The 140,677-nt window shown below is 39.6% G+C and overlaps 12 protein-coding genes and 1 long non-coding RNA gene across 25 annotated transcripts in view; 5 read left to right on the forward strand and 8 right to left on the reverse strand.

Annotated features, from left to right (window-relative positions):
- Positions 1-9,874: 9,874 nt before the first annotated feature.
- Positions 9,875-13,201, forward strand: LOC111573885 (transcription factor Spi-B). Its single transcript, XM_023278242.3, has 6 exons — positions 9,875-10,020; positions 10,199-10,233; positions 11,412-11,619; positions 11,702-11,820; positions 11,991-12,147; positions 12,311-13,201. The coding sequence occupies exons 2-6, from the start codon at positions 10,213-10,215 to the stop codon at positions 12,616-12,618; spliced, it is 813 nt and encodes a 270-aa protein (XP_023134010.1). The 5' UTR covers positions 9,875-10,020; positions 10,199-10,212; the 3' UTR covers positions 12,619-13,201.
- Positions 13,202-14,178: 977 nt separating this feature from the next.
- Positions 14,179-16,014, forward strand: LOC111573852 (adenosine receptor A1-like). Its single transcript, XM_035951870.2, has 3 exons — positions 14,179-14,739; positions 14,826-15,293; positions 15,439-16,014. Exons 1-3 carry the CDS (start codon positions 14,402-14,404, stop codon positions 15,542-15,544), a joined length of 912 nt encoding a protein of 303 aa, XP_035807763.1. The 5' UTR covers positions 14,179-14,401; the 3' UTR covers positions 15,545-16,014.
- LOC111573883 (uncharacterized) lies at positions 15,909-24,023 on the reverse strand. Of its 2 annotated transcripts, none has more exons than XR_004848017.2 (3): positions 23,545-24,023; positions 22,555-22,751; positions 15,909-16,523 (listed from the first exon to the last, which is right to left on the reverse strand). It is a non-coding gene; the product is annotated as an uncharacterized LOC111573883 (long non-coding RNA). The 2 variants fall into 2 exon arrangements; XR_002746578.3 differs by lacking the exon at positions 23,545-24,023 and adding an exon at positions 22,924-23,492.
- A 20,924-nt stretch (positions 24,024-44,947) lies between these two features.
- Positions 44,948-53,030, forward strand: tead3a (TEA domain family member 3 a). The gene is made up of 12 exons (XM_035951892.2): positions 44,948-45,019; positions 45,226-45,288; positions 45,413-45,475; positions 48,225-48,236; positions 48,638-48,748; positions 48,869-48,912; positions 49,023-49,084; positions 49,170-49,303; positions 49,403-49,573; positions 50,072-50,212; positions 50,319-50,471; positions 51,248-53,030. Exons 1-12 carry the CDS (start codon positions 44,948-44,950, stop codon positions 51,359-51,361), a joined length of 1,140 nt encoding a protein of 379 aa, XP_035807785.2. The 3' UTR covers positions 51,362-53,030.
- A 5,767-nt stretch (positions 53,031-58,797) lies between these two features.
- Positions 58,798-74,799, forward strand: LOC111573868 (plakophilin-1). The gene is made up of 15 exons (XM_023278219.3): positions 58,798-59,154; positions 62,225-62,346; positions 65,387-65,584; positions 65,693-65,886; positions 66,038-66,185; positions 66,504-66,711; positions 67,265-67,433; positions 68,097-68,214; positions 70,326-70,493; positions 70,598-70,774; positions 71,107-71,260; positions 71,368-71,554; positions 71,661-71,745; positions 72,384-72,498; positions 73,541-74,799. Exons 1-14 carry the CDS (start codon positions 58,971-58,973, stop codon positions 72,456-72,458), a joined length of 2,187 nt encoding a protein of 728 aa, XP_023133987.2. The 5' UTR covers positions 58,798-58,970; the 3' UTR covers positions 72,459-72,498; positions 73,541-74,799.
- A 5,686-nt stretch (positions 74,800-80,485) lies between these two features.
- On the reverse strand, positions 80,486-87,336 carry tnnt2a (troponin T type 2a (cardiac)). The gene is made up of 12 exons (XM_055012662.1): positions 87,300-87,336; positions 87,028-87,072; positions 85,339-85,395; positions 83,838-83,867; positions 83,558-83,582; positions 81,854-81,917; positions 81,493-81,609; positions 81,223-81,300; positions 81,019-81,129; positions 80,826-80,935; positions 80,623-80,713; positions 80,486-80,530 (listed from the first exon to the last, which is right to left on the reverse strand). Exons 6-12 carry the CDS (start codon positions 81,905-81,907, stop codon positions 80,486-80,488), a joined length of 606 nt encoding a protein of 201 aa, XP_054868637.1. The 5' UTR covers positions 81,908-81,917; positions 83,558-83,582; positions 83,838-83,867; positions 85,339-85,395; positions 87,028-87,072; positions 87,300-87,336.
- A 1,319-nt stretch (positions 87,337-88,655) lies between these two features.
- On the reverse strand, positions 88,656-95,775 carry lad1 (ladinin). The gene is made up of 14 exons (XM_023278224.3): positions 95,616-95,775; positions 94,777-94,959; positions 94,076-94,364; positions 93,106-93,179; positions 92,236-92,407; positions 91,828-91,920; positions 91,378-91,421; positions 91,251-91,293; positions 91,024-91,067; positions 90,829-90,895; positions 90,598-90,732; positions 90,417-90,506; positions 89,370-89,495; positions 88,656-89,236 (listed from the first exon to the last, which is right to left on the reverse strand). Exons 1-13 carry the CDS (start codon positions 95,651-95,653, stop codon positions 89,397-89,399), a joined length of 1,371 nt encoding a protein of 456 aa, XP_023133992.2. The 5' UTR covers positions 95,654-95,775; the 3' UTR covers positions 88,656-89,236; positions 89,370-89,396.
- Positions 95,776-97,075: 1,300 nt separating this feature from the next.
- Positions 97,076-103,438, reverse strand: tnni1a (troponin I type 1a (skeletal, slow)). The gene is made up of 5 exons (XM_055012661.1): positions 103,280-103,438; positions 102,933-103,064; positions 102,560-102,649; positions 102,013-102,189; positions 97,076-101,394 (listed from the first exon to the last, which is right to left on the reverse strand). Exons 1-5 carry the CDS (start codon positions 103,286-103,288, stop codon positions 101,290-101,292), a joined length of 513 nt encoding a protein of 170 aa, XP_054868636.1. The 5' UTR covers positions 103,289-103,438; the 3' UTR covers positions 97,076-101,289.
- A 3,566-nt stretch (positions 103,439-107,004) lies between these two features.
- On the reverse strand, positions 107,005-112,741 carry LOC111573874 (serine protease FAM111A-like). 2 transcript variants are annotated; one of them, XM_035951865.2, is made up of 3 exons: positions 112,301-112,741; positions 109,884-109,946; positions 107,005-109,793 (listed from the first exon to the last, which is right to left on the reverse strand). In XM_035951865.2, the coding sequence occupies exons 2-3, from the start codon at positions 109,944-109,946 to the stop codon at positions 108,087-108,089; spliced, it is 1,770 nt and encodes a 589-aa protein (XP_035807758.1). In that variant the 5' UTR covers positions 112,301-112,741; the 3' UTR covers positions 107,005-108,086. The 2 variants fall into 2 exon arrangements, with proteins under 2 accessions (XP_035807758.1, XP_023133993.1); XM_023278225.3 differs by having other exon boundaries at positions 107,005-109,796; positions 112,301-112,712.
- Positions 112,742-115,931: 3,190 nt separating this feature from the next.
- On the reverse strand, positions 115,932-118,214 carry phlda3 (pleckstrin homology-like domain, family A, member 3). Of its 2 annotated transcripts, none has more exons than XM_023278229.3 (2): positions 117,532-118,210; positions 115,932-116,564 (listed from the first exon to the last, which is right to left on the reverse strand). In XM_023278229.3, exon 1 carries the CDS (start codon positions 117,955-117,957, stop codon positions 117,538-117,540), a length of 420 nt encoding a protein of 139 aa, XP_023133997.1. In that variant the 5' UTR covers positions 117,958-118,210; the 3' UTR covers positions 115,932-116,564; positions 117,532-117,537. The 2 variants fall into 2 exon arrangements, with proteins under 2 accessions (XP_023133997.1, XP_035807777.1); XM_035951884.2 differs by lacking the exon at positions 115,932-116,564 and adding an exon at positions 116,571-117,415 and having other exon boundaries at positions 117,532-118,214.
- Positions 118,215-119,283: 1,069 nt separating this feature from the next.
- Positions 119,284-127,070, reverse strand: csrp1a (cysteine and glycine-rich protein 1a). The gene is made up of 6 exons (XM_023278228.3): positions 126,738-127,070; positions 124,012-124,121; positions 123,195-123,363; positions 122,984-123,113; positions 122,807-122,903; positions 119,284-119,795 (listed from the first exon to the last, which is right to left on the reverse strand). Exons 2-6 carry the CDS (start codon positions 124,118-124,120, stop codon positions 119,719-119,721), a joined length of 582 nt encoding a protein of 193 aa, XP_023133996.1. The 5' UTR covers position 124,121; positions 126,738-127,070; the 3' UTR covers positions 119,284-119,718.
- The window catches only part of LOC111573845 (neuron navigator 1-like), a 94,382-nt gene continuing 79,631 nt past the window's right edge, over positions 125,927-140,677 (forward strand). For 5 of the 10 annotated variants that reach the window (XM_023278186.3, XM_035951878.2, XM_023278189.3 and 2 more), the window contains exons 1-2: positions 136,762-136,906; positions 137,976-138,161. The gene's annotated coding sequence lies outside the window, so the exon portion shown is untranslated. Of the gene's footprint in view, positions 126,049-135,025; positions 135,153-136,760; positions 136,907-137,975; positions 138,175-140,677 lie in introns of those variants that run through there. The other 5 variants (XM_035951875.2, XM_035951876.2, XM_035951877.2 and 2 more) reach the window with 5 other exon arrangements.
- Positions 128,617-133,070, reverse strand: LOC118470857 (uncharacterized). Its single transcript, XM_055012655.1, has 7 exons — positions 131,782-133,070; positions 131,608-131,694; positions 130,512-130,765; positions 130,223-130,345; positions 129,382-129,522; positions 129,143-129,278; positions 128,617-129,053 (listed from the first exon to the last, which is right to left on the reverse strand). Exons 1-7 carry the CDS (start codon positions 131,882-131,884, stop codon positions 128,836-128,838), a joined length of 1,062 nt encoding a protein of 353 aa, XP_054868630.1. The 5' UTR covers positions 131,885-133,070; the 3' UTR covers positions 128,617-128,835.

Below are 140,677 nucleotides of genomic sequence, written 5' to 3' on the forward strand. Positions count from 1 at the left end.
GTTAACATGTAAATAGATATTTACTGAGATTCTACAAGTTAATATGTCTGATTTGAGCAAATCTATAAAATAACAGTAAATTGTTTTAAAATGGAGTGGAAACCAGTTTTTAACAGTTTAGCAGTCTTCAACACTCCATTAGAAGAACACAACACGGATTTGAATCATATCATATCAAACTAAACCAACAACAATTCAAACTGAAACCTTCAGTTATGTTTGAATCAGAACCACCAGTTTGCACAACAGCAGTATGGTTGTATTTTATTTATTACACGTGGCTGGTTAGATTTTGGCAGGAAAGGATTCAGTGATTCCATGCAGCAATGAGGATTCTGTTGGTAAAACAAATTCTGCAAGATGGTTCGAAAATGTGAGCTAAACAGAGCAAGAAAAAGAGTTGTGAAAATGCTGGTCTATGTAACCTACTGAATATGATTGGATGAGATGATCACCCAGGATCAAACTGCACCATTAAAACACTAATTTAAGGCAGGTAATTCCAATCAGCTGATGCAAGTATAATTCCATCTGAACTAACAGCTTTTTTATACGTTTTCTGCCATCTCAAATGTTTAATATGTAATCACCTGGTGGGATTTTAGCATTTAGCATGTGTTTTCAGCCATGTGTGAAGCATAAAAACTAGGGATAGACCGACTGTCGGCCCCTCTGATTATCGTGGCCAATATCTGACTCATTATTGATGAATTAAATGCGGTACAAACTGGAAAAATTAGCTCCTTTCACAGTGGCTAAGGTTATGCTCACAGCTAGCAACTCAGAAGGCATCCACAGATCACCCTGAACAGAGTCTGGAAAACAGTAAGTATAAAAATGCTTTAAGATCTGGACCTTAGTGTGAAATAAAAGTGACAGAACAGTGAAAGATTAAGAAAATAGAGAAGAACAGCAGCCGTAACTGCAGGAAACAAACAGATTGATTTCAGTCGAGAGCGTCCGACTTTAATCACTCCTATTCAGTTCCAGTCACCTTATTAATGAAGAAGTCTAGTTAATGACAGGCTTCCTGCTATCACATGCTATTAAAACATCACATGCAATGCATATAAGTTCGACATATCAGTCAATCCCTCATAGAAACACATCTGTACTTGTAAATCCAAAGTAATGTTGATCTCCTTCTCCAAAATGTAAAACATGACATGTAGAAAATAGAGAAGGAAACAGAGAATAAAGACCTTTCAGTCCGGATACTTTGTCTCTTCTGTTCCCTTGGCTAGTTTTTGCTCATTCTGTGCTTTTCCTGTGGTCAAAATCCTCCTTCCCAGAGGCTTGAGAGTTTTATTTTCCTGCTGAGGTTGCAGTTTATTGTGCAATGTGATCAGTCTTTTCTTTGGAAAACAACCAACTGCATTCATTAGCATCTTAGACAGAAGTTAAGGTTGATCATTCTGTGCTTGGGGAGCCCCTTTGAAGTTCCACATTGCAGCAGGTGTTGTGAAATTCTGGCAGACTTCATGCATGGATATTTACATGCCTTTAAAGAAGCAATTTCATTCAAGTTTTCCTTTTTTACATTTTCTAAGTTTTATCATCCTAATTAATTTGCATAAGTGAAATAATTCTAAATCATGATTCTGAATCATCCCAAGTGGGTTAATACTTTCTTAAAGCGCTTTTAGTTAGTTGTCCAGCTCTGACGTTATAATTCTGTTGCTGCACTTTCAGCACAAATGCTCAAACCACAGAAACCAGCACTTTCATGAACTGAACTGTCATTCATTCTACTGACCGTACTCTGGCCTTTGAGGATTTCAGCAAACAAGAAGTGATGAATATCCAGCGGCATCTCTGCCGATGACGTGGTCTTCTGCAGAAAGAGGAAGCCTTCAGCCTGCAATATTATGAAAAGTTCTCAGCGTGGTACGCACACAAGCTGACTCAATTATCCTGACTCCACTGGGCACTCCTAAAGGTGCAGAAATCACAGCAGAAACCCCCCGCTGGATGTAGTTCCCATGGATTCAACCTTAAAATCATAAAACTGTTTGGTGCATTGTTATAATATGTCCTTATTGGAATTTCTCCTTTCCTAATATGATTTTTCTCTTGAGACCATCATACAGTGGAGGTGTATACTCATGTCAGAGTTGAGCTGTAAAGTCACACAGCCTCAGTTCTTTGTGACATGGATTCCCCTACATGTTAGGAACTTTCAGTTTCTGCTCAATGTTGACATGACTGCATATTTTAATTTGTGCACACTGGTCAGCTGCACATTCTTACCGAGTGTCAGATCCGGCCCCTAGGAAGGCAGTAGACTCAACTCACTGTCATGTTATGAAGTCAGTTTGTGATGATGATGATGCATTAGAAGATGGTAAATTGGGTCAAAAAAGTCACGAATGATTGATATTAAAGGCCTCAAAATCTGGCAGGAAATCACTCTACCAACCCTGAATTGAATTTGAGATTTATCAGATCAGACAGCACTGTTTAGTATTTGACTGTGAAGTTTTGCGCATTGAGTTTTGCCTCTCCTCCTGAGCCAACCTGCCTGTGCACACATACATGTCCACACAATGGGAGTAAGGCGAGTACGCACAGGCACATCAGAGTGAATGGAACAGGCTCCATCAGCAGCGGAAACAATATGAGTGGTTTATTGGTCACCTAAAGCAAAAGAAACGGAACAAAAACTTTCAACTTTAACTTTTTCTTGTCTCCACCCCTCAGATCAGGTCTCAGTTTGCCTAAAACTTTGATTTATGACCAAGTGGAACCTGCAGTAAAAACAAACTACGTAGATTCATCTACATTTTTGTATACAGTGCTAATTAACAAATGTAAGCATGCTAAAATGCTAAAATGCTAAATTAATAAATTAATTAATACATATAATTATATTGCACATTTCCCGTTGTCACTATTACACATGATAACATTGCGCATTTCTCTTCATCACTATTGCAAATTTTCTGCAATGTGTAACCGTACTCAAGCTTTTGCTTTTTTATTCTATAACAGGTTGTCTATCAAGTCTGTTCATGCATTACTGTGGAAAATAATACTAGCTACAGTATTGTACATCATCCCACAATACAGAACCAGTGTCATTTACAACATCACAGCGCACAGGACAGAAAAATGTTTGATGCTGCATAATGTTAATATCGTGACAGTACCAGGTACCTTCTGAAAGATTCATACACCAGCTACAACAGACATATGTTCCATGTCAGTTTGTTGCTAATGAGGCGACAAGTTCAAATGTGGGATAGAAAAGACATCTATTGTTTTCATCTACCCTGCCCTTATGACAGCTGTGGAGTGGAGGTGTGTGCTTCCATCAGGAGAATACACTGTGATCTGGTCAAGCTGTGCTTATAGACAAATATGCTTGGCTTTGCTGCATGTGTGTGTGCGTGTGTGTGTGTGTGTGCGTGTGTGGGCTTTCCTCTGTGCAACAGGGACTGGTTTGAGAATAGCTCACCAAAGACCCCCAGGCCCTTTTATTGTGTTCTTTGGAAAATCTCACGGAGATGTTTTATTTTATCCTCGGAGCTCAGATAAAACTTCGCCCTCTCGCTCGGACTTTTCTTTGCCTGTGCTTATCTCGCTGTGAAAACAGATGATTTATGTACAGTCTTCACACTCCAGTTTATGTGTTCTTCCGATAAGGCCGGTGGGGTTGTGTGTGCGTGTCCGTGTGGTTTATGAGTGTTTATCGAGACCACAGATTGTAGGACTGCCTACTGGAGGACACAAACAATCTTCCGTGGGAATGCAAAGTCCCACCAGTTCCCAATCCCATTCCTTATCTCCAGCATTCCCATATGACTAATGTATATTATCTTCCAGAACCAGAACCATTTGACCACTGCGCTGCTGCTGCTAGAGATCCTGCATTGCTATTAAGATTACTGAAATTTGGATAAAGTGCTTCAAAATGAATAACCATGCAAGCTCTCGAAAGTAATTAAAACCATGCGGAAAATGAGCATAAAGCAAAAAGAAAACAACAAAAAACTGATGAATTCATTTGCAGTCCTTCAAAATAAAAGACACAGAAAGAAAACATGCAAAATGAAAGAGAGACAAACGTGTGTGCTGTGGGGGTCAACCTCAGGTTTTGCATACTTTTCAGTGTCTCTGGCACATATGCCAACACCATGGCATGTCCAACTGCCTCCTCACCTGCCAGACCGACTCACCTGGCCTCCATCAGAGCCCTACCCATGGGTGTGAACGTCACTCAGGAGTCTGAAAACTGTTGCCTGCTGTGAATCATTCAAATCATCATCAGGTGTAACATTAACTCCAACGCAAATACATGCATTATCAGCTGTATGCATGCATGTATTGATGCAATTGTTGTGATTTCCCCTGTAACAAAGCTACATTTAATGCGAATAAATCAATTATATGTGCACTGGTGACCGCTGAATATTCAACACGTTTGTCAGTACGATTATTTCACGGGCAACTCATGTTGGTGTTCGTTCATAGAATGATTACGAACATTTTCTGTCACTTATCACTTGACACACACACACACACACACACACACACACACACACACACACACACACACACACTTTTTTGTGGAGGCGTTTGGGGAATTCCCAGTAACCTGTATGCGTACAGGTTATTTGCATATGTTCACTAATCTAGGGGGTTTGGCTTTAACTGTAAACCCACTACACCTGGACATACGGACACACACATGCAACAAACACACACTTATACACACACACTAACACACGGCCCCTTACTCATCAGCAACCAGTGGCTGTGTCGATAAGTAACCACTACAAGTCCTATCTTAATTGTTTGGAGAGCTGACACACTTAATGGTCAACAATATTTGTAAGTGTTTGTGTGAGTGTGCATTCGCAAGTTTTACAATTCACCCGCCGTTCTGTGACCGTTAAACATCTCAAGTGACTCAGACGTAGCACAGGAAGTTTAAAGCTGATGAAATCCCTCCTAATCTCACATACACACACATATAGACGCACGCTCAGCAACAAGTGCAATATGCAAATGTAATTAAAGTTGACGTTAACTGCAGAAAATGACAGTGATCACTTTTCCGTTACCTGACAGCCAGATATTGCACACAGATTTCTGTCAGGATTTTAATACAGTGAAGTCATGTTATATGTAGTAGCCGTTATGTCAATCTAGTAATAGCAAAAGTACTTTTGAATCTCATGTCCTTGGCCTTTGTTTGGCCCCTTTCAGCCGAGCATTTCTTGTAATCAGCCTCTTATCCAAAATCTCTTCTTCCTCTCAGCAGGCAAGAGTTTATTTTTAGATGCAATATCTTATTTATAGCTCAGATTTTCCCACTCTTTCCTACTGAAGACGACTGACAGCATTTTTACAGCTGCTCCAAAAACACAGATCAGATAAGTGCAACACCTTTGCGTTCTGGAAGAGCAACAATTCTTGGGTTTCACCTGCTTCTCTGTGTGTATTTCTGACTACACAGGTCCAATGTCTCACTTGTCTTATCACCTCCTCTAAATCCTCCAGGTGCAGGCTGACTTATATGAATCCTAACCGTCGCCTATTTCACTGAATGCTCAGGGTTTTTCCAAACACATTTATGACGTCATTTAAAAAGAAAGTATCTTTATTATGACAGTGTGTATGCTGCACCTTTAACTAATACTGGGACTAGACTGCAACATCTGCTTCCACGGCTTGCACTATTACCCATACTATTACTAGTACTGCTGATGTAAATATGTTACTATTTCTACTACTGTTGATTTATTGCTGTTGTTGCTATGCATTGCTATGGCGAGATACTGGATTCTGTCAGTGATTTTTAATTTTGACCTTGATGAAAAAGTGAAACACTTTTCTCAATATTCTTATTTTTTTAACTCTAAGAGCTGTGTTGGAACATTGATAAAACTCTGAAGTCTGCACAGTAGATGTGAAGTTACCAGCACCATCCAGTTAGTATCGCTTAGGACAAAGAGTGGAGTGTTGTGTACAAAGTTGCCACGGAACCAGCTCAGACTCCAGATAGTTACTACATCCAGGCACGAAACAGTCTGATACATACAACAACCTTGCGAAAATAAATCATAACATGCTGTTCTTGCACTTCCCTTTTCGTAAGGATTAAAGCAGACGAGATATATTGATTATATTTAGACGTGGCGGCAGGTGATTTTTGCTACCTATGGACATAAACATGCTCACAGTTGTCTTATAGGTTGCTAGTGATGTTTTCATGTTTATGAGAGCGACCTGACAGTGGTACGTAAATCTTAGCAAGAAAACAAATAACACTGTCTAGACTCTATGAAAGACCACTTATTTATACTGAATTATATCTTCCTAAACCTTAATGAGATCCACAGTTCTAATACAAAAACTACTATTCTTTTTCTGCAACTACTGTGATTATTATTGCATTGGTACTGATGTATGTGGCTACTGGAAGTCATGCTTTTAAAAATATGGGCATAATTCTGGATTACAATTACTACTTGCACTGATATTATTTAGCTATAATATAAATGTGTAAATGAATAAATAAATGTAGCAGCGGTGGTCTAGTCCTGACAGTAACGTCTCATAAAAAAAGAATTATGCTGCTGATTACAGGGACGAGGAGGAGCTGTCATTGTAATATCTGCCCTAATGGGAAGTAGGTATTTATAACTTTTGCAGCATGAGCAAATATTAGACCCAGCAACTAATGTCCTGGTGCATCATAAAGATTACAGGCTAATCTGCTGTTTTATTTGTTACTTGTGAATAAGCTCTCATCTTTTTCAGCATACACGGTTAGCATCCCGAGGGCCCAAAAAAATAAAAGGTGTGTGTCAAATACGGGAAACTCCTGACACTTCTCAGAAGCTGTTTCTCCACCTTGCTGAACAGGTTTTTCTGAAATCATTTGAAAAACCAAAGCGCAGTGCAACAACAACTAGTGTAAAACCAACAAACAGATCGTGACTAGATTCATCAGTTTGACCGGAACTGAAATATACAAAAAACAGTGCTTTAAATGGCAACATATCACAGCGTATGGCAGTTTATGCATGTGTTGGTAATACTGTATGTACATTCAATATGAGCACAAGTGTCTGTCGGTAATATTCTGGATGATCAGTCGCATTTGGTTACTTTTACTCTGCAATCCAATCACGTAACTGCTGATACACTTTGACATATTGACCTCAATGACCTATTATCTTTAAGTACCCTAAAGGTTTTCACTTCAGATATCTGCTGTAATATTTCAGTATAATGAATTTCTATCCTAAACCTTGACAAGGCACGAAGTTATTGGTCATATTCCTGAATGTACAGTTTTTATCAGGTTGAGATGACAGACCAGGAGTCAAACACAGGGTGTAAATACCCCACTGCCTCTCCTCTTTCATGCACATCATATATCATCCATTGAAAAAGGGTCATAGGCTCCTGGCACTGTATTTGGATTTATTATGACAGTGCTTATCAGGCCATAAACGCCCGAGTCTATGGCGTTTTAATAATATTCTTTGCTGCTTTCCTTTATTTTTTTCACTACAACATACATCTGTCAACATTTCCATGCTTCGTTCGAGCTTGCATTGTAAAGAAATGCCATAAACAGGTCATCAGTCAATGATTAGGTTAATACATGTACACAAAGAATCTCTGGCAGCCTTGTAAGCCCACACAGAAAGCACCAGTGTAGAAGAACCTGACAGCTCTACTTTCAGTTTTGGTTTTTTTGGGTTTTTTTTTTTACAGTTTTTGACAATAATATACACTCAGATCTTTTTAAAAAAAAAAAAAAAGCTTAATATAAGTTGTGGTCAAACAAAGCTTCAAAACTTTGATTCCAACTCAGTTTTAATTTCACGATTGATTGGTTACCTTTACTTTACACACCAAAGTGCTAGATTGCAAAAGTTTCAGAACTGGTTTAGTGTCTTATCTAAATCCAGACACATGGCGTTTGTTGCTCATCACGTTGTCTGGCAGGCTCTTGGAGTAGATCACGTTGACAACAAACCAAAAATGGTTTGGGGAAATCCCTCCACTATACGTACACTGATGGTTGTGTACTGGAATCTACGTCTGAAATAATATCGCATGCAACAATAAAAAAGGGACAGCCTCACTTGTGAGGCACAGAGTAGCATACATTGAAAGTGAGCTACGGATGACGTTATGCGTTCCTAACCTCAGGTGTGATGCAATTCCTGCTACTGTTTACTTCCTCACAGTGGTTTATGAAGAACAATGTCAGTTTTATATGGCAGCATTGAGTTGAATAAAGATTAAAGCAGATTGTATATCAGACTTCCAGTAAGGCTCACAGAACTGAGCCTGAGAGGAGAGGAAGAGTTTATATGAATTTTATTCACTGTGTAGTAAGTTTAACTATTTTCCAAACTCATATTGTAGTTATGTAGTGGATTATCTGTAAGACTGATGAGTATATGGCCATTCCATGCAAGCAGAGCGCATGATGAATAAGTAAGCTGTAATGCTGTCAGTATAATCAGAAATAAAGTGCTATCCTTAAGGGGTAACATTTTATGTTTACCACCCTATTAAGCATTTATAAGCTGCATATACACATTTAGTATAGATTTCTGGCATAAAGTTGCAAGTAGATGTAAGGTTTTAAGTGTTTATTGATTAAGAGCTTCACTTTAAACCACTTTAAATCAATGTGCCTTCAAATGTGTAAATATTGTGTATTGAATTTTAATTACATTTATTATTTCAATAGATTTTAAAATTAGAAGTGTTTTTATAGTATTGTCCAGCAAGTTCTGCCTGTTCTGTCTTTTTGTTATTTGTGTTGTTATATGTAAGCTGCTGAACACTTGAATTTCCTTCGGGATTAATAAAGTATCTATCTATCTATCTATCTATCTATCTATCTATCTAGCTAGCTAGCTAGCTAGCTGCTGGTATATAACAAAGGAAAAAACTTAGTATGACACACATACAGTAATATTAACATTTTCATGAAAGAGGTTGTATTTGCTAAATTGATGTGTATTACATACATGTACATCTGCTTACAACTACATTATAATGTATTATAAACAAGTTATTATGTATATGTACATCCTTATTTGGTCTTGTATATAATTATCATATTTCTCATTAAGTCATATTTGGAGATATCACACCAATATATCATTGTAAATTAAAAAAAAAACAAAAAAAAAAAAACGCTTGATTGTATTTTCACCTAGCTGCCTTCACAAACATTTCCAATGTTAGCGAAAAGATCTGTCATACATTTGTTAAGCAAAGAAGCCGGGACGGTATGTGGGAAAAGGTAAAGTGATCCATTCTTCTGTATTGTGGGATACAAGCAAATATGTGAAGCAAATGTATTGTGCTTTTCCTTTCCAGTGTATATTACCATAGGTAGATTTTTAAACCATACATTCCAGATATTACATCCATTTTTCCACATATATCCATCTATCTGTATTTATGAGCCATGTCATGTTGGATTCCACGAGCAATTTAAAGCCAAAGTTAAAGATATAAAGCCCCATCATCATCCTCCATGGTGTCTCCTATGTGGTACATGGAATGATAAAAAACCACAGATACACCACAGGCTTTGATTTCAGGCAGTAAAAATTCACACTGACTGAAGCTATTGTATGAAATAGACAGTCTGCCACAGAAAATTGAAGATGAGAACAAATTCCATCCTGTTGTACCCGAAACTCTGCCATTTAAATGCGTGTTATGATAAGTGTGACGGAGACAATGCCGGCTTACGCTAAAGCTACTTTAAATAACATTGGTTTTCAAAAACTGATTGCAGTTTAATAAGAAACAATAGATGGGCAGATAACCAGAATTACCCTTTATTTTACACACCCCTCCCATTTTAACAGCACTCACTGGCCAATGAGAAGGGGGAGGAGGGTGTGTGTGCAACCGCTATAAGAGAGAGGACATCTAGGTGGAGCATCATACAGGTGAGCGTTCATATTCTCACCCGCTTCAGGATACTACTTCCAGGAACCAGGAGTCCACCTCGGACTGAAAAAGGTACACATATTTTCTATTTGTCCTCATTTGCTCTGGTTCGGCCTTTTTTGGTCTGTTGCTATTGTGTGACAGTCTCTGATAAGTTAGAGAAGTTTGCTTCTTTCACTTCTCTCTTTATGTTTTGTCAATTCTTTGTGCTCTGATTCTGCTGTCTGATGGCGGTGTTTTCTTTTCCCAGATTGTCCTTCAAGTATGTTGGCAGAAATGGAGACGGTGAGTCTGAATTTACTTTTTAATTTACATTATTTGACTTTTTATTTTAGTCACCCTTTGCCATAAATGACAAAGAACATGTATGTTCATATTTGTACATCTCACTCTTAAAAATATGATCTCATTGCCTGCAATGGAAACATATAGAATGAGAGTGAAAGGCTATTTGTAAGAACAGAAGCTAAAACACACATGACTGTTACCTGAATGTTATCTCTGCTCATGAAGACACAAACACTTGCATAAATTTGCCAGTCAAACTAATACACACACACGGCCACCATGTTGTTACCTGGCTGTTGTCCAAGACACAAGTCCTCTAACACACAGGCAGGATCAAGTTAAATTTAGCTGGAAGGTATTATTGTGTGTCATTTTGGAGTTTCACAAATATATATACCATCACTTGAGGAGGATAGAAGCAGAGTGGTCTAACCCAGAAAAAATTCAAACGGAGTTTTAAGTCATTTCTGTAATTATATACTAACTGCCATGAGGTTTTACAATGCACAAAAATAACTTTGCATTTTTTTTTTTTAGTAATTATTCATTGTTTTTATTTACCTTATTCAGTATGGAAGCTATTTGAGGTAATGTGTGGTGTTATGTCTGTTCTGAAACTGCTGTGGTACTGTAATTTACTGTAAAGGATTACCTATCTATCTATCTATCTATCTATCTATCTATCTATCTATCTATCTATCTATCTATCTAACTATCTATCTATCTATCTATCTATCTATCTATCTATCTATCTATCTATCTATTCCGTTACCATGGTGCTTCGAATGTTAGACCATTCTTGAAAAACACAAAACTTTGAAGCCATTTTTTCACAAAAACTACAGAAAGTGGCTTAGACCACTCTGCTTCCAAACCTTTCATGTAAAATATTTAATGATCTAATGAAGGAAAACCAAAAACTAATTCAAAATTGATGAATGAGACCATTACTGATCTTCAGATAGCAAAATGATTCACTGCATAATGCATCATAGCACAACAACAACAGGTTTCATGAAATAAAAAGTGGGTGTTGTGTCTAATATTACCCCAGGCTATGACCGACAGGAGGTAAATGTCACACATCATGCAAAAATACTCCTCACAATCACGCAACAAACTCGCCATAGTAATAACCTGTATGATGAATGAGAAAGCTGCTCTGTGTCTGTCAGATGGCTTATGTGACTGACATCAAGATGGGTGGAGGCCGCGGGGCTTGGAGCGGAGTGACGCCTTCCTCCTGCCCCGAGGTGGACCTGGAGGTCATCGAGGAGTACCTGCAGGAGCATTCGCTGGAGGTTCAGCCAGCACACACACCTGCATCACCTCTGGCCACCATGGGGCAACACACACACTCCCACCTGGGCACAAGGATCATAGGTCAGTGTGACGACGGATGACGAGGTCTGTGTGTGGTTTACTGGTGTGGATTTGACCCAATCTTACATGTGTCTTTTAACAGAGAATAGCTGGTCGGGTCAGCATCCGTACGAGTGGCACTGTGACTCACACACTCCAAACGAGGAATACAAAGAGCAAACCCTGCCTCCAGCCTGGAGTAGTACCCATGGCAACCAGTGGGTGAGTTCAAGGACCTCTAAGTACATTTTAGCTTGATTATCTTCTTACACAGCTGAATTCTACGAGACATCACTCCCTGTTGGCTACACCTAAGACTGACACTATTTCAGATTAATGAGGATGGTTACACTTGTGATTCATTTGTGTGTTTTTCTTTGTGTTTAATTCAGGAACACGTTGCCTATTCCTATGAGGCATCTGCATACATTGACTCAGATTCACAATCTAGTAGCTCCCAGTACCAGGAATACCAAGACTCGCCATCACCATCGTCTGACAGGGGGGACAGGAAGGACAGAGACCCCTTACCTCTTGTCCCACTGTCAGGTACAATAATATACAAAGATGTCACTAAACGTGTCCAAAAACACTGGACTTTTTTCTGCATTTACCCCACTTTTTTCGACATTTATGTTCACATGCACTCACGCACGTATCAGACACTGTCACCTCATTTTTGTGTTTACATCCCCTTCCTCCTCCTCACCAGGAAAGAGGAAGGAGCGGCTGTTCCAGTTCCTGTTCGAGATGCTTCAGACACCGTCCATGCGGAGCTGCATCTGGTGGGTCCAGTCGGCCTCCGGCACCTTTCAGTTCTCCTCCCAGAACAAGGAGAGCCTGGCGCAGCTGTGGGGTCGGCGAAAGGGGAATCGCAAACCCATGACCTACCAGAAGATGGCACGGGCCCTGAGGAACTACTCCCGCACTGGCGAGATTCACAAAGTGAAAAGGAAGCTCACCTACCGGTTCGATGAGAAAACGCTGAGAGGTCTGCGAGGAGACTCCAATACGGTGTAGAAGGCATAGTGGAGAGGGCATTTAAGCATAGAAATAGAATAAGCTCAAAGGATATCGAGGGAAGTCATTTTTGATGTCCCATGAATGTCCTTTGTGCTGATTCTACTTCTGTGGTATTTTGAATAACAAATGAATACTGAGTATTTGAAAAGCCACTGTGAGTCAAAGCTTACTGTACATAGAGAACCATATTAGCTAGTATGAGAGGGGAACCAGAAATGATACAAAAATGCAAACTTCAGGAACAACCAACATGTGAGAGGTCAGCTGGCATTTAACATGTAAACCTAAAAGGTTGTAACATAATATCTACTTCATAAGTAGACGTTAAATCATTGTCAAAATAAAAGTTGTGACTTTGTGTTTTGTTTTTTTTTAGTTCTATATTGCAGCAGATACAGTAAAAAATCTTTTTTGGACAAAATTAGTCTGCATAAACATGATCTGTTTGTGTCAAAATTAAAAACTATTTTCAAAAAACTTAACTGTACACATGTCTGTAGCTGCCTGTCTGTCTGCCTACCTGTCTGTCTCTATGAACAAAGAGACACTGTGTTGTCCATATTATACCAATAAACACAGACGTGCTTCGAAACTAAAGCAAACAGACACACACCCGCAGCCAAAACTGTATGCAAAGTTCGGATGCACTGAAAAACCACCACCACAAACAGGCCTGTTAATCAGTAACATCTAAAAGCCGTCCTCGCACCATGAACAGAGCACACACACACAGAACACACAGACTGCTGAAAATTACTTTCTTTTGTATGAATTTGCCACCTAAGCTTATATTATTTCCATAGTTAAATGATAGGGTCATACAAATATGTGTTTTATGTGTGTATATGCTGAAAACCAAAAGTGCAAATGACTAAATATTCACATGTGGACTATCTAGGACACACTAATAGAGATAAACTTATAAGTTGCAAACCTTCCTTGTGTGATATATTTGCAATAACAAGTAGTAAACTGCATTAATGTATTAGGAATTTCTATTTCATGCAACTTCATCCTTTCTATCACGTGGGCAGGAAAATATATCTTTTACTCAAATGCAATTTTTAATTTACAGCTTAAGATTTGCATTTAAAACATAGGAGCATGTTATAGAATATGATGCACAGTAAAAAATTAAACTACCAGTAAATAATACAGAGAAGTAGCTGAAAGAGTTACATCAGCATGCAGTGTACACATGAATGCACGAGTAATAATAATCCAGTTATATAATTTTATAACCCTTATATACTATTATAACCCTTTGGATATATAGCACTTGGGTGGGGCTGAATTGCATGAGTGTTTTTACATTTTATTCATTTGATCTGATATGCTTTGCTCTACTTTTACTTGTAACTAAGTAGCCCAGTTTTTCATTGAATTGTAATTAAAAAAAAAAAAAACTCCAACAGCTACACTGAACCCACCTGCTGTTATGAAAAAGCTGACAGGGCTCATTCAGAAGCCCTTTCCTCTACTGAGGCACGTCGATCAGAGAGAGAAAAAGATTTTCACTTACTGATGAAATACAGATGGTGTCTCCATGGAGTTTCATGCCTGTTGTTGTGTGTGCACACAGAAGCGCATGCATGTCTGCATATAAAAAGCTTCTGCGTGTTGCTTTTTGTGTTTATTTGAACCCAAGAGCTGAGAAACAAGAAGTCCCTATCTGGACAACAAACTGGATTATGTTGGATTTTTCTCTGCTTTACGCCGCCTTCAAGGAAACCTAGAACTTAATAGCTTCTTTGTCACCCTCTGGTCTCCATCTGCAGCGATGGCTGAATGGAGCTGGGTGGCCTACACCGTGCTAGAGGTGCTGATTGCTGCGGCGTGCTGCCTTGGGAATGTGTTGGTGGTGTGTGCTGTGTGTCTGGGTATCCGGGATTCCCTTCGAGAGCCAACCTTCTGCTTCCTGGTGTCCTTGGCGGTGGCTGACTTCCTAGTGGGTGTGGCTGCTGTGCCCCTGGCTGTGCTGCTGGATGGGTGGGTGAACGTGACCCCTGAGATGTGCCTGCTGCTCAGCTGTGTGGTGCTCGTGTTGACGCAGGCCTCTGTGCTGTCTCTGCTAGCCATCGCTGTGGACCGATACCTGCGGTTACACACCCCACACAGGTGAGGGCTGAAACACTGATTTATTGGTAGAAATTGTCAATTTGTGGGAATAATCTCCCATCGTTTCTGTCAACCCGCATTTTCAGATACAAAGCCCTGGCCACTCAGAGGCACACTTTGCTGGCCGTGTCTATGTGCTGGATACTTTCGGCTCTACTAGGCTTCACCCCTCTGTTTGGCTGGAATAATTACTCCTCCCTAACATCTGATTCCACCAATACTTCCTCCACTTCCTCCATCCCTCCACCATGCACCTTCCTCTCAGTTATCTCCCTCCCCTTCATGGTCTACTTTAACTTCCTGGGATGTGTCATGGCACCCCTGCTGGTCATGAGCATCCTCTACACTCGAATCTTCTGGAGCCTGCAGGGACGTCTAAGGGAAAGCTGCCCTCAAACCCAGGTGCCTCTGCTGAAGGAGAAGAAGCTGGCCTGCTCCCTGGCTCTGGTTCTCATTTTGTTTGCGGGCTGCTGGATTCCTCTGCACCTGATGAACTGCCTTCTGCTGTTTCATGGGCCCCACGCTGTCACTCAGGGATGCCTCTATACAGGCAGGTGATGGCGCTTTTTGTAATCCTTACACAGTTTGTTGTTTTTTTTATATTCATATTAAGAGATTTCTCCATTTAAATTATGCTTTGATCACATACGATGTGTACCAGCAGTGAAACATGACATTAACAAATCCAAACTTTTCCAGGTATTCTTCTGTCTCACGCCAACTCAGCAGTCAACCCCGTGGTCTACGCCTACCGCATCCCAAAGATCCAGCAGGCCTACAGTCAAATATGGAAGCGCTTCCTTGAGAGGTTAAACTGTTGCCATGGGAACAAGCGAGTTCGCAGATCAATAACGAGCACTTAAGCCAATCACACAGAGATGGGTAGATTGGGAGGTAGAACCAGAGGGTCATTTATAAGAGCAGAAACACATGCAGAGAGTTGAGATTGAATCTTTAAAAGTCTGTAGTGTTTGGTTTGCATGCGTAGCCCCTCGTGGTGTTTGGTTTCCCAATAATTTGAGTGCAAACTTGGTCCGAACGATTTCCCGTGTCTCCACCAGAGTGTGCCATACTCTCACAAACTCAACAGATGCTGCTCAGTAAGAATCAGAAAAGCAGTGTCAACAAAACAATGTCAAGATCCCATTCACTGATTTTTGGACAAATGATTTGAGGCAAGTGTGACTTTATTTAAGATGTACATATTTTAAAGCAGGTCAGTAAGACAGCTTCAGTCAGTTCAACAGCCACGGTTAATTAAACTAATCCTTTGAAGCACAAATGTCCCTGCTCCTTTTTTTTACTCTTTTTTAATGATGTCTGAGAATAAGTGTGATGCTTGAGCCATGAGAGTGAGCTGAATATTCATCAATGTCGAGTGAGCTCCTCAGGGAAGGCAATAGACTGTATAGTTATCACCTGAGCGGGGTGCAATCCCACCCACCAAACTATACAACCTACTACCTCACCCTGGCAGAGCCCCAAATTTACCTGTTCTGGGGAGAAAAAATGTAAAAAAAATAAAAAGAAAAAAAGCTTGAATTATGTTGAGTGCTGCAAGCGTTTTTTGTTTTTTTTTTTCTTTTGATTGGACAGCACGATTGCCCATCTGGAGATGACAGTCGGCGAGTAGCTGACTCAGCTGTCTCCTTGGGAAAGACAGTAGATTGTATAGTTATCTCAAAAAGAGGTCACAAAACCCCACAACTATTCAATCTACTACCTCAGCCCCAAGGACAGCATCCACGTTGCTTCATCATCAAAGATCCACAAAGGTAACTTTCCTGCAATGGTACAAAGAAAAAGAGACAGAGAGGGTTATCTTAATTAACTCATCTTTGAAACACATTCAGGGGACACACTGTTTAGAATTGTTATTTTTAAAACGTATATTTCTGCAGTATTTTCAATAGTTGAAATTCAACCCCAACAGAAATGAGTGTTCAAGTATTGTCCGGTTTATCTCTGTGTCTGATTCTTTGTTTTTCTTTAAACCGCTTCCTGGAAATTGTTCAAAATCACAACTTATGGCCGAAACTGCTTCATGACAACAAGTCTCCAGCTGCAAAGATTTGGACAAACATTTATCACTTCTTAACAACGAGCACCATCAGAAATTTTGCATATTTGCACATCCTCGCCGATCAGCCAAGTTTTTATTGGGGGGGGGGGGAGTGTTGCATAGTTGAATGTCTTTAAGAAACGTCTTCCATTAAAATAAATCAAAGACAAATAATTTAACGTCAACCCGACATCGCAAAGTGAGAGCACTAATGTGCGAAAGCCCAACAAACAACTCACTGGCTTCCTGAGACTCTGGCATGTGATCGAAAGAGAGAAAAAAAAAGAGAGAGCTGCTCGACTCTGTGCCAGGAATCCTTTTCCGTTTTTGCCAAAAACTGAGCTCATTCCAGTGGGCTATCCCTGTGTAGGCTGGCTGCTGCTTCTCAGACGGAGGTATACACACACAGATGCCTGCAAATATGGCTTCCACCAGCTGCCTCTGATTGAATACAAAGCTGGGATTCTGCCCCCCAAAACACAACAAGGAAACACAAAATGGCGTCTTGCAAATCGGCCATTTTAGGTCTGCTTAAAAACACTATAAGGTCTACCTTTCAGTTTTTGTTTTTCTTCTATTTTACCGAGCCTGCTGTCTCATGATGAAGAAAGAGCAGCTGTTCTATCGGGAGTGACGGAGAATCAATCTTGTGCCAAGCAGTGAGACGAAGCCAACAGTCCGAGACGACACACTCTATCATGGGTACTGAGTGAGGGGGAAACTTGAACGTTACTCATCAGACAGCTGGACAGTTCACAGAGAAAAAGTATGATCACACACAGCATGTACTTGTCCCTATGATTTATCAATAGCTCTCTCACTTCACGTATCATTTATTTCACTCTGAAAGTTGCCACTTATCCTGAAACTATCGCTAAAGTCTGGATAAAGGTTGTGAGGGGCCATCGCATTTACAGGACAGCAACCGAAGGGTTAATGAGTGCCAGACTAAATGCCAGACCTGGACCTCACAGAGACAGAGAAGGGGTTAGAAGGTGCACTGCTTGCATAAATTAGCATACAGCCACAACCCCTGAGACTTGGTCCAGACCGGCCCATAGTTAGCATGCGGTAGACCCTGCTAGTCTGATTACAGAAGACCAGACAGACAGAATGGGGTGTAAGGGGGGGTGCGTTGGCAGGATGCCCAACTCTGCCACCATGCCAGTGACAGATCTATGAGCTCTGTTCGGTCGCCAAGAAACGTCCCCTGCCCGGAGCTGTGTTGGAAGAAGGACGAGGCGAACAGACTAATGGTGATATGACGCAGTGTACTCAGGGAAATGGGTCAAATTAATGAAGACTTAACAGGACATCTGAGCGCGGAAAATAAATGATTTAAACATTAAATGCTGGTGGGGAATTCTGCGCTTCTGGGTTAATTGCGAAAAATTGGCGTACCGCTCCCTCGACTGCTTTGGAAGCGAAACTCGGTCGGTCATGTGAGCTCCACTGGGTGCTGTTGTCTGTGAATGCGCACATTTTCTATGGCATATGAAAGGGCCGCGGACGGCTTGGCTGGGGCAAATCATTTTCTCTGTCAACAGCTCCAAAATAAATGCGCCTCAAGTCTTTGGGGCAGTTGAGAGGATCTTGAAGAACAGACGAAAAAAAGAGAAAAAATGTGGCCTTTTGGGCAAATCTCATCTGCCTATCAGACCGTCTGTGCATCTGTCACAGCAGATTTATGGCTACATGTTAGTAAATTCGTATTAGCAGTATTCTGTGTAAGCTGCTAAACAGGGACCTTGTCCTCTCTTGCCCTCAGATAACACGACTCTGCTGTGACCATCCAGGATATGTTTTTCTGCAGGCAATTTCCTGCTTTAGCATAGACATCTTTCTCTGTCACTCATGTTTCTTTTTGAGTAGAAAACCTTATGTCTGTTACATGCATTTTCAATGTTGAACAGATGTTTTCTACTTTGCTTACTTTATCTATAAAAACCATAGCTGATAATGTTTCACGCATGCAACATCAATCACGTTTGTTAAATAAATTCAAGTTTGTAATGCTGGCAAAACTGTACAAAATTAAGACTTTTTATCAGAAAATAAAAAGGAAACACATACTAAGCAATGAAGGCAAGTTGTTATAATGAAGCTATTTATTTCAGCTTTTTTTGTGGGTTATGTTGAAAATCAGCCACATAACTGCAACATCAATGATTTGATTTCTAGCCAGGAGAACCTTGTCACATGTTACACCATCCCTGTCTCTCTCTCTGAACTGTCCACAGTCAAATAAATACCGTTAAAAATGTAAGCTAAACTGAAACACCAGTGATAACTGTACGGGTTTCTACAAACTTCCAACATCAATCTAAATTGTTTGTGCTGCCAAAACACACAAAAAAGAAGGAAACGGTAACTACTGCGCCGTCTCATCAAAACCCATGCCAAAAATGAAAGATAAAAAGTATCATGGAAACAACAGGCCTCAGGTTCCTCCCCTCTGCTGTGAAAGAACGCAGGATTCATTCGGATTTATTCCTCACCCAACGCAAACAACGTAAACACGCAAATTAATTAGCAAATCCCCAAAACACACACACACAGCGCACTCGGTTGCCAACACAACTCCTAAAAACTGGTGCAGATTAACGCAGGAAGCAGAGGCAGGGAAATACCTATTGGATTGCCTGGTCCCTTGGTCCACGAGACAGGATGAATGCTTGGCACACACACAACGGAGGGGGTACCAGACGATTGGTACAGGTTCTTGTGTGTTTCTCCCTTTCCCACTCCCCCTCTCCCTCTCTCTGAGCTTTGTGCCAAGAATGGGCAGTGTCTGTGTGCCAGGCAGAATTTCAATAAGCGAGTAAGGAGGTGGTGATGGTGGGCAAAGACGAGGAGGAGGAGGCACGGTGGGGGAGTTGGCAGAGGAAGTATGCCACACAATAGATGGCAGGATGAAGAAGTCCCACTGTTAAAAAGATGCAAACGGATGTCTTGTCTTACTCGTGTCCAGTCTTACTGATCCTCTCCGAAGTGCTGTGGTGAGTTTATCACAACAGCTTTTTCATCTTCCCACTCCCTAAGGAATGCCCGATTCCTGCATTAAAGGGACGACGGACGGGAGCGCTTAGCGTCTTCCATCCCATTTGGCCTGGTGCCCGCTCCAATGTATGCATGTACTTACACATAACCACAGCACAGTTGTTTGACCTGTGTGGAGAAAAGAAGCCCACGCTATCTGATCCCCATTCACTAAATGTTAATGAAATGCATTCAGTCCTTTGCAATCAATCTCTCTGTTTTGCGAGATAGAGGGCACATAAATGTTGAACTGATCCGCATAAAAGCTAAGTAAACATGTCGGGCAATGTGGTTCATGAAAAGATAGTATGGCCCAGATATGGCACGAGCAATAGAGAGCCACTGTGTTGACTATAACAGTGTCAATAACAATTAACACATACAAATGGATCTATATTTAGAAATGTGCAAGACATGAAGCTATTACACATTTACAAATCTCCAGTTTTTAGATTTACACTTAAGTCTTTCATTTTACTTCATCGTGTCATTAGAAGCACATTTTTAAAATATGAATATCAGTTGGTGTCTTGAAGAGAAAAGGAGTTACTGAATAATAAAATATAATAATCCTGAGTCACTGGTGTATCTGCTGTGTCCTCAAACTTTCCAGATAGTGTGTGTTTCTCAAACCTCTCCATGAAGAAAATAAGAAAGAAGGTTTCTTTCTTCCTCTCCATCTACTCTCTCTGTCCCCTCTCCTCTTTTCCACTTGTCTATGCTTTTACTAATGTGCTAATGAGATGTGTGGTTACCATGGTTTCAAATGTTTCTGATAGCTCAGAATCCTGGCCTGACATGTTCCTACACACCCACATCTTATATTCATTTACTAATGCCACACAGAGCAGACAAGCATGCACACAACCACACACAGCATGTAGACACACTTAGATAGGTAACCTCCTTTCTAAACAGGGGCATTTGTGTGCTCATTTGTGTGCACGTATACAGGGTTTATGTGTGCAAGAGTGCAACGTGATGTATGTCAGGACGAAACAGCTGCAGCTTCCTGCATGAGAAGACAAACTTCCTGTTGCCTCGCTGCAAACCGCGGCCGGTCAGCCAAGATATCAGCCAATCAGCTATGTTGAGGCTGAATGCAGGAAGTTAGCCTGACTGCCTGTAGGAGCAAAACTCAGTGACATTATGAGGCAACACGATAAGTTCATCTGAGGATACGAGAGGGGCGGGGAAAGAGCTCCAACACTCCTACCTCTCTTTCTGTCTCAGGCACTTTTGATCTCTCTATTTTTCTCTAGCTTCAACGTTTTCCTCTTATTGCTGTTGATGTTGTTCGCTCGCATTTGTTTTTGGTTTTTTTTGTGAATTAATTTGCCACTTTGTGCCAAAGCTGAACAATATGACATGACAGAGGCTGGTGCAGAGGGAACTGGGAGTAGCATACCCAAGAATTGTGAGGGTATGTTGGAAGGGTCTGCTCATGTTCACTGTTTACACGTGGCACAAAGGCGCCATCTTAACACCAACCCCTATTTAGACCAAGATACTGTACTGGAAATATGCTGTCTCGTTAGGTTCGCTATTGTACATAAAGTGCGCAGGTATTTCAGTGTTAGTTCCCCTCTAAAAGTAGACCGAAGGACAGAATCAGCTCTTGGTTAATACTTCATCTAATTTGAGTCCAACATTGATATTTTGGTTTTGTTTTATGGTATTGTGGTCTCCGACATATGACCGTAATCCCAAATATTCAATGTTTGTTGTCTTGGAGCGGACTAAGATACGCATCCATAAGATAAGCGTTGCAATTCGCATGTACATTTTTTCGTCTTCTATGGAACATCACACCAGCGGTACAAAATCGACAGCCCGACTGAAAAAATGCAAAAGAACTACTGAAGACCTGCAACATGAAACTGCAACATTTGCTCAACAACCTTCTCTTTTCTTTACGACATTGTGTTTGTTTGGCTCGACTCGGTTTCATTTCTACCTGAGTGTAAAGTGTCATATGCACAGTAGCCTATGGCACAGTGTTCCAGGACAAACATGCAGTTACCACCTTCTAGCAGAGGGCCACACCTCTAGATTGCAGTGATAAAAACTTGTGTTTACACAAATGTACACGTTCCCTCGAAACAACTGCCACACATCTGTGTTTTCACAGTGGCAGAAAGCGCAAACTGTGCGAGAATAAGAAACAAAGTCAACACTGCCCTCATATTACCTATCATGACAGCGTCGGACGATAAGCGACCCGACACTTGTCTCGCACTGGTCAGCGGCTAAACTTATACTGACCTGAACACAACAACAGCTCTCTAGCTCGGTCGACCCCTTGAGGTCAGACAGTAGCCTCTTGCCAGTCTCCAAAGAGACACCTGTTCAGTACAGAAAGCCACAGCAAAACTGTTTACCACCCTGTCAGCACCTGCTGTCCACGAGCGAAGAGGAGAGAGGCAGAGGGCGACAGGGAGAGACAGAAAGAGATGAAGAAAGTGGGAGAAAGAAGATGGTCGGCAGGGAGTCGCAGAGTCCCTCTGAGCTCCAGAAAAGTTTCTCCTGTTGTGTCCATTGAGCCAAAATGGCGCTGAGCAGAGTGCGGCGTGGCAACCGACGACGATAGACACGTTTACAGGAGGAAGACCATGATGAAGGACAGAGAAGAGGGCGAGAGGAACTGGAGGAGAGAGATTACAGGGCAGTAAAAAAGACGGGAAGAGGTGTTGCAGGATAAAAAAGAAAAATACCTGGAGCCTGTATGTGAGCGGCGGGCTGGGCCGGAGGACTGAAGGAGAAGAGGGCCGTGATGGCGGGAAGAAGGGAAAAGAGAAGAGTAGAGCACACCCTCTGAGAGCTACACCCCCTTCCCACAATCCCCTCCTACTGGTGTGAGTGCGTCTGTCCGTACACGGGGTGACAGAGGGACGTCTGCTCACACACAGCCCTGTAACACACACACACAAACCACAATATCAAACACACTGTGTACAACAACACAAAAAAAGAGCTCCAAAACAGGCACGCAGCACACTCACGTTACTTGCAGTATGACCGAAAACAGAGAGTCAACAACACGCGAACACACTGACGCAGGACAGTTCAAAACACAAACATACACATAATCAATTCGCCAGCCTTTGGATCGCCCTCTGCTCTGCCCTGCGCTGTGTTTGCCTCGGTCCGCCTGCCCACTTTGGCACCGCTGCCAAGAGGGAAGGAGAGAAAAAGGACGGAGGGAGGAGGAGGAGGGTGGTGGTGGTGGTGTAGAGACACAGAAAGAGGAAGGGAGGGATACGCTGTAGCGAGAGAAGGCACAGAAAGAGGAGGAGTCCGAGAAAAAGAGTTAAGAAAGAGAGTGTGCCATGGAAATACAAGAAAAAGAATGAGGGGGAAGAGTAAAGTGTCGTGAGCGGCCACGGTGACACAAAACAGTGGGACAGCAGCTCGGAGCAACACGAAAAATTTGCATGTTAATCATCCGGTGTTGAAAAAAAAAAACCCCACATCTCTCGCCTTACTTCTACTATCCTGTAGCAACAGACAGATGGCGAAAGAGACGAGCACATCCCAACACTTCTGCCGTATTGTTCCATCTCACCATATTTTTACAATCAATAGATAACAAAAAACAAACAAGCCCCAAACTGGCCTCGAGATTCAAACTCTTACGCTGTTGAACGCTTTTTGTCAAGTTCTCTGGCGCGCAAAAAAAAAAAAAGGAGTCCCGGCAGACTTACTGTCTTTTCTGACATCTCTGTTCTGCCTGTTTTTCTCTGCGTCTCCCTCCATCCTCCCCTCAATTCGTCCTCTCCCTCCATCGGGGATAATATCAGCCCTCTTGAGTGGGAGGGGTTTGAGAGAGTTCAGCTAAATGAATCAATGAGCAATGTCACTTTTTTTTTTCCCAAAGCCTTTGGCATCTTTCCCAGGTTCCCCCTTTAGCTTTTCTCACACCAGCATGAGAGCTGAACACCAATGCAGATGTTGGATCAGCGAGCTGTCGCCTCTAGATGACCTCAATCATTAGGAGAGAAAACATAAATCCATCTGTTCATAAATGGCCGACCTTCTCTATAGCCTGCACGCCGGCCAATCACCGGCGCTCGACCGGGTATCCCAAGCCGAGCCAACCAATCAGAGCGCACGTCTGAGCTGATGTCATTTTCAGAGTGTAATTCTGAAAAAGCAAGAACACTTTTCGCCATTACATTGCAAGCAAATACTTTTTCTCTTTTTTAAAAATAGAAAACTTACCATAAGCCACATAAAGAGCAAAACCGAGGTGTGTGTTGTCTTTGGCGAGTGAAACGGTTAATTCCTCATTACAGCTGCTGTCATAATAGCCATCGAGTCCTCAAACTGACCAAAGAGACATCAACACACATTTTTTTGAGGGTTCTCCCAGCCCTCAAACACTCACCGCCGAGACAAAATAGACCACAATAGTCCAGCTCCTCTGCTTAAACTCCACAAGTCTTTTTTCGAAGATAGGACAATGGACACACACACACATTCATACTGTACACACACATACACACATGTGGTGCGAACAATCCGGTTCTTCCATGGAGGCTCAGATTCAGCCAGCAGGTTGGACAGCCCCTCAACCTGACGTCACGTCTCCTTTGTTGTTTATGAATTTATTTCTCTCCTCAGCTGAACTCTCTGAACCCAAAGCCCCCACCACCACCAGCAGCAGCACCACCTCCCGTCCTGTCCTCAAGCCCTACATTTACCCCCTGCCAACGGAGGCGGGCAAATACAGTATGGCTTTAACAAGAACTAAGAAAAGAGAGAAAGAGAGGGGAGAAAAAGAAGCTCAGATGTCTCTCTCACTTTTTCTTTTCCTCCTTTTCTTCTTCGATCGCTCCCTGTGTCTCTTCTTGCTTGGCTTGTAAAAGTTTCAGCTGCATGGCGGGCCGCCTCTTTTGGCAGCCGTCCAACTCTTGACTCTCCTGTCCCCTTGCAAGAGAGAGAAGGAAGGGAGGACAAATATAGTCACAGCAAGACTCTACTGTACACTTGTGGAGGCAGATTTACTCTGAATGAACAGCAGCCACTTTTATTTCACCCACACAGGAACGGAGCAGTTTGTAGCCTTCCGTCAGCATTTCTCACAAGTTCTCAGTTAAGCATCATGCAGTGGCTAATATGTAAAATGCAAGTTAAACATTGCGTGAGGCACCCTGAGGAGTTTCAAAACGCCATGCAACAGTCATGACGTTCATCTGCCTTTAATTGGCTCAGACAGCTGAATCTGATAACTGTGTGTTTTGGTGCGTACGCCCAGTTCACGCAGGGACACACTCACTGTTTTCTCCTGGTATCAATAAAGCGAGCAGCTCAGCCGCTTGTATGCGCAGTTGTATTTACACGAGCACACAAAAACCTTTACAGCGCCAAATATTTGCATTAATTTAAAACACATATGCCGTCTAAATGGGCCTTGTTTCAAAGTCACACACACACGTATGCACACAGAGGCTAACAGATACACAGTTACTGATTTACTCAGCTCCCCCGGGTCCATGATTAGTGACACGAACACTGAAATGTTGGCGTAGTTACTCATAAACAGTATCCTAATCAGTTTACAACAACTTCTACTTATTATTTGTTCTGTAATATTTCTGACACATCCACAGCTGAGGGCCCTCTGCATACAAATATGTACATAATTAAAGTAAAAATTGTTCAACAATTCTCTAATTATTTTTTAATGGGTCCACCGGGCTTGCTTGCGTTTTTGTTTATTTTTGTGTTCATATATATTTCTATGGCGGATCAAGTGTCATTTTAAGTTATGATTAGACAGAACAGATTACAATAACATTAAAGTAAATGCAGTGCCTGATAGAATAGCAATTAATATAATCAAAAATAAAATAATAAATAGGGAATAAGCTAAAATTAAACCAGAATTTTTTTTAAAAAGCAAGAATACTGTTGGGTCAGTGTATACCTGAGGGACTTTTGAAATCCATGGGATATATCTGGCATATCTTTTAATTAAAAATAAAAAAAAAATGTTGTTTTTTTATGTTCATTATGATCGTGTCTTTACAAATTCCATAATTATTTATTATGGAAACAATCGTTATTGATAAATAATGACTGGATAGCATGAAAATATCAACTAAATAACCATCCAAATTTAGTAGCAACCACCTGCTAATTAGCTAAACAATAATAAAATGAGCTCATTCAAAAGTTGTTTTGATTTTGTTCTTTTTGTTAAGTTGAGATAATCATGACAGATATTTCTTTTTTGGCAATATATGAAATTTTATATGGAAAGTAACAAATTGTATTTGTGTCTGATAAACCACTTTCAACTAAGTTCCCCATTCCAAAAACACCTCTCAAGGAAGTGTGTTAATTCCAAATCACATGACCTGCTCCACATGATGTCATTTCCTCCTGAAGAAAAGACTGGCAAGATTCCAAGGCTTTCTGAGTTATTTAATATAAAGTAGTGTGAGTCAAGCGTGGATTTATGGCATGTCAACAGGTTTACTACAATATCTTTAGAAATAACAATTTCAGTTTTACTTGATTGTACATATAATATTTTAGAAGAATCTTTCTGTAAAAATGCCATGTGGTGTTTGGTTATAGGCGGCCATGTTGATTTTAGGCCTGAAAACAGCAAAAATGTCAACTATGATACAAAAAGTCCCACAATTATATATTGCCCCTGTTAATGATACTGACACTGTAAGTAAAAGTGAAAACCTGTGAGAGGCCATATACTAATTTAATTATTTTTTTTCAGGCTGAGGACAAGAATAACTTATTTTGTAAAATGTTGCAATTTTAATATTTATTTAATGATTTTGCAGTGCTAAAACATGGTAATCACACCCACAAAACGTCTGTGGTTGGCCTAAATCATTTACCTAGCTTGCTTAGTTTGTACTTTTACAATGCAGAACAGAGCTGGTCAAATTTTTCCTAATTCCTAAGCTGGTGAAGTGCCTGCCTTACCTGTCTGAGACCCTTTCCTTAAGGTCCGAGGGACACATCTGCTTACTGGTGTGAGGAAATGTCCCAGTACATTGCATGTGTCTAACAGCCAATTAAATCCATATTGATCTTTAAGTACAAGTTCACACATGAGCTGTTCGCCTGGTGGTCTGATGCTGCTTTTGCTTTGCTTTAATTGGCTCATGATCAGCCAATAGAATGCAACCTATGACATGAATAGGGTGATCTGAGTGGATCTGATTTGGGAGATATACAGGGACAGCAGTGGCATTTAAACTCGGTGGTAGTCAAATTAAAGTCTTGAATAATGTAGCTTGATGAAGTAATATTTTACCAAAAGTACATACAGTTAATTGGCTGAGCTTAAACTACCATTCTGTGCCGTTTTTTATTGTAAAAAGATGAGGCGCCATCTAGTGGCAAACGTGCGTAAATGCAGCTTGTGGTCTGCAACACATTCTGCAAATATCATTATTTTATACCCTCTAATTTTCTCCAGAGTTTGAATTCCACTTGCATTAGAAAACTGTATGTTCCAGCTCTGATGCACACAGCTATTTCACAGCAGTAAGGACTTTTTATAAATAGTTGTACGGTAATGTTATACATATATGAAGAAAGGCAAGACGGGGAAATAAAGAAAAGAAAAAACATTCTAGTAAATGATCAGGAGCTTAAGGGTTAGATTAGATCTGTTTGATGTTCTGTATGTGTGAGTACATCTGTAGGGCTTTGTGCAATCATGATTCCATTGTTTTACACCAGTGTCAGATTTAAAATGCCAAATATAAAGCAGGCCATGTTTCCAACAACAACAAATCAGGCAAAGGTGATGACAACAGTACAAAAGCAGGAATGCAAAAGAACACATAAAGAGGAAAGGGGCACTGCAATGACCATTAAGTCTTTCTTTTTTTTCCAGAATAAAGAGCAGCCCAACGACTCTGCAGACTGAAATTAAGAATCCTGAATAGTCTCCTGCCCTGCAGCCCTCTCAGAGTTAGCTCGACAGACGTGGAAAGTATTCAAGGATAAGAGAGACAGACTGAGGCTTATTACCAATGTTCTATCTATACTTGAAAAGGACAATGATAAGAAGGAGGGAGGGACGGGGACCTCTTTAAAATTCATGCTACTGCTAAGATTTGTTGTAGCTATTATTTCTGACAGATTTGAGGTTTAAAAATCCACTTTGATTTCCTCTTTCAATTTTAAGCATTCCTAAAAGCCGGGAAGAAAATGAGCAACCTGTGCCTCACTGATCTCCACTGCTGCTGCTGCTGTAGACCTCACTGGAAAGAGAAAGAACTTTGTGTAGGCAGGTTGAGGTGCAGACTTGTTGGTACATGTCCAATAGAAACCAAGCAAACCCAGCTGATGTGAGGAAATCTGTCCTCTGCTCCATATTTCACTCTCCTGTCCATTACCAGTTAGTAAATGTGAGCAAGTCAAGATTGATGGCACAATAGGAAGTGAGTTGATCAGTTTTGTTTGTTCGAATTGAAGAGATTTTTAAGTTAAAGTTTGAGTCATTCATCTTAATTCAACTAAAAGACTGAATGGCCATTTGTACTTTCATAAACTCACAGGCCTGATAAAATCAAAACAGAACACTTACAAAAGTAGTCAATAAATGTCATATCACCCAGGCCTCTATAAAGGTCATGACTAAGGTAATACTGCCCTCCAGTGGTCATGAGGACTATGAACATCCCCCCTGTCCTGTCCACTGCTGGGACTTTCGTCGTTGCAAATCTTGTCCTAATTCATTTCAATCAATCATTTCAGCATTAGTAAACTAACGTAAGTGCATTTAGGGCACTCATGCCTTAGAATTTTGGGGTTGACGATGTTAAGAGTTCTGCATTAATGTCTCTATCTTTTCAGATAGCAAGTGTTAAAAATGCAACCTTGAGTTTAATGTCAGCAGCCAAAGAACATGCTGAGAATAAGAGGGTTTAACATTTTATTCAGGTACTCAGAAGCCATTGCATCTTATTTTCCACTAGAGTCATTGTTACATGTTTGCTGCAGAGCCTTTTTCTTTAATTACTCTCGCATTGTCAGTTTGGAAGAGTAATACTGGAGGCAGAGTAAATCAATAACCAGCTGATCCCAGCTTATTTGGATCCGTTGGCAGGATCTGACAGCCCAGTACGTCACTGGGAATTGTAAAGTTGCATGATTCTCGTTCATACAGTGACATATCACATGGATTACAGACTGTAAGAAAATAAACTGACCAAACCAAATTGAACAGTGTCTGTGTTAATTGAAGAAAATAAAAATATAAGTAGTACAGACAATTCTTGAATATGTTCTTGAGTAGTGGAAAAAAAGAACAGATAGTTCTATAGTCATTTCTCCATTATTGTAATAACCACTAGTAACTAAGAGCAAATCAAAACATGTGTATTGATTGATGATATCAAATAAAATACGAAAATATCCAGAACATGACTGCTGTGTATGATTAATGGACTGATATGGATAAATAGATCCTAATTAGTGCGGAATTCAGAATACACTACTGGTCACAATACAAAATCACTTTATTTCTAGTTGGTCTTAATGTGATATTTCTTAGGTGTTAAATACAGCTATGACAGGAACATTGCTTGTGTGTGTGTGTGTGTGTGTGTGTGTGTGTGTGTGTGTGTGTGTGTGTGTGTGTGTGTGTGTGTGTGTGTGTGTGTGTGTGTGTGTGTGTGTGTGTGTGTGTGTGTGTGTGTGTGTGTGTGTGTGTGTGTGTGTGTGTGTGTGTGTGTGTGTGTGTGTGTGTGTGTGTGTGTGAATATACGCTCACTTTGAAGCTATCAAAATACTGTAGACATGCAAAAAGATTTACCTATGTCATGGCCAGACCACTACAGAGCTTTAGGGGGGAAAAATATGCCACTGGGCCTCTATGCCTCACCCAAGTCTTCCATTCTATCTGTAATAGTTTTTCTTCGCAACAACTTGGACCCAGATTTGCTGCATCATAGAGTTTGAGTAATGCGCATTTCAAAACATTTCCAGCACAAACCAGTTGTCATACCATGAGTCTGTCAGGGTCCCCAGGGAAGATGACTACATGGTCTGATTGGTAAAAACGCTTTGGATTGGGCATCAGAACATCTTCGCTGTTCCCATTAACTCTACAGTTAAGCCCCTAAATTCAAAATTTATATCTGTGCCAATTTTTAATTTATAGGGATTTTTTTTCTTTGACCAATGCGTTTCTTCAGGCAGGAAGTTAAATGAACAGGTGACAACTTATAAGAGATTGTGTTAGAGATTTTAATGATCAAAAAGTCTCAAAATTTAATGTCCACAAACATTCATACACTTTTTTAGCCATCAGTGATAAAGCCTTTATTTGCCATCACAGCAACAAAACAGTTTATATATAATTTCTAACAGGCTTTTGGCATGTCTCCCCTTGGATTTTAGTTCATTTCTTTTTTGCGATGAGCTCCAGGTCTTTGAGGTTGGAAGGTTTTATTTCCATCGCTGAGGTCATGGGATTCAGGTCTGGATTCTGACTGCTCGGCTCCACTTCAGCTGTATGTTTAGATCATTGTCTGGCTGGAAGGTCCAATGATACCAAGGTCTCTCCAGAATCCTAGAATGCTCCTCTTTGCTATGACGTCATGCACTTTTACAAGGCTGCCTGGCTTCTTGCCTTAAAAAGACCCCCAAAACATTATATTCCCACCACTATGTTTAACTATGGGGATAGTGTTTCGGGGTTGAATGCTTCTTCTATTTTTTACCAAACCAAAGCTACGTTTCTGTATCCAACCTCATTTTCACTTCATCAAAATGCAGAATTGATGATCAAAAGCTCTCTTCTTTGTCTATTTGAGCCTTTGTAAACGCAAGTCGAGCTTTTGTCTGCCTTTCTTGGAGAAGTGGACTCTTCACTGAAGACCAGCCTTGTGCTGTGTTCACTGGAGTGCCTGAACAGAATTGCTTAGATTCATCAGCATGGCCTTGATGATGATCCTTGGTTTCTCCTTTGCTTCTTACATTATATTATTGTTGAAGCAGGAGTCACTTTTAGCTTCCTACCAAGTCCTTTGACATTTTTCACAGTGTAGAAGTTCTTGTACTTTTGAATTATGTTTCGCACTGTGGTCACTTGCCTTTGAAAACACTTTATTATGGCTTTGTAGGCTTTCCTTTTCTAGTGAGCAACTGTCTCAGCAATATCCTGTAATAGCATCTTTGATTTCATTCTTGCAACTGACTAATAACTAACTGCATCAGCTGTTCACAATTTATAGTGCAATACAACATAGTAGGCATAAAAATCTGCAACACTTTCAATGGGTATGAACAGCATTAGAGATGCAGTTTTAATCAATATGTAACTAAAATACAAAAGATGTTCAAATTTGCTATTAACATCTTCAACACAAGTTCTCACTGTCTTTTGTCACTTGTTTAGGTCATTTCCAGCCAGAAGAAACCTACTGGTCAAATAAAAATTCACTATAAATCAAAATTTTGCAAGGTGATGAATAATTTTTGGCTTAACTGTAGCTTACAGCTGTTTGCAGGTTTACCTGTCAGAGTGGTTCCTAACCTTTTAGACTTATATCACTGTACAACAAAGCAAAGTAAGAGCACAAAGAAAGTACACAACAGCATATAAAGTACCTAAACTTGGTTGTCTCCAGTATTGCGATGAGCTTCATGTTAATGTTGGAAGGCTTTCTTGACATCACTCTGGTCTTAAGTTTGTTCCACAGATTCTCGATAGGATACAGGTTTGGACTCTGGCTGATCCACTCCAAAATGTAAATATTGGCTTCTGCTAACCATTTTCATGACCACTTTGGCTGTATTCTTCAGATCCTTGTCTTACTGGAAGATTCCAATGCTGTCCAGCATTTTTGCAGATTCCACAAGTCATAATGTAGTCCTCTTTGTATCAAAATATAAGGTATCCCATTTCGCCAGTGCCTTCTATGATAAAAGTGCTCTCATGACATATCATGTTTGAGATGCAGTCAGTAATTCTGTGCTATTAATTGCCATTTTTATAGATCTTTTACTAAAATTCCACGTCCAAAAATATTCATGTTTATATTCATATTCATCTCAGTGATCAGTGGCCAAGTCTTTCTTTCCCAAACAGTTCTTATCATTGCTAACAAGCTTTCTGCATATCTCCATTGGGATTTTGGTCGACTCCTTTATTACAATGAGCTTCAGGCCTTCAAGGTTGAAGGGGGTCTTTGCCATCACTCTGGTTTTCCATTTCCTCTACAGATTGGGAATAGATTAGATATTGTTTTCGGTTCACAATTTTCTTGACTGTTTTCGCTGTATTTGTCAGATCCTTGTCTTGTTGAAAGGCCCAATGCTGCCAAGGCTCCAGAATCTTAATGTGGTTCTATTTTGCATCAAAATAAAAGGTATCCCATTTCGCCAGTAGCTTCTATAATAAAAATGTTCTCAGGACATATTGTGTTTGAGATAGATTCTTCAATTTTGTGCTATTAATCACTATTTTTATTAAATTTTTACTTTAAAAAATGCAACATCCATAATTATTCATTTATTCTCATTGATCAGTGGCAAAGACTTTGTTTCCAACCACAGCAGTCAAACAACTGGGATTTTGGATGACTCGATGACCGTCAAACTTTTAAGACCATTTCTTGACCACTTTGGCTTTATATTTTCAGATTTCTATCAAAATGCACGAGCAGTTGAAAGTTTGGACAAAAATTCTCATTTGATGTTTTTTCTCTATTTTCATGACTGTTTGTACATTCTCACTGAAGGCATCAAAACTATAATTGAACACATATGGAATTATGTAGTAAACAAAAAATGATGAAATAAGTCAAAAAAAGTTTTATATTTTAGATTAATCAAAATAGCCACCCTTTGCTTCGATTACTGCTTTGCACAGTCTTGGCATTCTCTCAGTGAGCTTCATGAGGTAGTCACCTAAAATGGTTTTCACTTCACAGGCATGCCTTGTCAACATTTTGTGGATTTTCTTGCCTTCTTTATACCATCATATCCCCAATATGATGGCCCATTTTGACAGAGAAGTTGTCCCATTTTGCCACTGCCTTCTGCAAAAAAAATATTCTCAAGATATATTATGTTTGAGATGGAGTATAACTGCCAACATTATGTTTTACTGTTCTTTTCTAGGCTTATTTTTGTGCACTTAATTTTTTTCCCATTAATGCATTGTACTTATATCTTATTGCTTTCTACTTTTAGGCACTGCATTTCTTTGTTATAACATTGTTTTTTTTCTGAACAATATCTGGCACATGGAATTCCTTATCTTACCAATTCTGTGCTATTACTTTCTGTTTTTATATATATATATATATATATATATATATATATATATATATATATATATATATATATATATATATATATATATATATGAAGATGCTATGTCCAAAAGTATTCATATCTTTTCATAGCAATCACTGGCAGCACCTTCATTTGTCACTCCAACAGTTTTTAGGTGTCAGATTTTTCGTTATTTTTTTCTGTATCTTGAAGTGAATGAGGTATTTTTTTTATAGAGTTGCTTTAAATTGGGAACGGAGGCAATGAAATGACTCTATAAACTGTTCCAGAATAAAAATTTTAAGAAAGGGGCCCATTTTACTAATACATTCTATTGTTTTTTGTTCTTTTACTTACATTTTTAAATACAGGAGTTTCATCTGTTCACTGTAGTATTTAAGTTTTTTGGCCACAGGAATGCTTCTTCCATCGCTCTAAGACACTGTCAGTGCAGATCTTATAGTAAAAGCTGTGTATCATTATAATACAGGAGCAGAATAAACTCACAGACATTAAAAACACAGTATGCAGGGATTATTTTCGACCTGTTACCTTCCCTGTGTCCCTCTGCTCCCCCAACAGGAGTCTGATGTCAGGGGAGGAGTTTGCGTTGGGACTCACAAAACTTTTGCGTGTGCGCGTGTTCCGACGCCACGCCTCTGTGCGTTTTCCTCCGCGCGTTGATTTCATACCAAACTCATACTTTGCATTCCGCCTTTTTCTGTCAAACGCGGCCGTTTTTTCCCTGGAAATACTCCCGAAACACGAAGCCGCGGTCCCGGAGAAACCAAAGCGGGCGGAGAAAAGCGTGTGTCCGTGGCAGCCGAGCAGGAAAGCCGTTGTGAGGTGAGTGCGCTCCCCGATACTTCTTTGTTGTGTGCTGCAACTTTCACGCTGCAGCAGCTGCTTCGCTTCGTGTGCGCTGGAAGTTTTGGGATATTTGACATATTTCGCATTTTCCCGCCGCGGCTTTTGCTGATTCAGAGATTCGTGTGTTCGTCGGGGAGTTCCTCTTTTATTTACACGGCCGCCTGTGTTGTAATTGACTACTTTTTTCACGTCTCCCGTACTTAGTTTGCAGTTTCTTACGGTATTATTAGCCCGCAAGCTAACCACCTAGCATGTCAGCTCGAGAATGTTAGCAGCGGCTTTCCCTGTTACATATCGACTGAAAAACACACCGTGACACGTTTTGTTTCACTTGAAACGATTAATATTGCGTTTTTAAAACTTTTTAGGGCCTGCTAGATATGTATTTGTTTCTCTAAAGGACCATAAACAAATTTTGCCCACTCACAGTTGGCTAAACCGCTTCCAACCGTTGAATTTTCACTCTACATGCTAGCGGCTGGGATTCATTCCTTGTTATCGTGGAAGTTTAATCAACATGTGAGACTGGTCACACTTTTGTTCCTGGCCTGATTGATTTATCCAAGTTGTGTAAGATGTGACCTTTAGGTTCATGTGAAATCTTTAAAGGCTCAATCTATGTGATGCCTACAATCTACAGAGGTCTGTAGTATTAGTAGAAGTAAGTTGTTGTAGCGGCCAGCTTAAGTGACCATAGAAATCTGGGAAGTGCAGTGATGAAATCAAGCTTGGTTAATCACAATGTCAGTGGTCGTCCCTTTGGAGCAGAAGGCAGCCCCGTAATGTGCGTGTCTTGTCAGTGTTTGCTGAGCTCATAGCTTTATTTAGCCCAAAGCTCTGCTGGCTCCTCACTGCACTAAACACATGACCTTTTGGCCACTGGGAGCTTTATTGGAACTGGAAGAGCCTCATGTCCCTTCTGTGTATATTATCCTTACTTTGCATCACCACTGCTCTTGTAAAGGGCAGAGCTTTGACTAACGCGTCAGTCTCACGATTTCCCAAATTTTAACCAAATTTCTTGGCAGTGCTTTCAAACGTGGCGTACAATTCTATGGATTACTCTCTGTAATGTACGGGTTATTCAATGCTTAAACATTTGCTCAGAGGTTCCCCTAAGAGTTTGTTGACATTGGGTTTAGGTCTTCATTGTTTGGGGTCTCACAGGCCTCTACAGTCTTTTATGTAAAAATAATAGCAATTGCAAAATCACAAAGTTTTTATCTCCTTTGAGTATTGTGGTTTTCCGCTGACTTTATTCTAAGCTAAAAGTATTGAATGAGGAACATTTCTGTTAGCCACAAACAGAGTTTGCACTATTTGAATAAGTGACATGCAGAAAAAATGATAAAACATTATTACACAAAATAATATGTTTGATGCTGTCTCAGTGTGTTTTCATTTCTTTTGTTGAATATTTTGATCTTGGATTGTTTCATGTGTAAGCTGTTTATAAGATGTGGATAGATGAAAGTCACCACTATTTTATTTATTTTAAAGAATAAATATGATTAGGTCAAGCTTAGACCCTTTCAGATTTACCCCCAGGTTAGGTACCACTGCTGTATCCTGAAGTTTGAGGTCTGTTATACCCCAGAGAGGTCTCTGATGAGCCATTCTCTTCTCCTTTTTTGGTCTGTAACCACAACAAAGGAACGCAATATTAGGCAAAGCTAAATCCAGTCAGGACAACCAAACATCTTCTTAATTGCCCACCTCTTGCACAGTACAACTTTGAAGACCATCACATCTCCTCCCCTGGAATATCAAAATATTCCTTTCGGCTTTGCACTTTCCTAACCATCCCACCAGCCTGTCTGATCGCTATGGAAACAGCACAGTCCAGTCAGCAGTGATTGAAACTGGGAAGGCCCTGTGCACAGTGTGTAAAATAAGCCCACCGCAGCAGGGGAAGCTCAGCAACCACACTGATCCTCTGTGGTTCTCCCGTGGCAGGGACCATGTTAGCCACACTCTGGAAAACATTACATACCAAGCAGCATTCATGTTGCATATGTGTTCCCGTGTTTGAAGAGACTTGGAGCATCCTCAACAATAACAAAAGAATGTGTAATTTCCTCATGTGGCCTGCACAGGCAAGGTTGCAGGCTTTTGAGAAGTTCATATGGCTTGAAAATTGCCTTTTGAACTAGTTTCTGTGGGATGATTAGCTCAGGAAAATGACTAACCGGGCTGGTCACCACCAACTATGGTCAATTTATTATTCATCATCTTCCATCTAGTGGTCTAACCTTAAAAGCTACACGAACTGGTAGTGTCTTCATTGACCTTGGCTAGTGTCTGTAAATCTACAAGCTTTTAATATTTAGGCCTTTTGCCTGTCAGGTCTTTAACCCAGGATGATGTTGCTATTAATACACACTGTGCCCATGGAAGCTGTAAACAACTTTGGATGAATTTGATCTTGCTCTTGGTGAAGTGTGGAGACATTTGTAGTTACAGAAATCTGTCACCATTCTCGACAGCCACAAAGTTAATCCTGGCCTTGTCCATCCATCCCAATGTCTGTGATATGGATTAGCAAAACAGTGTTGGGTCTTTCTTTTAATGTTGGTAAACTGTCACTGTGCCTCAGACTTCTGGTATTATATCGCAGGAATTGGACACTCTAAAGGTTTTTGTGGAAAAAATGATCAAAACAACTTACTTATTATTAAAATACTTTCTGTTCATCTAACTTTAGTGCTTGGTAGTTTGACAAGTTCGACAACTGAGAGGTAAGACGGGGGATGAACAAGTAATCCTCTATCATACGTGTTGATGTATTGTAGCATAATATGTTTTGGAAAATGAGGTTCAACTGATGATGGATAAAATAGCTATACTGGAATGTTTGTATTTGGCTCATAAAGTAAATTAGATAAAAAGATACTTTAGAAATCTAACCACATATCCACTTAGATAAAACTATATAAAAATCAAATACTGCCCAAAAGCTGTCCTGCTCATCGGGACACATTGTTACCCACAATATCCTAATCCTCTTACAGATAATAAAATGATACTTGTTCGGTTCAGTAGTGCAGAAGCTGATGTAAAATCCAACTCTAGTTTGGCATCTTTCCATGCTTTGTGTAGCTCAGAGCCAGTTTCTCAACTTCTGGCAATCCCAAATAATGTTTATAAAAACATGTCCAGTCATTTAAAAGTCTCAGTTTGAGGACAGACCAACTAGCTTTTTCTATGTCCCTTGCAAAATCATTAACATGGCCAATCAAATTCAAGATCAAGGTGATTTTCACCAGCATCTTTTTAAGGAAAAAGACAAAGCATGTGTTCTAATGTCAGGAACCACGTTTAGAGTTTTTCATTGTTTGTTCTTGCAATCAAATTTAACGAACAAAATAGATTTATAGTGGTAATATTGTAGTTAGTGGTGCTTGCTGGTAATTTCTAGCTGTTACTGAGTTGAAAGCACCTAAAATTTCCTTTGCCACAAAAATGTATTACCTATACACAGACGATACAATTGGGGTTTGTATATATTGCTGTATTAGATGTGTTAAAGAATGGCTGTGTTTTCAAAACAGTAAGGAGACGGCTGCATCAATTTCTCTAAACCTCGCTGATTGCAATGACTTTTTAATCTAAATTCATCAGCTATAAAAACAAATACTACTCTGTTCTCTAATATTGTGCTAGATTTTAGTAAATGCATTTTATGTGGAATAAAACCCATTTTTAAACCTGGGTTCAGGACAAGTATTGCCACTTGTATTATGTTTGTTTTTGTTTATCCTTTATAGTGCAATTTGCCAGTAATCTATAAGTAACAGTAACAAATCAAAGGAATTCCAAAAAGTCACATGTGGCCATCACATCCTGTAGATACACATCTCATCTTTTTCTCCACACTCTCTCTCTGCCGTGCTCGAAAATGTTCTACACCACCACAAAGTTACTAGAAATATCTTGTCTTGTGTGTTGTAGGTGTGTTGTGGCCGGAGCCGTCATCATTGCGTCGGAGTGGAGTTGCCGTGGCAGCCCTGATGGGGCGCAGGAGGAGGGTGACAATGGAGAGGGACTGGGTGACGGGGCAGACCGTGGATTGGACGGAGATCCCGAAGGGGTCTGGAGTCCTGACATTGAGCAGAGCTTTCAGGAAGCTTTGGCCATCTACCCTCCTTGTGGCAGGAGGAAGATCATACTTTCAGACGAAGGGAAGATGTATGGTATGAAACGGCTAATTTCTGTTTTCAAATTGTTGTCATCCAGTTGTCCATCCTCTCCATGTCTTCCCTCTTCTACTCTTTCTCCATCCAAGTCAATGGCCAAATGTAACCTATATGAAGGGGTTACAAAGAGAAGAATATCTCTCTATCTTGCTTGTTAAGTATTTTGACTAAACAGTTTCTGTCATGGAACTGCAAACATTGCACAAGGTTTACTGTGCAGCTTTACAACTGCCTATAAATTACATGAGAATCAGTCTCATTTAGATCAATTCAGAATATTTATTTGGGTGTGGACATTAAAATGTACCACTGCATTGAGTTCATTTCTCAGGAATATTCTCCATTACTACATGTAGTTTTATTTATAGTGATGTGTGGATCACTTTGAAATGACAACATATAGTATATAAAGCATTGCAGCAGTGCCACTACAGAAGGAGTTTGGCAATCTATAGCATGTAAAACCCCTAACAATTGTAAACAAAATTCTCACTTAAAAATAAACATAGTGACTTTTGTTCTAGCTGCCTCAAAACAATGGATGACTGATTGCTGGTTTATAGTTTGTCTGTTTCCTTTTCAATTTTAAATGATTTGTTTAGATGACTGTTTAAATTGGACTTATTTTAAACTGTATAATGCTTATGTGTTTAGAGTAGCCCAGTCTGCCGGCTGTGTAATGAGACATGATTTGTAAACATAACCTGTGAGAATAGGGGCCAGAATTACAAAATAACGTCTGACAGCCCATCTGTGCGCACACATGCACAAGCACACACACAAATACCATATTACTGATACTGTTTGCTTCTTCAAGAAATCACCACAAAAGCTCTTATTGATCAACTGCCTACACTTTGAAAACTCATTAGTTATTGATCCTTCTTGCAAAGATCTCTTAGTTTGTGCACAGGTGATCTGCTTGCTGGTATTTTTGGAGAGGGCTGTTTAACTTTGGGGTCAGATGGCATGCACTACTAGCATGGTCAAAGGATACAGCAGGTACGCATTTCAGGTCAAGTTGAGGTTAACGTATGAAAAAGCTGCTTCATTGCACTGTAGGGCCATTGATTGCTTGGTGGAGGTTCATTGCATTTGTGTTTGGCTATTAGAAGGATTGCACAAAAACTACTAAGCTGAATTTCATGGAACTTGGTGGAGTAGTAGAGCACGAGTAAAGGCAGACCCTGGTAATTTAGGTGCTGATCCAGATGAAGGGATTGATCCTCTTTTTTTCACTTTATTTAACTTTGTGATGTAGGGCATTTTTTTGTCTTGTCAGAAAGATTGTGCTAAAACTACCAAGGCAAATTTCATGAAACTAGGTAGAGATGGGGAGCATGGGGAAAGGAACCATTAAGTTTTGTTGCAAATCTGGATCACTGTCTTCAAGGCATTGGCTTTGGCAGAGGATGCACTCTCCAGGAGACCTGCTAGTATCAGCCTGTGTGACAGTAGAACCAGAGTTGTAATACATGCACACATGCAATGTGTCTTTTGTTTGTTTTTATTATGATTGGTTCAGGATGCTGCTTGTAGGGGGAGTTTTGTTTTGTGACTATTTGTTCTTACCTTGGCTCACATCCAACATTCCTTGCATTTTTAAAATTTTTTCGTCTGAGTTTCAGCATTCCCATCTGCAGCAGCCTATGTCATGTATTTGTGTACATACGAGGGTGTGCGTTGAGGGACACGGGTTATGTGATCCCATGTGACAGAAAGGGAAAGTTTGTTTCAGCATTGCTTTTTGTCCTTTTGTGGAAGTGTGGGCTCACTGTGTTGACCTCCCCCCACCTTCTTCTCAATAAACAGGGATCGTCCCTTTGGTTTACACTTTCATGCTTTGAAAAGCTACACTGAATATAATACCCATGCTCATTACTGACCCACCACTTTCTCATTTTCTAACTAACTTATAGAAAACCAGCCACAAACTTTTGCAGCACTGTTTAGAGATACTCTTAAGATCCATTCAGGGTTTAAATTTTTGTACAATTAGTTGAAGGTTGTGAAATTTAACTTGGATTTTTTTTTTATTTCTGGACATACTTTTTAAAAATTATTCTTAACTAATACAAAGGGTATTTGTTTAGTACAGTTGTTTAATTTAACACAAATTTACAAACATGATGAAAAGGAAAACGCTTCAGTTGTTTAACCAAAATGTATCAAAATTTTGATCTCTGTTATTTTATCATATTTACTTCAGGTTCATCCAGAGGTAATTCTCATATTCTACATTATGATGATATTTTACTATCATCCTATCCAACCTCCATATTACAATCTACCTATAAATGTACATTTTAAAAATGCTGTATTTGAAGAGTTAGGCATCTGGAACTGCTCTCCACCAGCAACCAACAGGTTTAATTTCAATTCTGCCTATCATTTCCTAAACAAACTTCACTCATTCTACTTCTTAAACACTGTACTTCCAACACCTACTCTATATCTTCTGTTATTTGTCTTTACCATTAGTTTTCTAGCTGAGTATCTGCCTGTCTTCCCATCTCTTAATGTACTTGTCTTAAATCATAAGTCTTTTATTTATTTTACCTTAGGTTACCCAGCTATTCCTGAGTCACTTGATTAGTTAAATCGTGCAAACTGTGTAATTGTCTACTAACAGTCCTCTTAATTAAGCAAACATTTTACAGAAAACTAGCTGAAACAAACCCCTAAAGATTCAAGAAAGCAGAAGGGAGATAACCATCGCTATGGTAACAATTCCTTTATGTAGCCGTTTGTTTCTGTCACAGACATTTATCTGTTGTAAGCATCGTTTCACACAGCTGTGTTGTGGAGTAACTATTTCATACAGACTTTCAGTAGCTGTTTTGCTTATCTTGGCATGTTACGGCTGACTAAAGTAACTGCACTACCCCTTAGAACATGGACTTTTTTTCTGTGACTTCAGCAACACGCTGGTACTGACATAGTGGGAGATACTCAGTTCCCACAAAAAACCCACTAGTCTGTGAGACCACCTTCCTTAAAGGGGATGTGCACTTAGGCTGTGAGTGTGGTAACCTCAGTTGTCAACATACATAGTAACTGTATTCATTTATAGGCTTTTTATTAAGTATTTGTTTACCTTGAGAGACTGGGATTGGCCATGGTGGAGGATATACTCAGATCCTTTGCCTAAGTAAAAGTACTAATGCCAGTCTGTAATAGTCCTACATTGAAAATGTTGCTTAATGCAAAAATTTTTAAATGTAGTCAGGAAGCTGTTCTATGATATTACAAGTAAAATGACTCAGTGAAGACACATACCTCCTGTAACTGTTATGCTGTAATACAGTACATTGTATGATTTCCTCTTCTATGAAAACCTTTCAGAAGCAGAATCAGACTCGTTATATACAAACGATACACAATCTAATGTATTTGATCTCTTTTAGTGCCACTGCTTTTATTCTCATTGTGTAGAAGATGTTTCAGATTTTTTTTCTAAATCCTACACTGGCAGATTGCCAGAATGTTTTTGTAGCTCAGTGAATTTAACTCCATTTGACATGAGTCCGGCTCATTAAATTGTGAAAGCATCTGTGGATTACAGTTCATGTCTGAAGGTGGGTTGTGTGGAAAAATATTGTTACCATTGTCAAGGACTTGTACGGATGCTGATTTCACTTACACGCATGTTTAGAAATGTGAATTGGTTAATGGAGTCGTTAAGCCTTAAAAAGACAATATTTAATATACACTATTATCATCAAATACAATAACAGTAAACTCCACTATACTTCATATTTGGAGTTGAACCTCAGTGCATGCAGGTTTTACTGAACTTCTTCTTGTTAAACTAGGCCTGTCGTAATTGATCTTCAGTATCTGTGCTGCCTTTGCTCTCAGTCATATGTTGCTACCATGATGTCACCCTGGTTTATAATGTCAAGCATGTATTTCCAAATTGGGATGATCAGCAGACAGATCACTTGCTCTGACACTCAGGGTGACACAGATAATACAGGAGATGGATGACATTTTAGTACCATGTTGGTAATGGGTCCTAGTTTGTTGAGACTGTCACATAGTCATTTTGTAACAATATTGTTATTGTAACTTTTTTTTTTTTTTTTAAGCTCTGTACCTGTGTTTTTGTAGTTGTTTGTAAAGCGTTGTCTGGTATTTGTGAGATATGGTTGGAGTTGGGTGTGAGGGCTGCAAATGCCATAATGATTTTTACAATATAATTCAAATAATAACTCTTGATCTCAAAAATAATCCCAGAATTGATCAACAACATTTCAACAAAAACTATTTTAGCTGATTGCTGTAGATAGGAGGCAGAGGATTTGCGTCTACCTCTTTTAAATCAAACCATGTCCAGAAACATGTTTGTCAAATTTTTCAAAATAGCACTGAATAAGGTTCTGGAGGAGGTTTCTTCCTGTTAGAGGAGATTTTTTTTTTAAATTTCAATTGTTGCCAAAGAGCTTATTCAAAGGGAAACATTTGGACTTGTTGGGCATCTCTGTACAGTTTAGTGATGTTAGATTTGCCCTTATGCAAATAAAACTGAATTGAATTATAAAAAAAACAACATATGCGTCATCAACCTGATTTAATTATGGGCTAAATTTCTATTATAAAAGCAAACAAACAACAATCTTATATGTTAACCAGTGATATATCAACCACCAATATATATTCTGTATCCCTAAGATCTGTAAGGGCATCCTTTCAACCTGCTGTGTAAAAGTCAAACTCCTCTGGTCTTACCAGTATGCTAAATATTTGTAAGGCACCTTGCCAGCCATGTCACTCTGGCCAATATTTTTTATACGTTATTTCAGTAAAAGATGTCAAAGAATCTTTATCTGGTTTTGAAGGCAGGCTAATCTATAATTTGAAGTAGAAAGTAAATGGGTAATCACTGAGAAAGATGAGGGGAAAAAATAGGGGAGATAAATTCCTATAAAACATGAGATTAAATGTTTTTTCAACAAGTGTTGTTGAGTTCAAAGGAACTTTATCTTCCAATACAATCGTGTCATCTCATAATTGTATTGTAAAATGCATCTTCCAGTGTCCGTACTGTTATGCTGTACGTAAATTGTGTAAATTAAACACATTACAGCAAAAGGAAAATGATCTGACTTCTAGAGAAGGCTTTTTGACTCTTGTGGAATAGTGGTAGGCTGCATGAACGTGATTGTGTCCTGTTTTGGGAATTGCAGCAGACTGCTGTGTCTGACTCAGCCCCTTCTGTTGATTTTGGGGAATTCTGTGTTCTGGTAACTTAACAGAGCTGATATGACTCATCTGAAGTCCCTATGGTGTCGCACCACTTCCCAGAAAGAAGGATGGTGATGTGGATGATGTTAGTTCATGTGTATATGCGAAAAACGATCACAGCCTTGGAACTAGTCTGGCCAGCTTTTAGATTTAACCTCTTTGCAGTAGAGAGTGAATAGTGAGTTGCTCACCAGTTGCCGTTACAGACAAGCAGATCATCAGGTGTGGGTTGGAGCTGGGGAGGCAGAGAAAGAAAATGCTGACCAGTCAGTCTGTGGTGACCACAATTTGGAAGTCTGTTTACAATATGATGACCTCTCCACTCTTTTCCCTCCATTCTTACCATTTGTCCATCTGTTTTGGAGCTCTGCCAGCAAGCAAGGCCAAATCTGACTGAAACAACACAGACTGTTCTTAATGGGAATATCTTACAGCCACAGAAATGGAAAGCTTGCCAATTCTTTTCATAATGTGATGGGAAATACAATAGACTTATACGAGGCTCAGCACCTTGGCATCAAAAGTGCAGTCACATTAAACTTGATTTCAAATATACTCGGGATGAAAAAAGCCACTGGCAATGTCACTGTGACCCCTTGACTAAAAAAGCACGAAGGACTCCTTGTGTAGCCATTTGTGGTGTAATTGCTCTGAAGCAGATTCACTAAAGACATAATGCCAGAGACTGCCTGGTTTCAGTGTTTTACAGTGGATCAGTTTAAGTTAAGTCAAATTAAGCGTGGCCTCACGAATTAGAGAATTTAATTCTCTTATCCTTGTTGTTTAGGTTCATATTTGTTTCATTGAGCAAATGAGGCTGATTGCAAAAAGTGATGCATTTAAAAACAGGTTTTGTAAACATACCACAGACTAAACTAAGACATGACCTATTGACATTTATTTGTTCTGCTCTTGAGGAATGTTTTTGGACAGTGTCAACATCAGGCACCGTTAGATGTGGTGCAAAAATGTGGCAATGCTGATTTGTGAGGGTAATTTTCTTTTGGTTGCAATGAAATCCCTTTTGTGTAAATTTACCTGAAAATTGCACACATCAGCTTTTAAACATTGATTGTGTCCGTTTTTAGATCATAAAAAAATTGAATTCAATAAAATTGAATTGAAAAATTGAATTGAATAAAAAATTGCAAGACCTTACATGCTTCATAACGTTTGCCAGCAAAAAGGTTTCAGGAAAAGGGGATCATTTGATACTAACAGGGGCTACTGTAGTAATATGGACACTGAAGATAGGCTGTCACAGAGAAGTAATTGAGTGACTGGTTACTTTTGAGCCTTATTCTTGCAGTGTTTTCCAGAAAATGTTGATATAATAAAGCAAACAAAAATAAAATGAATCTCCATTGCTTGTACTAGCTCCATCAGCGTTATGCTTCCTGATACAGAAACAAATATTTTATTGTGTGTCACTAATCTGTTATTGCCTCACTTTGTTATTAATGTAGCAGAAAATGTTTTTGTCGGAAAGTGCTCCTTCTGATTTGTATCTATTGCTTTCTCCATGCTAGGTCGAAATGAGCTGATAGCTCGCTATATCAAGCTGCGAACAGGAAAGACACGCACACGCAAACAGGTATGCACAGATATTACTGAAGATGACAGTATAGACATGTGTTTGATGTAATAGGATTTACTGGATGGAGCTCATGTGTTTTCTGATATGTTTCTTACTTTGCTGTAATTCACCACTACACCTTATTAAAGTGATTATCATCAAACCATGTCTGTTTGAAATTGTAAAATCATCATTTGTGTGTTTTCATGGGGGTAACCCTATAGGTGTCTAGTCACATTCAGGTTTTGGCACGTAAGAAGGTACGAGAATACCAAGCAAGCATCAAGGTGGGTTCCCCCAGAATCAGCTCACCCTTTCCTCTGTAGTCACATCCCTTCTTTTCTCTTCCTTTCTTGTCTTTCCTTTTCCTTGTTCCTCCCATCCTTTTTCCTCCATCCTGTTTTTCTTCAGGTCTCTAGTCACCTGCAAGTTTTGGCCAAGCGAAAGTCTCGTGAGATTCAGTCTAAGCTCAAGGTACATGCGCTCACTGACTTTGCAATGCTTGCTGCTTCGCTCTGCATGTGGCGCAGAACTAACTTCACATATCACCGAGGATGTCTTGGTCAGGAGTTGAGACTGATTGTACCTCTCTGTCAGAGTTCCGACAGTTTGATTTCTGCTGTCATTCGCAACCATCTTAAAGATGCAACTACATGTCAGAGAACATATAAACTGTAACCGTGTAGCTTCAGCTAGTTTAAGTTTTGTCCTATGGTTTTTGCTTTCAGTACTATGTGGACCAACTTAAAGAAGGGCTGTGTAATTTTTTCCATCAGTAAAAGACAAAATTACATGATAATGCATGACAAATCCATTTAGTGTTGTGGTTATTCCATGCCATCTGAGCTATTGGCATCTATGTCAAGACCACAGGAAAACTGATGGAACAGTTTAAATCCAATTTAGAAGCAGTTAGTTGCATGTTTGTTCTACAGTCATTAGAGCACAGAAATGGTGATATTTTTTTTCTTTTCTTGGCTGTAGGAATGTGGTGTGACAGGCTCGGGCTTTGCAAACTAACGTTTTCAGATGTCCTATTTGTTTGCTTGTATGCTTTATAGGTCTCATACATTTGGTGCTTGTGTCTCAGTTTGTGGGGAAGAGGTTTTTGCTATGATGCATGGCAGTTTCATCTGTCTGTTCACTTTGTTCAGCAGGTTTGTGGCCTTGGACAGATAACTGCATGAGATTCAATAGCTTGCTCTGTTAATATATATGGCTGTTATGATGAACATGAGTGCTTTCATACACACAAACATGCATCAATATGTACTCTTTAGAAATTTCAAATTTCTCCTTTAATACATTTCTGATCTCCACATTCCTGCCCTTGAACATTTCTCTCAGTTCTTTATCTTTTCTGTTTAATCACTTCTCTTCTGGTTTGACTGTGCCCTGTAATAAAGTCTCTTTGTAAAATCATTCTGCAACAAAGATGTTCAACTTAGTGCTTTGTGATACATAATCTCTGATTATACTTGGAGGGTGTAACTTTTTAAGATTTCCAGCTCAGCATATTTACTTGTACAAACATAAACATTATGCTCTAGGATGACACAGATTAGTAAGGCATTGCCTGTCCTGTCAAAATAAGGTTCACGCTTCTGAACTTAGCATCATGCGTCTGTTTGAAGAGGTAGATTTGGGATGTAGTCACTTCAGAGAGTTACAATTGCTTCACAAAGTATTTGGGCCTGTTCACGTTTTGCACATTTAATAGTCTAGCAGATCTCTCTTTTTTTAAGGCATTTGTTCCCAGTACACAGATGAAGTGAAATCATGCTTTGAGAAATCTTTGCATATTTATTAAATATCAACAACCCAAATCTTTCATTTACAAAAGTATTTAGACCCTAATTCAGTGTTTAGTAGAAACCCCTTAGGCAGCAGTTAGTTTTCAGTTTTCAGGAGTAAGTCTCAACAGGCTTTGCACACTAGGATTTGGGCAGTTCATCCCTTTCTTCCTGACAGATCCTCTGAAGCTCCCTCATTGGATAGGAAGCATCTGTGCTCTGCAATCCACAGGTTTCTGTACAGTTGTTCTGTGGAGTTCAAGTCTGGACTTTGGCTGGGCGGGTCAAGGACAGTCAAACTTTTCCTGAAGGAGCTTTAGTGTTGTCCTGACCCTATGATTCTGAGTTTCTGATCATTCTGAAAGGTCAGCTGTTGTCCCAGTCTTAGATCAAAGTGATTTACAAGGACCTTTCTGTGTTTGGTTGCATTCAGCCTTCAGTTCTGATCGGTCTCTCTGCCCTTGCTGCTACGAGGCAAACCCACAGAATGCCAGAACTATGCCTCACTGTAAGGATGGTATTAGCCAGGTGATGAGCAGTGCCCTGGTGTTCAGCAGAGTTGGTGTTTGGCGTTCTCTTCAAAGAGTGTAGTTTTTCTGTCATTGAACCAGACAATCTTTCATCTCATGCTCTCCTTTCTAGTCCTTGAAAGGACATTTGACAAACACCAAGAAGGCTGTCGTATGTCTTTTACTCTGTGACTTTCATCTAGCCTCTGTACCATAAAGATCTGATCAGTGAAGTGTTGTTGAGATGCACGTCCTCCTGGCGGTTTCTATTCTCTGCTCAGGACCTCTTAGGTTCTAGGTCACCTCCCCAAAACAAAGACCTTCTTACTCGGCTACCCAGTTTGGCTTGACAGCCAAATACTGAAAGAGTCCTGGTGGTTTCAAACTTTTTCATTTCACAATAATTAAAGCCACTGTGCTCTTTGGAATGCTCAAAGCTGCAGAAATGAAATAGCCTTGTCCTGCTTTATGCCTCACCAATTTTATCCTGTAAGTCTACAGAAAGTCTGGGTAGTCTATGTCCAGTCCATTCAGTTTTGCAAAAGTGAACTTCACTTAGGTTAAAGACGTCTCTAAAAGATTATTAAAGCAAAAATGATGGACCTACCCATGACTTAGAGTGCCACAGCAAAGAGTCTAAACACTTTTGTGAATAAGATATTTCAAGTTTTTGTTTTTTTTTTGTACAATTTTTAATAAATAAAACATGTAAAACTATGTTTTCAATTTGTAATTGTGGGTTACTGAGTGTAGATTGATGATTATTTAGATGCAATAACATGCAAAAAGTGAAGGGGTTTGAATACTGTATGAAGCATCTATATATACAGTGAGCAAGGCGTTTTCCTAACAGTGATTCTGTGATCTGCTTTTACTTTGAATGTGCTCAAGTTAATTAATACCGTGTCTCTTTTGCCATAGGCCATGAACTTGGTAAGTTTTGGTTATACAACTACAGTTTTCTGCTTAAGGCTTTGTGCTGTGTGGTTGGCATCACATTACTGCTAATCCACAATACAGTTTTACTGCCAGACTCAAAAATCCTGCTCATTGCTCTTTTGTTTTTAGTGGCTTTAGTGAAATACTGGTGATGGTTAGCTTTTCTAGTTCTGTGCGCCTCCTGCTTTGGCTTCCCTTCACGTCTGCTTTGCTCCCTGTCCTGTCTTCCCCTATAGTTACTGCATCATGCTGAAGTACAGTATATGTTGGCTGGCTTGCTGTCTAAACTGGCCTTTGAAGTTGGCTGACTTTGGAATGACAACCTAATTTTTACTGAACAGTTTAGATAGGGTGTTGTCATTGTGTATTACTTGGTGTTTGTCTTTTTCATTCAGGACCAGGTATCCAAAGACAAGGCACTGCAGACAGTAGCCAACCTCTCATCAGCTCAGATAGTGTCTGCGAGTGTAATGAAACCCCAGACTCCCTTCCCTCCACCAGTCAGAGTGAGATGAAAACACTGACACACACACATGCACACACATGCATATCTGTTCTTTTCTACCTTCTGGCTAAACGTCTGAGTAATACCGTCTGCCCCGTTTCCCCCCTTTCCTCATGTTTAGTTTTGGCCCGGCCCTATGCCAGGACAGCCTGGACATTCTCAGGAGTAAGTGTCACTGGCAGATCAGTTGGTTTTGTTTCTGTAAAATTAAAAAAAAAAGTTTCTTGTTCAAGCTGGTACAAATGCTGATCTCTTCTCTTTTTTTGTATTTCCAGTATCAAACCCTTTGCACAGCCACCATACACTACACTACCAGCCCCTGTCCCTGCGCCCATCAGTAAGCGGAAACACAGAATAACTGATTTGCCGAGTTAAATAATGTCATGGTAATTTTGTGTTATCCTGTTTTAAATGTTTGACAGGTTATGAGGCCTTACCACCACCTCGTCCTGCAGCTATAGCAGCTCCTGTATGGCAAGACAGAACCATCGCCTCGGCAAAATTACGGCTACTGGAGTACTCTGCTTTTATGGAGACCCAGAGAGACAGAGAGACGGTACAAACATCTAGACCCTTCCAGCCATGTAAAAGATTGCCAAAATAAAATCTGTCTCTCTACCCTCTCTTTCTTACCGTTTCTCCTTCCTTTCTACAGTATAAACACCTTTTCGTACACATTGGGCCATCCAACCCAGGCTACAATGACCCTGTATTGGAGTCCATAGATGTGAGGCAGATTTACGACAAGTTCTCTGAGAAGAAAGGCGGCCTGAAGGAGCTGTACGAAAAAGGGCCACACAATGCGTTCTTTCTTGTCAAGTTCTGGGTCAGTACATAAAAAACAATGTTCCCATTGAAGTCAAATGGAGAAAAACATGCTTTTTAGTTTTTTCGTCTAATTATATTCATTCTATTAGATTCATAATTTGTTGTTCCTTAGAATAGCTTTTTTTAAGCAGTCTGAGGTAATAACCTGTTACACCACATGGGGGAAGCAAAGTGTAACACTGGAGCACACACGGGACTTCATTGGTAGTCTTTTTTTAAAGCTGTATTTAATTCAACTCCCTGGTGCTTTTATCACTCAGAACAGAAAGACATGCAAGTTCTTTAGTCAGAGTATTCAATCAGTCTTTCTGATGCAGAGTGACAGCAAAATTCTCCTATTTCTCATGAAGAGCCACAGTGGTCACTTTGACCCAGATATGTGTAGTAAAACACATATAGAAGGGTAATTAGTGTTTGGTGGTGACTTCTTGATTTATTTTTCTCTCAGTGCTCTTATCACACTCACTCTTTGTCCACCTGATTTTTCTCGTTTCAGGCGGACCTGAGCAGTGACATTGAGGAGGGTTCTGGTGTGTTCTATGGCGTGAGCAGCCAGTACAGCGGGGCAGAAAACATCACTATTAGTGTCTCAACAAAAGTTTGCTCCTTTGGCAAACAAGTGGTGGAGAAGGTTGAGGTGAGGGAACGGACCTTTTGTTTTAATACACACAAATGATTTCCTATCAGGCCACATCAACACAGGTTTTAGTCGTGACGCATGCGTGTGGATTCCTCCCATCCAGACCGAGTATGCACATTTGGAAGGAGGGAAGTACGTGTTCCGCATCCATCGTTCACCCATGTGTGAATATATGATCAACTTCATCCACAAACTCAAACACCTGCCAGAGAAATACATGATGAACAGTGTACTGGAGAACTTCACCATTCTACAGGTGTGTGTGTGTGTGTATGTGTGTGTGTGTAAACATTGTTAGGAACTCCTAGTGACGGACATGATTTGAATAAGCCAAAAAAGAAAACCATTATGAGCAAAACTTTTTTTTAAAAAGTCGAATGTTTCTAGTTCAAGAGTTAATGTTCTCAGGGATTGCACTTCTTTTGAGCCACTCTCACTGAAAACAAAGCAGTTCAGACATTGTCTCACAGCATTTCCTGGAAGAGGATCTGGTGAAAATCATCTCTGCCTTTATAAAGCATTTAGTTGAAGCTAAGCAATAAATTGAGGAGAGTAGTGGAAGTGAGTGACAAGTAATTTTAGATGTAGAGCTGACTGTTTTCTGTTTTGTATGCGGTTCAGCAGCACTTGAGCTATGAAACTAAAGTTTAAAAGAAACTTAATGCACTTTCCACAACTAAATTTTATGATCTTCAACGAAACATAAAAATTAAATGAGCAAAATTTGAGATTTTCTAAATATTACTTTCCCTTTTACAATTTACACAAACATGGTTTCTAACTTTTTTTCTACCAGTTTCTAGAGGTAATTTGTCACCATCCCCTGTCCTGAAGTCTAGGATCACATCTTTAGTTTTTCCAATGCTTAGAAAATTACTGCAGCATAAACTATCAAGATTAGATCAAAGACTTCTTTCCTGCAAATTCTGTTACATGTTGTTCCCATTATCATGTGTTTGTTCATATATCCTTTATGGTTAAAGTCCTGATTCTCCACAATAGTGTCTTCTTTTTGTGTTGTCTTTTTGCTAGGTGGTGTCCAACAGAGAAACTCAGGAGACTCTGCTGTGCATCGCCTTTGTGTTCGAAGTGTCCACAAGTGAACACGGAGCGCAGTACCACGTTTATCGACTAGTCAACGACTAGCGGCATGTTGCCTGCATGCAGAGACTCTTCACAGACTTTTTGATACATACAGCATAAATACTATTTCCAGCTCAACACACAGATTTCCCCACTCCTCCACTTTAAACACAAACTTTTTTTTTAAACAGACCAACCGTCACACTGTAGTCATACCTGCGGCTTGTTTCATGTGTATGCACAGATCTTTCAGCAACATCACATGACATCAACAATCATGGAATTATCTCACTGTTTCTCATAGATATTGTGGTTTTCTTTTTAATTGAAAGGTTAATTCACTGACAAGTCTAAAATATGATAAAACCTGAAAAAAAAACTGAAAAAGGGATATAGTACATTGAGTCAAGTTGAATACTTCATATCTCTCCGTCATCTACATCATATTCAGTGAGAACGTAAGTTTGATGCATTAAAAATGAACTTAATTTCCAGGGAATGTTCCAAGCATATGCATTTATGTCATAGGTGTGACTGATGTGAGACGAGTTTGAATATAGTTGGACAAACAAACCATTTAATCAGTGTTAATGTAACCTGCCACAATGACTTTTTCTGCTACAGTTTGTGGTATCTCTGCAAGGTACAATTTGAACGACCCTACAATTGTATATCTTCTGTTACTGCTTAGTGTGAAATCATGGACTTCTATTCGATCCAAGGATCCTATTGCAGAAAGTATGAGTGTGCCTCTTTTCAGAAAATAATGCACTACATGTAAAGACGTACATGTCGTATTTATATTTGAAACGGTGTCAAAGCGTGAAGAGAGCCATCGCTTTAGGAGTATTTGCTGTTGAAAGGTTTCCAGTGGTACATGCTGCGGAGGGGAGATCTTGATCGGCTCACTTGTCTATGGAAACAACGGAATCACTTAGAGTTTCGGATTCAGTTCAAACTTTGGTGTCAGCAGCATTTTTAACAAGAGAATTATCTTTACTGTTCATAGACACTATACTGTTTTTACTTTGACTGTGTGGGCTTGCTGCAGTATTTCTACCTCCACGCGAGTTGGGATAAGAATGTGCTTTGATTCATAAAGCCTTAAGCTGAGGAGCACTGATGTATAGGATGTGTACACTACTCTTGTAATGGTACTGTTTATAAGCCCAAATAAGGCAAATAGACTTGTTTTTGTAAAGATGACATATCCTTTTTTTTTTGTACTTCACCAGCACAGCAAGAAGTGTTACTCTAAACATCGACAATGATGGCTGTTGTGGTTGTATCTTTTCTGACATATGGTACACACCACATTAAGGTCACTCAGTGCGCTGGGGTAGATTTTTCCCTGATAACACTAACAACACTATCCAGCTGACACTTTTATTGTTTTGCTCTATGTAATGTTTTGGATTACTGGTACGCATGGCTACCAGCATTTTTATATTAAATCTTATTTGACTCTATCACGCCCTCTCCTGGCAGGATTATCTTTAACCACGTGGAAGGCGTTTCTGTCATGACAGTAAGAGCCATCTGTCTGGCTCCATTTTTAGACATTGTAATTTGATATTCACTGTGTGGTCAGCCAAAAGTGTTTTATCTTTTTTTTCTGTCTATGTACTCTGTTTGGCTGTGCCTAATCACTCCTTTGGTCAAGCCTGCTCAGTGAATTAAATCTGTGCCTTTTATGCTGTACCAATAAAATCACATGGTGTCTTGATAGCAACATTTTGGCAACTGCTTGAAAGAAAAAAAAAACATTCTGAAATTCTAAATTAATAAATTGTAATTATCTTACACAAGTGTTTACACCCGAGTTAAGAAAAATGTTGTATTTGGTCTTAGGGTTGCATATCCAACTGGAATACTAAACATTACATGGTCAAATTCATATTCCTAAATTACTTTTTTTTAAAGTCTTTTGTAACTTGTTCAGTGTTAGCATAAGAATTGACACTTTCCATACTTGATTTAAGAAAGGGAGTTTTGTAGAAAACCTGTATATATTCTTTGAATTACGTATTGAGGGTAAGGGGAATGTTTTGAATTTCTGTACTGTGACTTGGGTGTCATTTAGGCTCTAATATAAACATTTCAAACAACATCCAATCCCTGTTCTAATCAGCTTTGTTCAACTGAAGACATTTATCCATGTTACAAACGCAGGCTTATTTAGCTGCAGCCCCTTCAGAGCATGTGGTCTCTGGGAATTGCTTTTCCATAATGTTATAACCACCTGGACATTTTTAATCACTTTTCTTATCTCAGATAGTAACTCACTCTGCTATTACAGTCCATAGATTTCTCATTTGTCCTGCTAGGTGGAGCTGTCACCTCAAATTTAAATGTTGACATGACGCATCCAAAGTACAGTAAATCTGATGCAATTCAATACAACTCTCCCAAAAATGATATTTTCACAAAGCTTTTACCTTACCAGTTATTGTTAGAGGAGTTATTTTGCATTTATTATTGAGTTCATATTTGGAGACGGTCATGGTGTATCTGACTGCGTTACATTTAAAAATACTCCTAATATTGTGACTACTTCATGTCAGTGTCAATAGGATGGACAAAATATTGGGAGCATTTTTACATGCAGTGCAATCCAGTACATCACCAGCACCAACCATGACCTCAATATCTAACAAAAAGTAGAATCATCACCTATTTTTAAATAACAAAATCTAAAAATATAGGAGCTTACTAAAGTACAAGTCACAACAAAGCTGTCACACCAGGTTGTGTTTTGTTTCAAACATCTACATAATAAAACGTCTGCATACTGAGTCTTCTCTACATACATTATGGTCTCACCCGACCAGATTTCCTCTGAACTTGTGAATCCTTCAGACATTATGTGCCTTCACAGTTACATATTGGGTGTTACATAACATCCATGTGTTTACACAGACAGTGTTGTTTCCTTATCTCAAAACATAATGTTAAGATTCCTAAATGCTGAAAAGACAAGATGCCTCTGAGGGTCATAAGTGCAGAGAAGTTTCTATTTTACTGTCAGCTCTGGGTTTTGCCGATTGAGTGATGTTTCTTTACATTCTGTGCAGCTTCAACTGACTTTAATCACCTTGTATTGAATAAGTTTCATAGACTAAAGCAGACATATTTCTGCACCCCACGTTTGACATCAACTTACTTTTCAGTCCCCGAGGATGTGTCAGGCTGTTAATTCAACTGAAAAGCATATGTGATAAATGGCATACTGTCTATGGGATTGCAAGCTTCCAAAGTATAGACAGTGACAGCTAGGTGATAAGAGTACTGTTATTGTGGTTTGACTTTACACACATTCTGTGCAGCAGCCCATCGAGTTTACATCCAAGCTACAAAGAGTTGGTGGCAGGGCTTTCTGGATTTTACATTTTTCCTGATTGTTGACCTGTTTTTAGCATAACAGGAAACAGTTGCTGACATTAATCACACAAACATGAATAAGACAACTGGTTAGTGTAGTATGTTGGTGTTCACAGCTCCTAGAACTGCAGCAAAGCTTTATGGACGTAAAGCATTTACAGGCTTATTTATTTACGTGCTGTAACCATTTTTTAAGGTTACGAACAACCTGGACGATTGTTGAATTCCAGTATTCCTGACACACACTCTTTTGGCTGCATTCTTGGCAGACATTAGTCAGGCTATTATCTGTGAAGGCTAGACTTAACAGCCCAATGCTGCCAAAACTGCCAAGAGCTAAAAAGTGACACACACAAATCCCTCAGGCTGGGTGCGGTAGTAAAAGCTATCATTGTTAGCTAAAATAACATAGTTCATGGGTTGCTCATGGCTACATCTCAGCTCAGATCAGTAAGAGTTATAGACAAGATCTGATAAAGGACAGTTTCATTTGGCAGGCACTAAATAATTTGATAACTCTGTTTTTTTGGCACAGTATTTGATATGTGTATTTTCCCCATTCAGGTTTACTGCTTATCAGTCTGATCAAACAGCACTTCCTTGCTGTAAGCTTATAATCTCACCTGTCTGATTGTATTTGCACTATCAGTAGATCAAATAAATGTTAAACTGAGGGTTCGCCGTCTGTCTCAGAGAAAAAAAGGGGTAGCTATACCAAGAGGGGATGGGATTCGTGTGCAGGCACAGTGTGCATGTGCATATGTAGTATCACAGGTAGGCTACGTTACAAACATGGTATTTATTGCTCGAGCAGTGTGGAGGCAAGGAAGGGTGTGGTGGGAAAATGTCACCTGCAGAAACGCAGCCAAAACAATCCGGTTATGCAGAGATCAGGTGTGCTCACATTATCGCCTTTACCCTCTCTGCCATGCCAGTCTTCGCTTCATCTCATCCAGCCCCTTCGTTCTCCTGCTGTTTCCTCCCTTTTTCTTTGCTCTCCCTCTAACGTTGATTCACGCTTGCTCATCCTGCCTCATGTCTGTCCTTGATGATTTGCCTATGAATTGCAAATCAGACGGTAAAAAGGTACTTAATGCTAATCCAGTCCAAACGTGGACATACGAACATGCAGATAATAATAATAATAATAACTATATTTATAGTGCACCCTTTAAAACGGTGTTCACAAAGAGCTTTGACAGATAAAACGGGCAAACACAGACAAACAAGCTATAGGAGACAAGTCAGAGCAATCAATTAAAAATAAATTGTAAAAATGACAATAAATTAATAACTTGTTAGATTAGCACGCAACTCAAACAAGGGAAATCAGCAGTTTGAAAATTAAAGAACAAGATTAAGGGTTAAAATTAAAAGAAAGAATTAGAGCGACAACATCACACCAGGCAGCTAAAAGTAAAATAAAACAAGAGAGAACATCAAAAATAAACAGGACATAATGCAGAATAAAACACAAAAATTAAGTAAAACTAAAAGTAAACCTCACATAAAAGCAAGTCTAGAAAAGTGGGTTTTAAGAAGTGATTTAAAAGAAGAAGCAGATGTACTGCTCTTTTTTGGATTTTTTTCCCCATCTGCATCTTTGTTTATACCACCTAGCAAAAAAATCAATAAAATTTAAACCATTGGGAAAAATCTAAATATGCCCCCTTACTTCTATTTAGCTCATAGTTATCACTGACCAACATTTGAATCAAATTTTTTTTGTTTCTTACCAGTCCGATAGCGAGTTTTTGCAATGAAATTTCATTCAAATGTGCACTAGCTAGTGTATGTTCTGTGTGACAATAAAAGTGTCTATTCTATTCATTCTCATCATGTCAGATTGCAGCTTTTGGGACAACATATTGTAATCCATTTAAAATTTCTCCAACTTTTTCCTTTATGCTCATCAGATAGACAGAATGAAGATCAGAGATACACAATCGATTCAGTATCACAAACTATGAGCATTTCAATAAGTTTGGTGTTTCAGTGTTAGCAATAAAAGTCAGCAATTACAGGTTCAAATGGAAAAAAAATGAAAGATTCTTGTTGCACATAGAATTATTATGCTTGTTGCCTCAGCTCAGCAGAACTACTGCATGGATAAGCCTCATTTAAATTTATAGTTCCTCATGAAACAGTTTTAGTTGGTGGTGCTGCAAGAACTTGATACAGGAAAAAAAAAAGCTATAAAATGTTGCTTCCTGATACTAATTAACATACAGCCTACTAGTCATGCTGAAACAAGTCATGGAAAAAAATTATTGGTTGATTCTGAATTCCTCATCTACAGTTTTGTGCAAGTGCAATTTTAGTAAGACTTTGTACAATAAGAATTTAAACAAAATGCCAAGGGAGGGACACGTATGCAAACTGTTGTAGAATTGGCTGGATGTAACCGCTAAGAGGCTTTTACTAGAAACATTTTGATTTTAATGCTGAGTTTGTTCCATTTTACAGTTTTGCTTTTAGTCCATTGATTTTTTTTGGCTCACCTGCCACTCTGACCAGACTTAATGAGACCACAGGACGCAATCTGATGAAAATAGTGACATCTGCATCACCACAAGGTGCTGTCCCCTATTTCAAATTCAGCATTTTTAATTGATTTTGATGGGTAACTTTGGTATTAATGCAAGATTTGCAACTGGACAAGTACAACAATTTTGACAGGGCACAATAAAAGTTCATAATTTGCAAGCTCATCGTCGTATTTTGTATGTAAAGCATCTGGAAAATCGACCATTTCAGCCAGAAACGGATAACTTTTATAGAGGGTTGATACACTGAGGTTTAGGGAACATTAAAAAAAACTTATGTAGGCAAAAAATAATAATAATAAATAAAGTGAAACAGTGGAACAAACACAAAGCCCTTCCCCAGATGAGACAACACTAATCAGTGCTCTTGCTGAGAGTTACAAAAAGGAAAAAAATAAACTAATTTGAGCCCATTTTCTATTGCACCACAGCTGCAAAGACTATGTATTGTCCATTGCACTCAGCTACTCCTTTAAATTTACAGTTTCTCATGAAACAGTAAGGCATGATGATCATTTTAGCTTGGGGTGTTGCTAAAAAAAATAGAGGAAAAAAGTAACTTAATGTTGCTGCTTCCTGATACAAACCAAGCATACAGACCACTAGTCATGCTGAAACAAGTCATGGCAAAAAGTTAGTGGCTGATTTTGAATGCCACATATGCTGTTTATGCAAATTTCATTCAGAATTTCAACAAAATGTCAACAATATCTGTTGTGTAATTGGCCAGATGTTTGAGTAATGACCTAACAGGCTTTTACTGGAAACATTTTGACTTGTATAAACAATTAAATGTTGACTTTGTTTCATTCTGCAGCTTCATTTTCAGGGTCCATCAACCAGTTTCTAATTCTGGCTCATTTGTCTCTTTCAAGACTTAGTGGGACAGCAGGAAGCAATCTGTAATGGTATTAATGACATCTGTATTGTCAATTGGACAGACATTTGTCAAGAAAGAAATGTTTAAAGGCACTGTCTCTATTTCAACTTCATATTTTTTGTTTGATTTTGACTGGAAATTTGGTATTAATGCAAGATTTGCAACTAGAGAGGGACAGCAATTTTAGCAGGACACAATAAAAGTTCAAATTTTGCAATCTCACCGTCATATTTTGTATGTATAATATCTGGAAAATCGACTATTTCAGCCAGAGAGGGATGACACTGATAGAGGGTTGATACATTGAGATTTAGGCAACATTATAAAAACTTATGTAGGCAATACTAATGCAGGATCTTAACACGGCGGGGTTTATTGGTTTATTTTACTTTCTGTTTTTTTGTGAGTTTGCACAACTCACTAGGTGTTGGCCTTCTGTGGAACAAAAACAACCACTCGCCTTCCCGGATGAGGGATGAGACACTAATCAGGATTGCAAGGAGGCCAAGTAAGGTTTACTTAGAAAAAAAAAACAAACAAACAAAAAAAAAAAAACAACCAATTTGAGCCCATCCTCTTTTGCACCACAGCTTCACAGATCTCCTATTGTCCACTGACTCAGCCTTCCTCGGCTCCTCCTTTTTTTTTTTTTTTTTTGTCTTCACACCTGCTTGTGAACTCTCCTGTGTAGTTGACGGGGCGCGGTCCCGAGGGTGGAGTCCGCCGCTGCGGCTGATCTGGGAACATTCAGCCATCTGCATACTTGATAGAACCGCCGCGTTCGTTGCTGCGCTTTCTGGAGGCTCCGACTTTAAAAAAAGAAACCCACGACATTTCGCGGGACGAGGGCACCGACTGGCTGAAGATGATGGCTCCGGAGCCGCTGCGATCGGCCATGACCAGCGGGGTCGCGGAGGACACGTCGCTCGCGCTGCCCTCCGACAACAAGCTGCGCACGGGACAGCAGCGCGTGCTGGATCAGGTCACCACGATAAAGAGGAGCAAGTCGAGGCAGGGGAAGAACGGCACCCTGTCTCCGTCTCCGACAAGTATGGAAACTCTCTCTATTACCGCCTAAAACTACCATTTTATGTGTCGTTTCCTGCTCTGTTGTCCGCCACACAACTTCAAGTATCAATTTCCACGCTCATTACGTGATATTGCAGATAATTTCTCGAGTTTCCTGAGAGAAAAAATGCGTCATACAACTTTCCCAGAAGTGACGGTTGCATCCTCCGAGCGGCCTGTTTTCCTGCTCGTGCTTTTTTTTTTTTTTTTTTTTTGGCAAAGCACCCGAGGGAAACCACACCGCTCCGCTCCCATACCTCGTTTAAACGACAAATGTGGAGATAGACATTTATGTCGTTTCAAGTCTAACATAGTTTTATGTCGGTTGAGCGGAAAACGCTGAGTGACAGGTGGGGAAATGGATAGTTTTTGTTTTTTCCGCCTTTAAGGTGCACAGTAGTATAGTAGGTATTGGGGCTTAACAGGGAATTCAAATATAATTGAATTTGCAATGTATCCAAATTGCAGAAGCGGTTTGTATTATTATTATTTTTATTAAGGTAGAATGTGTCACAAAATACAATTATGAATGAAGCATTGTGGTGCAACAATTGTTAAATACTCTCCAGCTATAAGGGAATGTATTTGTTTGCCCAAAACTCCATCAATACTCCTATTTTTTTCAGTGGAGAAGAAATGAAAAAATTCTCACTAAAATCATAACTTAAATGTCAAAATAATTGCAATAGCTATTAAACATGTGGAAACTTTTTTTCCTCAGGTTTGTAAGCCATGCCTCTAGTGTGCTATAGCGTCCTTGGATTTTGTCTGTGTCACTTATGAGAAACTGCACTGTCAATCTCCTGGCCTACTTTTTATGAGCTGTTTCTCCCAGAGTTAGGAATGTACCACAGAGGCTTACTAAAAACCACACACAGGTATTCACAGTTGCATTTTAGTCTTTCAAAACATCTCTAGTGTTTGGCATTGCTGCAAGAGGCGTTATAAGAATCCACCAAGATTGAGAAACAAAAACTTTTTAACTTGTGAAATGTCTACAGGACCTCCTGTTGAGTCCAGATGGGATGATTAAGGGAATTACAGCATCAGGAGTGTTTGTTAGTCATCTGTACACTATCTGTTTCATGAAATGGTAACAAAAGTGCTGAAATATGTGGCGCAGATGATAAAGGCTCCTCTGACCTTCATTAAATGATTGAGAGGATAGTACAGATAGAGAAATGTAGGCAAAATGAAACGCATGAAACAAAATAGAAGAGCTGCTTTTGTAGTATTTTCCCACATTCAGTTGTTCCTTCTTACATTTATATCCAACTTTGTATCCAGTCTTCTACTGCAACATTTTCTTCAAACTTGAACAACTGTCTGTGCAGATAAAAAGAAATCAGCCAAATTCATCATCATCTCGATCCTTAAATCTGTTCCAAAATTTTCTCCTTACTTTAGGTTTTATTTTTCATTCTGTCTTTTGTTCTATTGTGATTAGTTGAAAAGAAAACAAAATTTCTAAAACTGAGCTGAAGACTTGGCCAGGTTATACTTTGCTGTCAGTCAACAAATGCTACATGATAAGAAAAACAACCTCCGGGTTCGTGAGGCTCACATCCCTGAGGTTATTGGCTGCTCTTTGCTTTCATATTACTGCAAAAACACAATAAGCCAAACATAATACTAATTAGTTTGTCCAAAGGAAACTGCTGTCGCGACACAGATGATAATGCTGGACATTTGCCAATGTGGATTTTCCAGTAAATGAGCAGGACCAGTTCTGTCCTGTTGGGTTAAATGGGGTCAGTCAGCAGCTTATCTTGAGCGCTTCAGTTCCATGAAAATAGTTCTAGTTTATGTGCTGAGGTTTTGAGAGATTGGCTTTTACGATTGCTGGAAGTGATTGGATTTTTGTTTTTGGTGCTCAGAGAGTTCAAGTGAGGGGAAGAGCATGTTTGTGCCAAAAGAAAAATGGATTGCATGTGTCCTTCAAATAGCTCTGTAACAACGGCTGTCTTCTCCAAAGTGGTGTTCGTTCTTATCAGTCAAAATGCTTTTAAAACTTTTCAATATTCAGCACATAGAAAGAAAGTGGCTTGATTTGGCTACTGTGAAACTACTTTCTCTTTCTCATTTCTGTCGAAACTGCCTGCAGCTAGGTTTGTGAATTGTCCTGAGTTACTGGTGCTTTATCTGTGGAAAAACATGTTGCTGTTGACTTTTAACCTCCATTGCTGAAATTTCAGAGGGAGATTTCGAAAAACCTCAGCACACAAAATTGAAACAAGCTGCTTGGCTAGATAGTACTAAGAGTATCATGTGAGAAGGAAGATGTGTTTATTGTGATTTCAGAGAGTCTTCAAGGCCTTTTTATTTGGTTAAATGATCCTTTAGTCACATTTAGAGACCTCTTTCTTTCATGCACTAAATTCACATATATCAGTATTTTATGATTATACCGTTGTTTTGAGTACATTTGGTGCAGCATGGCAGTGACAAACTGCTAAAACATACTACATGTGGAGGCTGGTTTTCTGTAAGTTTACGCACAAAGTGCAATGCAGAGCCGACTGTGACTGATGTGACATCATGTCGGAGTTTCTGTCTACTGAAATGTTTGGCCGACATGAATGTTCACTTTAATACCTGTCATGTACATGTAAAGTTATGAACTTCTAAACAAAGTAGGTATAGAGTGAAATAAATTAATGTTTAAAATAGTTGAAAGGGTGCATTCTACAGTTATGCAAGTCTTGGGAAAATATAATTAATTGTACTCTCGTGAACATTAATTTTATGTGAATGATAAACTCCCACTGATAACAATGAATATCAAGTGAAACAAATCTTCAGTGGGATGGAAGCCTGTAGACAACACAATGACTCTAAACAAGCCAACAGTACTCCTGTGCTGTCATGCCATTGTGTAACGGTCAGTGGAGCTGTGTCAGGTGTATTTCTGTTGTTATTTGTCACACAGCTCTTGGCAACATCCTGCGGGTGAACATGTAATCTTTGCATTTGTTCGATATAACTTTCTGTAACTCTCTCTGTTGTTTGTTGAATTTTTTTTTTCTCAATTGTCTTCTCTTCTTTCAACAGGCCCGAGTCCACAAAGTTTGACAACATACACCGAGTTTGGAACATTCAAGTTTTTGCCATCCAAAATGAATGGCACCACCAGCCGCACCACCTCCACTATGTCAACAAGCTACAATAAATCGGTAATGATTCTCCAATAAATAGGATTTCTAATAAATCTGTAGTTTTACTGCAGTCAAAATATTTACTTTAGATGCACCACTTGTGTCACTGCAGTTTCCTCACAATAATCCACCACAGTCAATACATCATGAATATCAATGAATATATAATAAAAATATATAATATATATAATTATTTCATGTACCAGTGAGTGGCTAGATATGTTACTTTCTGACTGAAACAGGCTTGTTAATTCCTCCAGTTTCCAGTTAACATAAACACCTGCAGGTTCCTGCTTCACATTGAATGCACAGTTATAAGAGAAGTATGTTTTACTGCTTAGCAAATACTTTGAAACATGTCAAACAAACCTCTAAAGGAAATCTAAAACACTGGAGCCTGAAATGTAAAGTTGCAGACATGTGCAGTTGAGTGTGTGTAAATGACATGGTCTTGCACTCCCTAATTTTGAAGTTGCATAATCGCTCCCACATGCGAAAATTCCAAAGCTGATAGTTAATTTTCGTTGAGAAAATTTGGCCTTGGGTCTAAGTTTATAAGTCAGATAGGAGGTTCTGCACAGTCACCGCTGATTTATGACATTGTTTTAGGAAATGTTTTTTTGCTGGTTGAACACACAGCAGGGCACATGGCTCTAGTGGTTAGAAAATTCACTATTCATGTCTGTGGTCAAATTGGTTGATCTGGTGTCCTCCCACAGCACTGCATCTTCTGTTGGTTTTAATAACATTTAAAGCAGAGGTAGGCGGTATTATATTGGCATTACTTGCCAAAGATTGTATTCCAACCTTTTAGCCTATTGCACTTCAAGTGGTCTGAGAGGAAACTAGACCTCTGCAGCTCCTCCTTGCTCAGTTTTGAGGCTTTTTAGTGTTTCTAAGATTTGGTGGTGTAAGGAGATAGGTGGAAGACTTTCACTTACAAGACTAGGTTTCAAATTCCAGGTGAAGCCACGCATGATTGTTGGTCTTTAGCTTGAAACCTGTGCTTATGTGATGGGAGGTGCTTAGAAGAGAAGGGGGACACCTGAGGGAAGAGGACTGCATATTTTCAAATTCTGGTGGGTTTTTTTTGACTGTGGCTTTAGGTGTGTGTTATGCATGTTATGGACCTGTATGTGGGCCTGCGCAGCACCGTATAATAGTGTTTCTGAAGGTCAGTAAGGGTCAGGGTGTAACTGACTATTCCAAACTCCCTAGAAGGAGCAATGTTGACTTCATCACTGTGGTTTTATGAGTGTTTACATGTTAGTGGGTGTGAATGTATATTTGCACTAACATGACCTGACCTGACCTACTGACAGTGAGTTGAGGCATGTCTAGGGATTGTGACGATGTGCTCTCACTGATGAAAGCTCATTATCATCACATCCTAAAATACATCTCTGTCAGACTGTGGTTTTCAAACTTATCTATGGAAATTGTTTACTATGTAAAGTACTCAAAGACAGATATGATAAGAAACCAGAATCATCCCTAATTGCATTTTAGGTGTGTCTGAAATTCTTGATTTTTCAGTTTGTTGTGTTTAAAAATCTATGATTTTGCAATGGGAAATTATTTCTCGGAATAACACAAAATGTCCTATAATTTTCTGGTATGTCAGAAGCCACTTAAGCTTCTGTTTGGTGTGACTTTATTCAGTTTAATTCAGTTTTATTTATAATGTGATGGATTTATGGATTGTGAATGCAATTTTAATTGCCATATAGCATGACAAGTTTGGCATCTCTCTCTGCTTGCTTATGCAAAATAAATTTTCTTTTTAAAGTCCTTCTTTTCTACTTAATATGACATATTTTCTGACCAACGGAACAGCAGAGCCACAACACTCGAAATGTAAACCAAATGTGAGAAACATAAACCAAATGCATTGTTCATGTGGCTCATTTTTACTGCCTCATCAATAATTGTTAATCATGTATACTTCATTGATGACAGTGCTGCTTTATGCATTACACTATTATGCTGTGTTCTCATGAATGTCTCCTGTTTAAATTTCAGATGTGATCATGACTGAAACTTTCTTTCTAACTATTGTGTTCCCCAAATATAAACATTTTGCTGTTTGTCTGTGTGGCCGGTATTTGCTTGGCTGAATTTGGATTGCTCTGTCTTGTCCAGCTTGTGATATAAAGAAAAGTCTGGTGGCTCAGTCAGACTACACTCAATTGAAGGGAGCACACAGGCCTGTGATACTAAACGCAATGTCACTTCTTATCAAATGTGCTGTTGACGGATCGCTCCTCCGTTATTTTTTTTACTGATAAGTAGCGTGACTGACATACGGATTGTAACTATATCGGGTTTGAAACAGGAAAGTGTTCGTACACAGACTGAGGACTGTGTGTGTTTGCTTATGTGTTTGCTTGTGTCTATGCCACCTGCCTCCCCATTAGCTAATAAATCTTCATGATAAATTCTCCTAATCAAAATGTCAACATGTCTGTTGCCAACCTTAGTGTAAACTGTGAAACAGAATGTGAAGACAGGTTAAACAGGAGCTCTGTCTGACACACAAAGCTGCCCTGTGAGAAACTGCTCAACTGCACCAACAGTCTTATAATGCCAACAGCTTAGGGTTAGTCTCCAATGATGAATACTGTGTTACCATGGTTTGTGTGATTGTGTGGTGTAACCCGCTGCCTCAATATAACATGGAAAAGGAAGGAAGGAAGAGAAAAGGTATGCAGCCTTTGTGTCAGGTCAAGTTCCTCTGTGTTGGGTTACAGGGGGTGCCTTTGAAAACTATTCTTGTGGAAAGTGGGTTACCTACTTTCTTCTTTTTCATGGCTTGGATTGTTCCTACAGAGAGGCCTTAAAGTTATGCAGTGATTTAGCAGGTAATATGTTTCCTGAGAAGTCAACTAAGCCACAACTTGTTGATGTTGATTTTTTACAATGTGTCACTTGTGTGTTTTACAGTCTAATCCAATTAAAATGCTGTCTGTAATTTCTAAAGGTATAACTCTCTGGAGAATCATAAATGAAAATGTTTCCTGTAAGCAAACCTGTTGAGCCAAACATTCTTTCTTCATAGATGAATGTTCAAAAGAGTCGTACTCTGTCCACTAAAACCATGGGAGGAAGATATTTCAGCACCTCGGGCACATGGGAACAGCAAATCAGCTCTTCCAACTGGCCCCAGAGTCCCAATGGACTGAAGCCGAGTCGCAGTGACCCTGCCTTGGCTCCACCTTTTACTCCTGCACCTGCACCGGCCCCTGCCACTGTCATGGTGATCAGTTTGTGTTTTACACTTCTGTACATGATGTAATGCACACATGTATGCCTAAAACTGTATTCCACAGCATCCAAACAGCATTGTAAACTGCTATTTTTTTAGCGAGCCAAAGGACAGACAGCCCAGAGCCAGACCACCCTCGTGACCCGTATAAATAGACAAAGCATTTCTTCAATGAGCAATGGCAATAAGATGACCACCAGCCAGACACGCATCCAGCGGCCACCCTCGACCAACTCTCACAACGAAGGCAGAGTCAGTATGATCAAAACCTCCAACATTGAGCAGAAATCAGCGTGAGTTCACCTTCCTCCCTGGCTTTCAATTCTGGCTCATTGTCATTTAAATCCATTTAACGCGACTACTTTCAATGAAATCCTGAACTCAAAACAGCCTGATTTTTCTAATCTCCTCCCCTCTCTTTCATTCTTGTGCCTGTTTCTGCAGGGTGAACACTGCAAACAGGGTGAACATGTCAGACATGACCGTAAAGGAGGCTGTAGAGTTCCTGTCTCACCCGGAGGAGAATTACCAGCAGTGTGGAGCCACCTTCATCCAACACACTACCTACAATGAGGAGCGCACCAAACCGGAGGTCAGAGCCCTTGCACAGAGATATACTGGACATGTTTCTTATTAACTTGTGCAGACACAGCTTGCAAACATGCACGCACACTCAGTAGTGTTGGTTAGTTTTACATCATATTTGTGTGAGGATTATCTTGTACAGTGGTGATTTAAGTGGAGGAGCGGCCTGCAAAGATCTTTGTCTGTTCTGCCTTGAGGAAATGGGAGGAGAAGCAATTTGTCATCATGCTTGGCCGCTACTTCTGCTTGTCACTTACAGTTTTGTCAGTCTATTGTCACGCCTTCAATTTTTTACACCTCTACCCGCTGCAATTCTGTGTGTCAGGTTTTCCAGTTAGGGGGTATTCCTCCTCTGGTGACCCTGCTGCGAAGCCCCAACCCAGGGGTGAGCCAGGCTGCTGCTGGGGCTCTGAGGAACCTGGTCTTCAGGGACCAGAATAACAAGCTGGAGGTTCAGCACTGTGGTGGCATAGCTAAGACCTTGCAGCTGCTAAAGGAGACGGATTCTACTGAGACACAGAAGCAAATTAGTGGTAGGAGCAGTTATTAACACAGCACCTCAAAATGTTTTGTGGAAGGGTAGCCTAGTTGCATTTAATCCAGGTTTAACACATCAAGCATATACCCAAAACCTAAACCTATTTGAAATGGATCAGCATGTTTTATTTTACTTCCTTTTTATTTTTTGTAGAAAAACATTAAGACCAGGTCACCAGCGGCAATACGTAGCAGTTTGTCACATACATGGAATGCAATGAAATTTAATAAATTCAGTAAAAAGCAAAAGAAAATGATAAGAGTTGACATTGTCAAGTTCATTAGGGTTTCTTATAATCCCCAACTGTATTTTAAATCAGACAGTTGGTGTATTTGTGTATTGTATTATGCATACAATTCATGCATTTACTCACTGGAGAAGTGGAAAATAAAATCATGAATTATAAAAAATAATAGTCCCTATAAGGCTAAAATCACACAAAGCATGTGAGAACAGTGTAAAGTGAAGGAAGGCAATTACTTGTATTGCAGTCACAAATGCAGTCAGATTTTTCAGTGCTTGTAAACTCCATTGCATGTCATATGTAGGCCTGCTGTGGAACCTGTCCTCCACCGATGAGCTGAAGGAAGAACTTATTGCTACAGCGCTGCCTGCACTGACAGAGAATGTGGTGAAGCCATTCACTTGCTGGTCAGAAGACAGTGCCAACAAACACATAGATCCCAGTGTCTTCTACTGTGCCACCGGATGCCTGAGGTGAGGTATTCAAAGGTGTGGTGGCTCCAACAGTCTTCATCTTGGCAGTGCGTAACTCCACCTAGCTCGTGGCAAATTTCAAAAATGGGCAAAATGGCGGCGCTGAGGCAGGCTTGGTTTTAACCACAATGGAAGGATTACAATCAGACAGAAAGGCTGTTTTTTTAATTGTCTCATATTAATGTGTATTGAAGACCCCCAACTGATGAAAATCATGGTTTCTTTTGCTTGCATGTCCATTTTTTAATATACTTCTGCCTTGAAACTGCAGTGTATAATAACAGCTTTTAAAGCAAGTATTTAGGCTTCCAGGGTTTCATATGTAACAAATCTAATCTGGGGCTATCTGTATCCTTATTCTTCTTCAAAATCAGTTTTTTATTTAAGCACATATGACTAAATCACTCCAATATTACAGCTTGGAGTGTTAGTGTTGGAGTAGTTTTACAATTTTTATCCAGAGTTGTAGGTAAGCTGGTGTGCTCACAGATCCACACCCTCTGGAGGAAGCAATAGTATGGCGTTGCATCAAAGCCATTTTGAGGCAGGGAGAGGTTATAGCATCTCATTTGTGGTTTTGATAGACGGAACTGTTTAGTACTTAATCAAATACCAGAGAGGAGCCTAAAACAATTATTAATGATGATTTAATGATGTGCGTAGAAACCTGAGCTGTGGCCTGACGAGTGAGAGGAAGGCAATGAGACAGTGCCCTGGTCTCATCGACTCCCTGATGAGTTACATCCAGTCCTGTGTAGCAGAGGAAAACCCTGATGACAAGGTAACATTCTGAATGCACAGTTACTTCTCTCATTATCACCTGCAGTACCTTTTTCCATCCATCGCTTTTAGTTAGTTAGTAAATGGAGACCTTGAATGTCCCACATTGTCTTTTCAAAAATTAATGAAAGTCTCACATGTCCTCAGAATGTGTCTTGGTTCACTTCACCATGACGGTTTCACTGGGAATTCAGTTGCATTAAAATGCAGTACATGTGAGCACACAAATCAGAAGAGAAGCACACAGATAGAAACGCTGGCTGAGCTTAGGTTGCACTGAGACACAACAAGCAACGTGAAAACACAGTAACCAACACCCAGTGCTTGTCTTTTCAAGTCAAATCAACCTTAAGGTTTCCACCCTCTCTGATTGTCCCTCAGCTTTGCAGTTTCCAAAATCGATCAATCAACACTAATGGCAACTTTAGCCTCATTAGCTGCACAACATGCTAACAATAAGGATTTTCCTTCTGTTGTGGTGACATTGCCATTAAGAATAAAAATAATCCACTGGATGTTCAGTTCCTTGGATGCTGGGAGTGCATTGACACTCTTGTGTTCACTCTTGTAGCCAGCAGCAGAACATTTGGTGTGATTTGCTGGTGGCTGAGACATTTTAGAGTTCGTATAAGCAGCTGTAGAAAGTAAGCAAACCTGACAGACTGTTAGGTAGCATTTGGAATGGTTCACCTGGTAGGCAGCAAACAGTGACGGGGCAGGAAAGTTTGAGCTAGATGGCTCTTGCTTACTCACTTGGAACGCAGAAGCTCAGTAAAATTCTTACTGGCTTGTAAATCTAGTATAAACATCTTCAGATCTTAAGCTTCACACCTCCAAGTTTATGACGACCACAATAAAAGTGGATTTTCACCAAATGGAACCTTTAAACCTTTCGGCCTCTGAACTTTATTATGCATCAGAGGTAATTAGTAGACTAACTGTTTGTCTAGTGCCTCCCTTAATAGGCCACAGATTTTACTGTTTTCTACCTGTCTGGGTTTTTTTTTTTTTTGTTAGTTTGTTTTTTTAGCTTTTTAGCTGTTGGTTGGACAAAAGCAAGAGGGGTGGTGTTAATTGACTGACTCAGTAACAACAGTGCCAACAGAAACTTCAAGTTAAAACATCACTATTGTAATAGTCGTGTCAGAGGTCTCCTAGTCAGAAATTATTTGTCTCTATGTTGTTTTTCCGACCCACAGCATTGATGCAGTTTTTTCTGTCCCTCAAACACTGAGTTGTAGATAAGTGAGCAGGTGAGAACAGCTATGGTTGGATTCCCTTCTGGTTACGCAGTTAACTCATAGTTCCTGTAGAACATGTCTCACGTGTTTCTCACAGAATGTGTTCAGTCCTGATGCTAAATATATCCTTAAGTTCGTCTACACACACAAGCAGTACAAATGCAAATGTAGACTCACACTGTGAATGTCTGTATGCACAGTGCCGTGTTCAAACACAGTCATAGACACACATTTAAAGGCAGGTAGATACAGCAGCTGTGGGCAGCAAATCTATAGTGTATTTAGCTTGTGGTCATTTGTATACTTGCTCATTTGTGGAAGTCTTGGGTGTGGATGTCTTTAATTATAGGTCTGTGTTAGTATGGAGTTTACACAGAGTTCATTTACTGAAGCAGTAGAGTGTAACTGGTGTTTTATGGGGTAATGCTATCAAAGAGGGACAGAGGGAGGATGTGTTTTATTCATTTTATGTCTGCTCTGTAAAATTGAGACATTTCTTTTTTTTGCTCACTTTCTCCATTGCAACGGTTTGCTATATGTAAAAACAAGCCAAAACACATTTCTTTCAGTTCCCATGAGCTCAAGATTTAGACCAATTAAACAGAATTGGGGTCTGTCTGGATGACTTTGTAGCAGTCAGTGAGTTATTTTATTGCAAAACCTCAATACAAGAAACATCTCTGAATTTTCCACTATTTTTCTTCAACATACGGACAAACATGCGATAATGTGACACCTAAAATTGCCTCATATTGATCAGAAAGTAAACCTGCAAAGCAATGGAGTTATGACTAACTTTCAGAATGGACAAAAACATGACAATAAGACCCTTAACGTCCTATTTGTGAACTTCTTCACTTTTCCCCTCTAGTCTGTGGAGAACTGCGCATGCATCCTCCATAACTTGACCTACCAACTGGAGCAGGAATGCCCTGAAAGTTTCAGTGACTTATGCCCTCAGAAAGCGGCCCAGCTTGAAAATAAGAAAAGCCCTACAGTTGGATGCTTCAGCCCCAAAAGCAGCAAGGTTCAAAAGGAGGTGGGCATCAACCACAACACTTTCACCCCTGTTTTTGGTTACCCTTTTTTCAAGTAAATCATGACTGGCCTATAACCTGAGCTTTCATTCTCCTCTCTTCTCAGTTTTCTTATGATGTGGCTCGAGGAATGCCACCAGACGTTGCCCCTTCAGGTGTGAAGTGGTTGTGCCATCCTAAAGCCATGGAGGCCTACCTGGGCCTCCTGAGCTCTTCCCAGAAAGATGCCACATTAGAGGCTTCCTGTGGCGCTCTGCAGAACCTGACTGCCAGCAGGGAAATGGTGAGTACAAAAAGGATCGTTATTAGGCGTAGCCTTCTAAAGGGATATCAGGATTATCGTAGAATGATTTAGGAAAGAGGTAAAACAAAGACAGAGGTGGTAGAAGGAAGAACGCCAAAGATTCTCATTTGTCAGAAAGGGTGCGATTTTGTTTCCAGTTGTTCAGGTTTTTAGAGTGAAAATTCATGCTTTTACATGTCAAATAATTACTCAGTTTAAAGATTACCAACATGGATTTGGTATTACATTGTTTACTTGGCATGGATGTGGACTGCTTAGGTGAAGTGGGACATGTTGCTGATATGTTACCTTTCCTTTGTATTGTGTTTCAGGGTTCTACTGCTGTGAGCCAGATTTTAGTTAATAAGTTCAGGGCTCTGTATTACATTACCCCCCTGTTAAAATCACCTAACCACACCCTGCAGAAGACTGCTATGTCCCTGCTGGGTAACATGTCTCGGACTGGCGGTTTGCAGAACGCCATGGGTAAGAAGCAGCATGATACTGATAAGAGATCAGTCACCAGAAGTTTGTCTGTCTGGTTTGCAGGAACTTAAATGTAGTTCAACTAAACTGATTTACTGTTTCTGTAGCAAAGCATGTTTTGCCTGAGCTCTCCAGCCTGCTCAGTGGCAAGCCCAAGGAAATGGGAAACTCGGATGAAACCATCGCAGCAGCTTGCAGCACAGTGCAGAGACTGATCTCGGCAGACAGTGAGATCAGCAAGAAGGTCGTTACACCAGAACTGGTCAATTCACTGGCTGACCTCAGTGAGAATGAGTGAGTTTTTTTGTTTATTCACCTCTGTTTGGGAGATTGATCTTTCATAGCAGTTACAAGCACAAATGTATTTCCTCAACTAAAGACCTTTTCTCTTCTGTCTTAGTTCTTTGCCCAAAGGCAGTAAAGCAGCCTCGCTGCTGCTGTACAGCTTGTGGAATGAGAAGAATCTACAAGGTGTTGTGAAAAAGGTAAATTAGGAAAAAAAATGTGGCTCATGGTGTGTTTATTTCTCTCAGAGACCTATTGTATTCATGTGTCAAGTAAACTAATGCTTGCACTGCCTTGCACGAGCAGCGGAGGGCCCAGCTGCAATAAGTGGGTGTTTGTTATTACTCACACACTTTCCCTTCCCTTCTACCACACCCAAGACATCAGTGAATACAGAAACAATTACACTGGAATTCTGGCAGACTGGTTTTCAGTGCTCACTGTCTATTATGGGAAGAGCAATGCAAGGAAAATGAGCAAAAGATAAAAAAGGGGCCCAAAAAGTAAAAGTCAGAAATGGCAAATAGAAGAATTATGAAACACTTTTCTTGAGATTTCTTCATGAGTACAGGGAACTATCTTTACATTATCATACCAAGATATGAAAAGCTTTTACGGTATATGTCATAAATTCCGAAAAAATGTGACAGACAATTAAATTGGTATAAAGGTTAAAGCACTAGCCTACAGTTTTCACACTGCTGTGATCTGCCAGAGGCTCCTCTTAGTTGCTGACACAGTACATTACTTCTCACAGTGCAAGGGTATGTTTCGAATGTGTGCTCTTGCATCTGTGCAACACCCTTAACTGATTTCTGTTCAACTTTTTGATCCACAGCTGGGGCTCAACAAATCAGTCTTCATCAATGACATCACCACAGCAGCTCACCAGTCAATACAAGTTATCGAGTGAATGTGATGGACAAGTGGAACGGCAGCATACAGCCTGAAAGGTATGATTTCCTTGTTAACACTTGTCGTTGCATTTATCAGGGTCTTTGTGGTTCTCTGATAAACCTCTAAAAATCCAATAAGGCCTTCAAATGTCCTAAAGATGCCTTCGACAACTTTTAAGAATTGATTAAATTATGAAGCTTATGTTATTTTTATGAAGTTGCGTTAACTTAAGTCTTGATATTGAATGTGCTTTGGGGAGTAAAGTTGTACTGATCAAACAGGAAGAAAAACCTAAAACAAAACCAACATAGAGTCAATATCCAAATAATGGAAACTGAGCAGACCGGTCAGAAATTATCAGAGTATTCCCAGCTAATGCTGCTGCGTTGTGGTGTGGAGGCTATTGTGGCATCTCCTCATCAAAATAGCTATTTCTAGAGGTAATAAGTTAAAATCGTGTCTTTCAGTATTACTTTCTCTAAAATACGGGCAAGTGCAAATTCGACAAGATGTGGCTTAAGAACAGCGCATGTGATACTCGGTTGAAGCCAATAGAAAATACCAATTTTAAACCTGCTGCACCTTGTGAAAGAGAATAAGGAATTTTGGCAGTAGAGTTACACGGGAAGCCAGAAAAACATAAATTTGTGCCACCCGCAAATGCCTGCCATCACCCATTAGTGTTCTGTATTCATCACCACTCTGCAACAACGTTAACCCCTGCAACTCTGATAAGCACCCCTCAGATGGCATTTGGATCTGTGTGAACTTTACAATTGGAGGTGCTCCAGATTTTGTACGATAGTCCAAGAGAAATGACCTTCTCTGCATTTGGAATCTTAGATTGTTAGATACTACAGTAAACAGTGAGATTGATTTTCACACGTTTGCCAGTGTGGATGTGAATAAGGTCTTAGAATGCTTCATAATAGTCTTTAAAAAGTCTTACATTTACCTTGTTGAAACCTGCAGAAACCCTGATTTATTGCAATGTAAAGTCCATAATAAGCTTAGTACATATGAAAAGGATTGAAGTATTTTGTTTCTCTCTGTGCCTCTCTGTTCTGTCTGTTTATGTGGATGTGCCTGTGCTTGCAGATGAACACCATCATGTTTAGACACTGCTTTGGCCACACCCTTTCAACGAAGGCAGGAAAATTTACCATCTTCATTAACAACACTGTTGAAAGAGCTGATCAGTTACCAGTTAATTATGTATTGTACATACTTCAGAGAAAATAGAGCTTTTAGTTTCGTGAATAATCCTGTGGTGCATGTATTTAATCTGGATATGTATCTGTCTCTGTATATAAGTGGGTGACTGTGTTTTAGGTAGGTTAAGTGTGTGTGTGTGTGTGTGTGTGTGTGTGCGTGTGTGCGTGTGTGCGTGTGTGCGTGTGTGTGTGCGCGTGTGTGCGCGTGTGTGCGCGTGTGTGTATGCGTGTGTGTATGCGTGTGTGTATGCGTGTGTGTGTGTGTGTGTGTGTGTGTGTGTGTGTGTGTGTGTGTGTGTGTGTGTGTGTGTGTGTGTGTGCATGTGCGCTGAAACCCAGTTGTGATGGCCTGCGAGCCACAGTACATGAGATGATGTGGATAGACAGCATTACCTGCAGTGGAATGTTATTTGCAGTGATTATTCAGATTTATGAATACCATCACTGTCACATCTGTGTACAGAGGCTAAAAGAGTAAATATCTGTTGCGGCCTTAAGAACTGAGCAGCCAGAAATGAAAGTTGTAAGAGCTATGCAAAGCTAAAATGGGCAAAAAAAAAAAAAAAGAATTTTTTAAAAAATCTGTGTGAATTTGTGATGTTATTGCTGTCTGATGACAAATGGCTGATCTAAACAATGTGTTCTTTTTCTTAATTTTAAAGAAAAGTAATCTAAAAATCACCTTTATTTAGTTTTGTTTTGTCTAGTTTGCTTTGTTGAAGTTAACACATTTTTATTTTGCTTTTTTTACGCTGAATGTATGAACAGTATATACAGGTTTTATATGAAAAGCTGAACAAAGTCTCAGTTCAACTAAGAAAATATACTTTAATTGACAAGGCTAGCATACAAGTGCTGCATTTCGAACATTAAATGCAAATTTATGTTATATAAATAATGTAGCAAGAGTGGCTAAAAAGCATGAACATGTGGAAAATTGGCTTATTTGCTTTTTTTAAATAATTGACAGCATGTTTGTACGTTGAATATGAAACATCCAGTTAGACTAGCAAGACTGGAAAGATTCAGAAACAGCTCGACTTTTCAAAGATAACAAAACTACTTGCACCTCTAAAGCTCATTGAATAATACACTATGTCTTTTTTTTTTAAACTGCATTAAAATGGAAGCATTAAATCAGCACTTTGTGGCTCACTGAGTTTATATGACATGTGAAACCACAGTTTATCTTTCTGACACTTAGTTTTTTCTAGATATCATTCTAACAACATATTACATGATAAACAGTCAAACTGTTACCTTCGCATGGAGCCAGGTTAGTTCTCTGATCTTGTTTCCAGTCTTTGTGCTAAACTAAATTAACAAACTGCTGGCTGTAGCTTCACATTAAATGAAAAGTTAAAGAGGGGTATCCAACTCAGCTAGCTTTTGGCAAATAGCGAATGAGCACATTCCTAGTATTCAGTGTTGAACTCTTCTTTTAAAGTGCCTTAGACAATACCTTGTTTTGTTCTGTTGCTTTGTTAAAAAATTACCTATTGAAATGTATAAATTGTGCGTTATATTTTGTTGTTTGTTTTCCATTATTGTTTGTATTCTTGCATAAAAATGGAGACAAGTAGAGACTGGAATTTAGTGGACGATATGTGGGCACACATGATTACACTGATCACATTCCCTTTGTATAGAAATAAGGAGCAACAGTGAATATTCAGTCACCTCAATCGACAAAGTAGCCAAACAGTCGGGGTTGGAAGCTGGCTGCTCTCTTGGCGTCAAAGGAGAACTATGGTATATTTCAGGCTGGCATGGTTCCCTGATTCCAAGGAACAGTTTTTTTCTGGGGGTAAATTAGCATAAATCCACACAGAAAGCTGAGAGTTTCTGAAGAAAGCTGTGGGGATTAATTGTTTTAATAATTTGTTTTCAAGTCTGAAAGTAAATATAGAAATAAGTTGCTGGGAACAGCCATTTTGCTAATGTATGTCTACAGCAGAGGTAAAGAGTGCAAAGTTAGCATGACATTCGAAACCGCAATAGCCACATTAAATGGGAAAAATGCAAGGTTGATGTATGGAAGCGTTCTTTGATCTATATCAGCTGAATGCTACGGAGGTAATGAAGGGGCTGTGCCCTCTAACACAATTCTGAAGAATTATGATCTTTGTGTGCCACCTCAGGTGAGAGGAGCTGCACATTGAAATATGTAACGTGTAACAGTTGCTTTTATTTAAAACACATCATTTTTGCCAGTGTAGCTATAAAGCTTTGAGGGCTGTTCCAGATTATCTGCTGACATAACCAATCTTCAGTCTTTCTTTTCGAAAACAGGTTTTAAAGGTTTGAAGCTCAAATTATTTTTGAAGATCGAGCGTTACAAATCATTGAACATCCCTGCCATGAGACAAGGTGGTTGGCAACTGTACGGCCCAACAATACGCTGCAGTGAGCTGTTTTGATGCTTGAGACATGGCTGTGCAGAGGTTCGGTTGCCATGGAGAGGATCAGTCATGTCTGTATTGCTTAGAAGGCATTCTTGGAAAAATGTGTGTGGTATATAATTAGGAGCGTTTACTGTCATTCACTCTGTAGATAAAATGAATGGCAAATATGCAGACAACATTGTAAGACGTTTTCTTCAGCAATTGACTTTAACGTAATTCATTATGCTGACAAAAGATTTGATGTTTGCACAATACAAGCCATGTTGGAAGATCCTGAAATATGTGTTGATTGTTTCTTACTGCCAGGCTTTCGGTCTTCTCTGGTGTGTACGTGCCGTTCTGTGACTAAGAGAGGGTGCTATAAAAAATACTGGAAAGACTTCAAGTTTCATTTTCTAAACTGGGTGTGAGGGTTTGAAAGAAATCTGATTAGATTTTTAAATTCTCAAATGTGTATTTTGAATGTGTTTTTTGGCACAAATCATGATTTTCATACCATGCTTGAATGAATAAATATGAAGTGAATGCCTTATACACATTCACAATATATTCAAAACTGATTTAATTACATTATTAGCTCTACATGATTTAGATTTTGGATCTCTTTATCTCTGAACCATTTGCTTTTTCATTCCTTTCATCTAAAGTTTCTGCAGGGTTATCGGGTACCTGAATAAATTACAGACTTTTTGTTGATTTTTTTTGTATCCTCTTTCATAAGACGACATGGTGGAGCAGTGGTTAGCCTCACATCTAGAAGGTTTTCTGTTTGGCTGGGGGCTTTTGCAGGTTCTGCTGTGCCCGTGTAGCTTTTCTCTAGATACTCCAGCTTCCTCTCACAGTCCAATGAGGTTAATTGGTGATTCATAAACGGCCGTAGGTGTGAGCATGCCTGGTTGTTTGTCTCTTTGCATTAGTGAACTAGTAATGTACTCCTTTTCTCACCGTGTTAGTCAGCTGGGATACAGTGCCTTTAAGAAGTGTTCACTCCCTCGACAGTTTTCCCAATTTTTTGCTTTTTAACATTGATCAATTTAATTTGACTTCAATGTGAAAACAGATTTCTACCAAGCAAAGTGAATTTATGAAAAATATTAAATGTAAAACAAATTACTGCTTAAGTATTCACACCCCTTGAAGTGATTCACCTAATTCAATACAGGTGCAGCCAATTGTTGGTATAAGTCACACAATTAGTGAAATGGAGATCATGTAAGTGCTGTGAATGTGTGAAGTCATTGTAGTACGTACAAGTCACTGAAAATCCCTGGGACTACAGTTAAAGCCATCATTAAAAAATGGAAGTCATATAAAACGTGTATAAATCTGCTCCAAGCAGGCTGTCCTCAAGTGCCTGTGCAATAAAAATGCTATTGAGGAAGACCACTAAGACATCTATGACTCCTCTGAAGGCGTTACAACTATTAGATTTTGGGCCGTGCGTTCAACAGCTGTTTCCACTTTTTCACCAGTCAGAGCTTTGGAGGATAGCATCAAAGAGAAAGTCACTGTTGGGGAAAAAAAGCTCATATCACATCTTGGCTAGAGTTCACTGGAAGGTGTGTGGGAGAGTCTAAAGTCAGAATGAAGTAGGTTGTTTGGTCTGATGACACCAAAATTTAGCTTTTTGTCCATCAGACTATGTTTGGCAAACACCAAACACTGTACATAATCACAAACACACAATCCTTAATGTGAAGCATGGTGGTGGCAGCATCATAATATGGAGTCACTTTCCTGGAGGGCTTGTAAAGGTAGAAGATAAAAGTAGAGCACACAAAAATCCTGGAGGACAAATTGATGGCAGACTTCCAGAGAACTGTGACCTGGGAAGAGATTTATTTCCTAGCATGACAAGGACCCGAACCATACACCCAAAGCTACAGACATTTTTTAAAACAACAACATAAATGTTCTGGAGTAGCCAAGTCAGAGTACAGATCTCAATCTAATTGAGAATTTGTGGCTGGACTTGAAAGGGCTGTTCACTCATGATGTCCATGCAAACTGTGCAGCTTTGCAAAGAGAATGGAGTAACATTGCATTGTCCGAATTTTACTTTGACATTAAAGAGTCTTTTCTGTAAATTTCTTAAATTCGTAAAAATAAATAACATATTTTAAAAAGGTAACTATTGTGATCATGATCCAACATTAAAAAGCAAAACTTCCAAGGGATGGGAATGCTTTTTACAGGCAGTGTGGGCTCAGGGTCTCCAACCCTCCACAGTGTAAAGTGGGTTATAGCTGATGGATGATAGTTCAGAGGACTTTGAAAGATGGAACGACTCTTATTTTTCTTGCATCCTGTCTGCTGGAGATAAATGCATCATAAACCAGCATCAACTGTTGTTTCTGTCCTTTTTATTTTCCCCACCCATGCTGCCCCAATGAAAAGAAGTGAAAAACACAGGAGGTACAATTTGCTTGCTGACTTATCCCATCTCCATTGTCTTCTGACTGATGTTATGAACCACACAAAGAAAACCTCAATGTTCCATTCTGTTTTACAGGAAGCCAGATTTTTTTTCAAACTTTCTGTCTTTCTGTCTTTCATGGCTATAAATCAGTTTCCACCAGTGTTATTCTATGTGTGGTTTCATTTAGATCACTTAAGATAAAAACAACAATGCCTTATGTATTGGTATTTAGTTTTGCATCTGCATGTCTGATTGAGGACTGAGATATTGTCATATAAATTCACCTTGAGATTAAACTTTTGATACACTTGTAAAGTTGGAAAGCAGTCAAAGGAGGAGCTGTTTTTTCTTCAAAGAGGATTTTCCCACCTAGATTATTCATGATGGAAATGATTCATTTGCTTTCAGCTTTGTGTGTGTGTGTGTGTGTGTGTGTGCGTGCGTGCGTGCGTGCGTGCGTGCGTGAATGTGAATATTGGGTGGATGTCTGGGCGTTAGCCCAAGGAGCATCATGTCAGCCCCAGTCATGTCAGAGCGTGTCTCTTCCTCGCTTTGCTTTAGGCTTTCTACATTCAGGTTGTGAATGTACTGGAGTCGTTTTATTCTCAGTGGTGTTTTTTTTTTCTTTTTAAGTGCCAGTAAATGAGGTCATGTGCTCGCACTCGAGAGTATGACACAGCAAGAGATTCAACCAAGATGGCTTTAATGACACCAATACGCCCTTATTCTCATCCAGAATGATGGCAATAAGAGAAAAAACAGTACAGTAAGATGCAACTAGATAAATGGTATAATTGGTACTGTAGGTTGTGGTAGTAGCAAAATAGGTGGGACTTGGGTGTGACAGGAAATCCAGTCACACCCAAGGTGCAATAGGTGCAGGATAAGGCTCACTCAGCATGTCAGGGCCTATTTCCTCAGGCCTCTCTTGGTCCTCTTGGATCTATTGAAAGCAAGAGACAGGTCGTAATTCTGGCACAACTTGTTCGTCCACAAAAAGTATTGAGAAAGCCCATTTAGCCTACATTTTCAACTTGCAAAATCCTCTACCACCCTTTACAAAAATAAACCAGCCAGCACACAGTGACACGCTCATGCAAGCACTGTTTAAGTGTTTCTGTGTCAGGCGTGACGGCTGACACACCTGTCACACCTGTCACACCCAGCCTGACAGACATCTTGCCCCGTTAGAACAAGCAACAGAGCCTTGGGGGGAGCTCATGAAGTTTTGAAGATAAGAAAAATGTGAGCTGAGAGGTTTTGTGGGAAGGAAAGGGGGCAGTGTGTGCTTATAATGACTTAAACGATAAACTCTTCGCTAGCAGTCTTTTAGCTTACCTGTAGATTGGTCAGCTAACTATTTCAGCTCTGGAGCAGTGATTGGTGTCTGAATGGGAAATAGTTACTGCTGTATACTAGTATAGTGAGACTAAAATAAGGTTCAAAACACCAATTTCTTCCTCTGGACTCCCTAGGAAGATGATCAGGCTGTGTCTTTGACATGCACACAAAGAGTTTCTTCAAGCAGCTCAGGCAAGTATGCAGTTTTCATGCTGATGTGCTCCTAGTGAATAAACTGAAAAGAAAGACTTGTATAACATCAACTGTGGCGCTACAGGGAGCTCCCTAAAGTCTGAAGACATAACCGCTCGGCTTAGAGACAAGAATTTCCTAACAAAAAGGCTTACTCTCAAAGATGGGCATTTATCAGGCAGGCTAATGCACTGGAGTCATTTTATTCACTGTAGGGATTTATCTAACTTGCTATCAAGTTTCCTCATGGGAAATGTAAGATCCATATTTCTGGGGCTTCGTTCATACTCATAGTCCGGCTGCATGAACCCTACGATCTCTCAGTTGCAACCAGCCTTTTATATCTTTCCTTTAAGCATCTCTGCCTTTTCTTTTTGTCTTTTTTTGCTTAAGATCCTCATACTTGTTATACCAACACAGTCTGTGAGCAGGTGTCTGTGTGGCATCAGATAAAGAAAAACTGGGATTTTTCTTACGTTTTCTGATGGTCGCTCACACGGTTTCTCAGCACATTTATCTGCAACGAAGAAAACATGCAAATATTACAAAACTGAGCTCTATCAAACCCTGTTTTCTTCCTTCTGTGATATGCTGCATACTGTTACACACCTCATATTTCTGACTGGTGAGCTGGTACTGCAATTCAAACTTCTCTGCCTCCAGCTGGTACATCCACTCCCACAGTTCCTTAGCTTTCTCCCTGTGAGACAGACAAGAATGTTGGATCATTATTTTGACCTAATGTGTCCCATTAAGGGCAAAAACAACTGTATTCTGTGCATTATGTAATGACATCTCATTTCTCCACCTACTTCAGTCTTTCCTGACTCAAATTCTCGATGTCCAGAGATTTGCGTCTTTCGCTCAGGATCTTCTTCTTCTTCTCTCTCTCTGTCTGCCTCTTACCACTCCTTTTCTCTGTCTGGGAAAGTGAATTAATGGCTCTATGGACATCTTCGACATTGTTTAATTGCAACTGTTTTGATGTATAAGAACTCCACTTACCAACTTTTGCATGTACCCTCCAAAGTGGAGGCTGGTCAGAGTTTTCTTCTTCTTTGCATCGTCCTCTGCCCTCTTCTTGGCCTCCTCCTCCTCTTTACGAGCTCTCTCCTCCTACAGAAACATTGACCCAGTGAGGAAGACATCTTTGGGCGAAATGTAGACAGCTATTCAGATTAAATTGAAGCAGCTTGAACAGGATTTTACCTCAAGGCGCTTTTGACGCTCTTTCTCTCGCTCACTGCGGATTCGTTGCTGCTCCGCTCGCTCAGAACGACGCTTGTCCTGACAACAGGTCATAGCATCTGATCAAAACATATCTCAAAGCTGATTTTTTTTTTGTAATTTAGAAAAACAGGATTTCAATCTCAAGGAGATTCCTGGTTAAATTAAGGTTAAATCCATGAATAAATCATTAAATATATGTGTGTGTGGTAACTGGTTTACATTCGACAGGCTGTTTTGTGGTTCACTTACAATTCTGTCTTTAAGATTAATGAGCTCCTCTTCTTCCTTCTTTCTGCTCTCAAAGTGAACCTCGATCAAAGTCTGCAGCTCCATCAGGTCTTTTTCCATTCTCTTCCGATGTATGTCCTACAGAAACAGGGATTCAGTGATTTTGTGCTTTTGATACTCTTTTTTATTGGCAACACAGATTGTCAGAAGCAATAATTTGCAATTTGTCTCAAGGAGAAAGTAATGGGGTCATTTCTATCCCAAAGCAAAGTTTGGCAGTGTTTAAAATTACATCGTACTCCTTAAGGCAAAAACCTATGCACAGTTAACTACTTTAAGTAAACAGAAGTTCCTCTGTTATGAGCCTGAGTGTGTCACTTACATCAAAATCCACCTTCTCTCCATCTGGGATCTTAGGAGGGATGAGGTTCGGCATGATGAATGGCCTGAAAAAAAGCAAGTGAGAGAACAACAGAGTAAAGGGTAAAATAATAAGGGGTCAAGTAAGAAATGTGGAAAAAGTCAGAACAGAAAGAGTTGGTTGCAAGAACTGTTGGTGTCAAATGAGGCTGAAGAGAAATCACCAGGTGCCAAACAAATGTCCCTTCAGTCTTTTCTTTCATGTCTTTGCCTGTGCTTGTTGTGAATGCTGAGAAGTAGCTTCTGTATATGTGACTTTTTCAGTGCACTTTGCTGTGGTATCGTCTTTATTACTGGCAGTGCTAATGTACACAGACAGAAGTGAGGAGGAAGAGTGTGATTCGCAAATAAGATTTTGACACCCAATTTCGACATGTCAAACTTGAGACTGAAAACAGAGAAAGAGCGAGTCAGGCTAGTTCAGAGGTCACAATTTACAACTTGCATTTTTAGAGTATTAAAACTTGCATTTTAAAATATGGGCAATATGTCACACTGTAAAAAAAATTAAGCTTTTAAATAGTTTATAAACGTAATTTTTTACAATTTAATGATATCGTATAGATTTTCCCTGATTTGTTTAACAGAAAAGCATGAATTTACATGTTGGGGGGAACAAAAACAGGAGACCAAAACTGTAAATAAATGTGTAAAAAGAGTAATTTGTGTGCAAGATGATTGTTAAGTTAAGTTAAGTTAAGTTAAGTTAAGTTAAGTTAAGTTAAGTTAAGTTAAGTTAAGTTAAGTTAAGTTAAGTTAAGTTAAGTTAAGTTAAGTTTAGTGATGCTGTAGAATAAAACTATATTTATCTTGAAGGAAATTCTTGTGCCAAATATTGCTCTGAAAAGGCAAATAACATAAAGCATGCAGTACTAAAAAGTAGGAATCAATGAGATATAAATATTACTGAATTTAAATAAGTAAGCTAAAATACGACTAGAATAGAAGAGTAAAAGCTAATGCTGGCAATTATACAGTCACCTCTGTATAAAGGCAATATCAAATAATTTATGTATCTTATTATTTGCTTAAGAGGGGCAATTCACAGTATGTATGTAAAAGGGGGACAACTTGTCTAGTGTGTATCCTGCCCCAGTGTCAGCTGTTCTCCAGCTTTCCACAACCCTCAGTATGCCAACAAAACTACAGCTAATGGGTGGATGGATGGAATTCACAGTATATTTATTGTATCAGATAGAGATAAAACCTAATTTGCATCTGAGGTTCCCTGGTCGAGGCCATTTCTTGGCATTGACGACTAAGCAAACAACAAATTATGTGTTAATTATTGAGAGGTTTAGAGATTCCTGTTGAATTTATGGCACAGCAAGATGTTTCTGCCTGTTTCTGTTGTCTGGTGCTGTGATGTAACACTGTGCACACAATAGAGTTGGTATCGGCCACCTTATGTAACTAAGAAGAAAGCAAATAATCAGTTGATTAAGACTGTTTCCAAAACAGTTCTGTAGAACCTTAAACGTGTGTGCGTGTGCGTGTGTGCGTGTGTGCGTGTGTGCGTGTGTGCGTGTGTGTGTGTGTGTGTGTGTGTGTGTGTGTGTGTGTGTGTGTGTGTGTGTGTGTGTGTGTGTGTGTGTGTGTGTGTGTGTGTGTGCGTGTGCGTGTGCGTGTGCGTGTGTGTGTGTGCTCATGCATGGGCGTTACTCACTTGAATTTTGGTTTGGCCTCCTCCTCTGTTGTGAAAGGAGACAAAAATGGAAAGAACAGACAAATATGAGCTCATCCAGACCGCACACAAACACACGTACCTACCAAGAATTCACCAAAATATCAATTTAATCCCGCCACAAAGCCCTGGCAAGTTCGAACAACGCAGTCTGTGTATTTGTTAATTACATCATTCTGGCGTGGTGCAGGTTATGGTTGAGTGCATCGAAGGCCAACAGATTCACATCATTCAAGGGCTGCAAATTTTTTATTTCAGTTACCTTCTCCGTCCTCTGCTCCCCCTTCTCCATCTGAAATGAAAAAAAAATTGTGTTTCAAATGAGTGAGTATTACATCTCAGTAAATGGTAGTGTCTTAGGAGTGGTGACAGGCAAAATGATATAGCAAGAGGACTTTCAAAGAGAAGAATTACTAAGGTACTGTTTGCTTATCTATAGCAGCATGTGTCTCAGGAGTGCAGCGTGTCACATAGACTTTGTAGAGGTGGAAAAGGTTGCCTACGCAGACCAGTCATGATAATAAGCAGTCTCTTACAGAAGAAGGCATGGCATCTGTGACCTCTGAATGACACTCCACTAAACTTTGTCAGCAAAAATGTCAGCGTTTGTCTCCCTGTTTTTCAGTGAAGGATGCAGGTGTTTCATCAGCAGGTATTTTTGTTTTTTTACATTAAAAAAAGTCTAATACTCTCACGGTAACAATGTAAAGCAGGCTGATGTTTGACAGCTATAATGTTTTCCATGTTAGTAGTAAACTTAAAGTACAGTAGACATTGAGAGGAATGCCACTGGATTTTCTGTTTTTTGTCATAAATTATAGTGCTCTAGGAAAAGTCAGAGGATCACCAAAGAACCCAGGACAGATCATCTGGGAACCATTAATGTTTGTTTAAAATTAAGTGCCAAAGAGTTGTTTGACCTTCTGGTGACACTAGAGGGGAAAATAAGAGGATTAAGGTCATTAGGATTTATTATCTTGGAACCTTGAATATTAAATATTGTAAATCATCCAGTGGTTATTGTGAAAAATGAAAGTTTGGGGATCTCCAAAATTAGAAGGATCTGTTGCCTGGGTGTGTGCAAAGTTTCATGGAAATTAATCAGGAACTTGTTGACATATTTGAGTCTGGGCCACAGTGGTCCAGCCAGCTGACAGAACACCATCCAGTGCTCATAACATGTTGAAAACCACTCCCATACGCTTAATTAGCCGTAGCGCTGTTGTATTTAGTTTTTTTGGCAAGTCAGAAAGTCACTCTTTCCCACCGACTGTGTGTGCGTGACACATCAGGTGAAAGTCCACAGGCTCCTCACGGGGCGTTTGCTGATTTCAAGGTATAAATGACACAAAAAGATGAGAGAATCAGACTAACTTCCCTCCCATTTGGTATAACTGGTAAGACAGAGACCGAGATAGGGACGCCAAAAGACGTGAATAATTGCAAACACCTAAATCTGACTAATGAATGAGCCTTAGGGCTGGGAGGCCTGAGGATTACCACACAAACACCCGCACTTCAACTTCAGATAACTACAGACTGTCACATACCAAAATGAAATGTGACTAAGATAGCAGATCCTCTTACCGTCTGTCTGCAACTCTTACTTACGGGTGGAATACATTTAATCATCATCATTTAGTTGTCAACACAAGCTCAACACTACACCAGGATGTGATCCTGCAGGGTAACCACCTACAAGATGCCCGACAGACACTCAGAAACCACCTGACAACAGGGTTTCCACTTTTAAAGGTCCTCACCTTGTTCTTCGTTTGCCTCTTCCTCTGCAGCAGCTTCGTCTTCCTCCTGTGTGACCTCTGATACAGAAGCAACAGCACATAGTTGATAGTCAGTGAGACATCTTGACTGTCACGGGGTGTTAAAGTGACTCATTGCTCTATAATGGAAAAATCACTCCCCTTTGTCAGTGACCTGCCATTTTTCATAAGTTGATGGTGAAATACGAGAGGAGATGAAATGAGGATAGCAGCTAAATTGTGTTTTCTCTAATGTTTACACATTTTGAATCCACATTGTGCATTCATTATGTTACTTAGAGTGTTGTATCGACACTGTGCTGCAGACTGAAATGTACAAGAGTCTGTACAAACATCATGGACACAGAGAGCAGAACAATAACAGGAGATCGTTTCCAAATGATCTACTACCTCTGGTATTTAAAGCTGATAGCACTGAAGAGCTGCTGAAGTGTCGTGTCCTTGTGGAAGTGCATGTGTTTGGGAACAGATAGCAGGGATGAAAGCAAGCTTTCTCAACAGAGACTCGAAGTATTCAAAACAACGTGATAAAGCACTGAAGAGCAAAATTGCATGAACAAATTCCTGAGTAGTTTGGCCAGTTTTGGGGAATCTTGACATCGTTCAAGAGAGCAAAGCTGTACATTTATAAATATACACTACCAGTCAAAAGTCTGGACACACCTCATTCAGTGGTTTTGATTTATTTGTATTATTTTCTACATTGTAGATTAATACTGAAGTCATCAAAACTATGAAATAATATTATTGGATTATGTTGGAAACAAAAAAGTGCCAATCTTCAGTATTAATCTACAATGTAGAAAATAATACAAATAAATAAAAACAATTGAATGAGAAGGTGCGTCTGAATTTTTGACTGGTAGTGTATTTTCTTATCACGAGGTACTTTTTGAAAAGTTTCCATTACTGACAGAAAAACAGAAAGTGGCTGACTTTGTGAATTCATGTATTTTTCAGGCATTCATTGCCTTATAATTTTTATCATATGTCATATGGAGGACAAAAAATGACTCACATTTATCATGCAGAAATGCAGAAATAAATGCACAGCTAGAAATAAATAAACAACTTAATAGATATATGTTAATTTAAAAAAAACATATCAATAACATAAATGTATTCACTTGTTCACATGCAGACGCTAATTTGTAGTTATTTATTTTTAATTGTGTCTGCAGTATTGTAAGGTTGACCAATCCTGCAGTGTGAAAAATCTACTACCGCCCAACTTATCATTGTATGGACAGAAATGTATAAATAAATACATAAAGAAAAACAACAATGCAAATAAATAAATAAATCAGTCTATGAATAAAGTAAAAATGCACGTATTTGTTATGTTTATGCATTTATTATTTATTCAAACTTAATGTATTATTCATTTTTTGTTGTGCACACATAAATATTATTCCTCAAAAATATTATTTTGGCTCCTGGGATATGAGAACATAATTCTAATATCCGTTCTAACTTTTAGTTTAATATTTGAAATCAGTTTTTATTTAGTGAATTGTATAATTCTATGGCCAGTCTTCAAACTTCTTCTGATTTAAGAGTGAAAAAAAAAGCACTTGGTGGTTCCTGGTTTTATAGCAGCTACATCAGCAGGATATTAACTATTTACGGAGTACCTCTAAAAATACTGTCAGCCCAAAACTAAAGTAGTACCTTCCTCTGCCGGCTCCTCCTCCTCCTCCTCTACCTCCTGCTCCCCTGAAGAGCAAAGCACAGTTAGAGTTAAACAAAAGAAAGAAAGAAAGAAAGAAAGACACGTAATCATCACAGCTATGCCATTTTAACCACAAGCACGATGACTCTCACTCCTCCACCTGTTGCTCTGATAAAGAACATTTGTTATGTCCTACTGAAACATGATTAATATCCATCCATTGATGACCTTGAGTTTCCTTTGTCAATGTCAGTACTTAAGCTGTAAATACCTTCAGCAGCCTCCTCTTCAGAGTCACGCAGCCAGGAAAATACGGGGAGAGTAAAATTTAGAAGTGTTATCGCATAATGTCGAATGCAAACTGTTGCTTAAAGCAGCACATTTGAGATAATGCTACCTACAGCAAAGAGAAGACCAGGAAGAATAAACATATGACAAATAACTTTTACATGCCTCAAAAAATCATCGTACTGTAGTGCAGGTTTTTTGGCATGAACATACGCTGTGCTACTTTTAAAGACTACATCAATAACATGACTCACAGTCATGACACAGTACTGTAAATTACTTATTTACATTCTGTATACTATCAGATTTATTAGTCCCTACCTACAGCTATAAAACCTGCTTGCAAACAGGCTTAACATTTGCTTTAAATGCATGTAACACTGCATTAAGTATATATTAAAGTAGAATTAGAAGTGCTATATTAAGCTCACAGGATTACGCAGAGAAAACACTTGCTGAAACAACACAGCTTTAATGGCAGATCACATCTGTCAGTACTGTAGTGAAACTGTATGTGGTGAGTCATAGTGTCAGTTCTTACCTTCCACCTCCCTGTGAAAGTCAAACACGCATGTAGATTACTATTGTGACCAAGAACGCATATGACAATCTATCATCACATTACAATGATATATAACTGTTAAGCAAACAGGTCTGCACTATGTTGGGTGCATAGTTGGTTGGATCTACTCGAGAGACATGTTCAGCATGTTTAAACAGAGATTTCAACCTACTCCTCATATTCCTCCACCACTTCCTCGTTGTCTGACATGGCAGGGTGCGTTCAGGTGTGCAGCAGGTAATCTGAACATTAAACACAGACTCTGTAAATTCTCCTAGAAGTTTTAACTGCTACAATATTTTACAGCACACAGACTGTGCTTTTGTCTTCAAGGTTGTAATCTTACCTGAGAGAAAGCGACAGAGAAAGAAAGCTGATGGAAAGACAGTGTGCAGCAGAGGAGAGGTCGTTCCTTTCTCTCGGAGGAAACGTGGGCGTCAGAGGGTCAAGAAACCCACTGTGTTGTGGGAAAGATGCTTTAGGACGCCTTGTTGTGTTATTAATAACCTTTTAGATAGCATGTACTCGCCATTATCACCATTCCCTAAAAAGGCCGCCGTGTGCACGACTGTGGGCGGCAGTGCCAAAAAGATCCAGATAAAGCCCCAGTTGCTCACAGACAATGACTCACACACACATTCCCTCGGCCTTGTATGGCACCCTGCCGCTGACAAAGCACAGACACACAACTCTTATCTCCATCCTCCCTCCTCTAAGATGAAGAATGTGAACGCTCATTAAAGACCGGACACAGTTGCAATAAATTCATGCTAGACGTTTGTAGTAGGAAAACATTTTATTCCTCAGACAGGCAGAATCTTGTCCACGAGTCCAGATGAAACACAAAATTATGTTTGGCAGATTAGATAAAACATACAATTACAACTCGAGCAGTGCTCAAGTTCAATGCACACAGACATCATCAAGACCTTCACCCTTTTAAAGTGCTTGGAAAATTACACAGATGCAAACACATGAAAAGGTTTTTCTTTTTTTGAAAGAACAAATACCACCGCCCTTCCTTTTTCTCCCACTTTCTCTTCCTCTCATGTCGACATTCCTTTTAACTCCTTTCCTCACTCTGACTTTTAACATTCAGCATTTGAAATAAGACATATTTATACTTCGAGAAGCAATGCAGAAGTAAATGATAGAAGCCTCCTAACTTTAAAAGCTGTGTCTTCCATTTCAGTCCTCTAAAGCTACAACGCAACACTTTTTTTCCCCTCGGTGACTCCTGCTGGTTGCTCACATTAGCAGTGAAGAAAAAAAGAAAAGAAAAAGAAGAAAATCAGTCAGTCATGGCATCCGTTAATCATCCCTCAATCGCCGTCTCTCGTCATGCTGTATTAGAAATCCTACAAGTACAGGCACAGAAAGGAAATCAGTTATTACTGGAGAAAAACTTTTCTTTAGACTTGTGTCATTTCGGGAGTTGTTAAAACTGTTTTATCATACTCTACATCACACAGTATGGGACATTGTTCTTACCTGTTGAGCATAATAAATGACCGGCCTTCACTTGTAGATTTTTCCAGGGGTGCCTTTTGAGACGTTTTCCTCCCCCCTGTTCTCAAACAAGCTCCTCTTACTATTGATGTCCACGTGTCTCAAGTCCTTCAAACCGGAAAAAAAAATAGAGAAAATCAGAGAAAAGGCAATTGCAGCTGTGTCAGATACATTTCTCTTCAGAGATGACTTGGTCCCTGCAGCCAAGAATACCTTGTTGTCAGAACTAACATCAACCAAAGCAAATATGTCATAGAAGTTATTGTAAACCTATGGATTAACCTTTGAACACAACCTCTAGGCTTTAGTCAGCCTGTCATATAGCTGCAACAAGTCAATCTCACAGATGGAAATAACTAAACTTCTTCTAGAAACAATAAGAAATTTAATCTGAATTGCTTTGCTCTGGGTTTATTGTCCTCCGTCTCACAATTAACAAGAGCAATTTGACCTTTTTTCACCTCTTCACCTACACAATGACCACAAAAACTAATGAAATGTCAGCATCAGGGACAGCAAACTCCACCCTGCTCTGCCAGGACATACAGCTGAAAGAGTACTGCTGCCCTCTGCCTGTCAGATGTTATTTCTCACCGTGTCATTGATCCAGAATATGCAAAATTGCTGAAGTAGATCAAATATTCTCTAATAATTATGGGCGAGATTCTTACTGCATGGCTTAATGGGAAATAATAGAGAAAGTTTCAGGCTTTTATCTTTGAAATTTTCGGAGATGTCATCATTCAATCATAGCTTGAAATTCCAATTTCAAAGTCGGTCAAACAACTAAACAAACAAACAAACAAAACAATACTCCCTAGGATTGTATTTGATATATCAAGAAAAAATTTTACACATTTCCACATCCTTAAAAATCCATATTTTATGTTTAACAGAGACGGTTGAGCAGAAATTGTTCTGAAATTTTGATGATGTGAGATGAAATGACCCACTTGACTAACTTCCTATATGACATAGTTTTAGTAGAGACGTAACAACACTGGCAGCCTGAATAAAGGGTGACCTTACCGAAGGACCATGTGAAGACCCTGGTTGGTTTGCCTTGTTCATCCAGCGGTTGATCCGGTCGGACATTCCTGACGTGAAGCTCCTAAATTCCTAAGAACAGCAGAGATGTGAAGTAATCATTTGATTAATGACACGTGTCTCTGATACAGAACTAAAAGTAGGCCGTGAGCGATGAAGATACCTGTCTGGAAACTCCCGGACTGGTGAGACTCTGTGCCGGCTGCTCCTTCTCAAAGAGGCCTCTCTTCCTGGACACCTCGTCCAGAAGAAACAGGGATCTCTGGGTCATGTCTGGAGATCGCGTCGCTTCTGATTTCTGTGAACGTATTGGCAACAAAGTTAACATAAAACCACTGACAGCTGATGTAGACTAGAGTAAGAATTTGAGAACATTCTGGGCTGAGACTCTGACCTGTGCAGCCTGAGCCAGTCTCTCCATCTTCTCCTGGATGGATCTGGATGAAATCCTCTGTCTGGAGCTGAAAACACAGAATGCATTTACGTATTTCACAGCTGTACTCACTTAGAATGATGAAAATTGCATAAATGGAAACGTGTAGAAGGGAGAAATCGATAACAACTGATAAAATTGATGATACAAACTCACTTTCTCTGGAAAGATGATGCTTTGTCTTCATCTTCATCTTGGTCCTGATCCAAACCCAAGGAGAACGTAAACATTATAATTTATCTATGCACAGTTTTGTTACAATAATGTTACAATCAAGAACGTTTGTTGTATCATTTTGCTAAAGTAAAGCACTTCAAAATCAGTTCGTAATAAATAATTCTGATTTTACATCAGGTGAAAATAAATCATAGTTGTTATCTTACTGTATTGCATTCAAACTTCTTGGAGGCCATCCTCACACTTGCACTACAACAGAATAAACCAGTCAAAATTCAAACTGCAGCTGCAAATACAAAGAAGCTCAAAATAAAGACAAACATGTATCCTCACCTCCTCTGCAGCGGTGAAGTCTCCTCTTCTTTCTTTCTCATCATCTGTGGAAGAACAGGCCTATGTGAGTGTGTGTTAGCAGCCCTTACAGTTGTCTGAATGTCAGCAGCAGACGACCTGCAACATCACTCTCTCTGCTGTGATGCGTTGGGGTGTTAACAAAGCAACAAGTAGCGGTAAAAGCTGGTAAATATTACCTCACCTATGAACATAAAGTCCACAGCCTGAGTGACACAAGCAAATTGTCCTGGACTGATAGACCTGACAGCTGATGTGAGATTAAATCATGTTTTAACAGTCAAATAGGCACCAGAGAGAATGTGTGCATGTGTGTGTGTGTGTGTGTGTGTGTGTGTGTGTGTGTGTGTGTGTGTGTGTGTGTGTGTGTGTGTGTGTGTGTGTGTGTGTGTGTGTGTGTGTGTGTGTGTATGTGTGTGTGTGTGTTTTTACCCTGAAAGATACAGTCCTGGAGCTCTGTCTGACAAAGGCAGGTTTGGCCGTCGGTTCAAAGTTTCCATTGGCGGAAGAGTCATTCAAACTGGTCTGAGATAAAGTAAAAATAACTTACATTTCCTGCCACATAAGGTCACAGTTAACCCTTCCCAGTCTGACTTCAAATGAACTCCAATGAGCATCTTTGTCTCTCATTCAGGACTGATTATTTTGTGCACCGGTGCCACTGACACTTTGTTGTTCCTGGCACAAAGATTGTTGTTTTTACTGTTGTAACACTAGAGGATGCTGTTTCTTTTATTGCACTGATGTGGCAGCAGCACGTCACAGTTAAACTATTTGACAAGCAAAACATGAAGCTCAGATAAACATGCTGTAAATTCTGTAATCGGACGGTGTCTTTACCTCCTGAGCGTGTCCATTCTGAAGAAGGCCTCTAACCCCCCGAGGAGACGGACTCTGGCAGGGTGAAGGCCAGTGTTCCCGGGGCGACCGGGGTGCTGTCGGAGAGCGTGGGCTCATGGGAGATGTGCTACCGCTGACGGAGGGACTCTTGTCCAGTGAGATGGAGACAGAACTGCAAGGCCAGAAACACGAGTGAACTTAAAGATCAGCTGAAAGACATGAGAAAACAATCAGTAATCCAGGTCTCCTTTTGAAATATTGTTTTCTACTCTTCTAGGGATATGAGATTTAAATCTGAACTCATATCAAAACTGTACAAAACAGGCTGCCGACATCATCACAATGACAAACAACCATCTTGTAACAGTAAATTACACATCTCCTGTGCAGACCTCTGCCCTGTTAAGTTCACATAAGAATAATGGAACAGAAATTGGATAGGAGGGGCCAGAGTCACAGTTCTTTAATGCTTTAAATGAATAAATGCTTCAATAGAGAACTTGTTTGCATTCAGAAAGAAAACCAGAGGTGCAGGCTGCCTCGACGTTTTATTATCTGAGCAAACTTATGTAAAATTGTCCTCAGCTATTGAGCAGGCTGAGCTTAATCAGGCAGAGGTTGCCATAAAGATACTGTTTCCCAATACAGATCCAAAAACTACGCCATTTAAAGCCTTTACGATTAATTTTATATGGGGAATATATTGGGTCTATTTGCTTTTTACACTGTCCCTTAATTCTGCTGCTTCCGTTTCTCTGTTTTGAATCAATAACCTTTATCTTATCTTAATAAAACGGTCGATCTATACTTGATCCTTCCTGCCGGTCAGTCTACAAAGAGAACAACAGAACAAAAACAGTCGTTGTTAACCTGACAAACTTGCGGGTCGGGGTGGATGACGTTTTAGGATCAGGGTCCTTACCCGACGACTCTCCATTTTCATGCTAACAAAGAAGCAGAGAAAATCAAAATGAGCACACACGCACACACACACACAACACAAGCTTTTGTACTGAGGCACACCTTGCATTACATAACGCGGCTCGGTTATTGCCTCATTTGGAGATACATTGAATTCAAACTGGCTGCCAGCGTAATAAAAGATAAAGCTCGAGTTATGACCTTAAGCACACCTTATCAAAGTTTTAGAGATGATTTGCATGGTCAATGAATTCACAGGAAGAGTACAAGTCCAAGGCAGGACTGGAATAGTCACAAAGTTTTTCCCTTAGCCTATAGTACATTCTAATTCTTGTATCCTCTAAGAAATAAAATATCAAAGTTGTTTGAGCATCACCCTGTTGACACATTTCTCTGAGCAGGAGAGTTCCTTTTTGTTGTTGTAGAACCTAGATAATGATTACCACAGCTCTCCCTCTGTGTGGGGTAACAGTTAACTTTCCTGCAGGGTGACACTTTTGGTGGCACTGTGTTGTAGTGGAGCTTCAGCAGTTCAGGTGTTAGTTATGGTTTGTCTACCTGTCCTGTAAAAGGATGTGTCTGTCAATAAAGGCTGTTTTGTATCATCATTTTTTGCTTGCAGGGATGTCAGAGTGGTGAGTCGATCCTCTGATTTTGAAATATCTCAACTTCTACTCATGATCTCCAGGGGATGAATCGTTTCTTGTTCCCTTAGTTTTCCACTAGCACCACCACTAGGTTAAACTTTTCAACTTGTGCTGCATTATTTGGCACACGATTCACTAGGGATATTCGTTGTTCGTCACAGCGAGTATAGCTATAAAGGCATGTTGTCATATTATAACACCAAATGACAGATTTTTTTGGAGGTAAAACGTTGTTCACTTTGCTGCAAATTGATGAGTAGCTCCAGCCTTACTTGTCTGTTTGTGATGATAGTTCTGGTTTTGCTGCTGCTGCTGCTGCTGCTGTTGTTGATGGGACTGCTGGGTGGTTTTGAAGGCGGTTGTGTTTTGAATGTATTGTTGCCTTGTTCCTCATCCAGGTCTCCCAGTATCTCCACTCTGCCACTTCCTCCTCTGCCGGCCTCTCCTTCATCCACCTCTTCCTCCTCCTTCTGTCGTCTCAGCGTCTCCACGTGCCTCATCCTCCTCTTTTCGTCGCGCACTCGCAGCATCTCCACAAAGTCCAGCTGCATCTGCTCCACGCTGGCAATAAACAACATATGAGCACATGTTTATGTCCGATACAAAAGATGGATCGTCTCAAGACAGAGGCCAAAAACCTGATCTGGTTTCTGTCTTTTAAGGCTGCTTTTGCTCCAGGGACTCAGCTGTTGGTGTTCTTTTTTGACAGCTTTTCATACTTTTCATGCACAGTATCAGGTGTTTTCTTGTGTTTGAAAAGAATACAGATGACACACTCCCATGGGGCAGAACTGCAACAATCCTCCCTGTGTGCATCATTTTAGTAATCAATAGTGGCCATCTTACATGCCAGAAACAAACAAAAGAAGAAAGAGAGAATGCAACAGAGGAAGAGGATCATGTTCAGACTGTAAAAGGCAAGTTTCGACAAGCAGAAATCAATAAATTAGTTTTGCTGAGCTGTGAGAAGCACCTGCTGAGGCCCTGGGACGTCTCACTGGAGTCTGTCCCAGTGGTGCCGTCACTGGTGGTTGTGTTTCTCTTTGTAGGACTCAGGTCAGAATCTGGGTCGGCGGTGGTGCTGGAGCTCTTCACCCTCCTCCTCTTCTCCCTCTCGACCTCCTCCTCGTCCTCCATCGTCCACTGACGAGCGAGGCTGAGGGAACAGTCACAAAGCGAGCAAGAAACATAATAATCAGCCAACACAGTTGTAAAACAGAAAACGAAACAGAGGCAAGACCTGACAAGATACACATGGCAAACATTTGCTGAACAGTCTCCAAACGATCTACTTCTTATTTAACTGACAGAAATGGATCCAATCAGCTGCTTGTTTTGATTGTTGGAGAGGATATATTAAAGCTGCAATAACCATTACACAGGACCTGCTTTACTTGCTCAGCAACTTTTATTTCAGTAAAGTCAGGGTTGTTTTTCTGTGTAAGAGAATTTAAATTATCTATTCAGCTTTGCTTTTGTAGGAAGCACATTATTTATTAGTGTATTGGTGAAGCCAGTTACAGACCATCGGAAAGTTGATCTCTCAACTGGACAAACATGTTTATTCAAGGGTTAAACTGTGCAAAATTATACAGTTTTCTTTAGACTTTTATCTAGAAAAGGTAGAAGTCCCTGTAATACTAAAAAGGGCACAAAATGAGACACAAAAGAGCACAACTGTAGACTCTGTAAGGTGCTAACTACAGAGTTCCCTCATGAGTGTTATACAATCATTTTTAAAGATAGGCTGCAAGTGAGTGAAGCAAGAAATTTGCTTTCTATGCTACAGAAAAGTGCTAGAGATAATCTTACCTGGACAAAGCTGACCAGTTTTTCCGACTGATGGACATATTGGGAAGGGGATAAAAATGAAGTTTCCAGGTGCACTTCACTCACAGACTGAAAAAAAGCCGACTGACTGATACTCTGAGGGCGGCAGTCAAATTACAGTCAGTGCGGCACAAAGCAGTCACCTTTACCCCGGTGCAGCTCACTGGGGTGTCACATGACCACAAAGGTAAGCTTCCCACCTGACTGAGGGAGAGAAAGTGGAGGGGGGGAGGCAGAGAGGGAGAGAGAGCTTCTCCTTGTATGGTAGAAGTGTGGCTAATATGATAGCAGGTGCTGTTACTAGTTTGCCAACATGTTATGCTGCAGATACAAGGGAAATAAACTGAGCTGATGTAGGCAATTAAAGGTGACACATTGGTGTTATTATTAATATTATTATTATCATTATTCTTATTTTTATTATTATTATCATTGTTGTTTCAGACTATGTTAATTTTGCAACAACTACAAAGGATGAATAAGACAAGTACACCAAGAAATAATTACAAAATTAGTAATAATAGGAGTCTGTGTTCATTTTTACTAGCAGTAACTGAGCAATTATCAGTAGAAAATTAAGGAAAATCAAAATTTAGTTCATGTCACACACTTACAAAGAAGGTGCAAATCATTTAACCATGAATTATTTGACTAAAACTACTTAATGAGCTGGTTGATCCAGTTTTAAAAAGCAATATGTATGCATAACTATGCATGTCTAACTGATGCCTTGCTGCACTGGACAGCGAGTTTCTTTACAGTGTGAGTCAGACTGTTTGCTGTAAGGCCACACCTTTGTGTGGAGCCCCGTGTGTCGGACTCTGACCCAGGCTCGGTCCAAAACACACACACACTCCCTTCACCTCACCTGGCTTCGTAGAACACCTGCGCCAGCTTTATTCTGTGCCAAGTGTGAGCCCACAGTAAACTCTGTCAGCTACTATCAGTGGTAACTGATTACTGAAGTACCACGCTTGTTGTTTGTTCTGACGCTTCCTCCTTATGTGTGTGCATGTGCAAACATGATCCTGCTTCACTCATATTTGGAGAAGGCTGTCTTCTAGCATGCACCATTAAGATGCTATCTTATGGAACTAGTTTGCATGTCACTCCCTGGACAAAGAAGCATGCAACAGTGTATCATCTGAAACACTGGCAACTAAACTCTGTGTGCCTTTTAGTGTTAGAATGTGCTGCTGTGGCTAAGTCTAACATTAGCCTTGCATCACTAGGAATGACCTGATCTCATAAATGGAGGTGAAACATGTTGACATTCACACAGCAAAAATGTTGTTTACTGAAACTTAACAACTGCTGGGTCTTTGCCTCTATTTGAATGAGGCAATTTTAAAAACGTGCAGAAACAGAGTGTGAGGGAATTCTGCAATGTTGAGCAACAAATGAGGAGGCAGACTCAGAGACACTCTGGAGACTCAGATGGCTTCTGTTGAGAATAAAGTTTACTGATATCAGGAGAAGTGACATGACCAGCAACACAGTGATGTCAGCACTGGCAGCATCAATTCTGAGGATTCTCTTCAACCTTGGGTATATATTGAGTTGGGAGGAATTCCATATGTAGATTACAGCAAAATACGGAGACAACTTATCTACTCGGTAATGTCAGACTAAACAATATCTAATCTTAACCAAGTCATGTTTTTCCTACAGCAGTTGTTTCTCTCTCATGTAGCTTCTTTTGCAGCATCTGCCTTTCTCAGGGTCATATTAGGGACAGAGAGGGCCTGAATGTTCTCACAGCTTCAGTTTGGGAGAAGCAAATAGGAACAGAGGGTAAAGGTGATAACCTACAGGACAGTTTGAGGTGATCTATAGGTTCTACAACTTCATTCAAGGTGACTGCAGTTGACAGATGCAACCTGCATGATGTCTTCAGCTAACAGCTGCGAGGAAATACCTCAATAAAGGAAAAGAGAGTAATTTTTCCTTCACACAGAGGGTGCTTTATAAGCATGCAAAACAGACAGTAAGCAAAGAGGACTGTTTTACAGCTGTGGAAATGATTCTGTCCTGGACATCTGGCATACAAGCATACAGTATTTATAAATTCACCCCACTATTATAGATTTTCAACATTACATCATGGTCAGTATAATTTGTCTTATCTGAAAAGAATTTACAAAATAGATTTGTTCATGTCATGTTGAAAACTGGCTTCTGGGAAGTAATGTCATGTTTATAAATATAAAATAAGTTGCTGCATTAGAATTCACCCCCGTTGAAGTGACTCGGCTAATTTAACACAGGAGTCCAGTTAAATTCATCATTTAAAAGGGGAAGTAATATGTCACATACGTACGTTTGCCCAGCACAAGCTGTCCTCAACAAGTAAGTGACTGTGCAAGAAAGAGACTAGTGATTGAGGCCACCAAGACACTTATGACTCCTCTAAGAGTGAAGTTACTGACATGGGAGAGACTTTGTGTACACCCAGTGTTGTCTGTTCTTCTCCAGCCAAAGTATCAGAAAGACAATCACTGTTGGAAAAAGCTTGTATTAAAGCTGGATTAGAGTTCACCAGAAGACAGTGTGAAGTCAACTGGAAGATGTTTTTTTAGTTTGATGAGACCAAAATTGAGCTTTCAGACTAGACACTGTAGCTGGGTTCCAAATCACAGTTTTACTTTATGGGCATTTATTTTTTGATAGGGACGGTGCACATTAATGAACGTCTATTTAGAGAGCAATAGACAAAAATATGCCACATTATAGCAACAGTGCTTATTTTCATCCACAGTCCCTAGGCAGATAAAAAAAAAAGACATAATTGTGAAGCATAGGACAATAGGTCACAATAAAAGCACATAACAAAAAATAACAAAGAAGTTAAAGGTCATTGGTCGCAAGACTGGTTCACTTTCAGCCACTGTTTAAGGTGAGTTTTGAAAGTTGCTAACGTGGGACACTCCCTTATGGAGAGTGGAAGACTGTTCCAGATATTAGTGGCCTTCACTGAAAGAGCATTTTGTCCAAAGGCTGTTTTTCTGTGTGGGACGTCACAGTCCCATCTAGAGGAGGCTCTGGTCCTCAGACCGCCATGAGCCCTTCTTTGAAGAAAATCAGACATGGGGGTTGGGGCAAGTCCATTTAAGACATTGTAGATCAAACAAGCACATTTAAAATTTAGAAAAATTCTCAAATTCTCAGTAAGTTGTACTTCTCTAAGATATTACAAATATGATATGGCATTGGTTTTCAAATGAAGATCTTTATTGATTTTTTTATAGAGTGATTCTATTCTTTATTGTATTTACACCTGTCAGCGACCAACATGGTATGTAATGTTCAATGTGTGATAACATCATGTATATTACAACTGTCATCACAAAGTGCTTATTGTTTCATGCACTATGTATATACTGTAATTGAAACACTGTTTTCTCAGAATATTTCACTGTCACAGTCTGTAGTGAGACATGAGCTGTACTCTGTTTCTGCACTCTCAGTGGCTCAAGCTTGTTTACACCCAAGGGAGTCACCACAGCATATGTGATGTAACAGTGCAGAGGACTGAGGGTCAGAATGGATAGCAAAGCATGCTGGGTAACACTGCAGTGCCCATATCTGCAAGGCTGATTGAGATCTATTCACACACTCATTGCTATAATTGCGGGAAAAGGTGCATCTACTCAATAGTGGCTTCTCTGTGGGGAATACTTCTGCAAACAATTATTTTATGTTTTATATTTTCAGTCAGTCTGTTGCGACTTGGACATGAAGGAATCTTTTTTGTAAATTCTTGTCAAAAAGCTCTATATTTTAACCATAATTCAATGTTGAAAAGCAAATAAGTGGGAGTAAAACCTTCCAAGGGGATAAATACAACTCTGCTGCAAAAGTGCCTCTTGTTGAAAGATATCTTGGATTTATAGGTTTATTCTGTCTGTATGTTCATCTAACGTTCTTCTAATAACAGTCTAGAGTCATGCTAGCAGCTCTGTGAGGTTGTGGGGCTTTGAGCTAAGCAGTGACACTAAATGACACCTTGCTAATACTGACAATACCAACAAGCTGTTAGCCGTTTACAATCAGAACATAATTAAGGAGATTAACATGTTAGCCATTACCTCTTAGCATTAAATACAATATACAGCTGAGGCTGCATCAGTTTTGCAAGGATTTTGTCAAAATCCTAAGTACTGGCAAGAATAATGATAAGAATGGTCTAAGTTTAAAAAAAATGCATTCATTCTGTGAAGAAGAAAAACTAAATTTCAGAAAAATCCATCCAGTGTGTACTGAATTGTTTCATTACATCGTCAAATAGTTGTAATTAAAGCCAATTAATAAAAGCCACATAATTTGAGGGTCATCAAAATTTGCATCTTTTCAAGATTTATGTCAATCAAAACAGTACTTGTTGGGATATTTCAGTCTCTGGTTAAAAACACATGAGACTGAGCATGATTTCAGTGAGCGACTTTTACAGTTGGGACTCAACAAAATGACCTTCGACCCCTAAAATAGAAAAGTAAAATTCATTTTTAACAGTGGTTGCTACTTTTGCCACAAGAATCTATTTGTTATTATCTCACCCGCAAAAATGTATCATCTATATGTTTGTTTTATATCATATCTACCACATGAAGCCTGTAGTACTATAAAGGGAAGGCAGCTGTAACTAGAAGACTGGCCTTTTTTAAAGATTAACGTTTTTTTTTTCTTAAAGTGTGCTGCCATTCAAAAATGCGCTTTTCTTATTGTTATTTCACTTGGATGTTACCTTCACACAGCATGATGTACATTTAAACACTACAAGTCTATTTTCAGGGCCAAACTTTCTCTGTGACCACTTTAAGTTTGACTTTAAGAAATTTAGAACTTTGAAGGTCAAAAACCGCAAATGCAAATAAAATGAAAATGGATTTTTCAGTGAAGTAGGGTACATTTTTGTGTTTCACTGTTTAACTGGACGCGGAAATTATTTGCATATTTATAGTCAGGATTTTCTAGTATCAGCAATGATCTACTCTAGATTTAATTTACAATTTCTACTATTTGCTTTAACCTTTTGTGGAAAAACGCAAATTATAATTTCAAGCAAAGTATTTTAAACATCTTAGACATATAGAGGGCATTATTGAATCCAGTAAATGTTCACTAAGCACAAATTGATGACAAAAAGTATCACAAGTAGTTCAATGTATATATATATATATATATATTTTTTTTTATTGTTGTGTCAGTTCATATGTAAATCCAGCTGATAAAGTGTACAACATTTTGTTTCGGGTCGCAAATCCACAGCACGTAGTTACAGTTCATCCCCAAGCAACAGTATAAAATATGCAGTTGAATTTTTGCCAAGTCATTTGCTATCATATCCTGATGGTTAACATACAGTACTATCCACGTTTGATTAGATGGGTAGATAGGTCTTGTGACATTGCTGTACAAATTCTGTACAAATATAAGCCTAAATGTCTGCAATAGCAGTTATGAGAATAATACAAATAATTCAGATAAACGCAATCAAAAGACCAGAAAACCCTTCAGGAGAGTCTTCTCACCTCCATGCCAGGAGCATACCAAGGAGTGACAGCACCAAACAAAAAGACTGAAGCTGCAAAGGACGATGAAGAGAAGATGTGTAGGAGTGCTGTTTGTACATAGGACACCAGCCGCCCTTCTGCCTTCACTGGGCCGAACCTTTAGCAGCATCAAACATCTTCTTCCTTCCCTCCATCCCTGACATGGCCTCCACGTTCTTCCTCCAGTCACTGTCCTCCACTGGCCTCTTCTGCAGACAGATAAAGTAGACAGTTGAATGCTGCAGTAGATGGTAGAGCAGTTTTTATTGGGTTTTTTTTCAAGTAGGCTGCAAAGTAGAACAGGTTCAGAGATTTTTTGTTGTTGCTGTGTCTAAGCCTTTGAGGCCTGTGCCATCCAATGGGAATCCCCTGGGGGAATACTGTAAAACTGTACTAGCAAAACTGGTTTACCTCAGATAATACGGTTGGAGACGCACACATCCATGCAAGCAAACACAACAGAACCAGCTCATCTGCACATGTGCGCACATACATGGAACAGTGAGCAGAGCCGGCCACAAAAGCTTCTCTTCTGCGTACAGTGGGATCATTGTCTTGTGTACCGAACCTGCTCTCACACAGACACAGTCAACACCCTGCATTGGCAAAATACTCGATATCTCAAACACACCTTTCGCACACGCATAAATGCAGTTTTCAGGTGTTCCGTGGCATTTTAAACGCTGACATCACGCATGTAACTGAAGCTTAACGGCAGCTACATGCACGCCTGCGCCCTGAGGAGGACTCACATCTTGCTTGCGCTTGTTTGGCTGTGTTCTGTGTGTGAATGCGTGAGCGTCTTGTTTTTGGACGTCTGCACACACCTTCTCGGTGTCCTCTTTCTTGACAGACTTGAGATTGGCTCGGAGGTCCATGGAGACTTTGTGCTTGGAGCCCAGCAGCGAGCGAAGGATGGCGTCAGCTGACACCCGAACACGCCGCAGATTAGGCCTCTTGAATTTCCCCCTGAGGTCCAAAACCTTGATGTTCAGGTCTTTAATCTGGTCCAGGGAAAGAGAACTGAAAGGTAGTAGTGCAGCAGGAGGTTCTCGTGTATTCCCATGTGTTAACTATGGGATTTCATATTGAAAGTTTGGACACACCTTCTCATTCAATGCTTTTTATTGATTTGTATTATTTCTACATTGCAGATCAATACTGAAGATTAACACTTTTTAGTTTACAACATAATCCCATATGTATTCTTTTATAGTTTTGATGTCTTCAGTATTAATCTGCAGTGTAGAAAATAATTAAACAAAAACCATTGAATGAGAAGGTGTGCCCAACTTTTGACTGGTAGTGTATGTTGAGATTTCATTTTCAGCTTATAGCAAAGAAAAAAAAGCTGGGAAAATAAAGTTATCCTACCTCACGTGTATTGAGCATGACTTTGGCTTCAATGTCATATCGCTCCTCATCAACCACATCTATCTTGGCATGAAGCTCTCTGCACAGGTCCTATACGTACATATATGCATGGAAAAATGTTGAAACTTCAAATGTAATGAGAGACATCATTTCTACAATGTTCAATTTTTAGAACATAATCTTGATGTGAATTTGATATGGTTCCCTGGATTCCTTTAGGTTAAAGTTTGTGAAAGGATTCAGATTTTGGAAAAAAGTGTCTTCAGCCTGAATTGATGATAACTGTCTGCAGTTGTAAGATGAGAGATGGCTTTTCGTGGTGTTGAATTACTGAGAAGAATGGGGGAATTCAGGGAATTTGAGGACAACTTACCTGTAGCTGTCCGAGGCTCAGGCCACTGGTGTTCAGAGGAGGAGCTCTCTCTGCCAGGTACCTGTGTTTCTCCTCCTCTTTGACTAGGATCTCCTGCTCTAGTTCCTCTTTGGCCTTTGCCACCATGAGACTCTGCATATAAATATAATATTGTCTTACAGGATGTTTTTAGATTTTATCAGATCACATCAATAATATATGTGTTTCCTCTTATGCAAGGTGAGCCTCTGAAGTGTACACAGATGTTCAAAGTTATGGGATTTCTCCATCTCTTCTGCTCTCCTGTGGCAGAACACATGCATTACATTGTAGTTTTGCAGAAGAAATACATCCATGATCTCTCTTACCTTGAGCATCAGCTTCCTTGAGGCTGAAATCTTTGGTTTTCTCTGTTTGGACAAGATAATTCAGGAAATTATCAATACAGGTGTTAATTAGTCATCTCTCATAATCTGAACACTTTCTTTACAGTAACAGTGATAGATCAAACGGACGTACCTCTTGCCTGTAAGAGAAAAATTGACATATTTTAAACAAAAGGAAAAGCTGAAGCTCTTAAAATGCTTGCTGTGTTTTTGTGTCTGTGTCTGTGAATGAGTAAATGGTCTATAAAAAGATCAAAAAGCCCGATCACTCACACATGCTCAGGCATCCTGCTGATGAGATCTCACTGGAAGAGAGACAGGAGAGATTAGAAACGCACACTGAACAGTTGTCAGTGTTTGTTTATCAGCCTTTGGGGGCCAGATCATCTTTCCGCACTTTCTCTTTGTCGCTGTCTCAGAATGTGGAGCTGCTCTCAATGTATGTAAACTGTGAGTGGGTCAATTATACCAAATGCTAGGTGCTGATTTTTACACTTAATGCCGCTTAACGCTCTACTGACACTCGACTGTCATACTTTCTAGTATAGGCTGAATATGTCATGACTCACAAGACAAATGGCTCCATCCTTATTCTGCATTCCCACTGGTTAATAGATGGTTGAAATGGCTAGTTTAAAGTCATGGATAAAAGTTGAACTAGTTAGCTAAAAATAATGATGGACAATATAATATATATATATATATATATATATATATATATATATATATATATATATATATATATATATATATATATATAAAAAAATATATATAATATATATAATAATAATATATATATGACAACAAAGTGGGAACCACTGATTTTAACAACCTTAAATTCAGCCTGAAGTCTCTTATTAAGGTTACAGAAGCTTTGAGATCTCTGATATTGATTTGTATCCATCCAAATATTATGGTGGAAAATGAAATTTGGAAAGTTGAGAACTCAACAGCAGCAACACTTCTCAGGAGTCAGTGTCTCAATTTTTCAAAAACAATTCTCAAAATTTACAGTTTCGAGTTTTGCTTGAGCAATATTATTCACCAAACCTAAAATATCATGGAAACAGTCAACCATTCAACAGAGCATAAAGGGGAATTGTGTTTTTGCTCAATTTGTTTTGTCACCTCTTCCACATTGTATTGTTTTCACTCTTGCAATCATCTTCTCTCCCTCAGTCTGGTGCCCTTTTGCCCTTTGTCAAATTTACAGCCCCCCCCCCCCCATCTGCTTCACCTCATGTCACCCTGTCTCTTTATTTCCGTCTCCCATTTTACTATTTGGTTTGAGTTGAGAATGACACCACATAAGACCTCCTAGTATGACGGGGTTACAAGCTGCTCCAGCGGATTAGAAAAATTCCAGTCTGATAGCCATCCCTCATCCATCTCCTCTGTCCCTCATCCTCATCTTTCTCCTCAGGATTATCTCGGGGAGAGGAATTTAGAGTGGCCTGTCTCCCCAAATAGACCACTGGACATCTGATAGACAGCTGTGGAGGCTGACTGCAGTCTGGGGTGCCCAGCCTGGATCAGGGGTTTACTGCTGGTAACTCATGGATGCTTGTGAGCCTCTGTGGTGCAGCCAACTTGGCAATGAAGAAAAAAAACAATGCAAAGAGTTTTGGACAGTTCACATCAGGCTTGGATTCGAACAGGGCCGCTTTCACAACAGATTTAAAGCCTACAAGTTTGTATTATTTCATCCCACAGAGTGTTCTGGCTGGGGCTGGTTGTGGTTTACATACAGCAACAAAGCCACAGATGAAACTACGCTGCAAACAAAATCATATTATAAAACACTTCATAGTTCTCTATGTCTCTACTAATGTGTCTATCCCCTTGTTTAACACAATATAATCACTGATCCCACCAGATACTGAAACCAACACCACTTTATCCACCCAGGAATCATATTGTCATTGCACAGATATCAGATCCTGAAATATCTGAATACTGAGATTTTTCTCAACAAATGAATGATTTCACCAGGTAAATTTACATATTCAGAGCTGTTTGTGAACCATACGTGCACCTAAGGAAGACACAGGCCTAACACTACACCTGAACACCTTTAGAATCCCCCCATGAAAAGAGCTTACCGGTGTCAGAGGCAGGAGACAGAGGTGCGACTGCGGCAGAGTCAGGATGGACAGATCGGAGATGAGCCCAACGATTTGGTGTCCCTCTATTTAACGGCACCACCCATTGTCTCGCTCCCTCTTTTAGGCTATTATTAGTTATCCCCATCTCTCTTACTGAGTAATCTCACTCTGTCCATTGTAAACCAGCAGTTAGAGCTTTGAGCTTTGGCCTCACGGGAGGATGACAGCAACCCAAACGATGAACTTTAGGCAGGAGGCTTCAAATAGTTACACTAATCAAAGATTGTCTGGCAAGGAAACTGAAACTATAAAAAATGGGATGGGAAATAATAGAACTTTAATTACAAGTGCAATGGAAAAGGCAGCATGATAACGTGCTATATAACGACAGTGGTTAGACTATACAGTATTTTTAGTCACACTAGTTAAGTCCAGACTGAAATATCTTGACAACTATTGGATGGAATGCCATTACATTTTGCACTTGGTTCCCAGAGAATGGATCCTAATGACTCTGGTGAGCCCATGACTTTCCCCTCTAACACCACCGTCACTGTTTGGTTTTGAGTGGACTCAACACGTGCTGTGTGGACGGTCACAAAATTTGGTCCAGACATTTATGTAACATCGCAGAGCTTGAGCGCAGCTTCATAGAGCATTACTGTCGACTCTTAGTCTTGTTTACTCACAGTTAAACCTCGATGGGCGGATCTAAATCCTACACATGCAGGCAGAGAGGCCTGTCTTGTTTAAAGCCTCCCAGATAGGCCCTCATGACAGATAGAATGAAGCCTCATTGCACCATCTGTGAACAAAATACAAACAAGAGCATACTGTAGCCCAGCCACAGAGTAAATATTTAAACATGTTGTTTTCTACCACAAGAAAAATTACCTACATCAAAATACAATAAATATCATACAGATGTCTATTTGTGTGTACAGCTGTATATAGTTGTACACATATGTACACATTATCTTATAAGATGTAAGATACTGTCATGCTTATAAAGGGATGCTCATTTAAAAAAATGTAGTTTTATGTCTGCTGCAGTTTTCTTTTTTTGTTTGTTTGTTTGTTTACAATGAAGCTGCATGCACTGATAAAGCTGTGAAATCCAGCCTGAGGACCCCAAAGAGACTCCCTAAAAAAGCATAAAATACAGCTGCTACAACAATTAATCAGTTAAAAGTAGTTAAAAGTCTCACATGTCAGTCTGTAGAACTTAAATGCAGAAATTAAAAACTAAACTGCTTCCACCTATGGCCAGTCACTCGTTCAGACTTTGCTCTGTTCAAGAGATTCCTTGCATAAGTAAAACTTTGCTTTGACTTGAGAGACGACTCTGAGTATTAATTTGGAGAAATCAGGACTCCATTGAAGAGTTTTCCTGACAGGGACCCTGCTGCTTTTCCTGATTTCACACAAGTGCTGAAGCTGCTGTTTCAACAGCAACTTACCAACTCCCCCAAGTGGCCATTTCACCACACAAACAGTAAAAACAACATGTCTGACATCCCTTTTTGCAACCATAAAATATGATTTTCCTGTTGAATTTGACAAGAACACATGCAGTTGTGAATAAAAGTTTCCATACATACATTTTCAGTTATTCTCATAACTTTAATGTTCCATGATGGAAGCACTGAAACAAGTGTCTTTGCCACACATACACACACAGACACAACAAAATATTGATACATTTACAACTTGGAGTCATTTTAAGGCAACTACAGATCCCAAAATATGTAGAAGGCCTGGCTTGATGGGTCAGGTCAGTCTTTGGTCATGTGCTAGCAGGTACTGGACAAATTTACTTTTGACTTGGCTGCAAAAAATCACCCTTTATGCAAGTTGAAACAAATGTTTTTGCACCCACATGTTGTTCCAGCTTGTCACCTGAAAAGAGAATTAAGCAGGCACATAAACAAGTTACATTCGTATGATCAGTTTCAGTGTAGCCAGTTTCAACCTGCTGCTTGCAGGACAAACTTCTTATATTTTCATGGCCAAAGTTAAACCATGGAAATTTAAAGGGTACATTGGGTTATATGAGTTCACAGTCACATAGTTACACAGTAGTTTGAAATCATAAAGAGCATTTAAGCATAACATCATTAGAATTTTATAACATTTTAATCATAACGTCATTATAATTTTACAACATTTTAATCATAAAATCATTGTAATTTTATAACAGTACCTCATCAATTCTCATCTTAAAGCTGATCACAGGACATTACTTTAGACACAAAAACATAATCCAGAGCAGGTAGAAAACATGACAAACAAAAAACCTCCAGCAAATAAATCCAGCTGAAGTGTCAGTCAGTTAAATAGGATCCATCTTAAACAGATTTGTTCCGTTCAGTCACATGCCCTGATTTTTTCCTCCAGGCCAAAACTGGCAGTAGTACGTTTTTTGGAATGTTAGTGGTATAATATTGTGCATTAACAGTGGTACCTTGAGGCACAATGTGCAGCTCTGAGAGACCTAAAGCAGACATAGCCGTCACAAACCATACTGTAATACATTTTGGTGACAACCAATCAAACATGTTGTCCAGTGGGAAGAACGAACTTTTGGGACACCGTCTAGAAAATACAGCAAAATGGGGTTTGCCATTCTTTTGAGGAGCTTCTGATCTGGGTTAGCTATTCGATGTCCACTGGCTCCTCTCTATTCAGTCCCTCAACTGACGATTCAGTTCCTGTTCTAGGTATGGGTTTCCCTTTGCTTCTGCCTGAATTCTCTCCAACTGCTTGTTATTTCCACTCTTCTTCAGTTGACCCACAAAGTCTGCAAATATAGCCAGCAGAGGTAGTGCAAGCTCAATTACACTCTCTTTAGGCTTTACAAAGCCAAAGAAAAAGCCGCCAGTGTGCAAACCAAAAACTCGGCCAAAACCATCAAACACTGGGGAGCCAGAAGCACCATAATACATGAAAGTATTGTAGGTCACACAATCTTTTGAGCTCTTTTCTATCTCTTGACTGACTGAGTAAAGTGTGAAAATATAGTCCTTGTACTCCTCTAAATTTTTGCCAACTGCCTCCTTTATATTTTCTTTTGTAATGATGCATGTAGGATCTATTTCTTTTTCATTTCCTCCTGGGAAACCAATAATACAGGCTTCACCATCCTTAGGTGATGGACCAAATTTACAGAGAAGACCTGGTGGTACTTTGGTTTCCTCTGTTTCTGTTGTTTGGTTGGAGCTTTGACTCTCAACATCGAGCTCAAGTATGGCATAATCGAGAGGAATAACACCGCCCCACATATTAGCTTTGAACTCTTTCTTGATTGATTCACCCTCACCTTTTTCAAAGGTAAACACAACATTAATCTTGACATGATCTGGCCATTTATCTTTTTGCAAGCCCATACACACTTCAAATAAGTGGGCGTTCGTCAAGACAAAGTTATCATACAGTACAAAGCCTGTGCCCTGAACTATGGCTTTAAATGCATCAATTTTTACCAAACAAACTGACTCCCCCAGTTTTAACAGCTTCATGAGTCTCTCAGTTTGACTGAAAGACTGTTTGATTTTTCTAAAATTCTCCTTCTTCAGCTCCAGTGTTTCAGGAAAAGAATCACTCTCTATCCATTCTTGCAAATGTGGAAACAGCTCATACATCTTCTTAGTGTCGCCTGTCTCTGTAATTACTCTTCTTACACTGTTCCCACTTGGCTGTGCTTGATTTAACATTGAGTTGGTGTTAAACTTGTGTTTTGGCTTTTCTGATGTACTTGTCTGGTTCTGCTGTCCCAGTTGCTCACTGTTGGCCTTTTGATTTGCATGGTTTGTTTGTCTATATAGACATATCTTGAACTTTTTCTCATCTAGATTGTCAACCTCTTGTGTGCACTTGTGTTGCTTTGAATCCTCTTCTTCGGACAGCTTGAAGTCTTTGAGGTCATTGAAGCGACCATCTTTTTGCAGAGCCTCCTCCACAGTCGTCCCTTTCTTTGCATAGACACAGAGATAACTGAACTCTTTCACAGCATTGCTTCTAAAAAGTTTTTTTGACTTGGCGTTTTGCCCTCCATCTTTAGAAATGTAGAAGACAGAATATTTGTCTCTTTGTAATATTTCGTCATGTTGATCTCGGGCCTCTTCGACTTCTTGTGTTTTACAGTGTATGGTCAGGCACTCATCGTTCATGATACACGTACATGGAAAATGTGTTGGAACAATACCCTTTTTACCCAGCTGAATAATGAGTTTCTGGTCTGTGCAGTTCGTCTTCTCCTTCATCCTCATGAATTCTTTTTCTAGATGTAATTTTATTGCCTCCAGTACTGTGCAAGGTTGTTTGCAGGAAACGGTGTATTCCACATTGTTGTCATATGGGAATTTCACTCTGAACTGATGTGAGTGTTGACCCTGCTGTAAATTAGAGCGAGAAAATTAGTTACTTGACCACCTTGATGCAAACAGACACAAAACACCACTTGTATATCAGAGTACACTAACCTTTGAACCAACATCCTTTTCCTTCACCTCTTCCTTCACTTTGACCCAAGTAGATGCAGCCATCTGCAAACCGAAACAAGAACTGAGACTTCCAGAAAGTTTCACGTACAGTTTTTGCCTTTTGAAAGCACAATCTAACAAAGTTTTGATCACATTTTGTATACTTTAACCTTTACGAAATTAGAAAAAAATATCGGTTGCTGCTGGAATTGTCAGAAATTTGAAGACTTGTGTTTATTAATGAGGTCGCAGTGGGTGCTGTTGTACTGGACTACCCCATACTGTACTCAAGAGTTCTCTTGATTGTATATTTCTGGTCATTGTGGTGCTTAAAGGTGAACCATTGTCTCAGGTCTCATCGCTTTTCATTGAGGACTAATGTGTATCTTATTCATCTTTCCCTCATTTCTGACCAGCCTCCCTGTCCCTGCTACTGAGATGTTGCCCCACAGCATAATGCTGCCACCACCATGCTTTACTGTTGTATGATACAGTTGTATTCTGCTTATGACGGAGATTTGGCTTCACCCCCTCATTCCCAGTGTTGCCATGGAGATAACACAACACACTACATTTTGCTGGAACAGGAGGACTCTGGTGAAAGCAAGGGGGTAGGATTATGTATTTATGTCCACAACAACTGGTGCACTAATGCCAAACTCCCAGACAGCCAATGTTCTACTGATTTAGAGTACCTGGCAGTTAAATTCAAGCCCATTTACCTTCTACATGCTTTTCCTGATGTCACAGCTGTTTACATTTCACCAGATAATAATACTAGCACAGCCCTAGATTACTTGTACAGCATTATAACCCCCCCCAACATAACACATATTAAGAGGCAGCTCATATCATAACTGGGATTTTAACTATGCAGATTTTAAAACAATTCTCCCCAAATTTGAGAAATACATCATTGTTACACTTGAGGGGAAAAAATAACACGGCAAGGCCTCACATCACCACCACTTTCACACTCAGGCCAGTCAGATCATTTGTGCATACTCTTAACCCTAGCATACAGATCCTTCAGAAAAAACCCTCAAACCACCATAAGAACTGTAAAAACATGGCCTGAAGGAGCTTTGAAAGGATTAACTTTGACATCTTTGAAAATCAGGACTTGGAGGAGTACACATCAGTATACGTACACTACTGCATACAGAACTCGCTTTACTGGCAGAGGAGCTTAACTACTTCTTTTCTTACTTTGAGATGAAAACAGCAGCTACAAACACCACACCTTCACTAGCCTCAGACAGCCACAGCCTCACTGTGCAGTAGCATGACATGAGGCTGGGTTTAGATAGTAAGGGTACTAAAAGAACGTGCAGATCAGCTTTCTATGGTCTTCACTAAAATCTCCAGCCTGTCCGTGCCCTGTTCTTCAGCACAGTGTTTGGAATTCTGCTCAAAGAGTTCAAGTTTGTGTTTCATCAGGTCAAATTATCTTCTTCCTCTTGTTTTCATATTCTTTAAATGCAGTTGAACAAACTCCAGACTATCATGTGTTTTTTTTACTTCTACCTCTGCAGAGCACTTGAAATTCTGTCATCGCAGTGTATTTATCTGCAGAAATCCTGCCATCTGCTTGTATTTTATTCCTGTTTTGCTATGTTTGGGACATTTCCGGGCAGCAACCAGTGGGCAGTGGTGCTCACAGCCAGTAAAAGAGCTTACTGTGACAGGATCTGTACAATATGGCACCCAAATTAAAAACTCTGTCTTCCTTCTCTTCTGCCTGTCTGTAATCTGCTTTAAAGGTGAGCTACACAAAGACAGAGGACATAGCAGACAGGATGGAACGTGTACTTTGGCTGCATTTACACATCATCTGGCATTATGTCACCCCCCTGCAGGGTGATTTTTTTCCCCAATTGTTAAAAAATTGCAGTGGAATTGCCTTGCTCTCACGAATGCTGTTTTTTTTTCTTCCCATCATCCTTTGTGTTGCATGCTGCTCTGCTCACACCATGCTTCCTGTCTGCCGACGTGGAAGGAAGCTAGGTGCAGCTGATGCAACTTTTATATAACTTGAAAAGCAAGTTTACATTTTGTTTCCTTCTACTGTCTGATGCATCCAAACGGTGAAAAACATTTTCTCACAGGTCTCCAGATAGTTTTGGCTTTATTTGCCAAAGTTATAAAAATATTATGTAAGTGAATGAAACTAAAACACTACATTACTGGAAAAACAGGCAAACATTTTCTCTAAAGACACTCTTCACTTTCATATTTATGCTGGAATTTTACAGACACACACATCAGAAGTCACCTTTGATCTCAGCCTTTATAAGGATGCGTCATTCCTGGCAAACATTACAGACACACAGCTTGAACTCCGAGTTACTTTCAATATGTAAAAAATGAAGAATTTATGAGAAATAATGCATTTTTCTGAGCTCGAATGACTTTACCTGTTAGTTGTGAAGGTATTTTTGATGTTCTGGTCACAGTGGTGATCGGTGCAGTCCAAAACAATCAGCTTAAGGTCCTCTTTGCAGCCCTGAGAAGACTATTTTAGTTCTTTAACTCAGGAAAACAAAGTGTGGATGCTGGCGACAAAAAGCTTCAAGATGTATGATGCGCTCAGTGTACAGTATTTAGTCTGTACTTCCTCTACAGCCAGCTGTAATGACAAAGAGAGGTGGTTACCAGATTTGTGGGTTTTCTCATACCTCCCATTCCTAAAGACTCCACCTTTATTCCTCGTTTGTTTATTAACTGTGGCTAAGGCATGGAGAGAGCAATGACTCGTACCACAGAAATACAGTCTCTGCAGGAAAATGTTTTAGTCGATTGTATTACATTGTGTTTCAAACTTTGTGTAGGAAAGGAGGAAGGGATCCTTAACTGACTGAACCATGTCAGTGACTTGCAATTTACAATACTGGAAAGGTAGATGAAATTGTCTCTGATTAGGGGTGAGTTCAAATATGAAAAAAATGTCATTGAAAGTCCCATCTTTAAGTCCACATTAACAAGAAAATTCAAATGCAACTTGTGATATTTTCTGAAAGATTTGTTGTTGCATGTCACAATATTACAAAACATGTAAAACACTTTTTAATGCGTAATTCTTGATCACAAAAATTAACTTTAACAAAAAGCTTAACTTTTAATTCTGATTGAGTAGCTATGACAGGTTGTACCACAAAAACTGAAGTATTGGTAGAAAACCTAATCCAAGCAGAACTGAGTTCTGGACTTTCAAAAAGACAGAATGAGAAATATCAATGAAAATTTTAGGCTTTTCTCTATAATAGTTCCTGAGATATTGTTGTAGAAACACAGATTCAAATTGCAATGTGTGAAAAAATGTGGGTGGACCTACAATTTAAAGAAAATATATATTTATGTTGGAAATAATTTGATGTATTAACCTACACATGTACAAATATCCTTATAAATATCCATATATAATGTTATACATTTTTGAGGCAAATCAAAGATGGTGAAGCAGACATTATTCTAAGAATTTTATGATTTGAAATGGGTTGATTGTTACATATGACTTACTTGACTATTTCCATTTTCTTGCACTTTCAACAATTTTGAGCAAAATATTTTGCTTTTTAACCCACTGCACACATCTGATAACTTTAGTTACTTTGCAAGTTTAATTTAATAATGAAAACTATGAACATTTACTATTATACTATTTAATATAATCAATTTTTAGTTCATTAGAATTTATGATGCCAATACTTTTGTATTTTTAATTAAGAATACAGGTAAATACTTGAGTATTTCTACTGTGTGTTACTGGTACTTACCAAATTGTTGGAGAGGATTTATATATGCATTATGTAACTGTAGATCTTAACATTGCATTATATACACATTATTTTCTCCATGTAAATGAACAATGAAGCAGTTCAAATCCAAACATTCTGGACAGACTGTGACCATCAGTCCCTCAGATCACATCGACTCAAAGTACACATGGATGCTTTCTGTTGCTGTTTTCATTCCTAATCCAACAATCACAATGAGTTTAAACATCCACTGTGTTTTTTAAAAAAAAAACTGTCAGGTAAGCCGAGAGTAGTAAAAAAAAAATCACACATTTTAACCAGTATACACATGTAATTCTATATACAGTTGTAAAAATACCTAAAATTTAATTGTCCCTTGTCCTCTGTAGACAATGTGCCTGTCCATGTCAGATCCCTGCTAGCCTCCTGCTATGCTATGCAATGCTGGATGGTTTTGGAAAGGTCATCAAGATTTTCAAAAACTGGAATCTGAATCTGGAATACGCCTGTAAAAATAAAACATATTTGAGCCTGAAACCTTGCTAAATTATTGGCATGCAGCAAACCATCCAAACCTAACTTTTATGTCCTCCAAAATCCTCAAAGAGCTATAGACTATAGATTCCAGAAAGATGCCATCTGGTCAGATGGTATGACTCCTTTTACCACCACCGATTCATTTGCCTCAAATTTGGATCTGAGTCTGTGTTTCCTTCTGAGAGAGACACTAGAGACATTCACCCAGTTCTCCATCAGATATGTTGGATTTTCCCATTCATTATTCTCAGTAGTATCATCTTTAATGCATGTGTCGTCTTTAAAAAAGCACCAATACTAATAGTTGTGATTTGAAAAAAAAAAAACTTGTGTGATTTCAGGTGGCCACAGCACTCAGCCACCTCCAGACCCTGGAACTCATATATGATGTCGTCAAACTGGACAATATCATGGTTGTGGACTGTAGGTAGCAGCCACTGCAGGTCAAACTCATTGACTTTGGCTCTGGCTTGGCACTTGTTTATTGATTAAGTGGCATTTTATGAAAGGAGCACTAGAGGGACCCCAGCAGAAAGTTCTTTCTCAGTGCCTCCCTTATAGATACATTCAGCCATGCCTGTATGCTGATTTTGAATGATAAGTTGTTGAACTGCACTTGAAATGCCAAAGTGATGTGCAGGGCAGCTCTGTTTTGCAGTGGTATGCAGTAAGTGACAATGGACTGAGGAAACTACAATCCACATGCACAGAGATTTTAGATACTAGATTAAATTAGGTTACGTATTTGATAATAAACAAGACAATTATAAATGTACATTTTGTTAAACTTACCAAAAAACTGAAGTGAATGTAGAAATGTTCTTAACTAAACAGGTCAAAGACAGACCTCTAGTGGTGTAAGGCTCAAACAGCAGCTGCATTTGGTGAAGCCTGAGAGGAACAGCGAGGCCTTAAAGACAATCTTAAAGCATAATCTTGAATACCGGTTGCATGCTTTTTCTTCCTTCCTACAAGCACTGATAGATCAATCAAATGATTTCCCTATGTGCAACAGCATCATTGTCAACTTGATAAAAAATGTGTAAATCCAAGTCTGACACATATTCATTTCATTTGTAGTGATTTTACTTTATTAATTTACTGTATGAATTTGCAGACCAGTGTGTGTGTTTATCTCCCTGGACTGAAGTTATCATGTTTAGACAGGACATTCCACCAAATGGTGTGAGTACACATGAAGATGTATGGCATATAACTGCACACATTCGCACCTCTCCACAGCTCTCCTTCACAGGTGGTACCGTGTGTGTTCAAACCTGCTTCCCACACACACAATGATTCATGACTCTGTGTCTCTGCTCCTGGTCACTTGCTGAGTCATTTGGTGTGGTCAGGATTGGGGTTTTCCACAGTAACAAGAGAAGCCGTAACACAACCGGCCCTTTATTCCTGAAGCCACACAGCCACAAAGACTGCTATATTCGTTAAACACAGAGACGCACGCTTAAACGAACAACGTCTCGCTAATGTGAGTCTGCTGATGCTTCGGCCTCGCTGAATTTGACGTTGGGTGTGCACACACGCTGTGTGGGTGGATGTTTGTGTGCACATGCCTCAGGCTCACGGTGCTTCTCATTAATCCTCCACACCGTTCAGAAAAAAGGTGTCCTGACTTCAGCGTACACGCAATAGCAGGAAAGCTAATGCCACAATGTGTGTGTGTGTGTTTATCTGGGGTGTGTGTATTTTCCAGAGGCTATAACAGCAAGATTACAACGCAACCAGAAACAGATGAGCTTAACAATTAATGGTGTAATTCAAAGCTGACTGTTTAGTACTACGAGATGTTATAGAAGAACAGTAGCATTGTTTCAAAAATACAAACTCAAGCAAAAACATAAGGATTACAAAAATGTATTTGTCTTTTTACAATTATAATACTGTACACAGTTTCAACAAATATATAGAATACAATGAAACTACACACTTATTCTTCATGTTAAACTGTTAGAAAACTGTGCAGATCTGTTCAGTCTGTAGCAAACGTTTTCAAAGCAATTCTATTAAAAATGACTCCTGGTTCAGCAGCATAAAAAACACAGGAAAGTGGCAGCCAAAAATATAGATATTTTTGAAACATGAAGGCACAAAGGTATCCCAGCTCCATTGCATAGGAGTTTCCATATTGACCTGAAGCAACAAGGTCAGGACAGAAAAAAAGCATTATCCATTGTTCCAGTAGCCCAGGATTATATACGTCGTATGAAAGCATGGATAAGTTCATGAAGGAAGAAAAGAAGAGCATCTGTTACACTTCTTCTCAGTCTTTTGATCCATATGAACAGATGCTTTGCACCACAGAATGAAGGCTGTGGAGCTCTACCCTTCTCCCCTCTGATTGGTTGGCTCCCAGGAAGAAGAAAGGCTGGGTAGAAAAGGAATAATTTAAATATTCATTAGTTAATTTATAGACTTAATGCTGGGGCAGCTGATGGTGTTTAACAAAGTGCATTTGTAGTGAGTCATATTACGCTGTCACCACAGTTACTAAGTTAATTTGGGCACTTGACTTCTGCAGCTCTCTCAAGGAAGCAACGCTGTGGATTCCTGGACTGTGAGCTCATAGTTCAGACTCTCAGTTCATGAACATTTGAGATTTCAGTGACCAGTTTCTGTAAATAAACTCTGTTGTCATGTCAAGATTTCACTGACTGTGGCCTAAATGCTGAAAAGATGCTTGGGAGGCACTTCGCTCTCTCTCCAAAAGTCCATCTGTCTCCATGTCAACTAAACACATAAGAGTTTCTCTCTCCATGTGTGTGTGTGTGGTTAAAAATACTTGAGTGCCTGGTGAGGGAGAGGCAGGCAGATGTTATTTTGGAGGCTCACATTGCATCGTAATTATGTCCTCCAGTGAGAGTGGTTTGTGTTGGAAGCAGGCTGAGGTGCAGTGAAGGCAGATGGTCACAGTAAGGGAACACTGGGGTGACTCTGGCTCAGTGGAACATCTAAACACTGAGGTGGTACTTGTAAATAACCTTCAGCGGGAGCTTAGCTTGAGGCTGGAGTGTTTCTGTCACCTCATCCCCAAGAGTGTGGATGTTTTCATTCCAGCCAATCACTGCAATAACGTGTTCCATTAGCACCCTTTCAACCACAGAAGTGGGATTAAGCGTTAAGTCAGGTGCTTCACAGTTTGGATAGGGAACGTCTGGCCAGGAAAAAAATGTGTTTGGGTGAGAATGTGCTCCGGATTCACAGTTTCAAGTTCGCCACCTAAACCCAAAATAAAGGACATTTCAGTCTAAAATAGTAAATAAATAGAAAGACTCTTCCCAAACTAACAAGTCACGTTTTAATGGAAGGTTCACTTGAACCAGAGGAAGACTTACCTTAAGTCAGAGCTCCTCATCCTCGCCGGTGCTACCCAGGTGCGCACTGGACAGGTGCCTTTTCCTTCCGCTCTTCACGGCCTGCAGGTTCTTGTAGCGCACCAGTGCCAAAGCGATCTCCGCGTTCCAAGCTGTGCCGTCCTGCGGACAGCGAAAGTCGATCTCCTTCCCCGTAGCCATGACCACAGTGAAGTACACCAGTCCTCGCTTGTACTCCACGCAGTCCACCGTGGCCATCCGTTCGAAGAGCAGCTCCTTGGCTTTGGAGCTCCACGCCGAACTAGAAGCATCACCGCCGCCTTTACAGTTGTGCAAACGCAACCCTTCCTCGGTGAGGACGCAGCGTTTCTTCTTCCACAGCTGGAGCAGCCCGCTGCTGCGCTTCTCCAGCAGCCCGTCTCGCATCACTTTGGCCGGGAAGGACATGGTCACCGAAGTGTTCGGAAAGACGCGCAACTTGAACAACGTCTTGCGTCTCAAGATGAATCCATTAAATCTCGACTCGTGTTGTGTCCCTCAGGGAAACATATCGGTTTGAGCTTTGGCATTAGTGATAACAGCCCATACAGAAGCTACCGCAGTGTCTGAGAATAAATCCAACCCGTGCGCAATGACGCGCCGTGGAGGTTGGAGGGTTGGTCTGCCTGGATATGTTTGAACATGCCCGACTCCTCCGAGGACCTTTTCCCCTTCAAGCAGCTGCACCACGCCTATCAGTGACGGCAGGAGGAGATCCAAGCTGTTTGTGAAATTCCCTGTGTGTCTGTGTGGTGTGTCTGTGTGTGTGTGTGTGTGTGTGTGTGTGTGTGTGTGTGTGTGTGTGTGTGTGTGTGTGCGTGTGTGTGTGTGTGCGTGTGTGTGTGTGGTGTGTGTGCACGCAGACAGTTGATTTTACAGCACTTTGGAACACAGGTAGCCTACAGTATGTTGAGGTAGTTTAACCACCTCCCAGTTAGGCCTGTATTGCATCTGTTCTGAAAAAAATTCCTCAATAATAAAGTTGAAGTATAAAGAAACTAAACAAAAAGCATGATTAAATCATGTGGAGCAGTCCTTTTAAATTCCAGAACAACTATTTAGGACATGTTTCTTGTGAGAGCTGGAATGTGAGTGGGAGGCTGAAAGTTGTATAAAGAGGTCAAACGTTGTGATGTGTGAGTGCGTGAGAGGGCAAACAAAGAGCCAGGAGGAGCTGTTTTTGTTGAACACATAATAGGATGACTAATAATTCTAATAATTACTGAGCACTGCTTTTTGCTATTATTTGGAATATTTAGAAGGAAGGCATGGGTCCAAGTGTTCCAGACGTTACATGTGAACAACATTCACTCAAATATGATTGGCAGTCTAGCCAATTAGAGAAAATATTCATTTCCATACCAACTTCAAAGGCTTGCTGCTTCCTCTGAGCATTCACGTCACTGTGTCAGACCTCTTATGAGTTTAATTACTGCATTTAAATTCCTTCTTCCCCTCCTGACATCTGAGTTTTGTGGGCTGAGCGATGCTGTAGTTGCCCCAATTAGACAGGATGCAGCACTTATCTCATTTATTCCCAGCAGTGTGTCATGTGTCACTGCAATGTTATGAGAGGAATGGACGCAATGCACATGTGTCATCTCTTGAAACCTAAACGCAGACTGTCATCCACTAAGCTACTTCACTTCCTGATTCCTTATACGCATGTACACAGAGTTTCTCTAAAGTGTTCTTATGTAATTGAATAAAATGAAAATAAAAGGACACTCGAACCACTGTTTTTCCATTTTTATTTATTAGCCTATAATCATGCTGTTTGAAAAGCATGCCATACAAAAAACAATGAGCATTTACTGTGTTATAGAGACAGTTGTGTAACTTGTGGTGCTGGGACTGTATTTGCAGAGAGCAAAACCACCTTAGAATAAGTAGATGCAAATCGCCATTGCAGCTTTGAAAGATTAGGTGATATTTTTATTATTATGTGGTGTGTATGTATCCAGATTGACTGCAACAACTCTAGTAAGCCCCTTTGGCCTAAAGGAGTGTGCTTGTGTTTTCTTTTCGCCTGTACACTTTATATAAATGCAGCTTTCTGTCAAGCGTGTGTCTGTCGGGTGTAGCAGCCTGCAGCGGCCTGTCCTGTACAGGAAGAAGACAGCAGTGCAGTAACCTGGAAACTTGTCATTGAAGACCCAGTGAAAGTCTCTACTGGGTGTGTGCCAGCGCCCCAGCTCCCTGTCCATACCCAAATCCCTTGGGACCAAAGTTTTTGCCATAGCAGCCTGTTGGAAACAGAAATAATGTCAGTAAAACTCCATGTGCTTTAGGTTCAGCATCACAGCCTTTAGATTAGCCTGACTGGTGTGGGCCGCACACTCTATGATACCTGCTTAGCTAGATAAGCTTGGACCATCCCAATTTCATACCCACTAACTGCCAGGTATAACTTGTGCAGTTTACTGCATTTGATGAATGCTGTCTAATAATAATGTAGTTGTTAGTTCTGCACTGATGTCGTGATTAAAACTGCATGTCACAATATAGAATTAAATTAAGAAACATTCAACACAATTCAGTTCAGAACTTTATTTAATTTCTCTGGGGTAATGTTTAAATATATGCAGCACAACACAAACAGACACACTGACAGGATAAATTAGTTAATATGAATACATGTCATGGTTTATGGGTTCTGGTTTGGTTTTGTTTTGATTCATCTCCTTATGTTCTCCTGGGTCTCCTGTGATTCCCCAATGATGTGTCCCTCTGTTTATTCGTCTGTTTCACGTCCCCTTTCAGTGACTTACTGTTTTATTTTGAAATCGCATTTCCTCGTGTGTTACTTGTGTTTTTACTTCCTTTCTTTGTCTGTTTCCCGTCATTTTCTGCCGAGTTTTACCTGTGACTCCTGAGTCACATGAGCCTCCTCTCCCCAATCAGTACGTAGGGTGTAACTAGTCTTGTACTTCCTGTGTCACCTGCCTCTCTGTGTTTATCACCTGAATCTGCCTGATGTCTGTCTGATCCATGTGCTCCTTGTGTTCACCAGGTTTGTGTTTTGGATGTTTTTGGTTTTCTCACCAGATTTGTGTGTTTGCATTTAGATTTTTTTGGTTTTCTCTAGATCACTTACTTTTGATATTCACTTGGATTTTTTTCTTGAATATTAAGCTGCCTTCTGTTTGCTCCAGTTCCTTTTTGTTAACTTTGTTAGTCTACTCTTTTGTGCCTCCTTTGTGACTTATAATGTCACAGTGGCTTCCTGTTAGATAGTACACTGCTTTTGCTTGGATGGTGCTAATGATGATTTCTTACAACTCTTACCAATGCCATTCCAAACAGCAAAAGTTTTAATTCCACAACAGTTTATTGTCAAATGTGATCTGTGATACAGGCTAAAAATCAATCTTTTAAAAGTGAAAATGCTGAAAAGAGCCAATGAATTTGCCTGATATTTTAGTTAATTTGATGAATGAAATGCTGCCATTTTATCAATGTTGTCTCAGTTAATGCATTTTTTGTTAGAAGAACAGAACTGGGTGAGACCATCGTGGCCCTGGAACTTTAATTATGCACCATATGCTTAAATACTTTAACATTTCAATTTTTGAATCTGCTAAAATGAAGCCATAGACTGATTCTTAAATGTTTGAAAAAAGTGTTTTTCACCAACATAGTTTCAGTATCTAAACAGCCAGAATACAGCTTAGATTGACTTTTCAGATGATGCTTGAATCACTAGTGTTTCAATGACAGTTACTCTGAAGTGTAGCTGAGCTGGGAAACAGAATGCACCCACACACCTGTTTGTTGTAGAGTTACTTCCTACTTTTACTTTAGAATAAACCAATAGATAAATGAAAAAACGATTCATAAATTAACAATACAATTCCTATGCTGCACCAATTTTCATTTTAAACTAAGTGACATTATAAATTAAATTAAAAAATACTAAGAAATCATAAAGGCAGCTTTTCTCACCATTGCTCAGGTGACAGGAACACTCCTATGTGAGCCAGAGAATTGCACTTAGTTGATGTATTTCTTTGCTGTGCTAAATTAAAAGGCCAGTATGCTTTCACTTCAGTATATAATAAAAGCTAAGAGTTTACAAGCTTTTAGCAATATTGTTCCCCTGATACTTTCTGTTGGGTACTTGAGGGTATTGTAGTGTGCCAGTGGGCCCTCTGCTGTACTTTTATGTTAATTACAACTCATTAACCCATTCACAGGCCACTAAACATAAAACTGTGCAGTTCCTTCTCTTGCCAAAAGTATCATTTAAGTCTGGAAATACTTTTGCCTGTTATTGCACCCAGCCATTTTCCTCCTTAGTTTGAAGTGTGCAAAATTACATTTTGAGAAGTGACACAGCAGAAGTTAGTACTTTATGATGCATCACTTATTTTATGGCTTTCAGTAAAATGCAGCCTGAGCCATAATAGATGATTGTGGCTTGTATTGCCTGGTTCTGTCATTCAGAATAATTAAGGAGACCAAATTAAGAAAAATGTCTTATGAAACTGCAGAACTTTGTCATATATGGTATTAAACTAGCACAGTAGTTCAATTTAAGCCACAACATTACTTTATAAAATATACAGTATTAATATTAGGGCTGATATATCTGCAGTTTAGCAAACATATATGTGGAACCAGTTTAAATGTACACTGGGTGCTTGTTCATTATCAAAATTTGTGTAAATATATATTTGGTCTACACCAATCAGGCGTAACATTATGACCACCTGCCTAATATTGTATTGGTCCCCCTTATGTCATCAAAAATGCTCTGAATCATTGGGCCTGGACAAGAGGACCTCTCAGAGTGTCCTATGGGGTCTGGCCCCAGGACACTGACAGTCGATCCTTTGGGTGCTCTGGGTTGTGCAGTGGGGCTTCTGTGAATCAAACTTGTTCCACTGCATCCTGCTGATCAGAATGAGGTCTAGGAAGTTTGGAGGTCAAATCAATGTCTTGGGCGATTGCCATGTTCCCCAAGATGTTCCTGATTGTTTGATGGTTTGTGATGTGGTGGGCTGCATTTTCCTGCGGGGGTAGTCCAGTGACATTTAGGACTGCCATTTGCACGAAGGAGTGTGCTTGATCTGGGACAACATTTATTGGGGGTCTAAGTCTCATCAACATGGATGGCAAAATCCAAGATTTTCCAGCAGAACATCACATAGTAACAACATGATCAATGTTATTCATTTCACCTGTCAGTGGTTATAATGTTGTGGCTGATCAGTGCATATGCCATTTACTTGCTCTTGTGAAGACAGAGTTTTACCTTTGCAGTAGATTTCTCCATCCTTGTCAGCTAGTGTGGTCGACTCGAGGCTCTTCCCACATATGGCACAAGTGAAACATCCGATCTTATGCCATGACTGTAAATACAACAAGTCAATCAATTTTAAAACTGGAGTACTTTGACACAGATGTGTGTATATATGTGGGTTTTTCTTACACTTCCAGCTCCAATCACTTTCTCCGCGGCGTACACGGCCTTGCCACAGCGAGGACACCTGTCTGATCCTCCAAACTTCTGAGCTAGCTTAGATGGGTTTGGGTTGGTGGTTGGACGGTGAGGAGCAGCTCTGATGGTTGAAGAGGGTAAACATTTGGATAAAGAGCCTTAAAAATACATCATGAAGCGTGTGTGTTTCTGTGTCACTCACTCTTCATGTGTGATACCCAGAGCCTCTCCTTTGTCCATGCTGAGGGTCCCAGCTCCCTGACCGTAACCGTAGCCTTTTGGCCCGTACTTCTTGCCATAGCATGCCTTGCAGTAGATCTCATCCATATGAACAGCAACAGTTGTGCTGTCCAAGTTCTTCGTACACACCACTGCATAGGCAGACACATTCAAATGCACACACGCATGTTATTGTTTTGCATATTTTTGTACATGTTGAGAACATTCGTGTATTTATTTAGGCTCCAAACTGTTGCCTTTTATGGAATAGTTCTTTTGAGGAAACATGTTATCTAAATTCCATTACTGGAATGTTTGATTAACATGCTGGAACACAAATACTTGCACTCAGAACTTCATGAACTTACATTACTTTACATTACTTATCAAGCTGAGATGAAGAAAGAGTTTGAGAGTTTTACAGTTCAGTTTATTTTAACTGAACAGTTACAAAGATACAAAGTTTGTTCTATGTCAGTGAACTTTGTGGGAGTGGACGAAAACATCTAGAACCATAATGCCTTAGTCAGGAATTTAAAGAATTTCTAAACGGTGCAAAGCTTTCACCTTAAGCTGGCTAACAGTCTGTCTGTAGCTAATCTAATGTCTCTCAGAGTCTACAATAAAAGTAGACCAAGATGCCTAACAACACTTTCTCCTTGTATGCGGCTGTTTTATCCAACTATGCATGTGTGCTTTACCTTAAGAACAGAATATTACATCAAACCATAATGACAAGAGTCAAGTGTTCAATGGTTTCCACCGTGACAATCTCAGGAAACAGCAAACGGCTAACTCACGGCACAGGAAGCAGGACTTGTGGAAGCTCCGCCCATCACAGAGTACCTCTTCTGCAAAGTAAACGGTCTTCGAACAGCGGCCACACTTGTTTCCTCCTCCTAATGGCATCCTTCAGCAGTACAATATGAACAGAGACATACACACACTGTGGTTAGTCTGATGTGTAGGACTTTTCCAGGTCTTAATAGTCTTAGTCTAAATATGCTCATCCCAGAGGTAGTGATTCTGTGCATTTCAGTGAATAAGATGTTGGAAAAGAGTGAGAGTTATTTTCTGTAGCTGCTTAAAAGGCTTTTAACTGTTATAAGGAAGTAGACCTTGAGTTTGAAAAAAAGAGATGGATCACTGGAACACTAAATGTCTTCACAAAGCCATCAAGACTAGAAATGCAAGAGGTTTTGTTGTAAGAAACCCATTTAAACATCCATATTTGGCTGCCTGTGAATCTGGTTTTGTCAGACCAAGCCCAGAAACTGCAATTCCATTCCTGCCAGTTCTCTGTGGTTTCTACAAAGACTCAGCAGCCCAGCACTGGAAAAATACAAGAGCATTTTAAGAGAAAGCTAAGAGATGAAAGTTGCTCTCTCTTTAAAACTGGATGCCGCCGGTGTGGAAGTAATGTGAAAGTGTGACTTTCGGAGAAGTTTTGAAGTTGATGGGATGTGAAAGACCCTGGCAGCCTGCCTGTTTCTACCCATTGTGACCCTCCCTGTGCTTTCTTGCATATCCACTTCCACATTCCTGACTGAGTGAGCCTTCCAGCCTCCCTGCCCACAGCTCACACCATCGCCTCTCGCCTGCCTGTCTCGGCCTACATCACTCCTCCAGACTGCAACCCTTACTCTAGTTATGTGTTGTCTTTATTAGGCATGCAATACGTCTGCAACTGCACCAAGGTCAGCTCCTTTTTTTCTAGTGGTCAGTGGGTGGAGCTGTTAAAGTGTTAGGCTGTTTCCTATCACATATCCTGTTGTTGTTTTTTTTTTCTTGAAGCAAGTTAGAATATAAAATCTATGATCCTGTGACTCACCTGGAGAAACACCCCTAAATCAAATATTACTGATTGACAGCTGGTAGCAGAAGGGTAGTTAATGTGAATATGAGCTCTTTTTATGACATGAAATCATAAAAGAGAGTGAAGTAGGAGTGGTTTGTGTCTGGCTGCTGCTGCACTCTGCCCTTCCTTCATTGTAACTGTTTCAGGCTATTTTTGGGGCGTTTAGTCAAAGGCCAGACAGTAATGGAAAGATGAAGTGATGTAGTATTCTCAAAATAATTTATGGGATGTCACTGGGATTGTAGATGAACATCCTCCCAGGTGATGAACTGCATGCATACTAGTGTTGCAGATACAAAATAAGCTTAACGTATTAACCAGTAGTCCTATATATTCACTTTTCTGCACCCTGTCCTTCACATATACAAGTGCTCCTACCAAGGCAAGCTAGTTAATAAAAATCTTTTGCTCGATCATCACTGATCTCTGGCTTTGCTTTTTCAACTGTCTTGTTTCTCTGGGTTCAGAGTCCGTCACAATGAAAAATTTTCAGATTGAAACTATTTCCACAAACCAAAAACAGACCAGTCAAAATCTGAACTGAGTAAGTTTCAGGGAACCTGTGGTTAAGCAGGGGAAAGTGAAAGGCCTTGATTATCAGTGTTCTGCTGCAGATTATCCATCGTCACAATAACCAACACACCAGTTGGCATTTCCCGTACTCTGTCATTAACAAAACTGCAGCTTGTGTATTTTGCTGTCCTTAAAATGCAGCTGAATGCCAGTCTAAACAGAAATGGCAGGAATGTTTTTGTAGAGGAAAAATACTAGTTTAGAGCTTTCCAGGAGCCCAGCTAGGAAAATAACACTTGAATGCAAGTCTGATGTCTGAAATAACTTCCTATGTGTTTTCACAGCAATTTTTGAGGGACGACAACAAGCGAGGAGCAGAAGAACAGAGAGGTTAAATGCTTGGACAAGAGCTGAGGGTCAAGATGTGAATGGACTCCAGCTTGCAGCTCCAGGACTAAAGCACAAGGTGAGAACAAAATATTGTGAATAGTTTCTGTCGGGTTGGTTAGCCTATATTTAGATTTGTAATGAAAACGGCTGCTAGGACTTGTCATGACAGGTCATCTTTCAGGACATGATGGAGAAGACGATAAAGGAAAATACAGAAGGAGATGAAGGAAGGTGATAATTTTCACTCAAGAGACTAAAGGGTTACTAGAGACTAGCTCAAATTTGTTTTTTAAAGAAATAAACTTTTACTTTTTTACATAGATAATCTGAGTTTGTGCTAAATTATTTGCAGAGCATTCTTAAAGAAGATTTCTGGTGTATGATAATGAAGGCTTTGCAACTTTAGACATGAAAAGAGACAGTTATGTAAGAATGCTATATTAAAGCTGAGAGAAGGAGAGGTAATGAGTCTAAACTCCTGCAAATGAGGAAGTCAGCTCATGAATTAAATGTGACTCCATGTGACATCTGTGTGATTTAGGCTGAGAGTTATATCTGTTTCTGTTCAGTCGTCTATCTTGTAATTGTGCGCTATGTTGAAATTGAATAGTTCACTTTGATACCTATGTGTTAACTCAAGCTAAGTGGAAAATACATGCTCACTGTGGCATCGTGGTATTGTGTCTTTTTCCCGTCATGCATCAGTGAAATAGGAACACAAAAGTAGGAAGCCTTGACAGTCTGTAATACATCAACATGACTTACCTGCAGTTTGTGTTGGTGCTGTCAGTCAGCGGTGATGACTTCAGTGATGAGGTTTGGCTCCCAGATCAGAGTAGTGCTACTGCAGCGATGGGGTGTTTTCAGGAAACCAGCAGTCCCAAGCCAGATGGAGTAACTGCACTTTGTGGCTGTGAGTGAAGGATAGATTATCTTACCAACCTGGGTTGTGTTGCTTCGTTCTGGTTGTTCCAGTGAAACGTTGGTCAGCCTGAGTGCTGTTATGTGCCTCTCCTCTCTGACAAAATTCCAGATGTGCTGGAAGGGAGGAGCTTCTGTTGTTGCTGCTCCAGTCAGCAAACTTTTTTGCGTGTTGCAGAACAGGGGAGTTTCTGAAGAGAGAGCAGCACAATAAGGGTGAGAGAAAGGGGAGGAGGCCAGAATTGGGAGGGACCTCCTTGCATTGTAAAGCCGTGTATTATCTTGCATAGTAGAGACATTCTTTAAACAACTAGATGTACAAAAAGTGAAAAGGAAGAACCATTCTTTTTTTAACTTTCCAGGTTTGGTTGCAGTCTGTATGTTACAAATTGCACAAGGCCTGACCTTCATGTTATCAGACAAATTTACAGCAAAGTCAACAAGCAGCCAAAATGTATGAACTCCACATCGCTGAGGCAGTTTTATAATGTTTAAGTTTTCTGTATTGTATAATATCACAACCTCAGATTAGTAAAATAGGGAGGATATTTTTTTCTTGCAAAGACATAACCCTGTTTTCTCTCTGGATTTTGTTAAGCAGCAATAAGAGTAGAACAGTAGACAATCTCAAAAACTTTCAGCCTTTAACTTAGTCTAGATGTTAACCTTTTAACAGATAATCAATTTTAGGAGTCTTTATTAACACAATGACCTTTAGGCCTCTGGTTGTTAAAGTTTACTCAAATATGCTTAATGGGTGAGAAGGAATTAATAGAAATCGACTGGAGCTGGTCATCAGTACAGAGGAAGAGGAGTGATGATGATCATTCCGCTCTGCTGCCATCATGTGGCCATTATGGATACTGGCCTACTTAGAAACAGTGTTCTTTATACAGTATATGATTTGTGTTTGTGTCAACAGTACTGACACATTCATCGCTTTTGAATGTTAATCTTTGAATGTACGGCTGCAACTAATGGTTTTAATCCACACTGACCAATCTGCAGATTATTTCTGTGTTAAAGTGTCCAAAAAATATGAAAAATACATTTCTCAAAACAATCCGACATCTTCAGAGGTCTTGATTTAATCAGCCAGCTTTCCAAAACTATATTGTCTCATAACAGAAGTAAACTTGTTTAGTTGTTTTGCATTTCAGGTAAAAAAAAAATTACTGAGTTCATCAAAATGTGTGTCAGTCCATTTTCTGTTAATCAATCAGAGCCTGTTCTCTTCTCTATTTGATTGAGTTCTCATAGGTACATTTAGATATCATTAGGTAACCGTCACAAACAGGAAGGATGATGATAACAGTCTTTGTGCTTATCAGAAAAACTAAGCAGCAACTCATTTGAGTATTTTTTCCCCCAAGTATTTGCTTTTTCTTGCTTATTCAATGTAAAGATTGGCAGCTTCTGTTTGTGTTTTTATGCCAGTGAAATCCGAGTGTTTCTAGATTTTGGACTGTTGACTGGAGAAGACCAAAAAAAACTTAAAATCCTTTGGCTGTATTAAACTGGATAATTTTCAGCAAAATCAGCAAATGAACCAGTGATGAATATAATTAATACTTGCAACCCTACATTATAGGTAGTCTTTGTACTGATTGTGGTGGTTATTTCTCATAAATAACACCTACACTCTTGACTACATACAACACCAACAGAAGAGCCAGAGTCAAAAATGACAGCTGAAGTTGTTAGGATGTTTGTTTGATGCATTTATTGACAAAGGTATGCTGCATTTTTCAAATTTTGGGCTGCATTAATGAATTTTAAACTCTTAAAAACCAAAAATAGCACAAAAAAAGGTTATATAAACAAAAAAAGCAAATAATCAAAAATGAGTTCATTATACAAGTTTGAATAATCACACATCCAACTTTCTCACATTCAATCCATAGGCATTTAAAGTGAAAATTATCCCAATAATTCCAGTAATTCACTGACAGCCAAAACCACTGTGATTATGTGATATGCAGGCGCACAAGTCCTGGTGAAACATTTTGTATGCTGCATAATGCCTCGGCAGCCTCAGCTTCTCAAAACAAGTGAGAGCTGTGGGAAGTTTGGCCTCTATTACTTCAACCTTCATCTCCGTGGCCGGCACCTCCCATCCGATCCAAAACTTTATGAGGCGCTTCAGCTCAGCAGGAGACGCTGTATTAAAATAGCAACACATCAGACGACACGTGTACTAAACAGACAGCAGCTTCAGAAGCCATCCCAGTAAAAATAGTGATACATACCATTTTCAATAAAAGTTTTCAGGTAGCCAGACACTCGATATACATCACTGATTTCAGATTCATCATCCTGTTTAACTGTGTAGTTCTCAAAGATGACAGTTATAGATAAAGGCCATATGATGCAGTCCAAGATCATCTGAAATGACATGTAACTCCTGCTGTAAAGCCCCATTTAAATGTATGCAAAGGAGCAGGAGTTTGGGTCAGTTTGTTGCATTAGTGTTTGTTTGTTAGGGTACCTGAGCTGTGACTTGTGTTTCTGATTCCCTTGGAAACAGGATTGGGATTACATCTCTCCTGTGAATGAGAAGTGGCCACAGTCCCGTCTCTTGTAGGCCTTTTCGGAGCTGATTGACTTGACGCCTTGTTTGCTTGATAACCTGCAATAAACATGGCAAACAGTCCGCAAAGGGATTCACCTGTAGTCTTGTCTTTGTTACTAGAAAGTGGACATGAATAAACGTAATTGTGATTTGAGGAGCCAGATGTTTAGAGCATATTCTCTGATGTTGTTAGGCAGTTTTTTTATGTCTTCATATGGCTGATTTTACGATCCCAAAATGAGCTCATAGTAATAACCAAGGATCATTTGAATCATTTAAACTGACATGAATGATGCAGATTTTGTGTACTTATTTTATTGGATTTTTTCACTGATGATGGTGCAAAGAGACTTTTGATGGAAGTGGGGGCAAAAAAGTCTTTAAATAATTTAAAATGTCATTACATTGAAATGTAAAGATAGGCTGGAAATTTGTCTTTATTGACACGACTCAGATTTCATCAGATTTTGTCCATATTGACAAGAAAACACACTTTAATGTAGCTTTTTACTGCATTCAGTTTCCTTTCTCTACCTTTCTAATTCCTTGGACAAAAGAACCCAAGCCTTTGTCAAGAGGGTTAGAGATTTTTTTTCCTCTTAAATAAATAAAAAATAAAGACGCAGGAATGCTCTTTTAAAGACGAAGTGAAATTATGTTTTACACATAAACAAGCGAGTGTGTTTGGCTGTAGGATGCAGAAAGTAACAGGAGCTGCAAAGCTGTAGCAGAATAAGTAGAAGGAGTTTGACATTACGGCATGCAAGAGGAGCTTTGCAGACAGCCATTTCCTGTTGATGGCATTTGGTGCCGGCAGATTCCACGACAGGCAGAGCTGATGGATGGAGTCAAATTCTCTTAAATCGCCCTCTCCATCAAGCTGCAGTAAAGCATAATGGAAAACACATTTTATTCATGCAGCATGCACAGAATAAATTAGATTCATTGCAGTTTTAGGAGTCCAGGGCATCAAGTAACAGATGGAGCCTTCGGAGGCCGAAATAAATTTCTAGTTCATGTTGACCTCTGTTGAAATTGCTGCTCACCATTTTCACAGCATCCCGGATGTCGAGGTCAGGACAATCTTGCACCGTGACAGGAGTCGTCTCCTCAGAACCTCCAAATAGAATGTGAATAATAGCTGGGCTGAGTCCAGGGAAACTTGGACCGTGATGTAAGAAGGAATGACCAATTATTCGTCCCGCTACAGTGAACATGTTACTGTTGAGCAGCTCTTCTGAGACCGAGGGGATCTGGTGATCAGGCTCGCCTTCAAAGATTTTAGTGATTGCAACACTTCCTGAAATAATACCATAGATTGAGGTTTAAGAGAAGATTTGGAGTGCAAGTTGACCAAAAACAAATAAATCAGTGTATCAAAAAACTACCCTGACCTGAATGTAGTCAGAATAAGTTGTATTGAATGGTTAAGTGTCGATTTTGATAGTTTGAAATTAAGATTTCTTTTTATTTGAAGCATTTTGTTCAGTTAGACATAAAGCTCACCTTAATTAATTTCCAACCATCCCAAAATAGAAAAAAAGCTACTCATTGGAGTATTCATCTCAATATGAAGATTACCCACAAACAAACAAAAGAAGAAAATTTAATTTTGAGTCTTGTATTCATTTTTCAGTTCTCCAGATTGAATTGGATATTTGAATGTATAGATGGTAGATGGATAACTAACCTTATTGTTTCTTATAAACGAGTGGACAGCCTGATACTAAATAGTGAACACTGCTTGACTTAATTATAGTACTTGCAGTTTCGTAAACCAGTTATGACAATAAACAGCAAAAGTAATCATTATAATGATGTGAAGCTTTTTAGAACTATACAGTTATACATCTAAAAAGTCACCGTTTACCATTTTGGATTGCGTCCTCTATTTTTTTTAGTGTAACTTGAGGACAAAGTAAAACAAAATAAATATTTCGATGTACACATTACTCACGAAAGGAAAAATTACAAGTTGCAACATCAATAATGACAATGAAATAATAATAATTCTTTGTTAACGTCACCAAAATCTGGAGTTGAAGTGAGCTGTGCCTACATTAATCCTTAAACAAGCATCAATTAGCGACTGAAAACAGTTTATCAATCAGAACTGTTGTGTCTGTTGCTGTTGTGTCTGACCTAAGTTTATATGAAATCCACTTAAAAGCTTGAAAATCACCGTTGACATCATGTGACGGTTGACCCCGCTTCCAGTTGCAACATCACCTGTGGCGATACGGACACTTTTATAAATCCAACACAAATCACCGCCTTTACAAGTGAAGTCATACTCTGTGATTTACTAGTGACTACCCTGAAGTTTGCAGTGAAGCGGTGAGGCCCACTGAACGTTGTCTCTTCCATAGAATGTGAGCAAAGCTCGGTCCTGCTCCTCCTTGTCTTGTCTGATGTCCATGCTCAAAAACAGACGTTTTGAATCTCTGTTTTTATGTAGAAGTTCTTGTGAAAACAACCAACCAGCTTGTTTTGGATCAGATGCAGTTCTCCATTCTGGGATTGCACCAAAAACATACAGTAAAAGTCATTTACTAGTTGAGCTGTAAGGCTTTGAAAGACACTTATGATTAAAGAAAAGATCAGATTTAAAACATGTACACTACCTGTGGTGCTTTCTCCTGATAATTCCATGTCTGTAGGTAATGATAGTAACAAGTGCTCCATTCCATCAAAGTGAAATATTCTGTGAACAAACCTACCTCAGATCAGTCACGTTTTTTTGAGGGTGTAAACAGTTCTGTAAAGCCTGGAAAAATGTCAAATTGCAGGGCTGCTGTTTTCGAGGTATGCAGCTGTGCAGCTTTTGTTGCAAGAGAAAAAAGATGATCCATGTCAACCTATGTTCAACTGGTAACCTATTTAGACCTGACTAGATGCTTTTTCATTTTAATATAGCACAAATTTGCCTCTCTCTAACCCTAAGGTTGAGTACATAGACATTATGGAGTGCAGTTTCACTTAAAATTCTAAACTTTAAAAAGTCTGTTTCCTCGATTCATGAATAGTTTTCCTACGTTCCTTTTTGTTATACAGTGCAGGTAATAGGTTAATGTCCATTAAGGTGAAACCTGCTTGGAAGGTTAAGTGGAAAATAATCTCAATTTTTCAGAAATAAAAAATTGACACAGAATCCAGTTTGAGTTCTAGCAGATTTTTAGACCAGACTCAGTCATCATTCAGCAAAGACCACATAAGGAATAAGTTAAGTGATTAAATTGGTGTCGTTTTCAATAAATTTCCTGCTACGCAAACATTTCGATTGCTTAACTCTTAAACAAGATCATTTCCAATTCACTCTCAGCCTTACATTTAAATTTTTTGTTAAGCGAAGAGAAAGATCAGCCAGTAAGAAAGAAACATGCTGCTGTTGGAGAAAAACACAGCAAAAAAAATGTAATGCACAGGCTGCTATTTTAGAGGTATGCAGCTCTGCAGCTTGTCTTGTCACACTTAAGATGATCTGTGTCAACTGATTCTCAACTTTTATCCAATTTAGATGTGACTATTTGCTAAAAAAAAATGTCTCCGGTATACGATAAATTTCACTATGTCACTGTATACATTCATTTCTAACTAAATCCTGGGTTAAATACTTGGACATTATTCTGTAGATTTTCCTTTAAATTATAAATAAATCAGTCTCTTCAATTTATGAAACATTTATCTACTTTACTACTAAAATTTATTGTGTCAGCAATTCATTAATGTCCATTATAGTGAAATTTGCCCATAGTTTACATAGTAAAGTGGACAATTATTTTGCAATGTCAGACAGAAAGATTGATACAGAACATGGTTTGATTTCCTGCAACTATTAGGAAAATTATTCTGAACTGAGATATGGTTTCAGATCATTTTCATGTTCACATTTGTTGCTAAACGTTAGCTGAAGTGTTCAGCATTGAGTAGTGACTGCATTAGGGATAAGCAGAAAGTGATTAAAGGAGTGTAGTTTTCAAAATAATTCCTGGCATGCAAACATTCTGATGGCCTAACTCTTTAACTAGATTATTTCCAATTTGCTTTTAGCATTACAGATTTATCTTCCATTAGACCAAGACAAAAATCAGCCAGTAAGAAAGAAACACGCAGCTTCTGGAGAATAACAACAAAAGCACAATAATGGTCATAGAGAGGTTGCAGCTGTGCTTACCTGTAAAGATCCGTGACTGTCTCCTTCTGAATCTTGGGTTTTCCACTGGTGTTGTGTTTTTTGGGTGCGAGTGGGAATTTCAACTCCCAATAGTCTAAGCTGGTTTTACTTGTCAGCACAGGTATTGTAAAAGCAGAAACAGTCCAGCAGCTTTGCCTAAGGCAGCCACTTTATTTGAAGGGTACATTCTAGAAGTGACAATTTAAAGATCCTGTATGCTAATTTTGGGTCATAGCTTAGTAAAAGAGTATCCAATTGTATCCAATTGCGGGACGTTTTGTATCATAGTTGACATTTTTGTTGTTTTCAGACCTAAAATCAGCATGGTCGCCTATAACCAATCACCACATGGCATTTTTACAGAAAGATTCTTCTAAATATTGTATATACAATTGAGTAAAATTGAAATTGAAAGTTAAATATAAAGATATTGTAGTAAACCTGTTGACATACGACAAATCCACACTTGACTCCCACACTACTTTATATTAAATAACTCAGAAAGCGTTGGAGTCTTGCCAGTCTTTTCTTCAGGAGGAAATGACATCATGTGGAGCAGATCATGTGATCTGGAATTAACACACTTCCTTGAGAGGTGTTATTAATAAGTGATTGTTTCCATAATAAATAATTATGGAATATGTAGAACATAAAAAACACAATTGTTTTTGTTGTTTTTTTTACTTTTAATAAAAATGTATGCAAGGTATATTCCATGGATTTCAAAAATCTCTCAATTGTATATTGGCCCATATGCTTATAGTTAAAATATCAGGATATTCAGCTGTTTCATTAAATCTTTTTGAAGTGTGAATATAAAAATACCATATCTGGCCTTGTTATTTGCACTTTTCCCACTGGTAAGCTAAGACACTCCGTCACCCTCTAGTGGCAGCAGTGTAGTTACAGGAATACAGTCATACATACAGTAGAAACGACCTCAGGATGCTGACACACTTTGGCTGTTTATACATTTTCACAGAGAATTTGTAGCTTCCTCTAAGCTGCAATAACATGTGGCGTTGTTTCGTTTTGATCCGAGCTTCCTCTGTTTTGTTTTTCTCGTCTCTAATGTCGCTCATCTCAATCAAGCTGCACATCTGAGGCCCCCGTGTCCCAGACTGTCCACATGTTGCAGTCGCCCCCCTCCGTCCCTCCATATGCCCCTCTGGGTGACAGTGACACAAGTGTCCCATTGTCAAAACAGCGTCTGCCGGGGTCTCTGTCTCAGGGGGGAGGAGGGGGGACATGCCTTGGGGGACATTAGAAGATTAGCTATGACATTAACCCCCCGCCCCTTGACACACACTCACACACACACACACACACACACACACTCCTACCCATAATCCTCTGTTACAAGTCACTTCCCGTTTCATGAGACACTGAGACAAAGCAACAGATCACATGTGTTTTTTTTCTGCTTGTTTCTGACTTTGGAGTGTTGTGGGAGTTTCAGATCTTTTAATTTGCTGCTGGGAGATGACAAACCAGAAGCTGTCTTGGCATTAATGTGAGTATGAGCGATGAAGTGATTGTTATGTACAGTATGAAGGGCAAACTGTTTGTGCTTGTATGTGGGGGAAAAAGATGGAGGGGGGGTTGTGTGTACAGTATGCTCTGGGGGAGGTGCTGCACATTCTGGCCAACACTGTGCTCTATAGCATGTATCAATTCATCATGGTCGGTTGATCAGTTTATGGTTTTTTTTGCATAGTGCAGTTTCTCTTCATAGATTTTCCATTATTTATAATTCTCTCCGGTAGAGACGTTGCCTGATCAATATGTGATCAGGTAGAGAGCTCTAAAGCTGTACTTCACTGCAAGAACCCTGCAGCATTCAGTCTAGTAGTAATTCAATTCAAGAAAAAAACTAGTTTATCAGGAATTACCTTTTAAACATTAATTGAAGCTGATAAAAGTAGAATGTAAAAGGGGAGGTCATGACTGCCATTTTTAAGGGTCTGATCCTGTTGTGTATCACGGTCTTCATTAAATATGCAGCACTGTCCCTTACGTCAGTGTGTCTAACTGTAAGCCAGCGCAGCAGAAACTTGAGAGGATAGGGACTACAGAGACAGACACAAATGTAGCTGTGGAGAGAATAGTGATTGGAAAGCAAAAATCACAACCAGAATCCTTTTTGTTGCACTCAACTATAGCCCAGTGGTCACCAAAGCATTTTAAGGGTTTGTTGAGTGCATGATAAAATCACACCTTCATCTCTAAGGAACCCTGCTGTTACATTTACAGTTTGTTGTTTTTTTCTCTGTAAACAGGATCTGATATTTTCCGTGGTTGGCCTACACACGATGAGATTTTTACAGTCTGTGGTTTATGAGGATGAAAAGACAGTTTGGAGAAGCTGAGTTCAAGGTCAGGTCTGGACCGTATATTGTTACTCTCAATTTCTCAGCTGGGAAAAGACGTCAGTAGAGGGTTTACTCAGCATGTGTTGGTTTCTCACTCCTCCTCCTCTAGCTTCTCTCCTCCTTATTTTAATCCCCCTTATGTCTCTGTCTGCCTGCCCTTCCCTTTTTAATACAAGTGTCGGCCAAATTAGAGGAGTGATGGATGGGTCCTTCCTCCTTCAGGATTCTTGTTCATTCGGGCATGCAGACCAGCAGGGACATGGATATAGCCGACAGATGCATGTGTGTATACGCTTGTGTCATGCACGTTTACATTTGTCATCAACAGATCTATCATTTGCATAGTGTGTTTTTTTTCTGTCTTTTTTTTTATCCTTCTGTCCCTGACCGCCAATTAGATCTCGAAACCCACATAATGGGTTCAGGCGTTTCACATTTGTGGCTGCATCTGCTTGATTACCATGTATTGCTCACACTATAGAACCAACCAGGAGTACACACACACACACACACACACACACACACATAGAGAAACACACTCATCCAGCTAATGGATCAGCCTGTCTTTGCTTTGCTGGGCTTATATTTCACCAGCGAGAGGGAGGGAGCACAGCCAACAGGTCCATTACTGGAAGAGAGGGAGAGAGAGAGCTATAGGGATTGTGATGAGGGGAGGAAAAAAGAAAGAGAGAGGCGGGGATACAGCTGCAGGCGTACTGCGGCAGCAGCAGAGCGGCATGACGTGATAGCAGAGGGGAATGACGGCCGGAGGCACATACACACAGATGCACATGCTTGCAGCTCAGAGGCCAAGCAGCCAAAAGTAGGCAGAGATTCAGCCAGACGCACTCAACGGCATACAGATCGGAGACACACTCACTTGCTGCTTGAGAGGGTGAGTGGAAGCCTTGTGTTCATTTCAACTAGTTTTACATCTTTATTTGTTTTAATTGCCTATGCATGTTTCCTCATTTGCTGATGAATCTGTTTCCTCTTGTTTGTGTATTTTTATTCCCAGTTGATTCTAAGAGCAGATGGTTGCAAACAGTGTCTGAAAGGATGAATCTGTTCAGAGTGGTATCACTGTCAGGAGCGCAACGCAGAGAGTGAAGAGCGAGGTGGACAGAAAGATAAGGAGAGCTTAAATGGGATGAAAAGAGGAGGAGAGAGGGGGGGAGTGCTATAACCAGGGGTGATATGATCGGCCTGAGTCACTGTTGTAGGGGCTGTGGGACTCGGTGCTGTAGTGTGTGATACATCTGAGAAAGATCAGCTGAGAATCTTGGATGATGTGGAGGAGAATGGAGGCAAATTGTTTGTACACACATGGAGTTATTTATGTTGTTGGTAGTCTGGTTGTACTCTGTAATGTGCAGTTTGTGGGTGCATGTGTTTGTGCCGCTATCCCAGCTTCTATAAAAAGTGCATGTGGAGCAGACGTGTTGTTTGGCATGTATTTTTTTTCCCTACGTAGTGAGTGATTCACACACACTGTAGAAATATCGCCTGCTGTCTCCTTCATGTGGTTGATTTATACAGCGTTACATTGTAACCTCAGTTTTTTGTCATATTTATGTTTTCAGTTGAAATCAGTGGTTATTCTAGGTGCATAAAATGACATCAAAACAGTTTCACCACATTCCAGTGCAGATCTATAGATACAATGATTATACATAATTTATTTTCCCACGTTGTGACATCTTTGATTATGACAGAATATGTGTCATTGCACGTCACTGTAAGCCAAAAAGATTTCCAACTGGGTCACTGATTCATGATAACATAAACAGTCTTCAGTTCATTGTTTCAAAAGACTTTTGTCTGTCTGTGTGTGTGAGAAAGTTTTTTTTTTTTCTGTCAAAAGATGAGAACTCTGATTCCATCAAAGAAAGTGACTTTGAAAATGAGTCACCTAGCCATGGGCGCCACTGATTGGCTGAATAAGTCATTCCTGTTTGTCACAGCTTCCTGTCTTGGTGAATGGTGAGTTGTTGTGGACCAATGGGAGAGCAGCGGTGAGGATGCAACCGTGATCCAGGAAAAAACAGCCCATTGTTCCTGGGACGTCGGAGAAGTGTGACCTCCCTCCTGCCGGCTCTGCCTGCTCGGCCTAACGGCACACTGAAGGACTCAGGACTCCTCATTGACAGGCAAGATACTCATGTGAGACAGCAGATCTTATGCATTTCATCTTGAGCAGTTCATAGGCTTCAGATATTGTTGTTTTACTATTTGGGGACTTGTTTCTAGGAAAAAATGCCTTTCCAGGAATCCTATTTTCACATTTTAGTGCTTTTCTACCACTGGGTGTCACTAGTACATTATACTATGAGTTTGATGGTACATTATTGATGTTGTTTTGGCTGCTGTCATTAAGGAGGTAATTACACTCATTTATTGTAGCTTCCAGACTGGATGACACACACACACTAAAAAAACAGGCCCTGCTAATGTCCTTCAGTTCAGACAGAGAAGCCTGTGTTTCCACCTCATGTATTGATTTTGTGATGAGTCAGAGGGTGTTCATCACAAGGCTGAGCATGTGTGTGTGAAAGAGAAAGAGGGTATACATGTTTCTTTGATCAGACATACAGTAACTGAGTTTAGCCAGAGGCTGTCATGGGACAGAAGAGCTAAAACGGTTTAATGTTATTACAAAGTTTCGAGCGAACATCGAATGCTGGCTGCCATGTTAACCTTGTTTTTCCTCTGCTTCAGGAGAGTACATACCTGATGCTGCCGTCTTTCATGACAAACATGAAAGATGCTTTTAATCAGCTCATGTGCTTTGCCTCCTGGGTACATGAGGGGGCAAAACTGAATTACGAAGAATAGAAATGGAGTGAAAGGCAATGTCTTACTGTTGCAGTTTCAGAGAAAATCCAGCAGATGTCAGCCCCATCCAGGCTGAACGACTGGCTGGACTGTAGCCAGATGCTGTCTGTTATGATTCATCCACACATTTGCTCACTTGTAACACATTTAGTGAAATTTTAAATCATATACTTTTATACCATGTTTGAGTGAAGTAGTGTTTGCACATTATGATGTTCTAACCTCAAGCAAATTGCCTTTTACTTCTTCTAAAGGCTGCATTCAATATTTTCAGGGGTTTTCTGTATGTTAATGTCGCAGAAAGACTAATCAGTGTTTAATCAACCATGAAGCTCACATTTATAGTTTTAAACCAATATTGACTGCTAATTGATTATTTGCTTGAGTAACTGACTACAGCTGTGAAAATTAATTCATTGCTTAACCTCTTGAGCCCTTGGGGTTTGAAAGCAATGCTTTCCTTTTGAAATAATTGCCAGAACTGAAAACTGTAAAAACTAAGAGAATTATCAGATTTTTAACCTTCTGATGGTCCATTAATGTTTCATGTGTAATGAGTTGGAAAAATAACCAAAAATGGGCTTGAAATCACTTTAATTCTATATGTCTCATTCAAGAAATATGCAAAAAAAACAAAACAGTTTTGAGCAGATACAGTAAACAAACAAACAAACAAAAAAAAAACCTTCACTCAGCACAAGTGAGCAGTCAAGACTGACTCAGCTGTGACCAACAGTTGTGTGATAAAAAAATCTGACTTTTGAGGTTGTCAGCTGCAGACTGTGGTTACAAAGAGCTAAATGACTGAGAAATACAACATACTCAATGCAACATGGTTCAAAAACTGTATACAGTGTTTGTAGAGAATGTGCAAATGTAGGTAGTCCTGGTTAGATAGCTTACCTATAGTAAATTAAACCCCTATTTCCCCCCCAATGTAGATAACACCTGTGGCTACTTGGAAAAACACCTATTTATTCCTTTTTTCAACTTTCCTTTTGCTGTTTTATGAATCAGGGCATTATAATTTTGCCGTACAGCCTTAAAAGGTATTTTTTAGGTCACTGTACTGTTAGCTGTGGTTGTGTAGTTTTTATAGAAATGCAGGACTTTATATTGCAGTGAAAAATAAGCCAACACTGAGTGAAAATAAAACATCCACAAACTGCTTCTGTCACTTAAAAATGTCAAAAACTCTTAGTTTTAGCTTCTTTTATCTCTTTTGGTTGTTAACTGTTTAAAAAAACATTCACTTTCATGTACTCTGGGAAACTGAGTTACAGATATTTTGTGATGTTTTATGGCCTAACTGATTCATCTGTTTGTCATAAAAATAACACCAATACACTAATAAATAGGGAAAACAAACAACTTTAAATACTTTACTCACCTTTTTGCCTTAGCACAAGGTTGAAACTTTGCTTAAACCAGCTGAAAAAGTCAGATTTCTTACATATTTGCTGTGGATGTTGAAATAACTAAATTTTTTATAGTCACAGATTCCTGCACTTTCTATAAGTGAGCTGATTTCTGTATCCAGCCAACTTGCACGCAGTTAGTGTCACGACATGGGGGTGAACCCGAGCAGAGAGCACACAGACGAGGGACTGAGGCAAGAACAAAGGTGGATTTTATTGTTTTAAACAGAGGTTAAGGGAGTGCTGGACGGGGTGGGAAACTGATGTCTGGAGTGGGGGCTGAAGCTGGGACCGAGGAGGGAGCCCTGACAGTTAGACTGAGCATGACACACCGATCAAAACAACAGTCCCACTACTGTAAATATACTTATGTAACAGAAGGGTACAGAGTGATCCTTCAAGCTTGTACAGAG

The sequence above is a fragment of the Amphiprion ocellaris genome, chromosome 8 (genome assembly GCF_022539595.1).
Source record: "Amphiprion ocellaris isolate individual 3 ecotype Okinawa chromosome 8, ASM2253959v1, whole genome shotgun sequence".
In the NCBI taxonomy this organism is placed as follows: Eukaryota; Metazoa; Chordata; class Actinopteri; family Pomacentridae; genus Amphiprion; species Amphiprion ocellaris.

What these genes read in the sequence shown, in the direction of transcription:
- lad1 (XM_023278224.3), bottom strand. Translation starts at nt 95,653, where the DNA reads ATGTCCATCAGTCGGAAAAACTGGTCAGCTTTGTCCAG. An exon ending in GCATCATCTTTCCAGAGAAA is followed by an intron (nt 90,896 to 91,023) that starts GTGAGTTTGTAT and finishes CTGTGTTTTCAG; the next exon opens with CTCCAGACAGAGGATTTCAT. An exon ending in GACTGGCTCAGGCTGCACAG is followed by an intron (nt 90,733 to 90,828) that starts GTCAGAGTCTCA and finishes ATACGTTCACAG; the next exon opens with AAATCAGAAGCGACGCGATC.
- LOC118470857 (XM_055012655.1), bottom strand. Translation starts at nt 131,884, where the DNA reads ATGGACATCAGACAAGACAAGGAGGAGCAGGACCGAGCTTTGCTCACA. An exon ending in TGGATTTCATATAAACTTAG is followed by an intron (nt 130,766 to 131,607) that starts GTCAGACACAAC and finishes GTATTATTTCAG; the next exon opens with GAAGTGTTGCAATCACTAAA. An exon ending in CAAAGCTCCTCTTGCATGCC is followed by an intron (nt 129,523 to 130,222) that starts GTAATGTCAAAC and finishes TGTTTATTGCAG; the next exon opens with GTTATCAAGCAAACAAGGCG.
- tnnt2a (XM_055012662.1), bottom strand. Translation starts at nt 81,907, where the DNA reads ATGCCGAACCTCATCCCTCCTAAGATCCCAGATGGAGAGAAGGTGGAT. An exon ending in TTAATCTTAAAGACAGAATT is followed by an intron (nt 81,301 to 81,492) that starts GTAAGTGAACCA and finishes ACCTGTTGTCAG; the next exon opens with GACAAGCGTCGTTCTGAGCG. An exon ending in GAGGGTACATGCAAAAGTTG is followed by an intron (nt 80,936 to 81,018) that starts GTAAGTGGAGTT and finishes TCACTTTCCCAG; the next exon opens with ACAGAGAAAAGGAGTGGTAA.
- tnni1a (XM_055012661.1), bottom strand. An exon ending in TCATGCTCAATACACGTGAG is followed by an intron (nt 102,190 to 102,559) that starts GTAGGATAACTT and finishes TCCCTGGACCAG; the next exon opens with ATTAAAGACCTGAACATCAA. An exon ending in AGAAAGAGGACACCGAGAAG is followed by an intron (nt 101,395 to 102,012) that starts GTGTGTGCAGAC and finishes ATCTGTCTGCAG; the next exon opens with AAGAGGCCAGTGGAGGACAG.
- LOC111573874 (XM_023278225.3), bottom strand. Translation starts at nt 109,946, where the DNA reads ATGGCTGCATCTACTTGGGTCAAAGTGAAGGAAGAGGTGAAGGAAAAG. An exon ending in AAAAGGATGTTGGTTCAAAG is followed by an intron (nt 109,797 to 109,883) that starts GTTAGTGTACTC and finishes TCTAATTTACAG; the next exon opens with CAGGGTCAACACTCACATCA.
- csrp1a (XM_023278228.3), bottom strand. Translation starts at nt 124,120, where the DNA reads ATGCCATTAGGAGGAGGAAACAAGTGTGGCCGCTGTTCGAAGACCGTT. An exon ending in AAGTGATTGGAGCTGGAAGT is followed by an intron (nt 122,904 to 122,983) that starts GTAAGAAAAACC and finishes TTGTATTTACAG; the next exon opens with TCATGGCATAAGATCGGATG. An exon ending in TGGAGAAATCTACTGCAAAG is followed by an intron (nt 119,796 to 122,806) that starts GTAAAACTCTGT and finishes TGTTTCCAACAG; the next exon opens with GCTGCTATGGCAAAAACTTT.
- phlda3 (XM_023278229.3), bottom strand. Translation starts at nt 117,957, where the DNA reads ATGTCCTTCCCGGCCAAAGTGATGCGAGACGGGCTGCTGGAGAAGCGC.
- LOC111573868 (XM_023278219.3), top strand. Translation starts at nt 58,971, where the DNA reads ATGATGGCTCCGGAGCCGCTGCGATCGGCCATGACCAGCGGGGTCGCG. An exon ending in CAACAAGCTACAATAAATCG is followed by an intron (nt 62,347 to 65,386) that starts GTAATGATTCTC and finishes CTTTCTTCATAG; the next exon opens with ATGAATGTTCAAAAGAGTCG. An exon ending in TACAAGGTGTTGTGAAAAAG is followed by an intron (nt 71,746 to 72,383) that starts GTAAATTAGGAA and finishes TTTGATCCACAG; the next exon opens with CTGGGGCTCAACAAATCAGT.
- LOC111573885 (XM_023278242.3), top strand. Translation starts at nt 10,213, where the DNA reads ATGTTGGCAGAAATGGAGACG. An exon ending in CCTGGGCACAAGGATCATAG is followed by an intron (nt 11,620 to 11,701) that starts GTCAGTGTGACG and finishes GTCTTTTAACAG; the next exon opens with AGAATAGCTGGTCGGGTCAG. An exon ending in GTACCCATGGCAACCAGTGG is followed by an intron (nt 11,821 to 11,990) that starts GTGAGTTCAAGG and finishes TGTTTAATTCAG; the next exon opens with GAACACGTTGCCTATTCCTA.
- LOC111573852 (XM_035951870.2), top strand. Translation starts at nt 14,402, where the DNA reads ATGGCTGAATGGAGCTGGGTGGCCTACACCGTGCTAGAGGTGCTGATT. An exon ending in CGGTTACACACCCCACACAG is followed by an intron (nt 14,740 to 14,825) that starts GTGAGGGCTGAA and finishes CCGCATTTTCAG; the next exon opens with ATACAAAGCCCTGGCCACTC. An exon ending in GGATGCCTCTATACAGGCAG is followed by an intron (nt 15,294 to 15,438) that starts GTGATGGCGCTT and finishes AAACTTTTCCAG; the next exon opens with GTATTCTTCTGTCTCACGCC.
- tead3a (XM_035951892.2), top strand. Translation starts at nt 44,948, where the DNA reads ATGCTAGGTCGAAATGAGCTGATAGCTCGCTATATCAAGCTGCGAACA. An exon ending in CAGCCTGGACATTCTCAGGA is followed by an intron (nt 48,913 to 49,022) that starts GTAAGTGTCACT and finishes TTGTATTTCCAG; the next exon opens with TATCAAACCCTTTGCACAGC. An exon ending in AGAACTTCACCATTCTACAG is followed by an intron (nt 50,472 to 51,247) that starts GTGTGTGTGTGT and finishes TCTTTTTGCTAG; the next exon opens with GTGGTGTCCAACAGAGAAAC.